The sequence below is a fragment of the Caloenas nicobarica genome, chromosome 4 (genome assembly GCF_036013445.1).
Source record: "Caloenas nicobarica isolate bCalNic1 chromosome 4, bCalNic1.hap1, whole genome shotgun sequence".
Lineage (NCBI taxonomy): Eukaryota > Metazoa > Chordata > Aves > Columbiformes > Columbidae > Caloenas > Caloenas nicobarica.
Window position 1 is genome coordinate 15,281,594 of NC_088248.1, and position 135,709 is coordinate 15,417,302.

The window sequence follows — 135,709 nt, forward strand, 5'->3', positions numbered from 1 at the left end:
CCGGCGGGCTGTGGCGGGGCGGGCCCACCGCGCCGCGGGCTCCTCCCCGCCTGGGCCGCTGGCGGAGCGAGCGCAGGGGCTTGGCTGTAGATGTCGGCCCGGCGGCCTCCCCGGCCACCTGCCCCCGGGCCGAGCAGCGAAGCCGCGTTTCCCCACCCGGGCGGAGCGCTCCGGGCGATGACCCCGGGCGGGAGAGCCGCAGCTCCGCCGGTGCGCACCTCGCGCGGAGCGCTCCGCCCCGCGGCCGCTGCGCTCCCGTGCGAGCGGCAGCCGCGGGGCCGGGCTGTGCAAAGCCCCGGGCGCTGTGTGTTTGCGGGGCGGGCGGCGGTCGCTCCCCAGCCGCTGCCATAGCAGCGGGAGCCGGGGGCGGGTGCCCTCGTCCCGCGGGAGCGGCGGCGGGAAGGTGGCCGCGCTTGGCGGCCCGGGCAGCGCCAGCGCCAGTAGGAGCCGGCCGCCGTGCGGGGAGCACGATGCCGCAGGGGGTGCTGCGCGGCTCCGCCGCCGACCGGCGCGGTGCCCCGGAGACCGCCGTCCAGGTACCGCCCGGGCACCCCTGACGGTTTGCTCTGCCATCGGGGTTGTGGGGCACTCGTCTCTTGAGGGGTGCTCTGCGTCGGGAGGGAGGCTCTAAAGCTTGGGCCGGGGCTGACAGCGGTTATTCGTTTGTGTTGCAGGATTTCAAGGTGGGGAACCTCCTGGGGAAGGGCTCCTTCGCAGGGGTCTACAGAGCAGTATCCCTGAAAACTGGTCTGGAAGTGGCTATCAAAATGGTAAGGCAGCCAGCCAGGGAAGTCTGTGTCTTCCAAGAGACTCAACAAGGTCAAGTTGCAACAGGTTGTGGTTGTGACATTGGGCACTTATGCCTGGATTTATTGTTTGTATGTAACCGATCTTTAGATTAGGATTTGCTCCTGAAACATCCAGTACAATCAAAAAGACTGTGTTGATAATTAATAGAAACGCTTATATTGCTATTTAAAAAAACTTAAGCTCAAGTAGTCACTACTGGGTGGATCATCAGCCCTATAATTCTAATTCAGAAATTTGTGACCGGAATCACAGAATGTTAGGGATTGGAAGGGACCTCAAAAGATCATCTGGTCCAATCCCCCTGCCGGAGTAGGAACACCTAGATGAGGTTACATTTAGCACTACGTTTAGATTCCATGTGGCTGGAGAGGCCCTGGAAAATGTGCCTTCAAAAATTTGCCTTACTGCCAGGACAAACTCTGTTTGTGAAGGAAACTCACATCTTACAGGTGTTTTGCCAGATTTACTTACAATCTGTTATACTTTTATTTAGCCAGCTTTTTAATATTAACTATATTTAACATATCTGCCTAGTAAAATCAGAATTACATTTCTCTGTGTATTTCAGGAAACTTTGTTATTAGTGTTAGTATTGAAAATGTTAACATTTGTCTACTTTCTGACAGTTGTGTTTTCTTCCGTTTACCTATGGCGGTATCTAAAATACTTTTTTGTTCAAAGCATGTAGTAGGTTAAACTATATGAAAGCTTGCTTATGTTTAGAAGTCTTCAGGCACACATGGTTGAAAAATCTAACATTTCTAGTTTACTTAAAGCTAACGTGTGTGTAATCAGTGTTGCAGTGCTTGAAAAATATTCTGCGATCCATTTTCAGATAGACAAAAAAGCCATGCACAAAGTTGGGATGGTACAGAGAGTTCAAAATGAGGTGAAAATACATTGTCAGCTAAAGCATCCATCTATAATTGAGGTAAGAATCATGTTTTAGTAGAGAGGACTGTATATGTCACTTGCTGTGTAGTCTACAAAATGTATTTTATTTTTTTCACTTGTTTTTGTGTTCTAGCTCTATAACTATTTTGAGGATAGCAACTATGTGTACTTGATACTTGAGATGTGTCACAATGGTGAAATGAGCAGATACATAAAGAACAGAAAGAAACCCTTTTCAGAAGAAGAAGGTGAGATTTTTTTTTTTCTGTGTAGCTCTCTTTGCATTAATGTTTCGTGTTATTCAATACATATTTAATTCTAGTGAAAGGACATTTAAAACTGCCATTACTCTGAACCTGTTTGTGTAGCTGATGATCTTCTGATAAGGGATAAACTAGAGATTAATTACTATCAGAATGGTTGGGGTTGAAAGGGACCTGTGGAGATCATCTAGTCCAACCCACTCACTAAAGCAGGTTCACCAGAGCAGATCACACAGGAATGTGTTCAGGTGGGTCTTGAATGTCTCCAGAGGAGACTCCACAACCTCTCTGGGCAGCCTGTTCCAGTGCTCTGGCACCCTCAAAGTAAAGAAGCTTCTCCTCATATTCATTTGGGACCTCCTGTGCTTCAGTCTGTGCCTGTTGCCCCTCATCCTATCATTGGGCACCACTGAAAGGAGTCTGGTCCCTTCCTCTTGGTATCCACCCTTGAGATATTTATAAACGTTTATGAGATCCCCTCTCAGCCTTCTCTTCTCCAGGCTGAACAGACCCAGCTCACTCAGTCTCTCTTCATAAGAAAGATGCTCTAGACCCCTCATCATCTTCGTAGCCGCCGCTGGACTCCCTCCAGTAATTCCTTGTTCTTCTTAAACTGGGGAGCCCAGTACTGGGTACAGTACTCCAGATGCGGCCTCACCAGTGCAGAGTAGACGGGGAGGAGAACCTCCCTCTGTTACACACATTCACTTGAATTTATGTATACTTTTGTTTCTGTTTATGCCATTTTACAGCGATGTGTGCTGTTTGGGGTTTAAAAAAACCCAGTGTTCTTAGAAGGCAGAGGTATGTAGAAGGTAAAGCTTACCTTTGCACATAAAATTATGTTGAAGTATAGGTCAAGACTGAGAAGTTCCACAGAGGAAAACTGGCAACTTCATATTCACGGATTTGCCTTCTTTGTGTTGTGTATCTTCACCTCAGTACTCCTGTATTACGTGTCACCAGTTAGGAAGTCTTCCAGGTTACAGTTGGCCTTATGTGGTACCATTGGACATATTTGCTGTGTGTGGAAATGAAAATGATGCAGGTAACTGTGTTACTTAAGGGCTGAGTTAGCAAGGAAATGTCTAATTTGACAATCCAGCAAGCATTTTTGAACGATTGGCAACTGAGGAGAAATTCTGCTATGGTTTTTGCTCCATTTCTTATGGAAAGCACTGAAAAACCTGTCTTCCCTTGAAAGTTCATTGTAAGAGTGGTTCTAAACCATAAAATTTTCTATATTACTCTTTTGAATAGTATTTTGAGAAAATAATTTTGGAAAAAAAAAAAAATTGCACTTTTGAATTTACTAATGTTTCTTTTTCTTGCAGTTGAGAGTGAGGGGATTTAAGTTAGAACACTGAAAACCTATCCAGAACAGTGCAATTAAAAAAAAAAAAAAAAGAAAAAGACAGCAGAGCAAGCTGCTGTGTATGATGTTTGAGGGCACAGCCAAACAAGCTGTTCTGGTTTCAGCTGATCTGGATTCAGTGGTTATTGCCTCTACTGCTTCCAGAATTACCATGCTAGTCATCTCTTGCACAGTTCTTCCAGTTGAACTGCTTCTCTATCAGTTTCCTATCTGTGAAACTACTATATACATGAATTTTTTGGAGCCCGGATCACAGGACTAGACTGAAGGGGTACTGCTTTACAGGCATCGTCTGTTTAATTCAGCTCTGCTCCAGCAAAAATAGTTCATCTGATGGTACCTTAGTTCTAAAAGCTGATAAATCACTGACCTGGATAAAGAAGTCTCTTTGAGGAGTGGTTTCTACTAATGTTTGTTACTCATCAGTCTTTGCCATCTGCTAAAAGAAAAAGGAACATTGTAAATTGTTTGCTCTAGAAATAATAATTCTTAATTTCTGTAATTGCAACATCGTAATAAATGGTACTTTTTCAGCCTGGATGAGGCTTTGTCATTCCTGCTATAAGCTAGAACTCTTGAATATTCCCTGAAGGTCTAACGTAATAGAACAGAAAGACTATCCCAGTATCATGAATTTAGAAGTTTTTGAGAAATTGAAATACTACTAGCCTTCTCAGTTTGCTAATGATAAAACAAATATAATCCAAGTTCTTTCCTGTATTCTATAATCTGCATATAGTGGTGAAGCTGCTTGATTTTGTGTATTTGCTGTTTCTGAAAGTGTGGAGTAACTTAACTTTTAAAATTCTTAAGAACCTTATTTTAAAATAAGTTTAGGCCAATTGAAAATATCTCCAGTCCTGTTTATATTATTCTGTTAGTAAAGAATCAAATCTGATTACTGCATTACATTTTTTTATCAACTGTTTTACAACAGTGATACCACGTTGCCTAAAGCAGGGGTGTCAAACTCATTTCCATCGGGCACCACATCAGCCTCACGGTTGCCTTCAAAGGGCCAAATGTAATTTTAGGACTGTATAAATGTAGGAGTAGTTACTACTTCTGATGTGGCCCTGGTGAAAATGAGTTTGACACCCCTGGCTTAAAGCAAAAAGCAGAAAGTTGGTTTCAGTCTCAGTAGCATGATACTTGAACATCCTTATAATATCCTTATTATTTAAAAAAATTTTAAAAAGCAAAGACCCGTAAGAGACTTCAAAAACCTCCTGACAGCTATGATTTCAATTATATGACTAAAACATCTGGTTTTGTGTTTTGACAGCCCGACACTTCTTGCATCAAATTATCACGGGTATGCTGTATCTTCATTCTCATGGAATACTGCACCGGGACCTCACCCTTTCTAATATCTTACTCACCTGTAATATGAATGTCAAGATTGCAGATTTTGGACTAGCAACTCAGCTGAAAATGCCTCATGAAAAACATTACACCATGTGTGGAACTCCAAATTACATTTCTCCAGAGATAGCCACAAGGAGTCCACATGGACTTGAATCTGATGTGTGGTCTTTGGGCTGTATGTTTTACACTCTTCTTATTGGAAAGCCACCTTTTGACACCGACACGGTCAAGAACACATTGAATAAAGTCGTGTTAGCAGATTATGAAATGCCAACCTTTTTATCAAGAGAGGCGCAAGACCTTATACATAGGTTACTTCGCAAAAATCCAGCAGATCGTTTGAGTCTTTCATCAGTGTTAGATCATCCTTTTATGTCCAGATGTAGCTCTGCACGGAGCAAAGATTTGGGAACTTCAGAAGATTCCATGGACAGTGGAAATGCTACCATCTCGACAACCTTCACAGGGTCTTCCAGCATCAGTACCAGTGGTTGTTTGAAGGAAAAGAAGAAGCTATTAGTTGGACAGCCACTCCCAAATAAAATAACTTTTTTTCCTAAAAACAAAAGTTCCAGTAATACTTCATCTGTAGATGAAAGTGGTTCTTTTCCTCAGTGGGGAATTCTAGGAAAAGAAATCAGCAGGGGAAGAACCATGCAACTTGCTGAAGAGAGACCACATTCACGCTACCTCCGAAGAGCCCACTCTTCAGATAGGTCTGGCACATCCCATAGTCAGGCTCAAGGTGTATCAAATATTGTTGAGAGATGTCACTCTATGGAACTGCTTTCTAAGCCTAGAACAAGGGAAAATACAGAATGCTTTTCACCTGCAAACAGCTATACTGATGTAGGAGAAATATTTAAGGAGAAGACTTCAAGTAGCTCTGGTTCGTTTGAAAGGCAAATATCTCCACCTGTAAAAGATCAACCACAGTAAGAATCAGTTTTTGTTACGATAAAATTTAGAGCTGCCTTGTATGTTAAATGCATGCCATTTCCTGTAACTAAGCTGTAGTAAGTCACTCTCCATCTCTTAAAGTACTCTTTTTAAATGCTTGATTATAGGAGAGTCTCTTACAGCTATGGTTAACCCACACAGCAATCTTAAATGCAAGGTTCTAAGACCTAAATTAGATGCTTATATTCTGTGGTGTGTTTATTTTGGTGGTGTTGTGTGTGTGTGGTTTTTTGTGTTTGTGTGTTGGTGTGTGTGATGTGGTGCGTGTTTTTTTTCTTTTTTTGTAATAACTGAATCCTTGCCAATGCCAAAGTAATGATCATCATAAAAAGAAAGTATAGACAGGTACAGGCTCCAGAGATGGAAAACCTCGCAGGAGCTCAGTGTGAATTTACAACAGATCAGTGATTCTGCAGTAACCGTTGTGTGTATTCTTTAGTCCTGAATATGGGGATTATATAACAGCTTGGGTTCACCTGTGACTACATATATGTCATTGTCTAAAAAGCTGGTGAAGCCTAGTTTTGGGGACTTACTATATTTTATATAAGCTCAAATTATTTTAGGTGATAAGATTGTGTAACTTTTATTTTGCAGCTCAAATTATCTTTGCCCAATGAAGCCCCAGGTTGGTTTGTTTGAGCAGAAGTCCCAGGCTGAAACAATGCAGCAGTGGCTTGGAAACATGCAAACAAATGGTGTGTTACTAATCAGCTGTGGATATTTTTGCGCTCAAGTTGGAGTAGTGACTTTTAACTGTCTCTGTGTTTTTCTATATTTTATTTCTTTAAACTTGTGACAGAAGGGATATCTGTATGGCCAAGTAACTGTGATACCAGCGTATAGTGTTGGCACACTAGATAACACCAATTGGATGTTAACAGAGGCTGCTGCAGACAGACTTTTTTTCTGAATGAAAAGCATGGTAGACCCTAAACTGACTTGTCACTGCAAAAAATTGACATGGATATTGAAAGAGGCAGAATGATTTCCAGCATCAATAACCTGTAGAATCATTCTTAAGCAAGAAATATCCCATTGAAAACATTTTGTTCTCTTTTTGGACTAAGCTGTAAGATTTTTTGTTTCCTAAGGCAGGAATTAATTTCAGGAGGTTTTGTAGTTAGTGTTACTCTTGAGCTGTTGGGTTGGTATAATGAGCTGTATGTAACTGCCTTCATAAGAGTGAAGAAACTGAATACTACTTAAAATGAGGTCATTCTCTTCTTTTAGTATTTTAGAAAAAAAAAAGGGGGAGGAAAACACAATTCTAGAACCTGGCATTAGTTATTCAGTTGTGACCTGAAATGTGTAAGTATAAATATATGACAGAAGATTGGCAGCTGACTCAAAAACTCGTTAACTAACTGTTAATTTAGTTGTGCAAATACACCTTAAGAGAAAATGAGACCTCAGTGAATGAGAAAGATAATAAGGCTGCAGAAGGAGGGGTGGAGGAAAGGACAAAAGACACAGAATGGAAGGAGGTGTTCTTTGTCGCGCATCATATTACATCATTTACGAATAATGTAATTCAATCATAAAACTGAATCAGAAATCTATTCTGGCCTTTTTCATTTTGATATTACTGGACTCCTTCCTGTCTACAGGGAATTGGAATCATATGACATATGGTCTGAATAATCCTATTTAATTTTTGGTCCCTTCTCAACTGTTCTACAACATGGCAGGAGGAGTGTATTACTTGTCTGGGTGAGGTGAAAGTTGATCAAGGGCTTAAATATCAAAACTAGGGAAGCAGTTATAGGAAGTTTAAATATAAAAATAGGGGGTTTTTTTCATCTTTTTAACAAGTGACTGGAAATCAAACAAGGGGTTTGGAGTGTCTATTTAACACTTTGAGTACTAAGACCTCTGGTTCATGTTAAAACACTAGTTAGCTAAACTGAAACTTAAGTGAACCTATAATAGGTACTGGTGGCTATCTGAATGTCAAGTAAACTGTTTTTCAACTAATTCTTGTTTAAGTATCTGTTTGAACAATCTTTGAATCTACAATGTACCTTTATGATGCTTTCAGTTCAGCTGACACCACCTGCAGACCTAACTGGCAACAGTAATGCACATGGAGGTTTTCGGTATCATCTGGATGTGCAGCAAGATGCATCAAGACATGCATGGAACACCTTAAAAGATATAAGGAATCATGATGCATCTGTTGACTGTCCACATTCTTTAAACCAGAGAAACCCAAAGAAATACGTCCCTGGAGTTCTCTGCAAATCTGAGAAAATTCAACCATCTTCTTCAACATGTGGCCTTTGGTCACCTTCAGAACAAAACCAAACATGGGGCAAAGAACCACCAGCACAACAGAAACCTACACTGCGAAGTACAGTATCACCTCTCAACGCTCAAAGGCTAAAACCGCTTAGGCAAAAAACAAAAAATGCGGTGGTATGTATCAGTTCTTAAAACGGAAACGATTTAAGTATTAAATGTAGTGTGAATATCTCTTAAAAGTCACTTGGTAAACCAGAACCATTTGTTTTTATAAAACTTAATCCATAATAATTTGATTTAAAGTTATATTAGTAAGATGCACCTTAGTTTCTGTATATGGAACACTGCAACTTCATGGTCACTTCCTGCAAATAGTGACATGGCATTGCTTTTTAGTTCACAAGCAAAGAAACGGTAGGTAGACCTAACAAATGGTAAATGCATATATACTTCCTGCAGTTCTAAACTTCTGTACTGCTTAGCTGTAGAAGTTGCATTTAAGCTTTCAACATTAGGATTTTAACTGTGTCAAACACATGAAACACAGATTAGATAAATAACTGGATTAGAAATGAAAATTGTCTTACTCCCATGTAAAAACTTGAATATTGTTCCTACAGTGCTGCTTTTTCCCTGTCTTATGGTGGGAAAGCAAAACACATTCCATTAATCCTTACTGATAATACAAATTTTTTTGTTGTTTTGTTCCTGGTATCGCCCTTTTGCCTTTTGTTCCATTTCTTAGTCTTGCTCATCCTGTCGTGTTTCCCCCTAGCCCCCCAATCTGGTTTTTAAAAAAGAAAATAATATAATAGAGCTGACCTGTCTTCATTTGATTTGTCAGTTAGGAAGCCACACCCTCACTGACCAGGCTTATAGCCTTCGATTATGTTGAAATGTTTTGTTTTCATAGCACTAATAGCAAAAGTTACTGTAAGAAGCATTTATAAGTTTGCAGCACATTTGACGAAGAAGAAAACTTTTTTGTAAGCATTTGTGAAAAAAACGCGCTCTTATTTTGCCAGAAAGCAAAGGTCTTTTTTGTCTAACCTGTATTTAATATATTTTAGGTGAGCATTCTAGATACTGGAGAAGTGTGTATGGAGTTTCTAAAAGAACACCATTCACAAGAGCTTGTGAAAGAAGTTCTCAGAATATCTTCTGATGGAAATGTGGTATGTTTTCAGTTTCTTTATTGTTGTATAAAGGGCTTAAGAGTATTTTGTTCTTTCAGAGTGGGGTTTTTTTTAATTTTCTTTGAAGTGATTATTTGTTTGGAAATGCAATGTTTACATATGCACAAGTGTAGACTTCTTCCCCCTCCCTGTAGTACAGCTACACAAATAGAGGTAGAAAGCAATTATTTCGGAGCAAAATTGGACTTGGCTATTGGAATAGGTGAGGAATTGTTGAAAAACTGCTGCTGTTAAATAATTACTTAGGAATAGAGCGTTCATGGTAAATTATGGTAAACAATTAAGCTGTGACTTATTTCCATACCTGTTAAATGTAGGGAGTGCTGTAGTAAATTGCAACTGTAAATGCAATTTTTTTCCCTTTTTGTAGATTGCAGTTTATCATCCAAATGAAGGAAGAGGTTTCCTTCTTGATGACAGACCTCCTGCTCCTCCTGAAGACATCTGTATGTATAACTTTGACAACTTGCCAGGTAATCTGAAGTTTAATTTAAAATGATGACTATTAATGTGATTTTTAAGTGAATTTTGTTTGAGACTTTTTAGCTTTTAGCCACTATATTTTGGGTAGTTGTGAAGACAAAACTCATTTGAGAATAAGATTCAAGCTACAGTTTAACTGGAAACTGGATTTTGAAACTTCACATGAAAGTGTAAATTCACAGGTTTTAATTCATTTGAAATGGAAATTATAAGGAGTCATCCCTTTTCAGTGTAGTGTGCTAAAATTAAAGCTTTCATATTCTTCTCATCCATATGTTTAAATATGAATGGAAGAAACATTATCAAGTCATTTTTAAAACAGCAACTTTACTTTGTGCTTCCTAATACTCATAACTTGAGGGAGAAGGCAAAAAAATATGTATTTGAAAGCATCGACACAGTATTTAATGTGGACAGCTGAAGAAGAGATATAAGCTAACTATAAGGTCTTAGGAGACAAGCAGACCGATCTACTAGAGATTAGACAGGTTTTACATAAAGCCAGGAAGCCAGTGAGACTGTGATATCAAGTTAAATGTTATATGCAGCACTTTGCTTTACTATGTTGTTGAGGTTCTTAACTATGTTAATGGAACCTATTGAAGATGTGCACTTTTATAAGAGTTGGTGGAAAGACAAGTAAGCTTCTTTGAACGTATTTCTTTAAAGCACTTAAATATATTACTTGCAACCTTCAGCTATCAAGTACATATTTTAAATTAATTCTCTCCAAGGTGATGTGCAGTGTTTAATCTGATGACTTCTTGATCAAAGTTGTTGATTTTTTTTTTTTTTTTTTTTAATTTAAGAGAAGTACTGGAAAAAATACCAGTATGCAGCCAAGTTTGTGCAGTTGGTAAGAACAAAAACCCCCAAAGTTACGTTCTACACAAGATATGCCAAGTGCATGTTGATGGAAAATTCACCCACTGCAGACGTTGAAATTTGTTTTTATGATGGTATGTATTCATTTGTGCGATTATGCAAGTAGCTGTATCATTGAACACTTCAGGTTGAAGAAAATACTAGCACTCTGTCTTTATTCTACTCCACTCTGTCTTTACTCTAGCACTTGCAGATCAGTTTATTATTCATTAGGTTTTTTTACTGATACCTTCTTCAGGGAATACGTTACAAAAGTGTTGTTAAACTACACCTTGTTTTCATTCACAAGCTTTTCTTTGTATCTGTGTTTGATAGTTAATCTGCTTAGTGAGAGGTGTGTCCCTATTGCAAGCTTTCCATTGTTAAGTGAAGTAATAGTATTACCAAGACTGCTCACTGGAGGAGGGAACTGGCTGGCTTCTTGCCCTTCATAAGCTAAACTGCACTGACAATTGTTTTCTTACTGTAGACTACTGTCAGACAGTTTTATCTGCCACATGCATAGATTGGGGTCGATAGAATTTATGACAGAAAAAGACTTAACTAACAGCTCTGTGATTCAGTGTGGAACTGCTATTGAAAGAATGGGCATCTTTTTAAAAACCATATTCAAATTTGTGTTTTTGCAGTACTGTTAGAGATGTTTATTTTGTCTCAGATTAAGGTTTAGAAAGGTAGTTCTTAAGATATGTAATAAATGCATTATTTAACCCATTTAAGTAGTGATCTTTGGCCACAGAGGGCCTTCAGTTAACATCACAGTCCTAATTTAAGTGGCTTTCTCTTTCTGCTAGACGTAGAGCTGATGTAGGAGTCATTTTGTTCTTGCAGTAATTCTTAAGTCTGTGAGATACACTTTAGAGTAGAATGTACTGGCAGAAATCTATATTTCATAGATGCTGGTGTTTTATATGAATCAGACTAGAAATTTTTACATTTTTACAGGAGCAAAGATACACAAGACAGCTGGTATAACTCGTGTCATTGAAAAATCAGGGAAATCATTCACTTTGAAAGAAGAAAGCGAAGCAGGTTTGAAGAAGGAAATACAAGTATATATGGATCATGCAAATGAAGTAAGCTGTATTATATATACCTTTTCCAGTGCAAAGCAACCTGCTGAAAATTTGGTTTCTCTTTCATAGATGTGATTCCGATGTTCCTTTTCATATTTTTCATGACACTAATAAAAAGGGATGATAAAGTCTTTTTTGAAAGAGCAAATATTGATGTTGAGGTAACAATAACAATTCCTCACAATGAAGACTGTTAGAAGAAATTCTTACTAGTGTGTAAAGCAGGTTTGCCTGTCTGGTGAAGGGATTAAATGGAACAAATGAAGTGGCTTTACACAAGCTAACAAAAACCACACAAAACCAAAAATAAAAAATCAAAGTAGTAATAATAATAATAAAACCCCACAAAACACACAACAAAACATGCCCCCTCCCCCCAGCAAACAAACAAAACCACACATACACCACAACCTCAAACAAAAAAACACAACAAAAAACCCCACCTGACACGTGTTCAATTTGCCTGCCTGCTGTGCTTTCCTTCTCTTGCTTCATGTCAACCAGTTAGCAGTCACGAGTAATTTTTTGTCTATGAACTTAGGAAACAGTATAAATACAGTACAAATTTCCTATTCAGTCTTCCTTCTGTTCTGTTGTTTTCTGTTAACAGAATTCAGGGGTTTTCTAGTCCCTATCTAGTCCTAAGAAAGGGCAGGAGATGTGATTATTAAGAACATAATTCCAGATGTGCTGAAGTTATGAGAGATTCTTGCTGTAATATGTAGCTTTTTGAATTGCCTCCATGGCACGTGAGTGCAGTTATTATTGATATTCAGTGCTACTGAAAAAGCATTTCCTTGTGTAGGCTCACCTGCCACATTAAACTTGTATGAAATAGTTATACTGTTCTCTATTAAAAACTTTCACAAGTTCCTTCTCATTCCAGGGACATCGTATATGCCTTGCACTGGAATCTGCTGTTTTGGAAGAAGAAAAAAGGAATGAAAACATTCCATTTTTTCCAATAATTGTTGGAAGGTAATATTTCATTTGAAAATACTTATGCATTTGAATGCTCCCACTAAGCAGACTTACGCAGCAAATGTTTGCAGAAGCCAGGGTTGCTTAACAGAGGCTCATTGTCTTTAGCAACATAAACTTGATAGCACATATGAACACCTTATTTTGGACCTGCAAAGCCTCCTTTAATACAAAGACAAAATATACATGTGGATTTAGATTAAACCAGGTTAACAATTAACATGTGTAAAAACAAATCTGCAGAAGACTAGTGCCATCAAGTGCTTTATACAGTCCATGGTAAACTGAAGGAAAAGCAATGTTTTCTCTTTTCTTTCTTTAGTCTCTTTTGGAAAGATCTTTTCCCATTTTTTTCTCATTATTTTTCCAGAAAACCTGGCAATACTGAATCGCCACAGGCTCTAGCACCTCCACCACTGGACAACACAAACTCTTCAAAAGTTATGACACTGGATAGTAATATGGTAGCTGCCAGTTCTACTCCAGTCCAATCTCCAAACTGTACTCCTGTAAGTACACAAGAACACACAGTGGAAACTGTGCTCCAGTAGGAATTCAAATATTGCTGTTTTATTTCAACTGATGGAACTACATTTGTATGGATGTAGGCTTTTATTAACCCTTTGTGAGCATACTAACTCGAAATGTTAACTTTCATTTCAGCTAACTTCTGTACCTGGATTTAAGATCATCTGAAAAGTTAAAATCCTCCAAAACTTTCCCGGAAATGATTCCTGGGAACATAGTTTGAAAATTGTTTACTTATTTTACACAGCAGAGTCTTCAGTTTGTTTTGGAGAGCTTTGATGTGCCCTCAGGCCTGTGTATTGAATGATAGTCACAAAGAGCATTAGCACTTGAGGCTACTGTTCTGAAATAATCAAGTGTTAGAGACCCACCAAGATTCAATTGCTGTGTCACAACCCTGGTACAACTTCCCCAGCTGACTGAATTATATTGAAGTCTTGCATACTGAGTTAGTATCATCTTAACTTTGCTGAATATATGTGGGTCTGCACCTCTGGTCTTTCATTGTGTAGCACGTGTCCTTAGTGCAGAATGTGCCAGTTTTTGCTAGACTGAAATGAACCTGGCAACAAGAATTCCTTCGGGCTTCAGTACTGGCATTGATTTCTGCACTGACTTAAGGTTACCTGTCACCAAGTTCTAACTTGAGGGTTCAGGGTTCAATCTCATTCTTTTGTTTACCATATAGCAAACACTTTGGTCTTTTGTAAGACTTTCACTGTTTGCTTTCTGTTCTGGAATACGTATTTCTAAGCAAAATAACACAATAGCTGGTTGCCTTTCCATGTTACTCTTGTCTGTTTTTGTCAGTTTCTTTATACTTGAACTAATCTCTGTATCCTGAGGTACAGCTTGTTTCTTCTTTCAGGTTCCTGTAATTATCTGGATCCTGATCTCTTTCCTGACCAAGCTCTCCTATGTCAGAGACACCCCCCGACTTACATCTTTTCACTGAACCCTGAATCTTAAATACTGCTAAGCACACCACCTCATCTCTGTGACTATGAGAGGAGGTATCTGAGTAGAAGCAGACATTTCCTCCTGGACAGTAGTGGTAGTGTTGTCCTAAAGGCCTTCAGTGTTTGATCCTGTTTTTCTTCATTCTTCACTTTTTGTCTCTTTATAGCTATAACAGAATCTGTATATGCTATAGAACTATTACGGTTTAATATTCTAGTTTCCAATTAATAGCAATGTTCATATTTCTGTAAAATATTGGCCAGGTGGTCATCTGGAAGAGGGCTATTTTATAATCTAATGTGCTGAACGTTTTTCCTGAAAATGGACGGGGCTTTCTGACGGTCATATAAGGAAAAATGGGGTTTAAAATATTAAAAGTCTGCTTAGGGAAGGCAATTCCTTTGTGAGTACTAGGAAGCAGTAGAAAAACTGTCATCATACTTAAGTCATAAAATCTGCAGAGTTTTTATAACATAATGCTGTTAAATGAAGCATACTGGCTAAATCTGCCTGTATATGTGAAAAGATTTTAAAAAGGTGGTAACTGACCACTATAGCTGGTGCATAGTCAGTTGGATTAAGAGTAAGGCTGCTAATACTGTACATTTCTGTGTTTTAGGTGGTATCATATGAAAAGTCTACATTTATGACTAATGCTGTGGAAACCACGTGCTCTTCTGTTCATCAAACAGAATGCAGTCCAAATTCAGCCCAACTTCTAAAGTCTGTCTTTGTGAAAAATGTTGGTTGGGCTTCTCAGGTGAGAAATGAATACTAATAACAGAGGAAAAGTCTGGTTTTTTTCATATTAAATTCAAGATCTATATTTTTAAGTCATTACCTTTAACTTGATTTGTGAGGAATACATTCAGTTGTGCTTGCTAATTTAAATCGGAAAATCAGTATGTGGAAGGATCCTTCCAAATAAGCATCTTTGATAAATACCATGGTGAATTATATGAATAGAAGAAACCAAAATAACAGTTCAGTATTTCAGTTCCACTTATCACAATTTTCCTGTGGTTATTATTGCTTCTAAATGTTTTCTATCATTTAAATTTGACTCTAGTAAAAAAATGAAGCTGCTAAGCTTACATATTTTCACTCATGTAAAAGTGTCATGACAGTGTTTTTAACATAAATATATCAGATCTGTACAAGACAAATTAATCTGCCTACACAACAGGAAAAGCTGGTTTCTTACAGTGAAGTTTTTCCTCTGCTTTTCCGTGGGATCAGCTTTAGATTTAAAAAATGGTTCTCTGCAATCCAGATAAAGTAAGCTTCCTGTCCCAACAGAAAAAGTGTGCTTTGTACATAAAAGCTTTGAAATGTGTATAGCTATGAACTCTCACAAATGGGCCTTCTATTTCATGTTTGGTCATATTTACAATTTCTCTAGGAATGGGTAAGTCAAAGGTACTTTAAGTCTCATGGAAAAAAATTACTAAAGCTGAGTATCTGAAACCTTAGGAAGTCTGATTCTTGAGACTGCATGAGACTACTTACTCCAAAGTAGCATACCTGCAATCTTTATCTTTGAAAGAGTGACCTAGATACCAAAATCACTTCAGCAATTCTAGAACACTATCAGCTTCAATTATTAGAAAAAATTCTAGGTATGTAATCTTGTATTTTTGTCCTCAAACCATAACACAACTTCTCTCATTAGCTGACCAGTGGAGCAGTATGGGTTCAGTTCAATGATGGATCCCAACTGGTAGCCCAAGCAGGTGTTTCTTCTATCACTTATACGTCTCCAGATGGCCAGACAACTAGGTGAGCTATTACTGCTATAAAAATAGTTGTTTCCTGTCAAGTGCAAGACTGTTATATATAAGGTAAACTTCATAGCTGCTATTCATTTTGTTTTGTAAATAATAAAACTTGGCTTTCCAGGAACTTCTCAGTTGATTAGCTTAATAAATAAACACAGAGAAACACCTACAGCTTTGATTGAACTTTGGATAACAAATGAATTTAAAAAAAAAAAAAAGAGCTGGGAATGCACATATACTTTTGGTCTCCAGAGTACAGCCACTGTTCATGTATAGTGTTTAAAAGAGGGAGGAGGAGAAAAGTAAGGCTTTATTTATTTTTTTTTTATAATCGTAGCTTAGGGAGATAGCATATCAACATTGATGCATAGACCTGAAGTGCTTTGATATTTTCCTAATCTGGGACACATTTTTTGGTTTAAATATGTATCGGAAAGGGGGGCCTGGCTTTAAGCCATTGAGCTCCAATTAATAATGTCTCTAGTTACACTTTAACATCTATTTGATTTAGTGGTTTGCCTATTTACAGACAAGTTTTGAAATGATTATACTGTCCTGAAATAATTTATTTCAAGCATCTGAATTTTGTATGCTCATTTGCCTTTCTAGGTATGGAGAAAATGATAAGTTGCCAGAATACATCAAGGAGAAGCTGCACTGTCTGTCGTCTATTCTTGTGATGTTTACCAATCCAGCGGGTCCCCACTGATTAAAGCAAAGCAGGTGTCAGGACACAAGAGCTTAATAAACTCACTCACTGACTTTCAAGTAAAGCGACTCATGTTACTCAGCTTATGCAGAAACTCTTTCAAAAGCTGGTAAAAAATGAGGAAGGGAAGGGCTGCTCTGTTTACATGTAGCAATATGCTTGTTAAGTATCTTACAAAACATGTTTTTTCTTACAATGATGGACAAACTTGCTCAAGCAAAACTTTGAGGAACTTAGTACTAGATAACATGAAGTTTTTGGAAAAAATCTGAGTTTGTTGTATTTTTGTCTTCCCCCACTGCTTACTCAGTGCCAACAATCAAGGAAAATGCATCTGTGCTGTCAAAGTGTTTGTATTGTAAATAAGTTATTTTTACATCTTATGAGTAATATATGTAAATATGTATATGTTTTATAACTTTTTTATTTTTTTGTAGCAGCAGCTTTTAACTTCCCTGCACAAGCATTTTATAAAAAAAAGAAAATAAATGCAGTGGTAATTGTCCAGATCTATTTATTTGTTTCATGTTCAAGTGATGGTTTACTAAGAGCCCTTTCCTCTAAGTCTTAAGCTCAATTTATAAAAGGAAGAGTTCAGGAGAAACAGTATAAAATTGTTGCACAAAGTTACTTCTAACTTGATGAACTGGAAAATTGCACTGTGTTTTCAATATTTAATATTTTACCTCTGGGCTACAGCTGACTAAGACTAGGAGCACAGTTGAGAGGAAAGCAAACTACACAACTGCAGTAACTGACTCAGTTTGTTACCTTGTAGGAATTTTATTAACTTTAGATATTTTGACCTTGTCTTACACATTATCAATCACACTTAAACTGAAGTAGCATTAACAGTAGCTTTTTTAAAGAATTTTGCTTCAAGTGTGCTAACACTCTTGACGGTGCTTGCACTCATACTCAACTTAGGCCTTTTTCATACCTTATAAAGAAGTCTGTGTAATTAAGTGGAACAGTGGGGGCCAAAACAGTATCAGTAAGGGAATGGGGTTGGAGAGTGTCAGAGAAGTTGACACTGGCTTGCACAGGCAGTATAGGCACAGTAAATGGAGGTGTAAAACCTTAAGGAAAGAGGTATTTCAATGCAGCTTTTTCAAATCCACAGGCTCAACTTAGAGCTGAATTAGCCTTGACTTGGTCAATCCTCCTTATTAATCTAGTCTCCAATAGAGACAATTTTGATTATTTTTGTCATGTCCAACTCAAGGACATAGTTTGCAAATAAAGGTTTTTGGCACTAGGAACATCAAGAAAGATGTGCAAGTAGCATTTAAAAAAAAAAAAAGCCTTAAATAATTCCCCCAGATTTTTTGTTGTTGTTTTTAACTGTTCTTTCAGTTGATAAGTAAACCTCCTTGTGTTTGATCTTGCTACTCACAGGTGGAATGACATGGTAAAATGACTTGGCTATTACAAGTCTTGATAAACCAAGTAGTATGTATAGCTCTTATGCAGACTCTTAAGGCTTTTTTTGAATGCAACTGTAGATATAAACACTTGCACATGCACATAAATACAGTTTTCTTAAAACGAAACATTGTTTTACTACTTTTAAATCAACTGACCTTTCAAGTAGCATGTCAAGCTTAGTAAGGTGTTAAAAACTTGCATTATCAGCCACACTGATTATCTTCACTTCAGACATAATATAATCTAGTTTGATGTGAAAGCTCAATGTACAAACAGTTGAAGAAAGCCTAAGAGGCAGATATCAGAGGCTAGATAGGCATAAATGCTTAGAAAGAAGAATCAGCTAGTTTGTAAGGAACAGTGTGACTTAAGTGCTGTTTCTCTACATAGTTAACCAGAAGAAAAAAAGAAAAAAAAACCGAAGCCCTGCCTTAGAATAACAAGAACATGTTTTGTAAGAATGAGAGGATGGTTATCCATAACAAGCAAGCCATAGCTTAAAACACAGCAGACCTGGGAAAATAAAAACAACTCTGACCAAAGAATTTCAAACCTTGCTTTCTTATTTTAATTGTTATGTAAACTATTAATGTGCATAGGCTACCCCTCCTTTCCACGGGTATTCTGTATTCCATAGGTATTCACTGCAGAAGAGACTTGAATCTAGTTTTATCCTTAACCCTTTAAGTTACCACTACAATAAACCCTCCATGTACCCAAACATTTTCTCACTCCTAAGTTGGAAGTTAGCTAGCCTAAAGAACAACAGTAATAAAACCTCTAAAACATACATACTTTGTCCAGACATTCAGCACAAACTGGGTTGTAACCACGTTGTAACCATTTTGAAAACTTACATTTCTCATTTTTGAAGTAACACCAGTTTCTCATAACTGAAGTAAATTTCCATTGCTGTAACTCTGAGCACTTCATGTTGCAGTCTGTTTTCACCACCAAAACACAGTATTTCTGGTACTATTTATTGCAAATTAGCATATAAAATAAATGCTTATAAAAGCAAAGTTCTTTCTCATAACATCTTGTGATTCTGCAGCAGAAAACACAAGGTAGAATACAATTTCTGTATTCCCTTCAGTCAGTATTGAAAAAAATAATCTTTTAATTCAATAGTCTTTTAGTGTTTGAACAATCACATAGGAATACTTAACTACATTTAATAAATTCAGTAAGCATCAAACATTAGACACATTAAACAGCAGCTACAACTCTCATACTGGAGTTATTCCAGATTTTTTTTTTTTCCTCAGTAGTATTGAAACCGATCAACCCATACAGATGATCTTAGGCCCTCTTATGAAGGAAATTTATTATTTCACATTTTAAAATAAACACTGAATTATTCAAACATTGTAAATTCCTGTTTCTTGTACCGTATTATCGGCAAAAAAAAATAAGTCTACAGAGAACAGTCAACAGCCGAGGAGCCAGTTTCCTCCTTTTTAACTTCATCAACACTGCTCACTCAGCACAGTCCGTTCCTTCTCACAAATGACAACAAAAGCGTAAACTATCTTGCTTAGTATTTCCTTCTGGGAGCTGTATGTAATTCAACTCTGCAGGTTCTCTTTCTTGTTACAAAAAGGCATTCGGCAAAACAGTAGAAGAAAAATTGCACATATGATTTCCTGTAGTTCAAGTAACAACCACTGAGGCTGTGATTTTCGATGGCTCTTAACCAACTTAAATACCCAAATTCCAAATAAACTGCTTGTGAAGTAGGCATCCACCTTCCTCTACCATTCTGTCACATTTCATTTAAAATCCTGGAGAAGATTTGTTATTGATATGTAACAGTTTCCAAAGTGAGACATTTTGTATTAACCAGTGCTTACAAGCTAGCAAACATGATCAGAAGGTTCACTTAAGAAATGATGTTTTCATACAAAGTGCATGCAGCTCAACTAATCTTGTAGTTACAGAAGAGTTACTAATCCTGATTCACAGAATCAAGATAATATTTATTTTCATTCTTTCTGGAAAGGATGCACTTAACCTGTGACCTTCACAGCTGCATTCAGTACACAGGCACATCATTTGGACTATACACACTTCAAATGTGCCATGGTATGGATCTAACTTGTTCACATCCCTTCCGCTGCTGCTAGGAAAGCAGAACACAAAAGCTCTACTGCAGCAGGTGTAAACACAGATTAGGATATGACCAAGTTACATGTTCTGTCAATGTGTAAGTACAGGTCTACTGTTCTTAGCATACAGCCAACAAGGTCAGTGGTTAGGTATTTCTCGTTAAAAAGTAGTAATAAGGTAAGTATTATTTCTGTTTGGGTTTGCTTTTGTTGTTGCTTTTTTTAATACATATTTAACAAGTCTCTTCTTGCATCCTTCCATATCTGACAGAAAATGCAATAAGTCTCTTGTATACTATCTCCAAGAGTAAGAGAGAGACTACAACTACTCCACAGATTAAGCTAAATGCCCAGCGTGGTCCCAGGTGAGTGTATATTTGGCTCACAAAGACAGGCCCAAGTATTCGTGCTCCACTTCCAGAGGCAGTTAACCATCCCATGTAGACACCCTACACAAGATCAAAAGCTTGTGTTAGTGACACAGGAAATATTTGGCCAGCCAATAATTCCCACCAATTATCCTCATTAGAAAATTTAGAAGTGTTTAAGTGATCTTTTGTAAAGCATTCAGATACTTAGTTTCCAAGAGCACTGCTCAGCTTCTCCAAGCATTAATTCAAAGGCTTTACTGAGGTACATATTCCACAGCTTTCTAATGAAAAGGCATTATGGCTCAAAGCTTTTAGTCTCTTATAGCAAAATATAATATGGAAAAAATAAGGTAAGTGGTGAAAAAGGAAGACTTTTTTTTAAGCAGTAACATGAGCTTGTTATGTGTTTCACCACTGTAAAATACCAATAACTTAGAGGTATCACAGCATTTGTAGTCTTTATATAATATACTTAGTAAGTGGAACATTCTTCCATACTGATATTCTAAATATATAACTGGTTGTTACAAAAATGACTCTTCCAGCACAGTTGTGAAAGCTACAAGCTTTGGGCTGAGTTGTTCTGAAACTTTCACACTGTTAAGTTTTGCCATAAATTATAGTATGATCTTTGCTTTCTAATTCCTCTAGGGAACTTGCATTGGATTTTAAATAATATTAGAGTTCCTGGAAACTTCTACCCCGATTGAAATGTACTATTATTTTGGTAATGACTAAAGGAATTTTAGCCAGGTCCCTTATTCTAATAAAGAGGGTGCAAGTCTTGGAGAGCAAATGAAATAAACTGTTCAGACATCATGCTTACCTGCGGCTTTGGTCCTAGAATTTTTGAATATATAGTGTAGGACATGACATTACAAACTGGATAGCCTAATCCTATGAGGATGTTAGAGCTGATATACTGGGCCAGATAGATCATAGGAGTATTCAGGCACCAGGACTGTGTGACGGGGCAGCCTACGGGTTCCACTGTGTGGTTGGATGGAGGCTCCATTGCTTCCAAACTCCAGAAAGGCATTAACGTGTCAATGGAAGTTCTGGGAATTGAGTTATTCTTTATTTCTGTAAAAATAAGTTATGCATAGCATTAACAAAAAAAAAACAGTAAAAAGTTTTCAATAAAACATTATGACAATAGTTTAGCACGACTTGAATTATACCTTGCCACTGGATATTTGGCAGTTTTTTCCCCCAAGGCAGTAAGATAAAGAATCCAACCAAGACAATCAGTAAGCCTCCATGGAGTATGGCACGCTCACCAGTCCTATCAAACAATGAAATCACAATTAACTATATAATTTAATTAAAGAAAAATTTATGAAGATGCTAATGACATGGCCCATTAGTTTGTTGAAAAGGTGCCTAACCAAAACTCCTGCAACAAAATCGCAAAAATCACAGTAACTTAAAACCTGTTTTTCTTGTGATTCAAGGGTTAAAGACAGACAAGCAGGGTGGTTACATTAATAGAATAAAAGAACAGCAAGCATCATGGCTGTGTCAAAATTGGATCTACTTCTTTGTCATAGTAAGCCCAAATTCATCAGCAAGTAAAGGATTTAAGTAATGCAGATTTGGCCTTGCCATATAGCTTTTCAGAGTTGGCTAATAACATAAGGAAAAAAATACCAATAAACTCCAAAACTTACTTTTTAGATAGTGCTTTAACCGCCATGAAAATAATAACCGACTCAATGCCAACCACACTAAGGATTATTCCATTATAAAAAACAGCTTGTTTCCTGGTCCACGAATACATATCCATTGTCAACGGAGTTGCTATACTAAATTCATGGAACAAAATGACGTTAATTAAAAAAAAAAGCTTCTTCTATACAGCCATTTCCATACATATATTGTCCCAAACAGCAAACACAGGGCTACAGAAGCCTTTCCTTTAGATGGACATATCAGAAAACACAGGATACTTATAAACTAATTATGTCATGCACCATTTATTAAAAATAAATCCACTAGACAAAATCTGCAACTGCATTACACCAGCCATACCCTGAAGCATCCTTAATCTACTTCCAATAGTTCACAAAAAGATGATGGAGTTAAAGTAGAGTAATAGAAAGAAAAAGGAAAATCAGATTCAGTTAGTATAAAATTAAAAAATATTTAGACTGTTTCAGTTTTAGCAACAGTCTCTAGAAACTCAGTTTTCTACAAATGCAATTAAGACAGACACATACTGTTAAAAGAAATTTTAGCTACATTACAGTTTAAAAACCTCACAAAATATACCTTATATACTCAAAGTACTTTATAAATTAAAAAAATGAAGTATACTTCAGTCTGAGGTAATGTTGTTATATTTTACTTATTTTCTTACAGAAAATTTGGGATTGAATAACACACCACTTTACGTAAAAAAAAAAAGTCATGTAAAATAGTACATTTAAAAATATAATTGCATTAACTCTATCAAATCATTGTTTTAATAATTGCTGAAATAAGAGCTTCACTGGAGCTTTTGGAGCTAATTAGAATCATACTAAGAAATTACACAAAATTAGAATTAAAAGTATAGAACAAGGTACTCAATTGAAGACAGTTTCTCTAAAGATTTTAGGTAGCCCAAGCTAAGCTACTTCTGGTTTGCACTTCTATTAATGAAGAGTACGGTTAAGAAAATGAGTGCAACAGAAAAGCTTTTACATACACGTCAGGTCTAACTACATTATATGTCTAAGTATTTTGAGAGAAAATAGACAAACTTACGTTTCAAAGACAGCAAACACAAACAGGATGACAAAGAAAAGAAAATTGATTGCTACCACAGCAACATGGTCAACATTTCCTTCTGTGTCCTGATCCACACCATCACTTCCTGCAACAAAACAAAATAATAATCTAAACTGTAAACTGAGCTTTTTTTACACCACCACAAATTATAAACTGTAATGCCTTCCTTATTCTGTTAAATAGTAAACATGCAGTTTGGTGGGCAGCTAAGCAGTTATGTTTTGACAATCTACGTATAACATTTTTAAATTGAAATGGAATTGTTGAAACTTCAATTTCTCTGACAATGAGGGAAAATTATTTCCAAGTTGGTTATACCATCTGTTGTCCTACTGTAATGCTGGGACTGACAAGTCCCGAGTGACAGCAAAATAAGCAAACTTCTTTAAATGTCTTTACAACGGAAACAGAAACGCTTTCTGTTCCTCTCTGAAGGTCAAAAGTGTACAACTTTGTTCCTCTAACCTGGGCATAGCATTTCCATACACAGAACACCCGTGTGTGGTGTGCACATACAGCTCCTTTTTTAAACACAAAACTAATACAATACTGAAACTGGAGACTTCCATAGATTTTAAAAGAGGTTTAAAATAATCTTTCATATACTTTTTATTCTTCAAGTGAAAGGGGTACTCACAACATTTTAAAAATTTGAACTGTGTACAAAAAGGGTACATATTGGTATATAAAAGGGTACAAAAAGGGTATATATTGAAGACAAGCTGTTTCACTGTACGTGGCCATTACTGTACTTTAGTGTCAGCAACCAAATTTACTTATACAACATACGCCTTTTAATAAGATGCCGTAGGGGAAAGCTGATATGCAGTAACAAAATAACTCAGCATGATATAGAACAGAAGTATGGCTAGAGAGTAGAAGTTAAGGGATATTTTTTTGATGTCCATATTCACTTAATCCTGTCTCTTGGAAGAGACAGTTCCAAGGTGAAAATCTAGAAGGATCTATACAGGTTTTACTTCTTTGCTACCAGACAGCACTAGGGACACATGTGGACACAAAGCAATTTCTGGACCAGTTAGAAAGAGACATAGCCTATTTTCCACTTAGACTTCCCAATCCATCAGACTTTAGAATACTTCTAAATGCTTGCATGTAATAGGAGAGTACTTCAAAAATATCATCGCAGAATAAGTTTTCAAGAAAACAGATACCTTCTCCTTCAGAATTGATACTTTTGCATTGACGTCCCATGTCATCCACACGATGCTCTCTAGAAATGTAGAACTGTTTAATTAATACACATATTTATTTGATCTACTGTTGACTGAAGTTTATACTAAAATATTTCTAAATGGCATAATCTTAGATTCTAATTATTCCCAGCTCCTTTAAACATCATCTGTGTAGTCTACATCTGACTGCAGTGGACACCATCATATTCAATAAAGGAAATATTCTAGTAGGCGAATATCACATATCTGTGTGCATCTCTCTCCTCCCCTCACTGTCACCAAAGCGACAATGCATAAAAATTCCCCCTCGAGATTCTTAAGAGAAAGACACAGACAGTTAGAACCCTACAGACAAGCTAACCTTATTCCTCTTCAGAGAAAAACATGGGCAGATACCATCAACCAAGGCTAGGCTAATAATCTAAAAGCTCAAACTTTTTTCATCAGTTTACATTCTAGCTGTTACATCACTTAATTTATTAGCATAATGAAAAAGACTTGTATTAGAGCAGGTAGAAACCCTAACAAGTAAATAACAGCTTATAGTTTAAGTGCTCCTCCTTCTGAGCAGCATATTATTCATTACAAGCCAGCCACTAAAACAGGTAGAATATTTCTCTTTTTTGACTTGATTACCTGAATATGGCAAAGATGAGAATAATATTAATTACTCCTAAGAGAGCTCCAAATAAAACTGGTGCCGTATACATGTTCAGCTGAAGACGAACTAATTTCCATGTTATTCCTTCTTCTCCAATAAGTGTAAAACATGTCTGAAAAACTTAAAAACATTATTGTATTAAGAATATCTTGAGAATCATTAATATTAGAACACATCAAATAAACATATAAAACTGGATAAGCAAAGTTTTTCTAATTGCTAAGTGAAATTTAAACATTATACTTGTCAAACATTTTACATTTTGAGAATCCTACTCTAAATAAACTGACAGATACCAGTGGGATCTCAACTACCCAGAAAACTACTTGGTTAGATATATCTACATGTTGCATAAGCAAGAGCACAACACTGAAAGAACGGGAACTGAATTCTGAGTGTACCAATGGTTAAATTTCTGGACCATGTGCAGACAGCTGATTCACTCTTTTTACTCTTCCCTCTACATGGAAAACCTTGGTCCTGGGATTGGACTATCTCTCCTGCTAAGAGCAAGCTAGAGAGAAAAGCAGTTTGGGTTGGTTTTGTTTGTTTGGTTGGTTGGTTGGTTTTGTGGTGATTTTGTTGGTGGTGTTTTGTGTTTTGTTTTGTTTTTTTTAAATTAATTAATGTTTAAATTGGTGCAGAGCAAAAGACTGTAAGATCAGGTCATCTGCTTACTACTAGTTAGGAAACAGACTGATATCCCATATCAAATTAGGAGAGTGAATTAGCTGAATTTATACTCTATGTAAATCACACAAAAAGTGCAGACTGTTTGTTGCTGTATTGCTCTATTAACAGCACTAGTAATAATCAGCTAGAGAAAAATCTTTCAGCCTTAAACATTCACCTCATCATATTATTATACACAGAGCATTTCTGCTCTACTAATTGGATAATCTTAATCTCCAGCTATAGGAGACAAGTAACCAGTAGAGGCTGTTTAGGACAACACTGCTGGTAACTTTCTACAACACACGGCAAATCTAACACATTTCTCCCTTGAAGCAGATAGAGTATCTCAGGAGCCACAGGTACCCCTGATCTAACCAAGACCCCTTGAGCTCTTCGTTCCCTTAGCTCTCTGTAATATCTGTGCTATGTCTTAACATTTTTGCCAATATGAAGATTATGTGATTGATACTACAAGATCAGAAAGACCTGTTGGATGTTATTTTCTACAAAATGTGAGACACAGTAAAATTTTCAGTCATTTTGGAAAGGTGGAAATGTTTCTGCGAGTATAGTAATGTTAAATTCCTTTCTCTGTGAATAAAGAGCAATTGGTCGTAGACTCTTTAGTGCGTACTAGTTACAAGAAAGTATCTAGGAACTTGTTTTTCCTACAGCCAGCAATCCAAACCAGCTAGTTTTTAACTACAAGCAGTTAGAATTTCTTTCGACTAGAATATTCCATTTATATGGGCATACACAAGTATATATGAGTGGATCCCATTTATTTGGTTTTGATACTACTGACAAGCCTTAAAATCCCCAACATACAGCTGCTGAGGTTTCCTACTTCCAATGCCTAATTTCATTCTAAAAAGTATTAGAGAAGTGAGAAAAGAAGATATGCTTTACCTGGTCCTAGTATGAAGCCGACTGCTTGGCAGGCACTGGTATTGGCCATGGCACTTGTTCTTTCTGTAAGAGAAGTGGCACCCGCAATATACGATCGAACTACAGCCACATTTCCTTCAAAAAAAAAACAAAACCAAGGAAGTGTTCATGTAAATACTAACTTATGTCCTTAAATTATCCAGGTACATATATTTTAGGTTTTTTTTTCATACTTTACAAGAAAATAAAAGCCAGCACTCCCTATAGTATTCATACACAACTGCACGATTACAAAATTTTATTAATATCAATTTTATTATAATCTAGAATTGGCCAAGTCTATGCTTTGTTAAGTAACACATTTTCAGTCACATAATGGTAAATCTTGTATTAAAATATCATGTTAACTATCTTACAGAAGATGCGGAAATAATTACTTTTCAGAAACATACGTTCTGCTGGGGTTACCTGCTCCAAATCCCACAAGAACACGTGCAGTCAGCATGTAGTATTTGTTGTGCGAATGAGGTACATGGACGTAGGCATAAAGACAATTAGCAGCTACAGAAATCGCAGTTGAAACAACAAGAGGTTCTCTCCTTGGCCTGTAATTGGACCAGAAGCCAAAGAGGGGAGAGGCAACCATTTGGCCAATGCTATATGAAGCTATAATCCAGCCCAAGAAACTCGCATCTGCTGTTGGATCAATCTGCAGAAACAAATTAATCAACTATATGGGTAAGAAATTTTAGTATTTTATAATATCAACAAAACCATTTTAGAATCAGTACTTGAAATACCTAAGCCTCTGCCATGTAATTAATTCTGAGGGTAGATGGCACTATGCAATGCAGTGTCAAACCTAAGCTATCGCTACACGTTAGTGTGTCTGCACGGCATTGCATGGTGTTACGGAAACACACCACTTGTGGTCTCTGAAGCAGTTGTTTTCACATAGTACTTTGTCTGAGGCAACACAACTTGGTTAATTGTCTCTAGCAATGCACCAAACCAACAAAAAATGCTTTGCTTCTGAGACTGGAAATGGCTCACAGCAAATTCAAATAGTTCTCATACCGCACTGCTGATGTTATAGACTATAGACATAATTTAAGCAGTACGGTAGACAGTTTACAGGCCAGGAACAAGGAATCACTGAAATCATCTCTGCACATGTCTGAGTCTGTCCAGACTTATAAGGCTGATGATGCATCTTCTCTTCTCCAAGAATTCAGCACCAGCCTCAATTTTAACAGTATCTCTAGGACCCTGCCCAGGATAAGTTCTTTCACATTTGCACCTGGAACTGCCTCTACAATTCCAGGAGAAGTAAAATCCTAGAGCGGATTAAAGTTTTAGAGACCATTTATGCCACTTTCAACAATAATGTAATAAAGAAAAAACCAAAACAACAACAAACTAAAAGCACTATCCAGGAACACAGGCAATTCCTTATTAAGAATATCAAGAAGGTCTACATGCAACGATCTTACATTCACAGAGCAACTTCTACCATCGGCGCGCATTTTTTTTTTTTTCCCCAAAATGCAGACAAGTCTTGTATATTATGTTTTAACACTACAAATGCATTCAGTTTTTTATTGATTCATTGCCCAAGAAAACAGTGAAATAATATTGGAAAACCAAACATGTCTGGATTATGATGCACCTTTATCAATTCGGTAGATCAACTGACTGATTTTACATCAAATAATGAAAGATAAGTGGATGGCAAAAATAAAACTCTTACATAACCACACACTTTCCCTTACTGTTTCTCCTTCCTAAATAAAATGCCAAGTTTAGTAGTACATACTTCCTGAGCAGCATACTTTCTGAGTTTTGTGTTCTTATTAATTTTTAAAAAAACAACACACATTTACAAACCTTTCGGAGATATGGCCACACAGACATAATTACAATTGAAAAACCTGTAATGCAGTAAAAACATAACTGAAGTTACTTTATTTGCCATGTTTATGAGTAATTTGCTTTACTGAAACAGTTGCTACAGGTTCATTCTTCTGCTCTTAAGCGTATCATAGTCTAAAACTGTGCATCAGTCTATCGCCTCAAAAAACCTAGGTATTATGTGCTTGTTTAAGCAGTGATAATTCCTCCTAACAGGAGGAACTATTTTTAAAGGGACATTTTATAGGTCTGGACACACTAAACAAAAAAAACTCTTATGAAAAAAATAATGATGTGCCAAGAAAACTACATGGGATTTTTCTTCCCAATGGAAAGACAACAAGGTCCCCAGAGCAAAAAGAATTTCTTGATATACTGACATATTTGTATTAATTTAGCAAAGATATTTTAATTCAGCAAATTAAAGAAAAATCACTGAAGTATCCTATGATTTTTAAGATCATTTCTAGGTCCACAGAAAATCATCAGAAGTCAAAAATCAACAGAATTCTCATTTCCAGGGGCAATTATTTAGGAAAGAAACACTAATTCATTTTGCACTGGAGATGTAAAATCCCATAGGAGAAAACAGGCTCTCCTACACATTTGAAATAGATAAGATACATTCCTACGAAGATCATACCTCTTAAGAACAGCATTATTTCTATTTTCATTCCCTAGTAGTTTCACTTTGGATGATAAAAGTGTGACATTTGTTTTGCTTGGTTCTGAGCAATAACCTTATTCTGCCACTATCTTTTACCCCAAACTATTACAAAGATAAAAACCAAAGATTTAGGTAATAGTCATTTAGTCTCAAACTGGAGTATTATTTAACTTATCTTATTAAATGTAACTTTCTGTTTGATTTGCTCGTCATATCTTCTCTTTTGAAGAATCAGAAAATGAAGCTTTCTAAGGTTATAAAAGGAATAGTAGCATTACAGGAGCTATGTAGCTGCAATCCAGAAAACCACATAATTTTCAAACCAAAATGTATTCATTAAGCAAATAACATTGAAATCCACCTGTGTTTACTCACCTACACTACTGAGGAACATAGTAAGATACATAATCCAGATGGACCGCCACCTGCTCTTATAGTGCTCTTGTGTTTCCACAACATCCCTGGTTTTGAACCAAAAGCCAAGAGAGAAATAAATCATTATCAGATTCTCTTCTAGTTGTTCCCACAGAACCTTGAAAACATTTTTCACAAACCTCTCAGCACAATTGTGTAAATTGTTTTGCTGAAATGGACTTCTACACAGTAAAGAATACAAAGAAATTATTTTAGAAGCAAACTTATTTTTTACTGGAAAATACTAGATTGACAAATCAAAAAACTAATACAAATGCTAATCACATACCATTGCATTCAAGTGTTACACAAACAGCTCTTTATCTAGAGATCTTCAATTCTGCAAACTCTTTGCAGACACTTTGAAGTATCACATATCTCAGGTAAAGGCCTTAAGAAGTGTGTATTAAACCATAAAACCCTAGATATATTCTCAGAACTGTGACTGTAAAGCAAAAAAATCAAAATCTGAACAACTACTGATGAAGCTAAAAGGTACGGCCAGTCTATTCTTACCATGAGAAAATAACTAAAAAATGTAAAAATGTGTGCAAAAAATATTGCTAAAGATTGTAAAGGCTGCAAAAAATTTTACAATAGAAGTTACAAACTTGATGAGCATTAATATATTTTTCTGAAATTCATAAGCACCTTCTGAAACTCCCATACTTTTTCAGACGCAAGAACATTTCAGGGTTCCTCACTTGTTTTGATTTTGAAGTATTCTAAACAAAATAATCTCTGTCCACAAGATGCAGACCTAGGTTATATATGCCTGAACAGAGTTTATAAACATTGTTTACCTAGGCCTTAGGCATACACACAATTTTAAAGCTAATATAGCTATTCCACAGCGTGATTTGTACATCCGTTTCTTCAGAAGTGTTTAGACCATTGAAGTGTCCTGGTTCAATGAAACTCTAAGCATATAAACGATGTTTCTAAATGTAATCTTATTGCCTGTCATGCATAGGAAGAAGTCTGTCAAACTGTTGTATATGCTGTGTGTATGCTATGTTAGGTTATTTTCAATATTCTAGTTAAATCAAGCGGTACACTTCAAGTATGAGAACACTTCAGCAAAGGCCACAGCAGAAGCAGCTACCCCAACACACGCAAGATACTGTTGTTTTCCTGACAGAAGGAAAAAAAAAACCACAAGCGATCGGTTGCTGCCCCCACAAGAAGAGCGCTAATAAGTATATAGATTACAGCACCACAATAATCGATTTTTACGGGTTTTTTTTAGAAACTTCCCAAGCGAGCGCGTTTTTTTCCACAGACAGAACCAGCCCGGCCGGCAGCTTCCCCCAGGCTCGGGCTTTCCCTGCGGGTAAAGCGCCCACGCAGGGGCCAGAGGGACTCGTCACCCACGGGCGGTTCCTCTCAAGACCCGCGCGGGGAGGGAGGCACGGCCGCCGTCAGCGCGGAGCCGGGCGGGCAGCAGGCGCCTGTCGGCGCAGCGCAGCCGCCTCAGCGCGGAGAGCCGCGGGAAGGAAGGAACCCACCTGCCCGCCTCCTCCTCCGCCTCTCCGGGACCCAGCAAAGGCTCCTGCCCTTCAGCAGCCACCTCCGGACCGGAAACGGCAGCCGCCATACCGACCTGCGGCCGCTCCCGAGCCCCGTAGTGCCGGGATCCAGCGCCGGGATCCAGTGCCGGGATCCGGCCCCCGGCCCTCCCGGCCGCCCCTCGCGCCTCCGCGGCTGGCACCGCCAGGGGGCGGGTGAGGGGCGTGAGCGCGGGGCCAGCGGCCTCCCGCGTGACGCTGCCGGGCGCATGCGCACTTGAGCCCGCCCCGCCGTGAGCCCGCCCCGCTCTTCCCCCGCCTCCTCCTCCTCCTGCCGCCGCTTCGCGCCAGCTCATGTGGTGCCCGAGCACCGGCGGGGGCAGCGCTGGATCGCTGGGTGAGTGACCTTCGTGGGGCGGCCGGGAGGAGAAGGGACGGGACGCTTTCTGCCCGCCCAGGTCGAGGCAGTTGGTCTCCGCGCGGCTCTCAGCTGGGGAGCAGCTGCCCGCCGCTGGGGCTTTACCCCCACGGCTGCGCCCGGTCTGGGGGCGGTGCGGGCGCGTCCCTGCCGCCAGCCCCAAGCGGGGCTGCTGAGCCCTGCCCTGGCTCGGGGGGACGGACTCGGTGCCCGGTGAGCCCTCGGAGGCTGAGGGGGCGCGGGCGTCCGTGTCGCCGCCGCGCCGTGGGGCGTTACGGGGGCGTTAACGGGCCGCTGGGTGCCTCGCGCCTCGCCCCCTGCTTCCCGCCGCGGCGGCGGGGAGCGCCGGGGACCCGCTCGGGGCGGCCCGCGGGGCTGTCCGCAAGTCCCGGCGAGTTCGCGGGGCCTGCCCGCAGGGCACCGCCTGTCGAGCCCGGCACTTTGGACCCGTAGATGTTGGGGTTGGGCTCCCCAGCCGCTGGTAGCCGGATAAAGCGAGTGCAGGGAAGGCAGGCGGGGAACGGCTGGGCGTAGTGCTGCTGGCTTAGGCCCCTTTGTTTATCCGCGGGCTCCTCTGTATCCCAGCGAGTGAAACTGTTGTGGGGCTTGGTTTTGGCTCGTTGTCGTGACTTCTCAGTGACTCTTGCTTTGTTTTGTTTTTTCCAAGCCTTCTCTCTTCTGCTAGAGGGAAAGATAAAAAGCATGACCCGATATTAATTGGAAGAGAGTTTTCGTTCTCGTTGTTTTAGTGGTTTTTAGTAATAGGACATGGAAAAGTTAAAGACTCTTAGTAAGCCTTTTAAAATAAATATATATATTCCTGGCTCCATCGTGTTGATTTCTTGGTCGGAGCTGTTTCATATTAGTGCGTAGAAGCAGTAGTCTGTATATATAATAAGGTCTTTATGTACTTTCTAGGGGTGTTTTTCTTGTAGCTGGGGCTGCCTGCACTGGATAAAAAGGAATAACTGACCTTTATGTATTGGATTTTGGATGATTTCTTGTGTTTGTTTCTATGAAATAAGTGTACGCACCAAAAATGCATAATTAGTGTTAAGTATGAGGGTTCTGGAAGCAAAGAACACTCTTCCTAGAGCTGGAGCCTGGTTTATAATTTATCTCTAGGTTTCCTTGTCTTCTGTGGAAAATACTGTTTTAAAACATAGAGGGCTTTTTAGTGGATCACTTCTTAATGTGCCTTTGTACTTGTTACAATTTTTTTTCATGACTTAGAACATGTAAAGCTTACCATGTCAGCAATGTACTCATTGAATGTTTGTTACACAGCTACTGTTTCTTGGCCTACGCAACTATGCAGCATCCTTGTCAGGTCACTGCTTCCAACTGACCTGTCTTACAAAGGGATCATGATGTGACATGTGGTACCAGGTGGTGGAAATCCAGTCTAGTTCTGAAACAAGCTCTGCTGATTATTTTCTCAAGTTCAAACTGTCACTGCTAAAATAAACTTTTTACTTCTACTGTGAAGTTACACATCTTCAGCCTCCAGCAGCTGGATTTTTTTTTTCTGACAGTAAAAGTACTTGTAATTGTCTTTCCTTGTGGACACTGATGGGCAGTGACTGAAGCATTTCCAACCTTTTTGTTACTAAGATGATAAACAAAATGGGAGAATGACCCTTAATTTGTCTCAGTAATATTTCTGAGAAGTTCTATACAACAGACATCACATACCGTCACCATTTACTGCAGGGCGACAATAAACCGAGGCAGATGCTCTCGGTTAACCCCGTGCCCTCCCCGCTAAGGAAAGGGAATAGGAGGAAAAGGGAGAGAGACTTGCAAGTTGGAAAAGCTTTAAATGCTTTACTAGTGCTAGTAGTAAATAGAGAAAATAATACAAAATATACAAAACCAATCTTGAATTTCCCGTGGCAGTGTTGCCCTCGGAACCAGCACTGCTCCAGCAGCTGCAGGGCAGGCCCACTGAAGTCCTGGGCTGGATTCCACTGCAAACTGGAACTGGATTCAGGGATGCAGGGTCTGGAACCAGGCCTGGGATCACAGGGATGACAGGCAGGGTCCTCTTCAGATGCCGGCCATGGTCGAAGAGAGCGAGACCCTCATGATCTCCCACTTTTATAGGGTGTATGACATGGATGGGATGGAGTACTCAGTTGGTCAGTTTTAGTCACCTGTTCTGTTTGCCCCTCCTTGCAAATATGCTCCTCTCACTTATGGGACATGCAAATTTTATCAGTAACCTTGGCTGCTGTAGAAATAAATGTAAACCTGGGGCTCTTCTGCGTACCATTGCTCACCTTATCAGCTCCGGAGCGAACAGTGTGTCAAAAAACATGCAGCTAAATTCAGAAAAGTGCAGTTACTTAGAAGAACTTAGCTGAAAGGAAAATTCACTAAAAGAGAAACTGGTCTTGTTTTTAACAAAACCAGGACACATACTTGGAATTTTTTTTTTCAGTGTTTTCTGTACTCTTTCCAGTAGTGCTTTAATCTTGAACCCGATTAATTGAAATATCCTGAATTGCTTTAAAGTCTTTATTCAATCAATGAAATAAAATACAGGATAAGACAACCCTTTCACCTCAATCAATGTTGCATTTAAATATAATTTACTTTTCTAGAAACTTGTTTTGGCATTCCCTTGATACAACAGAGAAAGCTCATCACGCCAGCCTTAGAACTCATAGCAAAATCAATATCTTATTGTTTTCTCTCTTATTTGGCTTTTATTTTGGAGAGGATTTAAAAACCAAACAAATACAAAAAAAAAAACCCCACAAAACCAACCAAACAAAAAAACCCCAAGCAAACCAAAACATGCAAGGCTGCTTCTCTAGGCATCAAAATATTTGTTAAAATTTGTTTTCATGGTGACTGGTATTCAGTATACCGATAGAACTGCAAGTCTAATTTTAGTACATTTTTTGACAGTATAGATTGTCCTGTGTGCATTCACTCTGAACTGTCTTTCCAGCCCATAGAGAGTGCATTCTGTATCGCTGTCCCTCTCTCTACCACCCGGTTCTCTTCTAGCACCAGGAAAATATCAAGCTGTCTCCCTGCTCCAAAAAGCAGAGGAGGGACCTTGCAAAGGGTGGCAAACATTTCCCATCTGATACCCCAACTGCACGTTAGGTCAATGGATATCTCCAGACTGGACAAGGAAAGATTGTATTGAGGTTGTGATTCTATTCGACCAAGCAGATATGCATCAGAATAGTAAGATTATGCAGCCAGCTGTTTGGGACTGGTGGAGTAAAAACTACAGTGTTAAAATAGAAGGTTCCCACTTTGGCTTTCTGGTGATTTCAGGTATTTATTTCTGTCCTGTAATGACTGAACACAGTACTGTTGTGGTTTTCTAGGATGCTTGTTCTAGTATTCAAGTACCTTAAGTTGTCTATAATTTGTTTTGATAATAACTTACTCTAGGTGTTAAAGGGTTTTTCTTTTTCCTGTGTATCGATTCTTAAGTATTGGATTTTTAGAAGTGCAAAGGAGTGTATTTATTAATCTGACCACAGTTCTGACTTGCTGTATTCAGACAAGTTTATTTTAAGAATGGCCATATTAAAGTGAGGCAGAATAAATGAATTTTGGATTAAAATGGAAAAAAAACCCAACCTTCGTAACACTCAAAATAGTATAATTTATTTAAACCACTTAGTATAGAGTGATCTGGAAATATGAGAAAAAAGTTGAAGTAACTTACTAACCAAGTCTGATGATGATTATTATTATTATTATCCATTGTTTTTGTAGGTGTACACAGATCCTGGACATTGGTTTTCTTTACTTTTTTTTTAACAAGAAACTAGATTACAGTTTTCTTTCCCTTCCTCGTTGGAAGAGCACAGTAGTGGCTCCCTGTTCACTTCAGTAAGTACTACTTTGAAAATAATACTGAGCTTGCCTAAAATCTTGTTTGCTTTAGCTGTATTTGAGCTAGTGTATTTGCTGAAAGATAAATGGTACTGTTAAGGATTTTGATGGTGTGTTTTCTTCTGTGAAGGGAGTGGGAGCTGTATTTTCAAAACTGGGTCAGTAAAAATTGGAAAGAAAGAGATAAAAATAAGGGTTAGGATGTGTGCTTAAGATACCAGTGAAGACAAGCTTACAAAAATCAGCTCTTTATCAATGACTACAGATTTTTTTTAAATATAAATGAATAATTACATAGCTAGAGATGTAGTCTCCTAGTAGTTTAAAACCAAATATTGTCTCAAGATTCAGAGATGTGTTTATGAAAGCCCATTCTGACTGAGAAGTTTTTGCCATCATAGCTGTGTCGACAGGACCAAGATCAATGCCAGTCTTTGTTTTGTCAGTTCAAGTAAAATACAGTTAGGACTGGTTGAAGATGTAGTTCTTTGACCTTGTGTGCCTCTTTAGTAGGCTTGTCATCGATTTATGTAATAAATTTCTGGTTATATTAGGTGTGTTAAATTCCTACCCATAAATTCCATTTTCCTAAAAAACTTGAGTTTAGCTGCCTTCACGTTTTGTTTAAAATGAATGTAACTGAATGTCAAGGTTAACTTCCTTGGACTAAAATGATATAGCTTTTCAGTAATACAGGTACCAGAATAAGAACCTACTTTGTGTTACAATCAATGAACTTGCTACTCAGATTAACCCCTTTAACTGTCCTGTTCTTATCTTTTTTTTTTTCTAGATGTCAGTTTGCTGCTAATGGGTGTAAGTAAATTAGATGTCTTGTACAGAAAGCTTCTCCTTACTAAACTTTTCATCAGAGGATGGGGAAAGCCAGAGGATCTGAAAAGGTGACTTGTTAAAAAATAACAGTATGAACAGTGCTTGGTATTAAAAGAAAAAAAATACCTTAAAGTACCAACAATTGTTACTATCCTATATTAAAAAAAAAAAAAAAGCTAAAGATTGTTTTGTTCAGGAAATCATGTGCTACCATACCAAGAGACGAACTGGATTTAAAAGAAGTCTTAAAGGGATTTGCTAAATCTTCTGTGTTTAAAGAGGCTCTTCTTGAGAGAATGTATATGTGTCCAATTAAATTTTTCACTTAGACACATCTGATAACATATTTCAAGCAGTATGTCTGAAGAGTCGTGTCAAAGAACAAAACTTGCTGAATTTTTGCAGAGGAATTTTTCTGTGTAGCACTGAAGAGGATCTTGCTAGCTTTCTATAACTTATTAATGATAATGGGCTTTAAAAGTGTAAAATATAATCAGAAGTTTCTTTCATGGCCCTAATTAGTAAACCTATTTTCTTTCTTGTTTTCAAAGCATCTAAAAAGAATAAAAGTATCTCTTACATTTTTAATTTGCTGATTTTTATTAGTTATTATTAAGAGTAACACCTGGAAGCTGAGCACTTGCATTTAAGTTTGAAAATGAAGTGACTTAATATGTTCTGCATTTAATAACCTAATTCTTATGTATTTGAAAATCAATAAAGAAAATTTCAAACAAAAGAATACTGAAAGAAAATTTCATTCACTCTGGATAGCAGTGGAGTAATGTGATTTTTTAACGTTTTTATTTTAAGTCTAAGTGAAGCATTGGTTAGATTCACAGCATGTCATCTTGAAATGGCGTTTTGATTGCTTTATATGTCTGTCTTCAGTTGATCTTTCTTTTAAGTAGCAAACTTCCCTGCAAGATGAGTGTTGGATTTTAAAAATGTTTAGTTTACTTTTGTTGGATTAAGCAAAAGATGTGTGTTTTGTTTTGATTGCAGCATTTCTATATTCTATTATGTATCTGAAATTAGACATTTTAATATAATCAAAACCCTGTCTTAACTTGTAAGTTCTTGGTGAGATATGATGAAATTTCACTCCTCCATCCTCAGCACAAATGCTTTATAGTTCTACTATTAGCTGTTGCAATACTAGGGAAGGCTTTTCTCTTGCTAATGTCAAACAGCAATAAAGAAGCATTGCTGGTAGTAAGAATGGTATTGGCTCCAGCTCTTTCTTTTTAATAGGGAGAAAAAAAGTCTCACATGAGATCAAAAGCTTTTGAGGAAACAAGGCAGGCTTGCTGGCCTACTGATCTGAAAAGTGGAAGAAGAATTTGGTCTATATATTGCCCATGAATGGGAAGAACATGAGCTGTTCCCCAGCAGCCTGGGTTCACCAGGATGAAGAGGGAAGAGTTCCACCTCCCTCTGACTCCTCACACTGGCTGGTGGGAGGAGGGAGTACCACTCCCTGGTGTGCATATGCCCTGTTGTACCAGAAGCGGTGACAGTGCTGTCTTCTTTTTTCTTTAAACTGATCTCTGTGAAGATCCAATAGAAGAAATTATTAAATCTCTTCAAGCATTGAGTTTGACTCATATTACAGACTATGCTGTGTAGATGTAATCTAAAGTGTTATGTGCACACCCTTGTTGTGATGGCTTGATATCCTAATGCTTTATCCTCAACTCATTAGCAAGTGTTGAAATTCCTCAACACATACAAGATTTAGCCTTCAATATCCTAACTACAGAGGACATACATAAATATACTACTTTTAGAGGATTTAGTGTCAAGTAAAACATCTCTTCATTTAGCCTACCTCTATACTCATGTCTCGTACATTTACCCTTGTTTTCTCAGAAATACTTCATGTGCTTGCTGTTCTTCATAAGAAAAGCAAAGGCTATAGAGTAGGGTTTGGGTTTTGTTGTGGGTTTTTTTGTTCATTTGTTTTTTTAATGTGGTAATAAACTGGATTTTCTTTCCTTCCCATCCGTTTGGTTTTCTTTTTTGTTGGGAAGGTGGACAGATCACTCCTGTTATACTATTGCTTTGTACTTTACACTCAAATCTGCTGGTTTAGTTAGTCAGGTAATATCTTTGGGTGTATTTACAACCGTAAGAATGAGCAAGTTATTCTTGGCAGAGAGTATTTAAGATTGAGAGGACCATCTCGAGGACATCTAGTCCGAACCCCTGCTTGAAACAAAGCTAACTTTGTAGCTGATTCAAGTCACTTGGCACCTCATCCATTTGAGTTTTGAAAGTCCCTTGAGCATGGAGGTCATTCATAGTTTCCCTGGGCAGACTTTTCCAGTCCTTAACCACTACCATTGTGGAAGAAAAAAATCTTTCACTGTGCCAGTAGGAACTTCTTATGTTGCAACACAGAGCCATTGCCTCTTGTCCTCTCAATGTATACCTCTGGGGAGAGTCTTGTCACATCTTCTCTGTACAACTCTGCAGCCTATTTAAGTAGAAGAAGAAAGCAACTACATTTCCCCCTTAGCTTTCTGTTCCCCAGCCAATGCAAATCCTGTTCCCTTGACCTACTGGCTGCCCTCTTTCTAAATGCAGTGGATGTGCCATTGATTTTTCCTAGCTGCAAGGGTGTGTTGCTAACTCTTGTTGAGTTTGCTGTCAACCAGAAACCCCATGGCTTTTCCCACAGAGGTGCTGTGCTACCTGTGTGGGAAGTTTCAAGCCTATATTGTTGCATGGAGTTATTCTGTCTTAGGTGCAAGATTTTGCAGTTCTGTTGTTGAACTCTAGGATGTTTGTTGACCTGTTCCTCCAGCTTATCCAGCTTGCTCTGAACTGTAGCCCTACTTTCTGGCTATTAACCTCACTCTCCAGTTTGTATCATTCATGAGCTTCCCTAAATGCTGCTAGTAAACTTGTTTCCAGCTAGACTTCAGATCATTGATAACTACACTTAGATGCTGGCAGTCCAGGCCTGTTTTTCACCTGGTTCTTCTCTATTGCCCCAATGTACCTACAAGAATGTGTAAGTGTAGGAAGATTCTATGTCTTAATTTGGCCTTGAAAAATGTTTTCAAAATATCAGGTGTAAATACTATTTAAAAGCTGTGCAACTGCAAGCAATGTAACTAAGCCTTTTTTTTTTTTTTAAACTTAAAAATGTTCTTATATACCTGGTAGGTATGTAGGCTAATTAATCTGTAAATGCAAAGCTGGCTTCATAATTTTTATTTTCTTTGTGGCTTACTTTAGCTCCTGAAATTATGTATATGTATATTTTTTATATATATATTAAAAGTTTAACTTCTCTACTTGTTTCCTTTCAACAGAATATTTGAATTCAGAAAGATTATTGGAAACAGGGAAAAATGCCAGACATTGGTTTCAAAAGATTACCCAGTGTTCATTGACAAGGTACTTAAAAGCAAGAGACGATGCAGTTTAACTAAATTTATTTTCCTGATGGTATATAAAGGTACAATCGAAGTAGTACTTACTAGGCTGCTTTTATAGGATGGAGTTGAATCTTGATGTTATGTGAATCTACATTTTCCTGATGTTTGATGTTATTGCAGCATGACTTGCTGCTGAGATTGACAACTGGGGACTTGAGTTAGGGAGTACACAGTGGTAGGGTGGTGAATGTACCTCTAACAATATTCAGTTAGCTTTTGCTGATCACCGGTTTTCTAACAGGTGGCATTAACTGACTTCACAGGTGTTCCTAGCTCTGTATCAAGAAAAGGATATTAGAATTTTTCTGAGAGGGAAGAAGTGGTGAGGCTGTAGAGGCAAAAAAAAAAATATAGTGTGAGTTCCTGGGGAAAGGACACCCTGTGCTCCCAGGTGAGATATGCATATAGAAGTAATCATTGCCCTGAAGACTTTTCAATCTAAGAGTGTGAACAGAGAGTCAGATATGAAGAATAATTCTAAGGTCAAATAAATGCACTGGTGGGCAGTGCTGTGGCAAACTAAATGCTTTAACAGTTTTCTGGGGTTTTTTTGTCTTTTTTTTAATTAAGCTGATGTGGATAGAATTAGGAGGCAGTGGTAGAAGTGTGAAATGGCGTTGGAAGGGACAGGAAAATGAACAGTCATGTTGGTTGCTAGCAGAGAATGGACAGAAACTGGAAGAATGAAGCAGTGGCTGTACAGATACTGTTTGATTTGTGGGTGGGTTTGTTTGTTTTTCCCATTAATATAGTAGATGGGGGGGGTCAGATCTTAAAGCTCAAAATTTAGTATGTATTGTTGAAGTTATTTTAAATGGAACAGCGTTACATTCCTTTAAGGTCATTTAATGAAAGAAAAGTTTGAAACGGATGTTTTGATGGTGTTGATATGTGTATAGAAACATCCTATATTTGAAGTAGACCTTAGCTTTGTTTTTTTAAGTACATTCTCATCCTGTAACAAATTCTTCTACTTTAAGAGATGTTTGGTGTTTGGTATTTGGCTTTCAAAGCAAGTTAAACACTGATATGAAATATACTGCTGTCATCCTGTTCTCTATAGGTTGAGGAGCAATCTGACTGTAAAATCCTTGAGGGGCATTTCATTTCCCCGTTGGCTCATTATGTCCCAGGTATCCTGCCAGTTGAATCTCTTGTAGCAAGGTAAGAAAAAACAAGTGGTATTTCCTTTCTGAAACCAGTACTGCAGCGAAATAGGAACGATCTATAAGTAGTTTCATTGTGAAACTGATTTATTGTAATAAAAATTGTCCGTGAAATATTTCAACCTGGTTTCTTTACTAACGTGTTGAAAAGATTTTGATCTCAAAAGCGAAAATCTTATTCATGTGATAGTTTAATCTGTGTGTAAATTTTTTAAAAAGTCCTCTGCCAAAGTATATACTTTGCGAGGGGATTTTTTTTTTTGAGTGTAGAAATCATATTGCACAAAGCTATGGAATACCCTGGGTTGTTTTTTTTAAGTTATTTGTGGGAGCAGGGGGGCGTGTGTGGTTGGTTGGTTGGTTTGTTTTTCCTCAAATGAGCAGGGTCCCAGAAATGAAGGATACTATGTATAGCCAGGACAGTAGTTGTTTGTGTTATATGTAGCAGGAGAAGCTGTTTATATGACAGAAGCATGTTATACTGTATTTGAAGGAACTATTTCAGCCTTTCATTTGCATTGAATACAAAAATAGTGCATATGTACTGAAGTAGTAAGTTCATTTAATTGTCGGAAGACAACCTGGTGTTCTTCTGACTTGGCAAGCCAAAAATAAAAAAAAAAAAAAGCATCCTCACAGAAAGCAGGATGATGCCTAATAGTCAGAAGATACCTAGGGGCATTTTTATTGGTTTCACACTAACACTGCTTTGCAGTTGAGAAGTGAGTTTGGAAAGGCAGCACAATTTCTGTTTGCTTTTAGTTTTGAGCTAAACTTCCATGATGGATTTTTTTTTTTCTCAAGCTTTGTTAAATAACTTAAATTGCACACTTTTATGTTTAATTTTTAAGTTGATACTAGCATTGTCTATTTTATCAATATTACTGATTGGCTTTTTTATGTGTACTTAAACATGTAACACTAAGGAATGTCAGAACAAGTCTGATAGTCAAAATATGAGTTCTCTTCCACCTCTCCCTTGATTAGAGAAAGAAACTCTCTCTTAACATTGGACTAATTAGTACCGTACTGGAAAATATAGTATACTGATTGTTTCCTTATGAGTGTTCTTTTACAGTGTGTAATGAAGTTATGCTAGTTGTTACATTGGACAGCATTGTTACAGTTTTGAAATACTTTACAGATTTCCCTTAAGATTGTTGTGACTTGTGTGAATATTTTTTTCTGAAGTGTATCATGGCTGTAGGTAACAGTGCTCCATCTTGTGGGGAAAATACTAGTGGCTCAGAAGTGATTTTTTTTTTTTTTTTTTTTTTCCTCAGTAGTTAGACTGTAAATAATTTCAGTAGCAGCAGAAGACACTAAGTGATTGATGTTGGTGTATGAAATAGTTTTGTCATTTGTTTGTTGGGTTTTTGGTTTTTTTTAAAATTTAAATATATTGCTCATCTTAATATTCAGTTTCAGCTGTTGTACCCTCAGGAAAAAGCAATGCTGCCTAGAAGAACTAGTCATACGTGTTTAGGCTGCTCTTCATCTGAAGTTCCATTTCTCCACTCTGCAAAATTTAAATTGTGATGATGAGGTAGTGGTCTTTTTTAGGAACATGATCTTTCAGCTTGGCTCCTTTTCTTGTTTGGCATTTGTTCTGTCCTACTTTCAGATTCCTTTCTTTGCTGGATGTGTTTATGAAAAGTGATATTGCTGAATTGCTGGCAGTTTGCCTGTATGGGTTAAGAAAATACTTTATTCTGACTTTTTAAAAATTAATTTCCCTGACACAGCTTGTAAATATGTATACTCACTTTGCTAAAATAGGTGTTTGTTTCTCATAGATTTCAGTTCATCATACCCAAAAGATGGAATAGCAAGCACAGACCTGTGTGCATTCATTTAGCAGGCACTGGAGATCATGTGAGTATGTAAGATGTAAAATTGATTGTTACCAAGAAGTTAATAATCAAATTTCTTCACAATGAGGGTGGTGAGGCACGGGGACAGACTGCCCAGAGAAGCTGTGGATGCCCCATCCCCGGAAGTGTTCAAGGCCAGGTTGGGTGGGCTCTGAGCAACCTGCTCTAGTGGAAGGTGTCCCTGCCCATGGCAGGGGCGTTGAAACTACATAATCTTAGAGGTGCCTTCCAACACAAACCATTCTATGATTCTATGATTTTATCTTAATGTATGTTTGTACGTCTTTTCTTTAGCACTTCTGGAGGAGACGCACATTAATGGCACGCCCGATGATTAAAGAAGCCTGTATGGCTTCTCTACTGCTAGAAAATCCTTATTATATCCTTTTGTGGAAAGCAAGACACTTATTCTCAATGTTCACTCCAGAAAGCAGAAGACTTATCACATTGGCATAATATCTATAATACTTTGAGGATCAATCTCCAGTGGACTTTTCAGTGGATAGAAACAAAGTATGACCATTGCATGAAACACAATGTGGAACGCAGTTAATGTAATGTGCTACTTTTACACCAAGTATTGCTTTTCTGATTTTTTATTTAAATGTCTTCTACAGCTTCTTACTGTAATCATTAGAGTAAAAGTTCTGATATGAATCTGTGTACTGATCAAGGTACTGATATGATTTCTTTAGCCATGACAGAGTGAAAACTAATACATTCTTTCTGCATCATGCTGTGTGACTTCCGAATGTATTAAAGACAGAAGAGGAAGTTGCCTTTCCTGCCTTTCCTTCTCAAATGCAACCCTTTGGTACCTCAGATACTTTTGAAAAACTTATGGCTACCATTTAATTTTTTTTTTTTTTTTTTTTAAAGTTAAGTTTGGTTCTGTGATCAACTCATCAGTAACTTCTGTAATACTCTTACCCTGTTTTATTAAATAGCATTTCTGGTTACACTTTTTTTCCTACCCATATACCTAACAAAACTAAAATCTTCCGTTGCAAATTGTATCATCGAACTACATTTAACTTGATTTCCTTCCAGTTAAACATTTGAAATTTAAGTTCCACATTTCAATTATTCGGTGTACTATTTATGTGTGTTATTTATTTTATTTTATTTTACTTTATTTTTTATTTTGATTGCCAGTTATTATATAGGTATGTTTTACTTTCTTTAACTTGAGTCTTCTACATGGCTGTAGAAAACCTAAGGATCAATTGTAAGTATTAACATTACATTCATGGATATTGTCTTTTCAAAATACCACTTTTTTTTTTTGGTCAAGAAACCCAAAGTAGTGTAAACTTTGCTAGCTTATTAAGAAAAAAAAATCCCAAGCATGGACCAATGGACCTGCTAATGTGAAATTGTGTACCCTTTGCTAAGCTGCTTTGTCATTTTTTTTGTGTTAAGAGATCACAGTGATCAGGAAAGTCTGCACAAGATGAATTGCAGTATAGAGTGAGATGCAAACAAGTTATGTGAATACAAGCAGATATCAGTTTATTTTCCTCATTCACAACTGTGCATGTACAAATGCTGCAATTATATTTCAGTCAACTGTGGATAATCCTTGTTCAGATAGTGTATTTTCCTGTTGTAATTCCTAAGATTTTGTTTTTCCAAGGTATTTTAAGGATTTACAATCAGACATATAAATAAATCTGGTGTTTCTTGCCCATTAGTCAGTGGAAATTCAGTATTTTTCAGGACTTGGCTCCCTCAGTCAGTTTTTAAACATGAATTTAGGAACCTAATTAGGAAGTCCTGTTTTTTGCTTTTCACATTTTCTGAACTGCTGGAGTATAAACAGAATTCAACAGGATATGTGTCTGAGGCAAAGCTGTTTTTTAATGTACCAATATTTATTAAAGTCCGAGTATGAGTTGGTGTTGTAATCCTTTTTGATCCTAACTTGGACATTTAACATGAGTAGAAGACTCATAGAAGGTGATTTCTTTTGAAACTGAAGTTCTTAACCTGTCCATTCTATTAGGACTGCACTAGGAGCACAATCTCAGACTGCAGCATTTTAAATTTCGTAGGTTTTATTTGGATTTCTTAAATCCAAAAGCTTAAAAAAAATTGCCTTTAAGGAGGAAATTTAATTCAAAAATAGTTTCTAGGTTTGGTTTTTTCCAAACCAGATGCTGAATTTTATTTATTTTGACATAAGAACCACTTAAAAAATATTTAATTACATTTACCAACCAAGATGAGTATGAGATTTGTTTTTTTTAGTAGGAAAGCTGCTTAAAAATAGATTTTTTACTGCATTTAGAAGTGGGAGATTATAGGGAAGTGACAAGAGAGAGTGCATGCTGGAATACATGCATTGTTTTTTTTCCAGTTATTAAGGAACTGATGCAGAAGAATAAATAATTTGGTGAGGATATTTCTGAGTCCTTCTCAGTTGTCTAGCTTGACAGCTTAGTATATGCATGATGTAGAGACGGATTCTTCAGGAGCGTTCGGCCTAGTCCGCCAATTAGTAATTGTCAATCTTTGATACAAGGTTGCAAAGCAGCAGCAGTGGTTTTAGTTAATATGCTAGTAGCAGTGTTTAAAGCAGCTGCAGCGGGCTGAGGAGTCTCTCATAACAAAGCTGTAGGAAAGAATGACAGTAGCCTGTAAATACTGGTCTGCAGCAGGGATGTTCATTTCTCCTGTGACTTGCACAGTGAGCTTTGTCCTTGGGCTTCAGAGTGTCTCAAATGTCATCAAATGTTGGCAGAGCTTTTGTAAGCTCACTGCGATACTGAAAATACACAACCCTCCTCCCCAGATTAGAGGTGTATTAATTGCTCTGTAAAATACTTATTTTTTTTTTTTTTCCCCCATACTTTTTGAGAGTCCTGCTGATGGTTCAGCTGAAGAGATTTCTAGTTTTTTATTTCTTGTGGTTTAATGCTTTGCAGTTCACTAGATGAATTTCTCGGTACGGTGACACACTTCCAACTTTACAATTTCAGTCTTACAGTGACAGTGATGAGTGCTTCCAAAGCTGACATGCTGATTGCTGTTCAAATGTTGTGTGCAATTTTTCAATGATGTAAAACAAGTAAATACTAAAAAAAAAAAAAAAAGATAGTGTATTTCTAGGACCGTATCACTTTGATTCTATTTCTAAGAGATCCGTTATAACTTTACAGGACAGCAGGTTACTAGTAGTGAGACTCTAACATTGGTAATACCTGTTTCTAGAAGACCAGACTGTCAGTGATATTCAAGAAGATATTAGAAGCTTAGCAGGTGTCTAGTCCTCATTAGATGAAAAGGTACAAGTGGTAAAGAATCTGGACTTCTTTTTCACTTGTTGAATCAGCACAAGTTCGGCTCCTAAATACTGTGGAAGTGTGATCAGGCTTTGTATAAAAGTATACATAGAATGATGAGAACTGTCAAAATCTAATCTTAGAAAATAAATCCTATATTTTCCTTTTCTGGGGAGAAAAGACGGTCATGTTTAAAAAATGTCTCGGACCTGTTTGTGATGGGAGGAGCTCTTGTTCTAGAATCGGCAGCTCTTTTGCACTGGCTAGAGAGAGAAGGCTATGGACCGCTAGGGATGACTGGAATATCCATGGGAGGACATGTAAGCTTTTTATATTTCCTGTTCAGTAATTTTTGTTGTAACTTCTCATTTGATCATTTAGCATATGGAAATAATTTGTTTTATAGTGATCCTCTCAGAAGTACTTTAAAATAAACATTTAGAGTCATGAGAAACAAATTGTTGGCAATTTTCATGTTCTGTGGTGCTGAGTTAGTATAATCCTCAATAAGTACTGACAAATCAGAGACCTTTGTCAGCCATCTCCTGTCAGGCTTAATACCAATATAAGCAGCTCACATAATTATGGGGTTTTTTCCACAAGAAAGGGGGAGAGCATTGTTTTCTGGAAGAACATCTGTACTATCAATTGCTGGTTCTTCTTTTACTCCTTTGTTCTCGCTTAAACTTGTATGAAATGCTTCCTCTTTGTAGGTGTATTGTAATTGAGATGATTTTTGGTGTCAGTTCTGTTCTCAGCTCATCTTTTTTCCTTGATCATTGGTATTGATTAGAGAAGATTTCTGTGGTGAGGTGAATAACATTTTGTGTATGACACTGCACATATTCAAACTAAAACAGCAGCGTGTTAGTAAGATGCTTGAAAGACTAATACACATTTAAAATATTACTACTTGTGTCTCTACAGATAATCATTGGTCTGTGAGACATATTAATAGACATTACTACAAAGCTTATTAAAACAAGATTCATTTTGCTTATCCTTGTTTGTTTGTTGTTAGGAGCTAAGTAAATAATGTTCGTAATGGTAGTGTCTACTGAAAGGAAAATTATTTTGCCCCAAAGCACAATTTTATAACTCTAAACATCGTGAAAGTGCAAAGCACCTTTGATTTACATAAATATCACCCTATTGAAACAACAACTTCTGTGTTAAAAATGTCTTCCTTGTCTTATTTGTGAGAATTTGGAATTCTGAAACTGGTATATGCACCACTAACCGTGCAGGACAATTCAAATGCTGTGCAAATGCTATGGGAATAACTGAGTACTGTACCCCATACCAATGGTCACATATAGCATGGATATAGAAGGAGGCAAGATCTGAGAGAGTTTGGAAAATCCTTTGAATATTTTTTTTTTTTTTTTTTTTTTTTTTAGTTCAGGAAGATAGATTTTTGGCTAGTCCTGACTTGTAGGAGTTCCGGTACAATTTAAAATCAGGGAAATAAATAACGTTTGATGTTGATCATCTTTAGACTGTGTTTTACAACAGGATGTAGGTAGCATTAATTCAATTCTACTGATGAGGAGAGCTAGAACTAAGAAGAAAAAAAGTCAGATTTTCTGGCTATCAGAACATAGATATCTGGTGTTCCTATCACTTTTTATTAATACAAAAATAATTAGAATTATAGTTCAGTTGTATAAATCCACTTATTAGAACAACTGGCACAGACGTGGGATATTTTGTATTGGGGAGTTTACACTGTTGTTCAGTTTAGAGCAATAAAGTTGGCAAGAATATACCATATAGGGAAGTTCTGTATGTTGAGTTTCTTTGCTTTTTTTTTTTTCCTGGGATAAACGAAATATTCATAAAAATGTGTTCTGAGAACTGATATAAAAGTAATAATTGAAACTTTAAAGGACAGGAAAATTAGTCCATTCAACATACCGAATTACTTCTCCACACTTTGTTTCTAGTGTACAAATTGAAAAAGTGTAGAATTTGAAATAGTCCTTCTCATAGATTGCCTTCACTTTGCTTTGAAATAAGTTTGCAAGAGCTTGATTAAAAGGCTTCATGTATGTTTTTCATGGTTTTAAACAACTAAAAGGTCAGAATAAATATTCTATCAGGAATTTTTATAGTTATAACAAAAACCTATTCAGCCTTGAAATTAGTACAGAGCAATATCTATTGATAGGCAAATCACTGAAGAATAGGCTCTGTCGTCTTGATAAGTGAAAGTATATCCAATTGCCACCATCCTTAACCGCTTTGGTACTGCGTATTTCATTGATACTGCATAAACAAATAAATTGAAGGTGAGAGAGTGTTTTACCATATTGTGAATTCAATATTAAAATATGTAATAAGTGCATTTGATTCCAGATGGCTTCACTGGCAGTGACAAACTGGCCCAAACCATTGCCATTGATTCCGTGTCTTTCCTGGTCAACAGCTTCTGCGGTCTTCACTACGGTAATTAACGTATATTTTTGTTAATATACTAGAGTGTGATCAGATACGTAAGTTAAAAGGTTTGGGTTGGCCACGTTCACCTGTTCATTTAGGGCGTTTCATCACCCTTTGGCCTTTGTTAGTGCCTAGTGGCAAACCCCACCCTTCCCGCGTCAGGATGTCTGACACACGATAAGGCAGGTAGCGTTGAGCTACGGCAGTGTGTTATGTACTAAATGAGAGGCTCACACTGGTTTGTGGGACAACAATGGGGGTCCTGGTCTGAATGTGGGAAGATGAGGAAGCAAGCTGTGTAAACGTGGTTTTTTCTCTGCTCAAAGCCTGTTTTTAATAGTTGGGTGATAATACTGCTACTACCATGAGGGGCACCTGTTTTCACTACTGCTGCTGGGGTGGGTGAATGAGTAGACTGGCTTGGACACCATAAATGCTTATGCTTTGATTCCAATAACTCTAAGGGCTATCTGGAAACTTGGGCAGAAGTCCAGTGGAAAAATCAAGTCACAGAAGGAAACACATTGATTTTCTCTGTATATTGTTATTTTAGAATGATCTCTGGGTTTTACTTGTGTACTGGACACTTGTGTTTATAATCTCAGGGTGTGTTGAGCAAGGCAGTGAACTGGAGAGAGCTGGAAAAACAGTATTTTACCCAAACTGTTTACGAAGAAGAAATCATTCAAATGCTTGAATACTGTGGAGTAAGTATAGCTTATTTTCCCTATTTGCTAATATTTACATGTGCAAATCTAACAAATAATGTAAATTCTTTTTACTTCTAGTAAAACTAGCCAACTGTTAGCCAGAATATGTTTGCTGGGTTTTTTTGTTCCTTACGCTTTTGATAAATTTAAACTTTGAAGGAAAACCTGAAAACCAGAAGCTAGTACTTTGGTTACATAATGCGCGTTAAGTATAGCCCTCGCTACAAGTTTTTGTCATGACCACACTTAATGTAATCTGCAACATGAAATGAATTCAATCAAAACATTGAAACCCTAGATAATATTTCCTAGTAACCAGCTTTGTGGTTCGGAAAGCCAGTAACCTGACATGTAAATATAAACCCATGATTTATTGCCCTTTGAAGCTTTTTTTTTTTTCAAATATTCAATACTGTAGAATATTTTTAATATGTAGCAAAATTAAGTTACTTTTCTAGGTTGTTTAGAGTACTAAGTCTTTCTGTTTCTATGCTAGCCCTCCCTCAGCTTTAGACTTTTATTGCACAGGCAGATAGGATAAATGTGAGGTAGAGCTTTTGTAATTAGCTTCTTGCTCCTTACAAAAAATAATTTGTCTACTTTTTTTTTTTCTTTCTTCTTGGATTTGAGTAGGGTTGAAAGACTCTTCCCAAGGGGAATTTTGTTGCCTCAGCTCTGTTCTACATCAGAGTGATAATTGTTTGAGAGTTGTTTATGTGTTGCAAGATGGCCCTCTCCCAATTCTGATAAATAACTTTTTTCCTAAGATTCTTTGCTTTGTGACAGTCCTTTTTCAAATATCTTATGACAGGAGAAGACGGGCTGGGACAGAGATAGTGACTTAGACACTTGCCATTTTTAGGTAAAATACACACCATGAAGACTGATGGAGCAGACAAAATGAAAAGAAGAAACATTTCAAGATGTTCAGCTTGCGTCTTCCTAGTATAACATTTAGAGGCAGTAGATTTTTCAGTCCTAAACCTAACATTAGACTTGGTCACGTATGTTTATTGTTATTGCCTGTCTGTCTTCATGTCTATTAAAAATTGCTGTATGTGTTAATTTTTTAATACTTTGCCAAAAAGACATTACTACTCTTTTGAGAGTGGAAAAAAATATCTGAGAAGTGCATAGCTTTTATGAGTTATTTGCCCAGAAATTTAAGCTTAAGTGATTGCAATTATAAATTCAGAGTTTAATATAGAATTTAAACCAGACAAACTCTTGTCTCATAAGCTACTATGTATAATTACTTCCTGCATATTTTAAGCTGACAGAAATGTAGAATTAAATTATCAAGAGGTTATGATGATCAAGATTTCATTAACTGAGTGATATGCCGGCCGAAAATAACAAGCGCTGTGAGCAGTGCTGTTCGTGTCGTCTTTTTTTTTTCTGTAATAATATTGAGTTGATCTTAAAAATAAGTTTAACCAACTGGTTTAAAGGAGAAGCTCTTAATTAATGACCTGTTGTCGTTGTTTAGACAGATTCTTTCAAGATGGGACAAGACTTTGTTAAAAACTTCCCTGACAGTGTGGACAGTCTGGAGGATGTGGATGCGACTTCCAGAATGTTCGACCTTGATTCCTCAAACAGGATTGTATCTAAAGAAGTCGTTCACAGCTTTACCACAAATAAAAGTACTCTAAGTGCCTCATCAGAAAGACTCTTAATACAAGATGGTCCTAAAATGCAGTTCATAAATCAAACATTTTCAACCAGTAGTAATAGCAATAAAAACTTATCAAGCCAACCAGGACACAAGATAAATAAAATAAGAAAGAGTGACACTTTACAGAGAGAATCTTTAAGGTTCATGAAAGGAGTAATGGATGAATGTACCCATGTAGCTAACTTCTCAGGTATGTATTTCTTTGTTTTAATGTGTAGTTTGGAAAACTGAATAAATACTACGGAAGGAAAGTGTCTTCGTTCTCCATTTTGTAAACCTTCTGGCATCCTAGCTGAAATACAAAAATATCTTGAGGTTTATTCAGTAGTATCTATTTACCACCCCATTGCCTAATTGTTTTTCTGTTTTTTCTTAATGACCAACCTGTGATAAAGTGAATTAAAAATTTGCCCTTCAGTATCTTTGCTTATTTTTTCTCTGCCTTGCTGTGGCTACTTTCAGATACGCGCTAGTGCAAATTTGCGTTATTTAAAAGAACAAAACTTCTGTGTGATTTAATATCTAGATCTAATTAATCTGCTAATAAGGTTTTTCAAGCAGCTTCAAGTAAATTTCATAAAGCAGAGATCTGATATTGACTTCACATAGAAAATAGACCATGTAGCTGAGAACCAAGCTTGAATGATACTTTTAGACAAGTGTGACCAGTAAAATGCACAGAGGTCCTTCTGGGATGATGCAGTCTGGTGAATATAATGTTTCCCAAGGCTGGCATAGCATGTAGAGGGAGCTGTAGCTCAGTGAGCCTTAGATCTGATGAACATGGGTTTCTTGGTGTCCCAGAAAAACCCCTTTCAATGGCCCACTTACAGGCAGAAGCAAACATGTAATTTATCCCTAGAGCTGACCGAAGGTGTTTTGCTGGGGTGAGGGCTTGGAATTGCTTTTGTGGCAGTCCATTCAGACAAAATGGTTCAACTGTGCACTCCTAGCATGTTTTAGAAAATGCTTTGACTTCAGACTAGTTTCTGACAAAGTTGTCTTTGAATGTCAAAACATTCTGGATACTGAGATCCTGTGCCACCACATTTTTGAATTCTGGCATTCAGTACTCACTGATAAATGTTAAAAAATCCCAAGATTTCTACACTAGCATAGATTTATTGACTTGGAAAATGGCCATGATCACTGCTAGCCAGGGATGTTTTGTGACAAATACCAGTTCAGTGCTTTCCTTAAAGCTATAAAAGTTTTTTCTGTAGACAGAAAAAAACCCTGTAAACTTCTGTTGATAAGAGGAAAGACAATTCTCCTGCCATTTCCCAAAAACTTGTGAAATTTTCTGTTTTAAGGGAGGGGAGGGGGTTGATTAGTTTGTTTTTCTACTGATGGCATCACTACTGTAATATTAAAAAACTGATACATTCTGCTGGACTCTTCATACAATATAATTTTATTAAATCTTAGGTTTGGGTTTGGTTTTTTTTAGCAATAGAGGGCATCTTTACAACAGAAATCTCAGCTGAAGTGTTTCTATTTCTTATCTTAAATTACATTTTGATTTGTTTTTCTTTAGTTCCAGTTGACCCGAGTTTAATCATAGTTGTGCAAGCGAAGGAGGATGCGTATATTCCTCGAACTGGGGTGCGCAGTCTTCAGGAAATCTGGCCTGGATGTGAAATCAGATATCTGGATGGGGGTCATGTCAGTGCCTACCTCTTCAAACAGGGACTCTTTAGGTAAGGTCAACAGGAAAGTTTAAAAATAATAGAGAGCTTAAAACCATAATTTTGACTGCTTTGACGAACAAGTTATTGGATCTCAAATAATTTTAAAAGAATATCAGCGTTTCCATTTTATGAGCAAAGATGAGGTGAAATGTGGCTCAGATTGTTCAGTGACCTGATAGCAAGAGAATAATCCTTCTCATTCTTGTTTTCCTATAAAAGCTTTTAATTAGTTTGTTCACTGGACACCAGAAAATATTTTTTAGGCAGTGACTGCTTATGTTGTGCTGCACAGCTGCTCTCCTTTTGCAATTGTTGTCTTTAAAAAAACCACACAATTGAATGTAAGAATTAAAAGCTTGACTGCATATCAGTAGTACTTGCATGAATTTTTGTCTTAGCAATACTAGGTATTGACTTTCTGAAGACAGTTATATAAATGCAGCTCCTTAGTTTTAAAAAGTTAAATAATCGTGCTGTTATTTTAAAATATAAGGAATTAGTAAGAGTGTACATCCCATTTAGGAAGTCTAAGCAACAATGAAAAAGAATAGCAAGTTACCGGGTTAAGGTATGCTAGCCACTAACATATTGCTATTTAAAACTACAGCCTTATTTTATGTTATGACACTTGCTCAAAAATTATAACTTATACGTGTGTCTTTGACCCATCTCCTGACATGTTTGAGTAGAAAATTCCTAACCCATTAACATCTGCACACATATCAAAGTTGGTAAACAGTCCCACTCATTCCTGAAGCATAAAGAAATTACTGGATTGAAGTGAGAGATCCCAGAAGTGAAGGAGAAAAGAATACCTAATATCCCATTTGTAATGAACACTATTTTGAAATAGTGATGATAGCTTTGTAAATTTGGAAATATGTGACTTATATCTGCCTTTCCTAAATTATACAAATAATCTTTTTTTCTTGTTTTAGACAAGCAATTTATGATGCATTTGACCGCTTTCTTCAGAAATATGCAGTTTAAAAATCTTCATAATGTATTCACACTGATCTCATTCGTACTTCTGCTTACTGGAACTCATATTTGGAAAACAAGCCTCTTGCAATGTTGAGTAGATGGTCACTGACTTTGACTATTGTAGGTAACAATTATCAAAAATGGTAAAGTACCAATGTTACTTTTATTTCAATCAAATGCCATTCTGACACACTTGCTTCAGCTTTACCTGTGGAAAAAACAATGGCAGCATTTGTTAGTGTATGAATGGTTCATGTACTTCATGTTTAATCACATTGTGTATTCCTTTAATTCTGAATAAATTCCGAATTGTGTATAAGTTGAAAACAGAGCAATCTAAGTATTGAAAGAATGTAAAATATGCTGTAGGGCTAAGATGGTGTCCTGCATTTAGTGTATTTCCGGTTTGTTCTGGGTACCTTGGTTTCCTCTTGCTTCCTTGTCCCCTTGCTGTTCCTATTGTGTTGTACTGTGGTTTTGCCAGCACTCAACCTCTTGTGTTTGTCACTGATTTTCTCTATTATCAATTGAAAATGAGCTATAATAGAAGGGGCAGCATCCAATCTTGCAAAAAGAGACTTTCAAAATTCAACAAAGGGTGAGAGACATTTTCACTCAATATTTTTCTGCCACTGAACTAAACCGTGCCATTCCAGAATCATGTAGCCATTCATGGATCAGTTTCACAGACTAGAAAAAGTGAAAATCGAGTATCTAGTAATTAATTTTTTACATGCGTGCAACTGGATAATATATACTCTCTCCTAGATTTTTTTTTTTAGAAAGCTAGAGGAAATAAAAATGTAATAATTTTTATTTAGAAGCAGTCACACAAAGAGTCTGATTCTAAGCAGTTAAATCAAGGACAGATTATATGGTGCTATAAAGACCTGTTGGAAATATTTCAACAGGATTCGTTTTTAAAGTGCACTCAGCGCTGATATGCAAAATAGAGTTTCTTTGTCTAATATTAAAAATGTGTATGAGGCTGAGGATTATCAAAACAGTTAAATTAGCTCCTCATTTTTCAACACTTTTTTTAATTGAATGGAAAATTTAAAAAAAAAAAAATAGTATTAGGAGCCTCTTCTAAGAAAATCCGAAGTCCATTTTTTCATCTTTTTGCATCGAAAATGCCAACATATTACAGTAGAATGAAAAGGTCACCATGTGTCAGCTGTGTATGTTGTCTGTCCACATCTTATTTTGTGGTAATCTCCTGTAACATTATTTTAAAGCTAGTTTGCAGATAAACTGAATCTGAAACATTTCGATATTAATTTCAGTACAGTAATGACCAGAGTTACACAGAAACAAACAGAAAAATCCAGCTATTTCTTGGGATATGTGACTTCTGTACCTTTCAAATCAAACACTTATTGATCTCTGAGGCCAGTGCCATGGTTTTTAATAGGCAGAGTATGAAGCAAACAAAGCTCAGTTCATGTATTCTCTTGAATTTTAGTTTGGCGGACAGGACTAGTAACTAGGAAGAAATCATGGTTCACTTGAAAATCAGATAAATTCAGGTAAAACTGAAGTGTAACCGTTTGTAATAACCCAAATTATTTAACACACAGATTTACCGAAAATGCAAAAGGAGTTCTATTCTGTTGGAAGTTAAACTGCTTGTTTCGAGCGGGTTTTAATAATTTCTTTAGGCAGTGTTGGTTTTATATATATATAGGGAGCACATGTGAGGTGACTAGCACATTTAAATATAAGAAAAGCACTGAATGTTGGAAGATTTGAAATCCAATAGAAGTAAGCTTACAATTTTAAAATTAAAGGCTTGAACGCTATACTAAAAGATTTATGGGGCTTAGCTTTTACAAGCTTATTCATCAACTAAGGGTGTTTTACAAGAACGTTGTCTGCTGTTCACTAATTTTTTTTGATCTTGCACTTTAAATGTATTTCTGTGCTTTACGTCCCTGTTTCTGCTGCAGCCATGAGAAGGGGAGATAACTGATGGCAAGGGAAAGGGCTTGAATAAATGGAAGAGGAAAAAGATTTTTATAAGGTGGGAAGTAAGCACAAAAAAAAAAATCAACTTCTCTACTCTGCAAAGTGTAACATGCCAAAGTAAATATTTTCAAAGCGCACAATATTAGGAATTACACAACCGATGGGAACTTGGCATCCTGAGGTTAGTGTTCTGGTGATACTACTAACAAGGTTTAACTTGCCAAAAGGGCGTACTATTCACAGAAGCAGATTTATGCTACTGTAACTCCTGTGTGTGAGAGTGTCTTTTGGTATAAGTAGTGAAAGACAAGAATGAGAAATCATACTTTGCTATGTAACTGAAGTAATGTTGCCAAATATGAAAGCCCAGTAAGAAGCATTTAAGAAATTTCTCAGGTTAGCATAACAAAAAGGAAAAGTGAGCTATGTAGTCTATTTCTACCAGTTATCAGACCCAGGAAGCTATTAGGTGGTCTGTGAAGGGAGAGAATCTTGCTGTGTAAATGTTTTTAACCTTTGAAAATTGACTTTTTAACCCAGATTTTAAGGTTAAAACCTTAGAAAGTATTATTAATAATCCATTTTAATGTTAAATGAAAATGTGATTTTTTTAATCCAGCAATCGCATGAGAAAAATATTGGAATAAGGTTCCTGCACTAAATCTAAATAGCAGGTAAGCCATGCTGTATGTCTTAAATTTATTGTAAAACTGGCCTTGATCATTTTTTGTTTTAATGTTTTTCAATAAAAGTCCCAAAAAACCAGTTAAGTGTGAGGTTTTTTTCTTTCTTGTTAACAGGAATTCAGAATGCATCTCGCTGTTATCCTGTAATCCTTTGTATTCCTACTAGTACTATAGCACAAGATGAGTAGGTAATCTATGGTACAAGAAAAAAGCTTCACCTAACAAAAAATGATACCGCTTTCATGTTTTTCTACATACGGTACGTACTAAAGACAATAAGCTTGTATCACCTAATTAAGATACTGTTGTGATTCCAATTTTGGAGTATTCTTTTCAGTGGCTTCATTGTGCTAGAATTTCCCAGACTTAAAATCCCTTTTACTTTTAAAAGGGTCCAAAATGTGTACAACTTCTTCCTGCTTGCTGCTGTGTTCCAAACAAGAATGTGTTGTACCATAGTAAACTCCGGACATATTGTAGGACTGTCCATCAGTAATTGAAAAAAAAAAATCACCCTTGCTGTTGATGGTTGCTCTTGCAAGTGGGAAGGAGGTACAGGATTTTGGAGTGTTGCTCCTGGGAGAAGAGGAAGCAGTCTGTCCCGTGAATGGGAATATCACACACTAGCTGAAAGGCTGCTTTGAACAGGTAGCTGTAAATGTTACTGACACATCCGTCTTTGAGTCATGGTGGTGTTTGTATTCAAAACAAGAAAAAAAGTCTTGGAAAATTGTGGCTTACTCAGTGGAACTAGCGCAGTCAGTTTGGCTGAAGCCTGCCAGTTGTACCCAGCAACCAAGATGCGATCCATTTTATTTTGGTGCTCAAGGATGCTGTCTGAAAAGTGAAGACTGGTGTAGCACCTCTGCACAGTAGTAGTAAAACTGACAAAACATGGGTAGTACTACCAGAGTGGGTAGTGATTCTTGTCTCTGTTTGAAAGGCCCAGGACAGAGTGAGAGGTTGGTTCTGGTGTGTTATCTATGAGTAACTCAAGTAATTTTTTTTTTTTTTTAAGTGTTTTGTTTTCAAGTTTTGCTCCTGGTACATCTGTGCTGATCACTGTCTGGAAAAAAATGCATCTAATGATTGTCACATGGAGCTTTTTCCAGTTATTTCCCCCAAGTCTGAAAAACACCCCTCTCAAAAGTGGCCACTCAGGGTTTTTTTTTTAGCAAGGGTAAATCATTTCTGTTGCATTAATCTAGAAAATCAATTACACTTTTAAAATGAAAAAAGGTACTATTGTATGAAAGGAGCCTTGCTGTTTTTTCTTACAGGAATGTCATACGCGTATGTGTAGATACTCTTCAAATAATAAATTAGTGACAGTCCTCACATTCTTAGAATGCTGTTTTTGCTTGGTAGGCACTAACATTTTGAGGCAGTTAATATTTTTTAATTTATCTTTTAAATTGTTTCTGTCTTGTGTCACTTTTTTTTTTTTAATGTTGATCTTAATTACGGTTGTTTGGGCAGGGAAATTTCTTTATCTCAAAGTGTCAGGTTCTCGGTCAGCTTGGCTCTAATGATAAGTTATAGAGTATTGAAGGGAGGTTCGTATGGTCTGTAGGCATGTAATTCCTCATGCAAAACTATTACATGAGTAAAATGCTGCTATATTATGCAATCCTGTAATTTGCAGTGTTTCCTGGCATGCTTGGATGCTTCTACACAAGATAATACAAAAGCTTTACAATGTAAATTAGCTCGTAAGGATTGTTCTTCTCTTGGTTTCATGCAGTGTAAAGCAGCCTCTTTCAAATGTATTTTAAATACTGTGCTCTTAAGGGAAAAAGTATTGCGAGTTTTGCCAAGGAAGTCTGACTTGCCCTGCTAGAAAGTAACAAAAGGCATGATACAAAGTGGAAAAAGAATTAAGAATGAGTCTTAATGCAACTGTAAAAGCTTTTTATACACTACTCAAGCGCAATAAAGTATACAGTAAACAGTCTTTTACTGCAAAGCAAGCGGAACAAGTGTCTATAAAAGCTTTCTCAAGCTGCCATGTTACTGGTCACCTTTACTGGTTTTGTTTTGGTTTGGGTTTTTTCCTGCATAGTTAACTCTTAATCAGTTTCTGGTGTTTTTCCTGGTCTGTTCAGGTCCAGCACTGCAGTATTGCGGTGTTCAAAGTCCCAGCTGGCCTACACATCTGCTTCCTTATCTTCTAACACTTGTACGAGAAAAAGAGGAAACAGGAGGTTAATCCCCTTCTTACCAGTGACTTAGGTAGGGCCTCTGTACTTTTGTATCACTCTGACCTCTGCTTAACTTGAGTTTGGGGAACCGAATAAAAGATGTGAAAATCGCTTTGAGCAGGAAGCATGACTGATACTTCTTTAAGAATGTAGAAGTAAACTTACACAGATATTGTAGGGTTTTTTTCCCCATTCAAAATTATTCACTAGGAATGCTTTCCTCTGTTTCAAATGAATTTGTCGCTGCAGTATGCAACTGGTATGTCCTTTATTTGTAAATTCGTTGCATCTGAAAAAAATGAGTTCTTAGTTGCAAAGAAAATACATCTAAGAGTTTGAAGGTTTGCTTTAATTATAATAATGCTACCTTTTTTTCTCTTTCTTGGTATAAATTTAAGAAGAAATAATATATGTGTAACTTGTACAAAAAGTGCTTAGAATAAATAGTCGTCAGGGGTTTTTTCTATTTATGAAAAGAGAAGCTCCTTTATTACCAATGTTTGGAGCTTAAATCTGCCTTTACACAAATGTGCATTAAAGAATCTATGTGGTTTGCTTATAATAGCATAACAATTGTGGTAGATGCTTTCATTTCAAGCCTTTACCACAAAAGGTCATTAATTTCCAAATCTTGAACAAGGCAGCAAGCACCAGGAGTTTCTTCTTTGAGGTGGACCTGGGCCTCCCCCAGGTGATCTCATCTCACAGAATCACAGAATGTTAGGGATTGGAAGGGACCTCAAAAGATCATCTAGTCCAATCCCCCTGCCAGGGCAGGAACACCTAGGTGAGGTTACACAGGAAGGCGTCCAGGCGGGTTTTGAATGTCTCCAGAGAAGGAGAATCCACAACCTCCCTGGGCAGCCTGTTCCAGTGTTCCATCACCCTCACTGAGAAGAAGTTTCTTCTCAAATTTAAGTGGAACCTCTTGTGTTCCAGCTTGAACCCATTACCCCTTGTCTTACTGTTGGTTGTCACTGAGAAGAGCCTGGCTCTATCCTCGTGACATCCACCCTTTATATATTTATAAACATTGATGAGGTCACCCCTCAGTCTCCTCTTCTCCAAGCTAAAGAGACCCAGCTCCCTCAGCCTTTCCTCATAAGGGAGATGCTCCACTCCCTTCATCATCTTTGTGGCCCTGCGCTGGACTCTCTCCAGCAGTTCCCTGCCCTTGAACTGAGGGGCCCAGAACTGGACACAATATTCCAGATGAGGTCTCACCAGGGCAGAGTAGAGGGGAAGGAGAACCTCTCTCGACCTACTAACCACCCTCCTTCTAGTACACCCCAGGATGCCATTGGCCTTCTTGTCCCATCCCATCACACCTGATGCAGTGGCAGTCTGCTGGGGAGGGACGCATGCATGAGCTGCTTCTGCTGGTTGGGAGAGCCCAAGTGCTTGGTGTTGTAGATGGCCTGTGCACCTACAGTTCTAGAATAATCTTAGAAATGCCGTGGTGCCTGAAGAAGTGTGGGCTATGGTGAAGGTTTGTTGGGTTTTGGGGGGGTTTGTGTGGTTTGTTTTTTTTTTTTTTTTTTCCTGGTGAAGGGGTAAAAACTCCATACAAATCTCACTAAAAGCAGAGAATAATGTTACCCCGAACAAAATATATTTTGCTGTTGCAAAACACTGGAAATTCAGCTGATTGTAGCACTACTTTAAAAATATTTGACCAGCTTTACAAAAATCTATTAAAGAATTGGGTCTGTCAAGGCGATGTTGGCATTTTTTGTGGAAAACCTCTTAAATGGAGTAAAACAGGGCCAAGAGACTGAACATAAGAAATGGGAAAGGGTGTCTTAAGGTGTAGTCAAGGAGAATTATAGGAGCACTAGAAGTCTGCAAAGAGGGAAAGGCCTGATTAATTTTGTGCTATAGTGGCTTTCCTGGTGCTGTGACCATGGTGCTTCTGGGATAATGCAGTGGCAGAAGTGTGGGTATAACCTCCTAACGAATCCAGCAGGTGTGGTACGAGTGCTCATGAGCCGTTGCAAGATGATTTCTGGGAGATTTCTGGCAGAAAGTAGAAAGGTAGATGAGATGTGGCATGAAAGTGAAGACACCTGTTGATGTGCTTAAATTGTATGTGATTCCCTTGCTAATTGGGCCCAAGTGTGTTCTCAGGTGCTGGCTGAACAGGTTCTGGAGGCTGTGCTGTTGGAAGTGACGAACCAGAGATATCTACTCTGCTTCAATGACACCTGGTCATCCGCCTACTGTATTTTGAGACCCTCATCATACTGCGCAAATGTGGGAAAGACCTATAAAAATGAAACATCTGCTGAGCATTACTTGAGAGCTTAAACCATCTTTAATTGGGTGTGTCAGTAAGGCAAAGTAGGAACACACCAGCTACTCTATTTTGTGCTTTCGTGTTCTGCACTGCCTGTTGTCTTCAGCTGTTTTGTTTCGGCCAGTTTCAAAGTAGGCTTGATATTAAAAAAAGAAAATCGCTGATTTTACTGTAGTTTTTGAAACTGAGCCATGCCCTCGGTTTAAATTAAAGCAACTGTTGGCTGATTTATTGTTATTTCTCGCAGAAGAGAGGAGCGCTGAGTTGCAGAGTCGGTGTGTTTGTGTTCGCTGGGGTAGGTGGGCGGTGACTTTGGTGCGGGGCGCCTGGAGCTGACTGGCCACTTGGCACCGGCTGCCGCTTGGGTACCTAAGTGGACTTGTGTCTTTTAATTAGTGCAAGCTCATTACTGCAAGGTCAGAACGGGGTATGTTACTAACAACTGAAACAAATTACAAGGTTTCTTAGCAGGGTCCCCCTGCTGCCCGGGGGCGCACTCGGTACGTTACTCAAGCAGGTGCTTTCCGCGGGGGGACGCGGAACCGCCGGCGGGGGGGGGCTGGCGCCGCCGCGCTCGGGCCCGGCCGCTGTGAGGTCATAACGCACAGGAGTGTCCCGAAGCGCCGCCCCTCCCCTCCGCCTCGCTGCTGCGGCGGCCGCCACCGCGCACCCCCCTCCAGGCGGGCAGGGCCGCGCCGGGGCGGGCGAGGCGCAGCGGGGCCGGCAGCGCCTCCGTCCTCCCGGCCCTCCGCAGGCGGCGGGTCGCGCCGCGCCGTGCGGCTCGTTCTCCTCCCGCGCCGCAGCTTGGGGAAGGGGTTGCGCTGCGGGAGGCGCTCGCTGAATGAGCGGCTGAGGTGAAGGAGGAAGCGAGCGGCGCTGCGGCCCGGCCCGGGGAGCTGACAGGGGATCCCCCGGAGCCCCGGCGGGGCGGGGCGGCGGCGAGGGGAGGAGGCGGCCCCCCCGCCTTGGCTTCCCCGCGGCCGTCCCGGCTGGCGGCCCGTCGCGGCGGGCGGCAGGGGCATGTCCGCGGCGCAGGTGTCGGCGGCGCCCGCCGAGCGGCGGGGCTGGGGCGCTGAGAGCGGCAGCGGCGGCCCGGCGGTCAGCCGGCCCCGGGAGCCGGAGGAGCCCCGGCGGCCGGAGGAGCCCCGGCGGCCGGAGGTCGGCTCACCCCGCAGGAAGGAGGCCGCGGAGGAGGGCGGCCGGCGGTGGAAGGCGGTGGAAGCCCCGCCGCCCAAGGAGAACCCGTGGACGAGGCGCAGACCCGCGTGGGACAGCCCGTCCCCGCCCGCGGCGGACGGGCCGCTCGCCCCGCAGGACCCAGGTGCGGCGGCCGGGCCGGGACGCGGAGCGGAGCGGCGGGCCGGGTGCTGGCTGCCGTGGGGCGGGGAGGGGGGGGCTGGATTGGTTTGTTCGGGGTTGATTGGTTTTGTGTTTGGGTTGGTTGGTTCGTTTGGGGCTTTTTTTAGAAACGAAACGCGCGTGTCTCGTCGCTGCCCGGGCAGGCAGCGCGCTGCGGGCAGGGCCCGGCGCGGGGCGGCCGGCGGTGCCGCTCCGCGGGAGCCCAGCCGGGCGCTCTCGCTTTTGACATACATGGGCAGAGGAGGGAAGCGAGCGAGGGGAGGTGGGGTCCGGCCGCCGCCTTCGCCCGGCTGGGGGGCGGGAGAGAACGGACGGGGCGGCTCGGCTCGGGGAGCACACGGGGACACGGTGAGGGGCGAGGGAGCTGCAGGCTGCCGGGGCTGCAGATGGTCACCCCGGCCCGCGGGAGGGCGACCTGCGGCGAGCCCCGCATTGCTCTGGGCTCTGGTACGGGCAGAACAGGACTGGTAAGCTGCTTGTTTCACTTTGCTTTTCTTGAGAAATACTGATAAATCCCGTGTGCTTTACCACAGGTCTCCCCCCCGCCCCTAATTATATAGTAAGGCCCTCCGTATGATCCGTTACTTGGTTTCACTTTCCAGAAGATTTGGGTTGCGGAGGCTTTAAACGTTAACAGAAGTAGCTGGTTTGCTTGCTCTCAGGATTCAAACTGTTTATGTGGAAAAAGATGAAGCAAGAGTAGCCACAGTATAATTTTCTGCTCTTTAATCCCTATACGTAAGATAAAGCTACTTTGTAGGCTCCTTACCGGCTGAATAGGCAGATGGCTTTACAGAATTGGTCACCGAAGACCTGAGTTGAAATTGTCAGGCTTTGTGCTTAGGCTAGCAGAGTTCCTAGAAGTTAGCAGCTTCTTGGAGTACTTTTCTTGGCTGGAAGCAAACTGCTGACCTCAAAATACATATTTCAACCTGCATTTCCTGAGAATGTCAATCTCAGCACTTGCTCCTGAAGGCACTTGACAAACCTTTTTGTGATTCGACAGTGACTTTCATCCTTGAATTAAACATGTGCTTCCTTCACAAAGACAAGTGTGTAATTTATAGTTTCATGTATACAGGTCATGCAAACAAAGAGTTTTCCAGACCACAATATTGCTACTTACCTGAAGATGAAACCTTTTGGCAATGTATATACTAATCTTTATCATCTCGACTGTTTTGTTTGTGGGTACTGACGCACTCGTAAATACCTGCTTGTGTACGGCTTCTACAGTCTGGCTTGCGGGGCAGCAGCTTGTGGTCTTGCCCATACATGAAAGAGAACTTGTCACTCATTGCTTGATGTGGCAGTAATAATAATGGTACATCAGAAGCACTGGGAAGACTTCTTTTGTTGCGTTAGCGCCTCATGGTCCCAGTCAAGCCTCATCTGAAAATGCCTAACCTTCTGTAAAGTTTACTTTTTCACTTAGATAAAACACACAAATAGCTGTTGAAGGAAGAAGAGAGGAAGGAGGCAGTAAGTTCATATACTGTGCACATTTTGTGCTGAATTCGATGATTTCAGAGAACTTGATTTTTTTCTATATAAAAGTTGTGCTCACCATTTATCAAATTAATGGTAAATTGAGTAGTTGCACTATAATATCTATTTTAGTTGTGAGCGTATAATTTAGCAAATATGGGAGTCGCTGTTGCTGGTAATAGCATCGGTGAAGAACATACGCCAAGGTGCTTGTTTTGGTTTGGCCACCACCAAAAGCACCTTGAAGGAGCAACCGCTCTTTCCCTTGTAAAAGATGAAGCAGCTGATCTTTCCTGGCTGTTTGAAGGAAAGAATTGCCATGTGCCTCCATCTGCAACAAGGGCTGAATTTTGGAGTAACTAATTGCATGTTGGCCAAGCAACATCAGTCACACTAGGCCCCTATGAAGGTAGTAGTATGGAAATTAGTCATGCAAAATAATTAGACGAGCAGAAATACTACTCAGTTGGAATGTAAAATTATCCATAAAGAGGATAGTAAAATGTAAAAGAATCTCACATCAAAGTAGTGACTGAATCCTGTTTGACTTGTTGATCCTGGCTTAATTTGTTGAAAGTTTCCTGAGACGTGTACATGTGGCATGTTCAGCGATAGTTAACACACCGAAGAAGATTGACCCGAGTCATCTTTTGACTTTGAATTTAGTGTGGTATTCATTTGTGACAGAGGCAAGCTTGACTCTTGCTACTGAAGCTGTTAATGTCACCTGACAGGAGAAGAAAAAAGTAACGTAAAAGAAAATTCTTGGCAAAAGAATTTGGTCAAAGCGTTGTTAATGTGACCTAATATATTTTTTTTTTGTCTCAGATATGTTAGTAGGTTTTAATCATGTCCTAGTAAACCAAACACCTAATGTAAACATATTTGAATTTTTCATGCTATGTTTGTTACCACAGTTCAGTGTTCCTGACTAAGCCTGCTATTAAACTTCTCTTTTAAGCATAATAATTTCAGAATTATACAGCTACTTTTGCTTCCTAATCTGCATTTAATTCAAGGAGAAGGACTTGTAGCAGTACGGAATTGCGAGTGAAATTAGGCTTCTGTCTACTTGCGGTGATCCTGAATGCAGGGAGTCGGCTTTAGCATAGGATGTCAGATGATGACAGGTACTTCTGGGTTGTGTCTTCCTCCCCTTGTAGCACTCAGGTGATATATCACACTAAGTCTTCAGTTTTTCAAGTTGAAGCTCTATGAGTAAGAGGAGAGGAGCAGTTGTGAGGAAGAAGTCCTCTATAATCTTGTAGATAATTTTTTACGAGGTTACAAGATAAGCCTTTTTTAAAGTGAGCCAACAAGACGTGTCCATACGGAAGCTGTGGAACAACCCTGCATTAGTCCTGCATTCCCTGTCTTTCCTTTGAGTCAGGTTTTTCCTCAGCTATACGTCAGAGCTGGGCTCTCATGGAAGAGGCTAGTTACGCTTCCTCCATATAAATCATTTGTCCAGTATACAGTTGTTGAAATAGTTTTATTACAAAAGTTCTCCCACCTCTTTGATGAACCCTGAAGTGCTCCCCTTTATGTAAGCTTGCAAAGGGAATATGAAGGACAAGTTCTCTAGTCTTTGTGTGATTTGTTATAGCTGATGTGGGTCTCTAATAATTCTTTAGATAATTATCTAAAAATTTTTCACGAAATTTATTGAAGTACTCCAGCAAAATACCTGTGCTGCGTAAGTGGTTGAAGTGGGTTTGCTTCCTAGTGTGCTTGAATGATGTAGTTAATTAAAATAACTGCGCATTTCAGGCTTTTGTGTTGTGCTCATTTTGTCTTTCTTCATTGCATTTATTTCTGGGCATCAAAGAACACCTTTTATCTGATTTATATTTTGGAAGCAGAACTAGTTTGTTGTAGTGCTCTTGTATAAATTAATTTGCTTTAGTTTGTTAGCGAGCAGGTTGTAAAAGTACAGTTTAGTGAAGATAGGCTGTGTCACTAGGGATACCAAGCTTTTGATTAGTAAATTAGTAAACTATCTGTTTATCATTTTTTTTGGTGTATCTAGGCAGGTATCATCATTAGTTCTCATTTATTCACTGATTATTTGAATAGCAGCTTTTAAAAAATATTTTAAGAATTATCAGAAGGTAAAACATTGACAATTACCCTAACCCTGAAGGGATTAAAAACATTATGACCTGCTGTCTGTATTTTAGTTGTACGTAATAGCATATGTAATGGAGGGGGAGGGAGGTGTCTTTCCAAACTGGAGACCTGTTTTGAGAGAGAAACCCATTCTGCTGCCCAGTCCCTAAGGTACAGCACGGGCTTGCTGTGTTGTAGCATATGTTCCCTTTAGACAACAAAAGCTTTTGTAGAAATTGAGTCACAGGTTGCAGCAGCTTTCTATGAAGAAGCAAATAAAAAAAATTGAGAGGAGAAATGAAATGTAAGGAAAAGAAATAGTATAATGATTAATCAATCGTGTTATCAAGGATTTTTCTTTTTTCCCTATTGCTTGTCGTATTGAGAAATGGACCGTTTCTGAATGTAACTAGGTAGAAGGATGCAAGTGTCATAGCTCACTGCCTTGGTTAGTTGTTCAGTATGAAGAAGGTCATTCTAATGTAGTTTTGCTACAAAATGCTGGAACTGTTGCAGGAAAGGATGTTAGCATAATTACTGGGATTTTTTTTATTTCTCAGAATCTTGGATCTAAATCCATGCTCTAAAGTATTATATACTCCCATGGATTGTTTTGTCACATTTGCAACACTTTCACATTTATCTGTTAAAACAATAGATGAAAGTATAGCTTACCTCTTTTAAAAATTGATTAAATTGTGAAGCTTCAAACTAAGCATTGAAAGCAAAATGTTGTACAAGTTCAACAAACATGTTCTACTGAAGTTTTGAAGAACTGTTCTGCTAAGTGATTTTGGCTGCCTCCTGAAGCACTTCTGGTGTTTATATGATGTTATTCCTTTACTGAAGGAAATAGATGTGCAGTCCAAGTAAAAATAAAACTTGAATATTGCCTAGAAATCCTTACGGCATAAACTACATTTGTATCGAAGTTAGAATGTGTTCCACCTTTTATTAAGAAGACTTTGCTTTCAGAAGAAACTGGCAAAATTATCCTTCCCCTTCTATCAAAAAAAGAATTACTTGGTGACTGGTTGTTTGCAGAGCTTCAAACCATCCAAAGTACTACTACTGAAAATGTAATTTGTCTTGTAACTGGTGGTACTTTCGTGATACATTTTTTGTACAAACTTCTCTTATTTCTGCACAGCGTCCAGTCTGCTTTTCCTTTCCTGTTGGCATTGCCCAGAGGATTGCTGCTGTTTTAGTGGTTCCTAAATTCATCTTAAATTTTCCAGAACTCTCATTCCATGTATCTTGACATACTGCGCTTGGCGTATCTGCACATCTATGTCTTTCTGCAGAAAATATCTTGTGTTAAGATGTGGTGTATTAAGAGACTTTGAAGAACCATAATACAAGTGGCTTTGAAGGCTGATTTCTGTTTTCAAGTGGATGGTATCTTTACCGGATAGAGTTCGGGGATTGAAATATGATCATTGGCAATTAAACTTCCTCATCCTTGATTATTTTTTTTGGTCTTACCTTCTGAAAATTCAGCTGGAACCCAGCAAGTAAAATAATTGAAGAGAACTGAATTATTTTATCTACATAGCATGCCATTACTAAACAGGTTAGCTTGTAGCATATGACTGCATAAACCATTTTAGTACGGTTAGATTGTAATTAACAATAAATAAAATAGTTTATTTGCGAGGGCTTGTTGGGTTCTGCTGCAGCAATGTACTAAAGATACCATTTCTGGGTATTCAGTGCTGTTATGTGATGTCAAAACCAAATGCTGGGGTAATATTAAGCGTAGAACTTGTGTCTAAATGCGCTCTGGGGTGAGTTTTGCCTGAATAATGGCTTTAGGCCTGTTCATAGCAGCACAACAGACATGATCTGGCTAAAACCTTTAAGTGATCTGATGTTTTGTCCTTTTTCTTTTTCATCCTTTTTTTTTTTTTTTTTCCCCCCCCCCCCCAACCTTTCATGCTTCACACTAAAATCCAGCTCTCACTCAGTAAGCCCCAGAAAGCTGGTCAGGAAAGATTAGTTACCTTTGGTTTTGAGCACGGCTCTTTTGGGAGGACCAGGAACTCTGTGAAGTTGTTGTGGGAAGGGAAGTACAGAGTGCGGTGAGACCTCGGGCCTTGGAGCTTGAAAGGGCATCATCAACTAGGCGGCACGTTGCCTAATATTAATTTTCTTTTCATTTAGTGTGCAAATACATCTTCTGAGTCCTGGATTGCTACATACAGATCAGACAGATTCTTTAAAACGAGTTGGATCTCATTCTACTTGATTCAGATAGCCTCTCCTGCCATCTGGAATAATATCCCATGACTAAGATAGTGCAGCGACGCTGAGTCTTTTCCTTTTTTTTTTTTTTTTTTTGATTCCTTGCTACACCCTGGTGAGACACGGAGTAGAAGTTCTGGCAGAGCAGTCCTACAGCAGCAATTAAAATAATAGTGCTGTGCTGTGAGATGGGAAAACTGTTTCGGTAAGGTAATTGAACAGCTAAAGAGAGATGTGTATTTACGGACTACGGAGGACAAATGCCATGGCCAGTCAGTTTAACTTGACAGATAATTAGCAGTTTTGGTGTTGGAGAGAATTACAAATTTCTTTGCTATTCCACCTCTGTAGCTGTTTGTCTTGTTTTGTAAAGGGCCATTAGTTTACTATTGAATGACAAGTTAAAATGAGAACTACACAGTCACTGTGTATTTCTAAAACTGGAAGCTCCCAGTCTACAGCTAATTGAGGCTGAATAACAAGAAAGAGGCAGTTTGCGGGGAGGAGGTGCTTTGTTTTAAAAAACAGATTTTTAGGAGAGGAGAAAAACCTGCTGGTAAATGGCGTGGCAAAGGTCCCAGGTTGATCAGGATTCACGTCTTGTGTGATGTGGAAGTTGCATATAGCAATATTAATATAAATTACAGTGGAATTTTGAGTGTACATAAGTTTATGCTTCTAACGTTCACAGTATATTCCAGGAAGCAGACAGAGGGTTTTCAGAGTCACTGGGCATGAGGGTGGGGTTCCCAGTGTGAAGCTGCGATAAGGAAGATTAGCAAAGTCAGTGGATGTGAAAGAGATAAGGGCTGAGGAGGTGATGTTATCCCTGTATGAAATAATAATCCACTAGTGATTTCAGTCATGTTCAATGTTTCAAGCTTGTATTGCAGTAAAATACTGAATAAGAAGTTTCAAAGAAAGGTTGTGGCCACTTCTCTCTGGGAAAATATGCATTGGGAGAACAGAACCAGGGTTTACCAGGTGAAATTAAGAGGTGATTTCCTCTGGCTCAATTCTAATCTCCAAGAAAAATTACCTCATACTACTGGCTTCTTTCCCCTGAATTCCCAACACAAAAAGTAAAATGCAACCGTACAGAATTAGGAAACTGAATTAATATACAGAAGGGTAATTGCCCATGTATGAAAAAACTAGTAAATTTAAATAGACTGTTTTTTAATGTAAGTTTTTGATCCTGGATCATTAGACCAAATAATATTGCCATATAACCTGTTTGCCCAAAAATAAGACAGGATCTTATAGTAATTTTTGCTCCAAGAGATGCTTACTTTTTTACATGTATAGCTGCCTGGGCACTGTTTCTATTGACGTTTTTAATGAATGGTAACTGGGGCTTATTTTTGGTGTAGGGCTTATATTTCAAGCATCCTCAAAAATCCTGAAAAATGATGCTAGGGTTTATTTTCTGGGTAGGTCTTATTTTGGGGGAAACAGGGTATATCCTGGTGTTATTTATATTAATTTCTGACAGATATTACTGGTAGACAAATAATGGACTCTTGCTCAGGAGGTCAGACAAGGTCATTATTATAAAGTTTAGGTCTTGACTCAGGATGGTTTTGAAAATGTAGCAGTGTCAGCTTCATTGCACATGCTCATATTTATCATGTATCCATTTTGGAATTTGGACATTAAAATTTATTAGTCTTAATGTAGTTTTTTAATAGTAATTTTTCTCTTTTCACTTTTCCTTTTAATTTTTGGCTTGATTATGAGCAATATGGCTACATTTTATTTGGCATTTGAGTAATTGCTTATAAAAGGAAATTTATAGGAATTTGTGAATATGTAATTTCTTCTATGCTTTTTTCATGCTTGCATGGTGATGGATTTTGTAAATTCTGTTTTCTAAATATAGCTTCTAATAGGAAAACTTTAAAAATACATTTATTTTCTTTGCTAATTCTTAGGTTAAAATACCAACATTTTGAGATAGTCTTGATCTTCTAGCTGAGCAAATGCTTAAATAGTGTGTTAAAAAGTATCCTGCACACCTAGTTTTCAAATTATTTGCACTCATTATGAATGTGAGTTTTTCAGTGTTATGTACTATTAGATACTTTTTGGAAATGTTCCTTTACTTTGATACCAAGGCATCAAAAAAGCTTTGGTGTAATATGACAGTTAAACAGAGCTGTTTTGGTATACCTTCCATACTTTTCTAAAATGTAGTCTAATTCTTCACCTGAAAATATTTTTCTTCCTTTTTCAGAACTACAAAATTCCACTAAAGTTATAAAAGCAGCAAAACCCAGGACAAGGAAATGCAGCAAGGTTTGTATTTGCCAGAAGGATGTTTAGCTATGAGCTGATGAACTGATTATGTTAGAAATCCCAGTTAATCTAACCTGTTAATTTAAATTGGCATGTAGCTCAGCTGATAATATGGTAGGAAAATAAAATAGTTTTAAAGGAACATTTCTGGCTGTAAATATTCACTATGGTAAATAGCTGATATTACTAAAATAAAAAGATAGCAAGGTATTTTGAAGTTACAACTGAAGTATTATGTTCTGTCTTGGTAACGGTAGATTTTTGAAGACAAAAAAAGTAAAAAAGGAAAGGAAATTTAAAATTAGAAGTGAAGCTAAAGTGCTATGTGTATAAGGGGTAAAGAAAGGCACTTTTATTTAACAGAGCAATGGAAGTATATAAAACATGAAGAGTCTGCAAAGAAACAAGATCATTTGAGCACGAGTGATGCTAGATTGGGTTTGGAAATCCTTTTTGCGTATTGTGTTAGTGATATGCTTTATGTGTTATTATAAAATTATTATTATGACAGCAGGAGACACTGAATCCTTTTACTGAAAAATTAAGTTTCTAAAATTTTGTATAGCATCCATTTTCAGGTTGAATTAATACCTGTACTCAAAGATCTTCCAAAAGCTAAACGACTTTTAAAGTGTAGATACCTTTAAATCACATAGGAAGCTACATGTAAAACAATATTTAGTCTGACCGTTGTTTTGTGTGTGCTCAGAAGTCATAAGCTCTCTTAGTTTGTTTTAATAACAGAATGTAGAAAATTTTGCTTGCTTGCTATCTTCTTTTTGGCTGTGCTTACTTAATGTATTCCTCATGAAGGCGTTCTTCAGACAGTTACGCTAATCACAGGCTAGGTAACGTGTTGGACTGTTATTTGGATGTAACTGCAATGAACAGTTCTTTCTACAGTTGATCATATTCTGGTTTTAAGAGTTTTGTGCTTATTTTCTGTTGTATTTCTCAGTTTCTAAAATTTGTTACTTATAACAATTCTGTTCAAAGGGATAGTTAGGCCATCTGAGTCATGACTGACATCTTCCATGTGTTAAAAAGGACTAAATTTAGGAAGTAGTACAAACTGTTTGTCATCTTTGCAGGCTGGTGATTTTGGTGATATCACAAACTGGCCAACACCAAGTGAAATAGCAAATAATGAAGTAAGTATCCTTGGTTACCTTCAGTATTATTTTTTAAAAACTATATTGACTAAATATGATTCCCCTCCCCCCACCCCAGATGTGCTTTGGGTGTTGTAGGGTTTCAGCAGAAATGTCAGTAATTCGGAATACTGGTCCGTGCTTAACTGTCTGCAGTGGTACAAGAATTTCCGAACCCTTCAGAAGCCCACACATCTACACTTCATTGATCATTAGTGGTATGTCATGGACACGTAGGCAAAATTGTGCCATATTTACTCCACTGTTTTAAAACTTCTATTTCCATTTTCCACTCTTTCGGAAGTTTATGTGCGGACGAGAGAACTCACAACCTATGGGTTTGTGAATGTGCTGCCCTCCCTTGTCATTCAGAATGCTTTGTGCAGGTTGTCTTAGGACAGCTTATTTGTCCTTGCTCCATCGGTATTCCTCTGATCTATTTTCACCTTGCTTGATGTTTAGTTAACACTATTTCATTAAATTATCTTCCTTTTGCTGCATCTTAAGTGATAAGTACATATATATCTTACACCTCTTTTATGCCTTTTATTTAAAATGAGGACAGAGCACAGATCACTGCAAGCTATTAGGTGCCTGTCACCGTTTACTGCAGGGCGACAATAAACCAAGGCAGATGCTCTCTGTTAACTCCCCGCCCTCCCCACTAAGGAAAGGGAATAGGAGGAAAAGGGAGAGAGACTTGAAAGTTGGAAAAAGTTAAAAATGCTTTACTAGTGCTACTAATAAGTAGAGAAAACAATACAAAATATACAAAACCAATCTTGAATTTCCCATGGCGGAGCCAGCACTGCTCCAGCGGCTGCAGGGCAGGCACCCAGAAGTCCTGGGCTGGACTCCACCGCAAACTGGAACTGGATTCAGGGATGCAGGGTGTGGAACCAGGCCTGGGATCACAAGCACAACTGGCAGGGTCCTCTTCAGATGCCGGCCATGGTCGAAGAGAGCGAGACCCTCAATCTCCCACTTTTATAGGGTGTATGATGTGGATGGGATGGAGTACTCAGTTGGTCAGTTTTAGTCACGTGTTCTGTTTGCCTCTCCTTGCAAATATGCCCCTCTCACTTACGGAATGTGTAAAATGTATCAGTAACCTTGGCTGCCATAGCAATAAGTCTAAACCTGGGCCTCTCCTGCGTACCATTGCTACGATTAACATCTCCGGAGTGAAGAGTGTCTGAAAAACATGCAGCCAAATTCAGAAAAGTGCAGTTACTTAGAAGAACTTAGCTGAAAGGAAAATTCACTAAAAGAGAACTGGTCTTGTTTTTAACAAAACCAGGACAGTGCCGTTTCACTCTTTGCTTTAGTTCTGCAGCATCCCTGTGATGGTTTTACTGTTTTCTTGGTGAGGGAAACCAGTAGATTTGGGTTCAACAGCGTGCACTGTATAATTGAAAGTGTCCAAACGAAAACTGAAAAAGAATACTAAGGTAGTTTGGCATGAATCATTTGTCCTGCAGGCTCAGTTTCTAACACCCTCATGTCTCCCCCAACTGATTGTCATAACTTTGTTGTTTATATCAGCAACACAACATTTTTAGGTTTCTAACCAGACTTTTAGCATCAAAGGTCAAAATTATAGGTGTATGTAGATGTGACACATTATGTTTACTACTAGGTAGAATTTGCCTCCTCTAGTAGCTTGTTCTACAGGATCTTGAAGAAAATCCTTGAGATTGCTAGAAGAATCTTTAAAACCTGAATAGATTATATGCCAGAAATTTGAATTGATGCTCAATCATTTGCTCAGATACCAATTAGAATACTTTGGTGGGCGCATACATCCCATCAAGGTTGAGGATTTATACAAGATCCTTGATTTGACTTTTTTTGAAAAAAGTATTTATAAGCTTCATCATCAGTACTCCTTTACTGTAGCATCTTCTTGATAGTAAAAGATACATATGTAGTGTTTCATAAGAATATACTTATTTGATGTTTCTGTCTGAAATGGCCTGTGTTGAGTATTTTCTTTGTTTTACCAGATGATCTAGATTGTATTGCATAGATGTTAATTAACTTTTTGCAGACTTAAGTATGTGAGAATTTCAGTACACACATTCATGTTGTGTCTGTTAAACCAAATAACATTTAGTTGATCTTTAATCGCAATTAATTTGTCTGGGGGAAGGCTTTGCATTCAAATTCATTACAGCATAGTACTGCAGTATCTACTGTATGTACTCCAGCAGGTTCAAAGCCATCTCCACAACACAGGGGAATTCTTTCTGTTTGGCAGAAATGTCTGCGAAGCTTAATTTTGCAGGTAGCTATTATAAGCAGTCCAAATGAAGCTTTCCACTGATTGCTGAAATGCTGTTCATTTTGCCTTCTTTGAAACTTGTTATTCTGTGGGATTTCCGAGAAGTGATGATCTGCAGGATGCTGGCACTATTCAAAGGCATACAGTTCTCAGTAAATGCCATATCCTAATGTGGGGAAAAATCAATCTGTAATCATACACCTCCACATCCTCTGGTCTTTGGTTCGTGTTCTGATTTAGTGGAACAGAACTGTCAGAGTTAAAACCTTTGGCTCCCTATAGTTTACATGAACTTTTGGCACGCTCTTGAGATTGTGCAGCATCACGGGAATTTCTCATTTACCATTCAGCATTCTGTAAGCACAGCTTTTTAAAGATAATCAATCTGAATAGTAGGTACTAGTAAGTAATATTTCTTTCTTTCCTATAAAATAAATTTCAATCTTGAGGTATTGAAACATGATTGTTATGCGCTCTGGCATTTAAAAAAAAAAAAAAGGCAAACAAAACTTTCGTCATCTAAAAATTATTTTTATATTCTTGCCAAACTAGCCAAAAATAGAACTATTTAAAATGAGACTTTACAGAACAGCTCAGTTCTTGAAACTCACCCTGCTGAAGATGCTGAGAACAGGTAATAATAAAGGAATTTTAATAGGTAAAGGAGATTTATACCTTTTGCTGCGAGAAGCTGTACTGTCAGAAATAACTACTGGTATCTCTTGCAGTGTAAGACTCTAAGTCACAGTAAGAAGCCAACAAATAAAAAAGAAAAGGAGGAGAAATCTGATCAAAAAAGCAATAATGGAATCAAGGACAAACTGGAGGCAAAGCCAGATGGTCCAGGAGATAATATTAGCGAAGATGAAGCTCCAACTAATAACCAGAGGAAAAAAGGTCAGTTTGGGCACTATGTATAATGCAATAAGTCACCCTTGTTACAGTTACATTAATTCCAGTTGAAAGACTCGATGAAACATTCTATGTTTTGCATTTTCTAGGTGATAACAGGATATATTGCCTTCTGCTATGAAGCTTAAAACAGGTTTTCTTTCTCAGGTTTTGGAGTGGTCTCTTTAGTCAAATAGGAATTCTGAAGAAAAAGCAGCTTGTGTCCTACTGGTGCTCTGACAATTTCTGGAAAATTTTAGCATGGCTGTTGAAAACATTACTGTCTCTCACATCTTTATTTCAGTAAATAGCATTATGTTAATTTAACTACATATATATGTGTGTCTGTTACTATATATACTAGCATTTTAATTTTCATGTTTTACTATTAGCTTACACCTTGAAGTGATCACTTGAAAACTAAACCAGGTTATTCATTTCCTCTTGATCCAATTTGTTACATTAAAAATAAGAAGCAAACCTGTATCTCGTCTGGTCATTAGACTGGAGAAGGCTGGAGAAACAGCTGAGATAGTATAAGATAGTGCTGCCATCAGCTGCTTTTTTTTTCTTGCTTGCCTGCTGATATTTCTTCAAATCCTAAAGACCTTTGTTGTTTGTATTTGTTAATCTTTTTGTGTATGTATTTAAAAACAAATCCTGTTTTGCCTTTAATTTTTTCAGTCTAAGTGGAAATTTAAAGCAAAGCTTTCCACATTCACAAGCTATTATTTTTTTTTCCCTAGTGTGGATAACGCATTTTATATATTTGCTTATATTTCTTGGCTACAATGGTATGAAGCCCACAATATCAATCAAGTATAGAACAGAAAATATTATCATTAAATAAATGGTTAGTGGCTATTTTAGACCAGCCTACAACAAAATACAGCTTTGCTAATAATTCTTGATGCACATGAATGAACTTAATCTGAATATCTCGAGGTAAAAATACAGTACTACAGCTAAATTCACAGGACATTTTTTTATGGTTTGTGATTGAAGTCTTTATTTTAGTGGTTAACCTGATGTGTTATTATTTACCTTTAAGTTTCATGTGTAATTTTATGGTAATGAATTTACATATTTAACAGTTATGTGGCTATAAATTCTCAGTGATGGAGGTTACATCTAAAAATTCATTAAATAAAGAAGCTCACCTTCATTTCATATATTTAAAGCTTGGGTAAGGTTACCTTTCAGTTTGAGAAATTCCTGTTTACTGCATTTATTATTGTTCATCACATCTTAAATTCATCACATTCATCACATCTTAAAATTTCAATGTTAAGCTTCTCCCAGTTTTTGAACCTTTAAATAAACTGTTACTAGTTCTACAAAAAAAATTCTATAGAAACTTTTCAGGAGCTGAAACCTCAAGTAGTAGCATAATTAAGAGTAATATATTAACTTTTCAAGGTAACAAACAGAAATGGGTGCCACTTCACTTGGATGATGTAAGGTCAGACAGTCAAGAAAGACCAGGCTCTCGAACTAGCTCAAGATCTCTGCTGGAAACAAATAAGTTAATATCTCACAACAACAGACGGAATGAAACAAGAAGTAAGTAGTTTTCACTCTCTTTCTATTTGTGGCAAATAAAGTATAATACTGCATAAGTAGGTATTAGAATGGGAGGTTATGTTGATACTTGACTTTGCCTGTACTGTGTAAAAGCTAGTGTTAATGGTTGCCAAAAAATAAATAAATTGTACTGTATTTTAACAAATTTTAAATTGGGAAGTTTTGTTTGAAAGCTGTCAGATTTTTTTTTTTTTTGACATCTTCATGAACTCATCAGAGTCGTGATGTCTCAGTCACTGACTTTGGAAATAGCTTGTCTTTACAGCGTGTGCTGGTGCTCTGAATCAGCAGTGTGTATTTTTCTCTTTATAGCCACCTACAGAGTCTTGGGCCACAGCTTTACCATGCAGAAAGCTTGGAAATAGTCTTATAAGGTGGCTGCTCTGTCCTATTCTTAGTCCCGCAGCTTGTTGCTACCAGAGCAATTGCTCATGGACCTGCACTTTGAACTCTGCTTTGGCAGTTCTACTGGTGTTTTTCCCTTTAACCTGGACCAATTCCCTGAGCTCCCTGACCTGGTTCTCAGCAGGGCTGTGCAAAAGGTTGTACTAGCACAACAGAGGGAGAAATGCACCATGGCTGGTTCTGCTTCTGGTCCTCAGGTGTTCTGAATACAGCTCGTCAGGTGGCAGAAATCCTAGGCTGAGGGTAACTCTTTGGTTTATGCATTTGCATTTAAGTTTTAAGATCGCAATGTACATCAACAATTTAAATATTTGCTCATTATAGTAAGTGCTGGATGCTACTGAGATGGGATTGGGTTTATGAGGTCATTTTAGGAACAATGGTGTAAGGGTTTGATATGGATGTCCGAGGGATGGATGGGGCAGGGGAAGGATTTTTGCCAGTGTATCACTTCAGCAATTATTCCTCAGGAACCTGATGGCCAAATGACCAGAAACTTGTAGCATGAACTCTACCTCAAGGCTCTAGTGATTCAAGACCAGTTTCAGTATGAGAGAACATAAACCATCTGCTTTTCAGGAACGCCGGCTGTTTAAATAAAAAACTTGTTTCAGGCTTAAATACAACACTAGCTCATGATGATGTTATATGTAGGACTTTTGTGTGTGTCTAAGAGCCACGAGTACTCTCAGAGTGCAAAAATGAAACTGATTTGGGAAACAGTTCAAATGATGCCTGCGCATTTGGGATCTCTAACGCTGAGGGTAGCAAGTGCAAAAGCTAAAGTCCGAACTCCCAGTGAGATGCACGCATACAGATTATGATTTGTTGTAGGGTTCATTAAAATAGTTTCTAGTGAAACAAGATTTTTAATATTAACAGAGAATCGTATCTTTCTTCAATCTTATGTTAAATCTAGCAACTCTCAATTTGCTCAAGGAGGGGCTGCATCCCCAGGCATTCCACTGACAAAGAGGCCCCCGGGATCTGGAAGACAATCCAATTACAACTTGGAGAAACTTTGAGCAAGGGCAACTGACTGAAGATGGAAGTCTCAGAATGTTAGGAAAAGAGGACGAGAGTGTGTGTGAGAGAGAGCTTTGTTTTCTCTCATGAGTAAAATGAGAATTACACCTGTCTTTAAGTTTTGTGATGAGTGGAGCTGAGGTCCCTGGGGTCTGTTTTAGGTCTTTTGCCATGTGCAGGCCACATACTTATGTGGAAATCTTCCAGAGATTGTCACAGAGTCGTCTTAAATTTGCGTGTGTTACCAAGAACCAATTCTTAACTTAAAAGCTCGGTTTAGGGCATGACCAGTGGAGAATAAATGATTGCTGTTAAATGGGCAGGGTTGGGGAGGGGGAACAAAAGGGACTCTCCAGAGAGCCATTGCTGTGGAAATCCCACCCGGAGCAGGATCAAGAGCTGACAGCTCTTCCCAGCTCTCTCTAGGTGCTGGGAGCTGTTCGCTGGAGGAGACTGCATTATCTTGCCTAGAAGGAGAGCTGCGTGATCGTTCCTTCCTGTCCCATGCCCATCGTAGGTACTGCAATCCCTGAGCTGGCACCAGAGTGTCCAGTTGCTTCAGAAGCATTTGAGACTGACTGCCAGTCAAGCCTGTTTACTCCTCTTTATTGCTGAGAGCTTCTGCCTGACTCGCCTTTAGGCACGGCTGGTGGAACCTCACCCTTTCACCCCTGCAACTTCAGATCTGCCCTTCTGCCCTAGCCAGCGTGGCCGAGTCAGTGGATTGCCTGGGCCCAAGCTGAGAACTCTGCGTTACAAAGGACTTTTTGGCACTGATCAGGTATTCTGCAGTGCCATTTCCTTCAGGCTTTCTGAGCGTCTAGAAAGTGGAGACACACGTTTTTCACTGCAATGTTTTATCGTTAATACCTAGGAATAAATCCGAGACTGCTTAATTATCCTGTGATATTTAATTACGATTGCAAGTATTATGCTTTTTTTCTCTTAAAGGTTGGCGTCGTGATAGAGAAAAGAGAGATGATCATGACGAAGTGTGCAGCGTGAGAAGCGAGGGTGGCAGTGTTCGAGGATTCTCCAGAGGCAGAGGAAGAGGCAGAGGCAGAGGAAGAGGACGAGGCAGGGGAAACCCCAGAAGTATGCAGAGAAGTATATGCTTTAAAACTGCGTTTATAATGTTATTGTTTGCACATGAAGTAAGAGTTGTCTCAAAAAACATATCCTGTAACGTAATATAACTAAGTAACTTGAGTATTTTAAAAATCAGATACTGAAAACCAACAGTAAAATAACAGTGCGTATCATGCCTTAAAGTATTTGTGTGCTGGACTTAATATTTTTTCATCATCTTTCTTTTGTGTTCTCCTTTATTTTGAAGTGAACTTTGAATATTCAGTCGGTTATCAGGAGCTGTATGGTGAAGGAACTGACCCAGTATTTCAACCTGAGCTTAGTGCTAGTATGATGTATTTCTATGGTGATGGAACAGGAGTGCAGATGTATTCTGTGGATGAAGCACTTCTCAAAGAATATATTAAACATCAAATGTAAGTAGATTGTTTAATGGACAAATATTTTTAGAGAACTAGTTAAGTTAAAATAACTCATTTCAAACAGTGTTGAGTCCCTACTATCTATGTAAAGAAGGAGCTTAATGCATTTCAATTTAACTTTTTGATTTGACCATCACCAGTGTCAGTTTGAATTTATTTACAGTGGGGTGGAAAAACTTGAGCGATGGGGAGGAATTATAAGGTAGCTGCTCTGCATCATGTGCTGTAGTCTGGCTCTAACTTGTATACCCTCTTTATTTATGGTACATAGCCCTCTTTTTATGTTGTCATGTAATTGAGATATGGATGTCTCTGAGCTTGTGCTTTTGAGTACTGTTGGTGTGTTTGCCTATAAAGCTCTTCTTGGGTGATGTAGCTAGAGGTCTCCCCTGCTTGCTCTCAATTTCACTTTGAGAAGTCTCGTTAGTTTTATATTTTCAGAGTGTTTCACCTGAAACATTTAATTGAAAGAGAGTGGGTTTGCAATGGTACTTGATTTTTCAATAATCTGAAATGTTTACTTTCTCGTGTGCACCATTAGGCAAGGAGAAACCATCTGGAAGACTGATTATCACCAGGAGGCATGTCAAAAAGGGCCTGGAAACCACTAGTTCATTTTAAAGAGACAGTTTCCACCACTGGCAGATATTTCATCTTCTGTACTTGCAATGGCATTTCTCTGCGCTGCCTTCGTGGTGGTTTTTGATTGCCCTTGTATTCCATAAAGCAACTTGCTTATTGTATTCTTGCTTCTTTTGTTACAGTTGACGCAAAAAGGAAGAAAAAAGCCTCTTTAAGGGCAGAAAGTATCTGGCATGTGGCTATCAACTTCAAAACTTCTATTGCAGTCTTTTTTGTTACTCTTGCTGCCAGGCCCCTATGACACCTGACAGTGGACATGTACCCCCATGTCAGGATAATCGGCCTGCACTGTCCTCAGACAAGTGAGGGAGGAGCACAGACACTCCACTGTGGGCCAGATTTCTGGGCATGCAGTGTAGAATCCAGACCTTCTAAGGTAGGACATGATGATGTCCCCCTCTGCTGAGAAAAATGTCAGTTACGGCATTGGTCACATCTGACTTCTGGTTATATTTGTATTTTATTTTAGCAACAAGAGGTTGGCAGGTGTCAATAGAAGACTTGGCGTGGCTGGCTAAGCAGAGCCTTTGGTTGCTTGTCTCATATAAAATCCTAAGGCAGTTTGATTATGGAGTTTGCTTTCCATGAGAAAAAGGGAAATTCTTGAGCAGGTTTAGAACATAACTGACTATTTTTATACTCCTTAAAAAACCCAAAAAAGTGGTTTTGTTATCACTTCTTTTATCATGTTAAAAATTATAGGAAACAGACTTTATTCATCAGTTACTTGTTATTAGCTTCTAAATGGGGATGGTTTTGTCTGCCTTTCATAATTTAGTTATAAAATATTAAAGTGGCTATGCCAAAGAAGACAGTATATACAGAATAAAGCTGCACAGAAATGTTGGGTCTCAGAGTTCCTTGTGGAGTCCCAGATAAATCAGCATATGTTAGAGAAGTGAGATTGGTTTGAATTTTAAAACAGTTTACCTGCTTAATAGGGAAAAATCTTAGAGACTCTGTGCAACTGAGCCCATGTGCAATTACAGTGAGAAATATACTGCTACCAAGCAGTTTATACTTGTCCCACAAAGCAGCTTGATGTATAGGAGAGAGTAGTATTTGTATTACATACAAAAATATCTTTAATGTTTTTAATTACAGGCTGAAGTTGTCAGTCTTAAAAGTTTCAGTGCTTAGCAACTCTTCAGTCTGCAACATACAGTAGATCTTTATTCAAGTCCTCTTCTTTAAAAAATAAAGAAATAAATTGAAGTTCAGACATACATCCAAGTCTGCATCAATTCAAGAATAAGTGAAGGGACTCCGAGGAAAATGAAAAAGAAAAGCTGGAGGGTGTGTGTGTTTAGGTTTGTCCTTCTACTTGGAGCAAGCTTGTGCATTGTCTTCATTTATCATTAATGGTCTTTCACATTCCTTTTTCTAGAGTGATGGACATCAAGTGAGGCAGTTCAGTCATTGTCCCTTTCTGCTTGTGGAGTTTTTAACTAGGTGAATCCTTACAAGATTTTACCTTTACTGTATGACTGTAAAGGTAACATTAGTAGAATGTTGGTACATGGCTTTTGCGCTTGCGTATCTTCAAGACGGGGAAGGGAAAAGAAACGTAGCAGTTCAGAACACTAAATAGAATACTCTTGAAAGAAACCTTCTCTTTGTGTGCAGGTGCTTCACTGATCAGTTTACATAGCTCTGAGCAAGAGCTTAATTCTCTGAAAGCCTTATTCTCTTCTCTGGTCACTCTGATTTAATGGCGGTGTTTTCATTTGTCCTATGTCTTATTGTCCAACTTTGAGGCTTTGTATTCATTCTGTCTTGGAGCTGAGTGTTTCATATAGAGAGCTTTTGCTTCAAATTTCTTTAACTACCAAAAATTATAGAAAGAAATTATATCAAGCTTTTCCTTGGGTCAATGATGGCATCACAGTCCTCTCCTTTTGATAACTCTGGCCTTGAGCCCCACTTCAGTGGAGACACTTAGCGTTTTATATTTTGTTGAAATTAGAATTAACTTTATGTTTGCATGTGTTTTTTTTTCCTCAGCATTTTAAAGCTGTCTTGTTTCATTTTGCACTACCTCTGTTTTTGTGTTGTAGAATTTTTAATTGTTCTCCATTAAATATTTCCCTGCATACATTGTCGTGAATCTAATGAGGAATAGTATTCCTTGAACATAATATATAAAATCATGGTATGATGTGTAAACTCTGTGAAAGGCCTAGATTTTAGTCACCATGATAATCTTTTTTCCATTCTTTTTCATAGGATTTCTTCTCCTTCCCTTGCATTGTATGAGAGATCATTATTTGAATTCCTTGCTTTTTTCTCTTCATTAAGTGTAAAACATCTCGACACCCTGATCATTTCATAGAGCAACTTCATCGTTTAAGAAGATTAGTGTTTCTGCTGTGTCTTTGTCCCTTGTCTCTCTTGTTCTGTGGTACTGTCAGATTCCTGAAATGGTCCTTGTCCCTCTTCTCTTTATCCACTAAAAATCATCTCTTCTTTTAGACTTTACCTTTCTCCGTGTACGGTTGTGCCTTTTGGTACAGTTTCATGACAAATACAGAATTACTATTTTTGTTTTCTCATCTTCCCACAAGCATGCTTGAAGTAGTGATTCAGAGCACATAGACGTGCCTCAACACTCAGATAGGATATTTAAACCTTGTAATGTGCTGGACTGGGAAAAACTAACAGTTGAGGATGAAGGTGCGCTGATACTGCTGTGTGGGAAATAGCTTATGCCCTGACTGTAAGCAGTAGGTGTCCTTCATCTATATGGAGGCTAAGAGAGTGTTGTTTCCTTCTCTTCATGTAAGTAATAAGGGAGAGGATGGGCGAATGAAAAATCGAGCATAGTTTTTCCTTATGCAGTTCATATATGCAAATGTTGTAACGAGTCTTTGATTTATAACCCTGTGTACTGGACTGTAAGCCTCTTAACGTGTCGAGCATGCATGCTGTTCTGTAAGTCTTACTTGTAATGATACACCTGTTAAAAGAAAAATTTTGTTGATGATAAAGTATGCTCTGATTTAATGGAAGACTTTAACAAGGAATCTCTAAGTTGCTTTTTTAGGATTTTCTTTAACCTATAATAGGCTCATCTTTGCCTGTTTCTTTCTGCAGCGAGTATTATTTCAGCACAGAAAATTTGGAAAGAGACTTCTTTCTGAGGAGAAAGATGGACCAACAAGGATTTCTGCCTGTTTCATTGATTGCTAGCTTCCGTCGGATGCAGGCTCTGACTACAAATGCTGCACTCATTTTGGAGGTAAAAGAACTCTGAACTATGTATGTAGAAAGTTGGTTCGTTAATCTTGTACTGCTATCTAAAGTCAGTGCTATGAAGTTAAGAAAAATTTCTGTTTGCTATGACAAGGATTTTATAAACTATTTTATAAACGATTTTTGCTATTAAATTGCAAAGTTTTATGGGTTTGTTTGGGGTTTTTTTTTGTTATTTTTTTGTTTGTGCTTTTTGGGGGGTGGTGCTGGATATGTGAAGTTTTTAAAGCTATAATATGGTTGGCACGCAGGCCCTAAAGGACAGTACAGAAGTCGAAACTGTGGATCAGAGGATAAGAAAAAGGGTCGATCCGGAAAAGTGGCCAATTCCAGGTCCCCCTCCGTGCAGCCTGCCGCCGACTGACTTTTCTCAGCTCATCAATTGTCCAGAATTCATACCAGGCCAAATTTTTGACTCACATACTGGTAAAGGGTCTATTGTATAAAAACATAAGTTTAGGACTCTCTCTAGGCTAGGGTATTTGCTTCTTGCTACTGATTTCGTAATAGACGTTGTACATTTGGTAACCATTTATTCAGCCGATAACGCCTGTCAGCATTGCAGTCGCCGAGTCACATGGCTGATGTGAAGTCCATTAAAAATGTGTCTTATGCGTTATGGCTGTGAACATTCTCCAGAATATAGTATAATGGACTACAGTCCTTTATTAGCAGTGGTGGTAGAAGTAGTAATAGTAATCTTCATTTAGTCATAAAATCTGCTTCATTTTGGTAGCAGCTGAAAGTTAACTCGTTATTTGGTGCACCCTGGTTTTGGATGGGGATCTCATTGACATTATTAATAGGGAGATGGCTTTGTTTGCTGACAGCCCTTGGCAAGGAAATCTTTTACTAAAATATTGGCTGGAGGTAAATGGGAAAACTGAAGACTGAGTTAGGCACTCATCCGTAGAGCTAGAGAATGGCGAAGAGAAAACAGGTCCCTAACGTGCTGTTCTTGTTTTCTGAGTAACACATAATTTTTCTCAAACTGTTAGCTACTTTCTTGTGTAAATAAGTTGCTGAAATTGATCTTTTCTGAAGATGCTGAGTGAACCGTGAAAAGCTGTCTCCTAAAAATGAAAAGAAATTCTGCTGCTAAGTGTTATATTTAACCATAGAGCTAGAAAAAAAACGGTACTGTGGTTAGAAGAAAGGCTACTGAAACCATTAAAAACCAAACAGAACAACCCCTGACAGGAACTGAACTACTGTTTTCCAATGCTAGAGTCTGCACCAAGTTCTCCAAAGGAAAACACTGAAACAAGTAATTTTCAGACAATGTCTAAAGGATTGTCTACAAGTTTGCCTGACTTGGACTCTGAGCCTTGGATAGAAGTGAAGAAGAGGCATCATGCACCCACGGTCAAACTAAAGGTAAAATCAAAACCCTTTAACTTGTGGTTAAATAAACAAATGCAAAACCTGCCAGCTTTCAGGTTATACTGTAAAACAAGATTTTTCATGTCTTAACATATGTAATACTTGATGGTGCCATACTGTTAGTGTGCATACTTCTCACTCTGCCACACCTGGAATAACTAAATGTGTTTAAAATCCTCATCCAAACCTCACCAAAATGAAAAGGAAATACTGTGTGGGTGTGTTTTTGGTTTGTTTTTTTGTTTTTTCTTTCTCCACTGATGGGAGAGTTGTTCCTGTTGATTATTGAAAAATGTATTGTAATGCACATTGAGGATTGTTCTAAAAGCTTACAGCAGAATTATTTAGAACAGTCATTTACGTAATAAACATCTGAAAGTGGCTGTATTGTTTCTAATTCCCATACATTCATTTATTGAAAATGTTCTATCATGTTCTGGTTGTCTCCCATTTTGGATACTCACTATCCAATTCAAATATAAAACACATCACCTTTTCTAACTTAGGAAAGTGTTCCTATACCTGATCAAACATCAGATCACCAACAGCCACCCCCACCTCCAGAGGAACAAGAACAAGAAGAACTTGATTTTTTGTTTGATGAAGAGATGGAACATATTCAAGGTCGGAAGAATAAATTTGCTGATTGGTCAGACAGCGATTCGGAATATGAAATTGATGATCAGGACATAAACAAGATTTTGATTGTAACACAGACACCACCATATATGAGAAAACACCTTGGTGGAGACCGTACTGGCAACCATGTATGCCATGCACAAATTACATCAGAACTTGCTAAAGTTATTAATGATGGCTTGTACTATTATGAACAGGATTTGTGGACGGAGCAGAGTGAAAACGACACTATCATGAAGGTAACTCTCTTCATTTTTGACCTGAAAACCACCATACCTGTCCAAACAGTTCCAAAATTAATTTCAGCCATCTGCTATGTCATTATGAAACGCTACACTTTCAAAAAAGAAAAGTGTCAGTAGTTGAATTTAAAGATTTATTGAATTATCTTTATTTTGATAATATTGTAAACAGTTGAAAGCAAAAACAGCAAGTTTTTCGTGTTACAGATTTGACCAGAAACACTGAATATTTTTTAGAACTATTTTTAACATTTTGGAGATGGTTCAAGTTTTCCAGTGTTTTCTTGTTCTATGAATAGTTTGTTTCATAACATTTGCAAACTCCTGCCATAGGGGAAGGGGGCACATGTCTGAGATGAGATAAAAAGAGAGGAAGGTAATGCAGTCATTTTAAAGCAGTTTTTTTACTAAGGTTCTGTTTGCCTTGTAACTTGTTAGAACGATTGCTCTGTGAGCAACTGAAACTTTGAATTGCACACCTTATTTTTTTATAGAAACTCTTTTAGTTCCTAGCCTGTGTGTAGGCCCAGGTCTTGGAGGTTTTCAAAACTTTGCAAAATTGTGAGCTTTGTGATTTTTTTTTTTTTTTTTTTTTTTTTTTTAAATATACTAAGCAACTGTAAAATTACAGATGAGTTGAACTCCAGCACTTCATAGGCAGAGGTCAACATGGCACAGTGCAGTCCTGTCACTTACTGCTCTTGGATTATTAAGAAACCCCTTATTTTGTGTGAGTGAAGCGCAGCCAGTGGTGCGTCTGTAGGCAATCCCATGGTACCACTAGCAGATATGATGTGTACAGAAATATAAAACTACCTAAACACTAAGCAGTGAGGGGAGCAGCTGTATCTTTCTGCATCAGGGCAAAGCTGGGCTGGGTGGGGGGAAAGTAGCTTAAAGGAGAAATGGAGCAAGTGGGTATGAAAAAGAGCTGGCAAAGATAGAAATGAATGTTGAGAATAAGAGCCAGAAATGAAGGTAGAATTCAGAATACGGAGTTTTTATTACAAAGGAAATGGACCAAGAAAGCCAGCAAACTGGAGGAGGAGAGTGAGAAGTAGCACATAGCAAGAGAAATTTTAATTTTTGTTGTTATTATGTACTTGGCAATGATTTAAACAAGATTTTTCACGCACACACATGTGCCACCTCACCTGGTTGATTTAGTTGAGTTAGGGGCATGAGTGATTGGAGATGCTGCCATGCATCTTGGAAAATCCTATCCTTCTGCATTTTAACTTACCAGTCCAACAAAAAAAACAGGCTGAACACTTTATTTACAAATACTGGCTTTTCTTTAGATGTAGCCTGAGAAAGGGAGCAGGGCCCCTCCCCCAAATTGCTAGGACCTTCCTTGGCACGCTTACTGCAGAAGAAGGGATGGTTTGGGGCTTGGCAAGGAACAGGATCTCAGTTATTTCTAGTTCCTGTTTGTCTGTGAACAATCACATGTAGTCGGCCTTACCTGCCTCCAGTCACCTATTTGTTGGCACAACTGTTTCTTGTAGCTAGAGCAACATGAGCTCTTTTAGAAGGTTACATACAGTGTTCATGGCAACTTTTTTATGGTATGTGCTGGGGAGTGCTTCCATCTCCCTTACACGAAATGTGTACTGGCTATGTACGTGTAGCTGCGTGTTAATTCTGGCTTGTTCGTTTTCTCTTTTATGAAATTCACCCATTCCTCAGGATGATATCTATTACTGTGATTTGTGTTTACAATTTGCTTTCTCTAAATTCAGCAAGAGATTGAGAACTTTAAGAAGCTAAATCTCATTAGCAAAGAAGAATGTTATAATCTTGCTCCAGAACCGATTGCTGATCCAACCCAAGAAGTTCCTTCAGGACCTCCAGGGTTACAGAAAGGTAAATAATACAAATTTCGTTTTTTAGAATCCCTGTAATGGAGAACCATTTTGTAGGTGTGTTAACTCTTTCTGTAGCATGGTTTCCGTTGCATTAGAAGAAGCCGCTACTAGGACTTTTAAGGATATATATGAGCATCAACAGGCAATGTTCTGTCTTCTTGTCACCATATACCAACACCAGGTCCTTGCTGGGTAACTTGACATTTACAATGTGTAAAGTAATAGGTAGCGATGTTGTGAAACATCCTCTAGAAACCTGGGTTTTTATGGGAAATGGAGTAGAAAAAAGGGAGGTTAGAAGAATCTTCCACTTGTATCATAACCTTACTGAGCAGTACAATGTTCAAACCTTATCTTTCAAGGTATTTCTGATATGGTATTATTATTAACATTTACTAGGACACATGCTAATAGCATCTTTAAAGTAGTTGAAGAAAACCACCTCACCAAAAGGCAAGAAGGTGGTTACACTTTCACAAATGTTTATTTTCCATTACCTTGCTAATGCGAATAGAAAAGAACAAACAAGTAAGAAAGAAATTGATTTGAATTTTCTAGCAAAGGCATGCCTGAAATATTTATTTCATAGTTCTGAGCAGTCAGTTCGTACTGCTTCTACACCAAGTGCTTTTTGTTGCTTCGACTGTCCTTTTGTGAATGATGTAGTTCCCTTGAAATTAAACAGGCCATTAAGGTACTAGATACTAGGGGAGCTTAGGCTTTGAAATCATAAGTTTGTCTTGAAAGTGGAGCTTTTCCTTTCCTGCCTACAGATTCAGCAGAGGAGATGGCTTCTGATTTGTCAAGTGTCGAAGTACCGCCAACAGCAGCAATGGCTCGATCGTTGCCAACAGCAGTTCCAGATTCTCCCTGCGTTCACCCGGGCGTCACCCCACGAACACCTCGCACCCCAAGGCTGCAGGATCCCAACAAAACACCCAGGTTCTACCCTGTTGTTAAAGAAGCACAATCTGTTGATGTAAAGGTAAATGGAAAGACATGATATTTTTTTAAAACCAGAAAAAGCTTGTAAAATTCATGTCTGTGCGTACAACTTAACAATAATGAAAAGGCAAAAAATGAAACACTTATACTTTTTAATTGTTTATCTTAAAAATATTTACCGTATTCATTCTTTTTTTATTTCTACAAAATGGTTTCCGAGTTTTCTTTGTAACACTTCTTAAAAGTCCTTGATGGAAAAAGTGTAATGTCTAAAGATTTTCAATTTGTTACAGAAGATGAATCTTTAGATTATGAAACTGCAATGTTGTGACTTTATAATGTGTTAGATAGAATATAGCATCTTTAGAACTCTGTGTTATGAGGGAGAAAATGAGTGAAATCAAATTAGGGAAATAAATACTTCTTTTACTTTCTTAGACTCCAAGAAAAAGAAAAACACGACACAGTACAAATCCTCCTTTAGAGTGTCACGTTGGCTGGGTGATGGATTCCAGAGACCACAGGCCCAGGACTTCCTCTGTGAGGTAAATTTTTTTTGTCATAGAAAATTTGTTGCAATGTCGTTAGTTCTCACTGCTAATGAAGAAACAGGTTGTGGTCGATATAATGGAAGCAAGAAAAGAGCGATCAAGAAAGAAAAAACAATACAAGGCTGTTTGGAAGTAAGCTAACTAGGCTATTCTCACAATGTTCTTGGATCCATGGTATAGTAGCAGTAATATTGCTTGAAGTACTGATGTTCACTTCAGTCTTTTTGTTTGCCTTTAAATGGTCATTTAAAAATCAAGCATTACAGTAATGTTTCACTGTTGTTGTCCACAACGGCCTGTTTCTTGACGTGTTGGCACAGAATGTGATTTTCTTGAGGTGCATGTGGGACCCCAGGCACACATCGTAGTGGTCATCAGGTGACTGCACTATTCTGACAGCTCTTGTGTAGATGAGAATGGCTGAAAACTGATTCCGCAGAAAAGCACCGCTTGGACAAAAACGTGTCGTCGTGTTTTTGTTGTAGTTTTTTTTTTTTTCCTTCAGCAGTTCCAATGCTTCGCCTTCAGAAGGAGCTCCACTAGCAGGAAGTTACGGGTGTACCCCAAATTCTCTCCCAAAGTTTCAGCATCCTTCTCATGAACTGTTAAGGGAAAATGGCTTCACTCAACATGTGTACCACAAATATCGTCGAAGGTGTCTAGCGGGTAAGCTGCTAAATGCGCTTCCTAAAATTTTAGGTAGAAGTTACCAGGTGTCATCTGATACCAGCTTTCTCCACATTGTTCGTTATTCTTAATTTTTTCTTGGGAAGGAAAATAAAATTTATTTGATGTTTATATTTTATGAACTCTGCTTTGCATTTAACTCCCTGACAAAAAAAAAAACCCACAACACTCAAATTTTAACTTAAGCAACTTGAAGATCTTGTGTGTGTATTACCAATGGGAAAGCACCTGAAAATATTCTGCTGAAAAATTTAAAATAGCTCTTTTTTTTCCCTCCCCGCTAGAGAGAAAACGGTTGGGAATTGGCCAGTCCCAAGAAATGAACACACTTTTTCGTTTCTGGTCCTTTTTCCTGAGAGATCACTTTAACAGGAAAATGTATGAAGAATTCAGACAACTTGCTCTAGATGATGCAAAAGAACACTACAGGTATTCAGCTCTTCCTGGAAGTTAAGAACTGTTGAGGTCTTACCATTCATCTTAATGACTTTGAAGTTTTTGTATATCTGAGGTGAACTTTTTTTAGTATCAGCTTTGACTCTTTGTAAAACTTTAAAATAGCAGTCTGTATGTTATTTTAATACCAAAAAACTGTTTGCATATATTTGTGCTTTGCAGATAAATAGCTAAACATCCAGCATTTCCCAACTTGTGACAGGTCCTGAATTCTACAAAATCCTGTAACTTGACTGTGACAAGTCAGCTCCGTATTTACTAAATGCTCATGAGATTCGTCCTTCCATAGGTGGAGACATTCTTAACCTCATTCAGCTTGTTCAGACTGCTTCTTGCCTTCCAAAAATACCAGAAAAATGACCCCAAAGGACATTACCACTGCCCCTGGAGCTTTTTGATGTTATTCCCTTCCTTTCACCCGCCGCCCCTTGCCCGTTTCCCTCGCCAAAGAGAGAAGGTCGCCCAACGTTCTGAATGCCAAGTGAGGCAGTACTGGCCGTGGAGATCCCGCAGTGCAGATACCTTGTCTGAGACTGCAGTGACAGATCCTGCGCTGCAGAGGTGGCTTTACTCATACCTTGTCCCTGCTCTGAGCTGTCTTGATCCTCTGTGATTATCCAAGCATACACTTACCAGGAGAAACTTCCGAAGGCTCTTAAAGGGTCTAAGGTGGCAGCCAGCGAATGCAGAACAGGAGGTGCCAGCTGTCTGAGGCCCAAGGCAGCTCTGGTGACCATGTGGCAGCCAAAGCCACAGCGCTGCTGCCTACCGAGCCAGAGACCCTGCTGCTGAAAGAACACGGTCCTGCCCTACGCATCTGGGGTTTTTTGTGGGTATTTGTGTGTGGTGTTTGTTTTCTGGTTTTTTGGTTTTGTTGCTTGGTTGGTTTTTTTCCTCTTGCATTTCATACATGTGTATAGCGTCTGTAGTTCGTAAGTTGAAACCATGGGACAAACCTGCCTTTCCTGAGTCAGTTTGGATTATTTGTGGAGGCGTTACAGAACAATAAGTCGATAAAAACAGCTGTGAAAAGCAAGTTGTTGTTTGGTTTTTTTAGGAGAAGGGTGAAATAGACTATGCCATTCACTTAAATGCAAGGAGGCACTGAAAACTTGGATCCTTCTGGGGAATGTATGTGTAAGATTTTTGTACCTCTTTGTTCTCTTACAGGTACGGATTGGAATGTTTGTTTAGATTTTACAGCTATGGCCTAGAAAAGAAGTTCAGGCAAGAAATATTCAAGGATTTCCAAGAAGAAACCAAGAGAGACTATGAAGCTGGTAATTATCATAAGCCAGTCACTGCTCACACTGGGGTAACTTCAGTTGGGAGATAATCCCAGTTCCTTGTTAAATACAGCCAAGAGCAGCTTTTGTTCATGTTCCTTTTATTTTACAATTTTCTTAAGCATATAGTTACCAGCAAATAATTAAGTTTTTAATTAAGTCTGACCTTTATAAATTGGTAAAATTATCTTTTTCTATTATTAGGTCAGCTATATGGACTGGAAAAATTTTGGGCTTATCTAAAATACTCTCAGCACAAGACTCCAGCTATTGACCCCAAACTGCAAGAATACCTTAGTAAATTTAAGAGACTGGAGGACTTCAGAGTGGATGTAAGTTTCAGTACCTATTTTAGATAAGTATCGGGTGTGCAAATATTATTGGGTGTGCAAATATTTTTCCTGCAAGGTAAACTGAGATTCTTTTTTGAACCAAAATATGGTTCCATTGATGCATTTTCATTGTGTAATGAAATAAATAGCAAAAAATAGTTTGTCATCTGGTAAGACTGACGACTTTGACACTGTTGAGGAATTTGGCAAATGAATTAATGCCCAACTGGCATTTCTTAATGAACTGTGACAGACATTCATATGCCAAATTGGATGTGCCCTTTCTGTAGAATGCTGAATTCTTAAACTGTGTCATCCCAGAGTACAGTGCAGCCCTGCTTTTCATAGCCAGGCTGTGGAGTACTACCTCACCATTGTCCTCTGTGATCCTAATTTTCTAGGAGCTCTGGCAAATATTTGGGCAGCAATGATTAAATAATGCTGCAAGACTGTTTAAAGTCCTTAGTTGTGTCATGCACATGCACTTCCAGCTAAATGGCCAGGAAGGCTTCGGAATATCATCCGTGAGTTGTGAATAACTGAGATGACTAGGCCTGACTGAATAACTAAGATTACTAGGTCTAACTGAGGTCCTAATTATGGAATGCTCTGTCTTTTGGGATTCTTTAAGTATATGCAAAGGCAAATACCACCAGTCCTTACAGAAAAATCTTTTAATAGGTTGACAATGTTTATTTTCAGCCTCCTATTAGTGAAGAATCTGGCAGAAAGAGACCAGTTGCTGCAACAGCTGAGGATTCAGGTCATCGCAGACATCAGTCTAATTCTTCTAAAACGCTTCTTGCGGCTAAACCCACGGCTGCCTGTCAGTCCCGGGCACTGGGAAGCGTCACTGCTGGCCATACGGTGCAAGCGTCCATAGGCCATAGCAATGCTGCCGCCAAATCTATAGAAAGTGATGTACCAGAGAAATAGACTTAAAGACAAGCCTGCGTCCCTGAGAATCAACTTTTACATCATCACCGTTTTAATTTGGAGATCTTCAAGGTGAGCCAATCTAACACATGATTAAAAATGTATGGGAAGACAAAGGATTGGATTCTCTTTTTCACAGGATTTATTTCCAAAACACCTGCCCTAGGAGAGTAGCTCTTGGTTTTGGCATCATCAGAAGGATCCTAGGGAAGATTCTTTGGCTCCAGTATTGCTTTCCTCAAGCTTTTGTTTACAAAGAACTGCATTCCTTGCATATGCAAAAGATACTGTGGGGGATGCCTTACATTTCAGTTCGTATTTCTTAAAAAAGGTATGACATATCTGTGGTATTTACTGTGCTTTCTTTACCCAGATTTTCTCATTATTTGTATTTTACCAAAGCAAAAAAGATGATGTTATATGTATAATTTTAAATGTAAAAGAAAGGATCTATGTGATTGGTTTGCTCCTGAATCTGTAACTATGAAAAAGTACGTTTTTTGTGCAAAAGCACACTTGAGAATGTGCAGCTATATAGGAAACTGCATTTCTGGATTCTATTTAAAGATATAGTTTCTATTTTTTTTTCAGGGTCTCCATAGTTAGTATTTTATTAAGTATGGAGTTTGAGTGGACATAACTGGGATAGTTTTGCAGATATTTCCTTCACTACTGGTTCTTAGTAACTTGAGCAACAGGAAAAAAAAAAGGGGGGAAATGGATCTGTTGATTTCATAGTGTCTTAAATTAACAGACAGTATCTACAGTTTGTGCAGGTTGTTAAAATAGCAAACTTATTGAAATTATTCTCGGCTTGAGAGGTGTCTTCATTTGAATTCTCTTACGATGAAGTACTCTTAACAGGAGAAGCATAATTTTTTAAAATATTTTTTCCTCCATATTTCAAGTAATGAAAATTAGTTTGGAGGGAAACAAAGTATTCCTTGTAAAATTAATTTTTTGCTTTATTCTGCAATATCTGAGTGAAGTTCTGCTTAAATTGTGCTAGCTAAGCCTAAATAATTTCAAACAGGTCTAAATACAATTTCACTGAATGTAAGTTACTCAAATACAAATTAATTTCTGTAGCTGAAAGATGGGGATGTTTATATCCTGTAATTTCTTATTAACTTCATCACTTTGTTTTTCAAGACTCAAGAACAACTCTGATTGGGTAGCTTACCTCTTCCAAGAGTAGGTGAGCAGAATTTCAGCTTTTTGTTAGTTAACTGCAGAAAGGACTTCAGCTACCTTTAAAAAGTTCTGTCTAGCACAAATGCCTTAACCCCTGACCAAACTGACCGCGCATCCACAGAGGGGGTTTTAAACCCGTACTGGATCTCAGAGGTTCTAACAAGTCCAGTAATTCTTTAGTCATTGTCTGGTGAATCTCAATGAAATGAATTACGAATGTTTGCATTGTAAATGAGAATATGTTAGCAGTGGCCTTCCCAACAGTTAATACAATTTCAATACAAAATTGAGCCTTTTGTAAGTGGCCTGTTCTAAATGAATTTAAATGAACACACACCGATATTTGAAATAACATCCTATAAATATGCTGAAGTGACACATCTCAATTCTGTGTTTGATCCATGCCTCTTGCTATTCAAGAAAATGATGCAAATGTAAATTTGGATTGAAATTGTATATACAAGTAATAGATTTAAGATATTTCCTTTCATTTTTCATTGGAAAATATGCAGATTAAGCGTTTCGTGTGTGTAATTTTGTGATATCTTGACAAATTTTATAAAAACAACCAAAAAAACCCCAATAATGTTGTATATTAACTTCTTTTTTCCCCCAAAGCGTGAAGAAAAACAACTTGAAAGAGTGTAAGGCTGTAAAATTGCATGTGAATTTCTGTTGCCTCTGGGGCACTAAGGTATGGAAACCCGACTAAGGTTGGGGAAACCCAACCTGTTAAGGGCTGAAGTTTCTTAGAATGTGGGCCAGCTTTCTTCACGTTCAGTATTGATTTATTGTTTTCATATGACTGGGTTTTTGTCAAAGAAAAATGTGCCAGGTGAATGATAAATACGGCTGAAAGCAAAGAGAGTGAATACTTTACCTGCTGCCTGTCCTGTTGGCCTCTACAGGGCCAGGTGCTTAGACAGCGTCCCTTTATCTGCAGATAAAAAGCCACACAGGTCCCTTGGCTGCCTGTCAGCAATGTCCCCTTTCACCTCCCAGGGGCTTGAATCTCCCCCCTCTCCCCTTGCAGACAGGTGTGAAGAACGATACTTATATTGCACACCAAGCTGACAACAAAACTATTGAATTTTGGAATGAACCCCAAAGACTTTGCTGGTTTAGCTTTCTATATGTGGCTTCAAGTGGTTAATCACCTTCCAGTAACTTGCATACTTGTTGCAGAACCGTATTGCCTTGGAACACACACACACATATGTCCAACGTGCTTTCCGATGCCTCTTAGATCCATTTAAGCCAACCTTCAGTTTGTCTGTCTGACGAATGGCTGTCTCCTACCAGCAGTCTGCTACTGAACACTTAGCAAGTCTTAGACCTTTCCTTGTCTAAAAATTCTCCCCTGTGCTTATTTAAGAATTCTGTTTAGGTTTGTCTTCATTTCTTCTGGTGAGGAATGACCGTACAAATATTTCAAAATGCCACCCTGCCTAAACTCATTAAGATTTTTTCCTTAGTCATGTTCGAAGTACTGGATTGTAAAGGCTTTTTAAAAAGGAATGAGGGGAAGACCCAAGCTGGCTCTTGTTCGAGATGGACACCAGGTAGTGTTTTCCTAATCTTAGCAGTAGTAGACTGTGTGACTGGTGCTCCTGGAATTTAACAGGGATCGGCGGCTCTGGGGGAGACAAAACCTGACCCCATAGCAGACTTAACAGCTTTTAACTTTTCTAAGGTACTATCGTTACGTGAGCTAAGCAGCGTGAAACTTCACAGCACAGCTTAAACGGCAACATTATTTTGAAGGAATCTGTTCTAAGGTAGTGCCTTGGTTAGAAACCTCAACTAAGCAGCTTTGAACGTTCTTTCTAGTAAAAAAAAAAAAAAAAAAAAAATCATGCCTTCAAATACGTAAAAACAAAGGACAGTGATTTCAGTGCTGTGAAATGGGTGCTAAAGTCAGTCAAGAGAAAGGGAGCTTTTGTGCAAACAGTAATTGAATGATTGTGGTCAAGTGACAAACCCAGACCTGCCACCAGAACTCTACACCTTCACAAGGCTTTATTCTTAGATGCTTACACAGCTGGGCAAAACCTACAAGTGTAGACACTATCTAAAACACTTGACAGCTCAGTGTAAAATATGATCACCTCTTAAAAAAAAGAAATAAACTTTGTAACCAGAATATGAGGGCAATTTGATTTATTAATGGCCTTTTTGCTGGAAGGTTGTGGTGCCAGACTGGATCTCTATGAAACACATTATAAATTGCTGCCTTCTGGTACAGGAAAATAAAATACACAAAACCACAAGAATCCCCAAACAGAAAGAGTGAAGAACATGTTTAGGGGTTGGTTTGTTTGTTTGTTTTTAATTTACAGGTAAACAACCCTTAACCTGCATTTGAACTAACTTTGGCACCTATGTTCTATCAAAAGAACCCAATCTGTAAACACCTGCTAGTAAACATTTACCTTTAACCATAAATCAGAAGCTAGTGGAAGGATTGTCAGTAATGTTCATACTTATTAATTTGGTTTCCATATTCAAGTAAGCCTTTGAGGCCAAAGTTAACATTATTACTAAAGTTAAGTAGGAAAAGGAATGAAGAGCCAAATCTTCAGCTGCAACTGGCCCATTCCGTTCCTGCCTGAGGATCAGTCAGACAGCAAGGGCAGGTTCTTCCCCACAGCCCACACTGGAGTTTGCAACGTGAAATGACACAACTAGGACAGCAAGAAGGGTTCTAAGGCCACAGCACCTCAGCACAAACGTGCTCTCAGCTTAGTAAGTGAATTTCAGCCATACTTCGGTAGGTAGGTGCTGTATTGAGTGAGTTACACTTCATGAAAAACTACACAGCTTGGTCCAAAAAAAAAAAAAACCCAAACCAACCCCAAAGCGCAGCCAGGAAGACTATTCTATTCAAAGTACTAGATCTGATCAATATTTTGTACCATTCTGCACAACAATGCCTGTATTTCCTGGAGGAAATGAGATCCCACAAGCTTTAAGTGTGGAAAAAAAACAATTACAAAGGAGACTCAAACAAAACATAAGTAAGGTTTAAGTAACTATTCCTTGACCTTTAGAATGAAGATAGTGAAATCAAACTGATTTTGCAGGAATTAAAAAAAAAAAAAAAAAAAGTTAGAAAACAGCTTAGAACTAAGACACTTAAAGTGAAACAAGATCAGAAGGAGAGTGCCAAACTGCTTTTTAATTTTGTATGCTGTGTCTGACTCTGAAGGATGGAAGATTTAAACATCAGCCAAGGAAAAGTAGATTACCTCAATAAAAAGATACAAGTGAGTACAAGCACGTGAAAGGATAATTCTGTAGTCCTTAGTAGAAATTCATGTTCAAATTAAGTAACAACATGGTACTTTTTTTTTTCCTTTATTAAAGAATGTTTAAAAATAGATTTCCTGCCATAATAAAGGATTTTTTGGGAAGCAATGTACAAATTAGGCAGAAATGTCAAAACAAATGACTAGTCAAACTAGTTTATCACTAAGTCTAGCCTAGGAAAACAAGTCCTTTATTAAACTGGAAATGTATTTTGTTTCTAAAGATGATGACAAATACTCCCTTCAAGTCCCCTATGTTGCTTAAACAAAATTTAACACATTGTCAGTACCAAGCTGCCTGTCATTTTAGTTAATAGCGAATTTTGACCAAGTGATTGACACAAACGTCACACAGATGAATGCCTCCATAACATTATTATATTAATTGCACTGAAATTGATGGATCTGATGTTATTTTAAGTTATTCTTTGTAGGTGTCAACTTTTTATAAAAATGAAAGCTACAGTGTGCGCTTTAAAGCACTTTTAGTTAAGCCGTCAGCTCTAAATCACCAGTGACTTTGTACGCAGGATGAATGAGGCTGATTTAGATCCACTAGACATCAAAATACAGGATTAAGTCTGTGCAACATACTTGCTGCCAGAGATGACAGTTTCGTGTTCTTCGCAGTTACCGGTAACTTGCTTCAAAGCAAAAGTCATCCTTTACCTGTCCTGCTGTTCAACCAGTACTGTCATAAAAGTAAAAATTTGAGTGTTGTTCTTTTAAAACAATAAAAAAACACCAAAGAAAAAACAACTTCACATAATTTCAATGTGACTAAGCCTCACTGCATTTCTTGTAGCAAGGGAAAGGAAAAGGCTGCACTTGGGTTGGAATTCACAGGATGTGCAAAACTACCATTCTTTCAATACTGACAGCTGTAATGAGGGAGGAGCAGAGTAACTCCTGGCAAGTGTTACAAACCTGCAGTCATGACTTTGTACGGGAGAAGCTGTAACACATAGCACCTGTATTTTTATGTGGAAGCCTGGGGAAAAAAAACAAAGTTTATCTGATGTCCTTTCCTGCTGCACACATCATTGTGCCATGACCAGGTGCAAGAGCTGGAGCAAAAGATAAAAGTGAAAGGCATATTGTAAATGAAGTGTAGCGTAAAACCTTTCAGTGAGAGATTTGGTGTAAAAAAACCAAACCAAAACAACCAAAGAAAAAACACCTAGCAAAGCACCCAGCAAAAGAACTCCTAGCTCCAGTCCAATGCAAGCCAGCTTTTCTTTATCCCTTGGTAGCTTCCATCGTTCCACCTAGAACGCATATTTTTGTGGTTAGTTACACCAGCATACCCAGCATTTCAGCAGCGTTAAGACGAGCAGACACTTATTATAGTTCTGCTGTACAAACCGAAGGCTGGACGCTGCACCAACGCTCAGCTTATAAGGACACGGCTGAAGCAGGAACCAGCGCTTCCCTCAGTTAAACAGCCACAGACCTAACGGATTGTTCAGCCTGTGCAAGAACCAGTGAGTGTAACCTGGCTCCAGCTGTTGCTGCTGCTGCTGCAATCAAACTATTCTATGCCAAGCTGGGATATACAAAGGAGAGAATTTAACCTGCCTTTTAGGACAGGTAAGCTACATGTGATTTGATGGAGGATTTTTGTTTGTTTCATTTATAGTTCCTGGAGTGACACAGTTTACAATTCAACAGAATGTACATACAGAAATCTGTTACTGTAGACTTACCACAGGTGAAATGTGCAAACAGAGGTACAGGTGTAAGCCATAAAGCTGCACGTCGTGAGCTTCATAGTGTCACAGTTCTGAATTTAGCAGAGTACAGTGAAATTTCTATGGTATGTTAAGTGATAGCTGTGTATAGATCTCCAGTGTTCTTGTTCTATCAGTGCCACAAGATATATTTACTGTATGTTACATGATTTTCTAGAATGCTTCTCCTTTATTTACAATCGCTGATTTTTTTTCTTCCCCACCATAAATGCATCTGCATAGGTTTATTCTCTTAACTACAGCTTACCTGAGTAAGTCTTCAAGACTCTCCAAAAGCCGGGTCTTGAAAGGAAAAATAACCCACAAGAGTGAGGAACAGTATTAACAGCGGTGGATGTTTCATATCGGAGACTTCTTTGCCTCACTTGGTATTCCATCAACTCCAGTTCTGCGTAACAGCTTCTACATAAAGGCTGACAGCACATTTGGTATTGTACATGCTTTATTAAAATGGTACTCGTATTTACAATATCTGCAGAAACAATCCCTCCCAAGTCTTGCATTCAGACACGCACACAGACACACGCGCGCAGGCCCCTTCCCTCTCCGGGGTGTGAAGGCTGTGCTCCCAAAAGTTAGGCAGCTTCTGGAAGAGGAAGAAGGGTGATTTTTTTTGTGTGTGTTTGTAATTACTTAAAAAGAAGCATGAGAGTATGCATTTGGCCATCACAATGCTAATTTAAGTATATGTAGTATTAACATATGGCAGTAACACTGAGTATTCCTCTTTTACATTCTATACACAGAATGACATCAAGGTTTTTCCAGTCAACAGAACATTCTAACTTCAGTCTCAATGCTGCTTGTAGTGACTATGAAACCACAATTTTGGGGCTGTCTCTTAAAACGATTCAAGTCTATGTAAGCGAAATAAGGCACGATTAAGATTTGATTTGATTTAGAGTATGGGAAAAGGGGGGAGAGGCAAGCTTCAGATAACAGTTGTTGCAGAGGAAAAGTTTTACCCAATCCTTTTGAGAAAAGGATGAATTTTACCCCCATCCTAATCTACATGGACTTCTCTTAGAGAACTGAAGTATTCTGCCGGGGCTACTAACGCCCACATACAAAACAAAATTGGAAATTCACATTTTAACACCAGTTTCAGTAGTCTAACCTACTGATACTGATGTACATGAGTACATCTGTAATGCTGAAGGAGAAGACACACATGAAACAAGATTCAAACCTTCCACTGAGCTTGAAGACTCACGTCTTTTAGAGAGCTTGTAACACATACTATTTGAAGGCTTCAGCTTACTGATAAAAAGGAATAGCATTTTTACTTTAAATCCCTGGCCCCTCTTCACTAACGAAGCCTAACCAGACATTTCAAATAAACTTCAACAAAAAGTTTGGCAGCACAAATAATGTCTAGTATTCAAATCTTCATTTGTGAGTATATTATTTTTCTTGTACAAAACCTGTTGAATGTTTTTTCGCAGCAGATGAACTGTACCCAAAGATGCAGGACATTCTGTGATGGGGAATAAGAGGTTGCAGTTCCGAAGGCCCCTGACTTTGGTTGTTTACAAAGTTCATTCCTGTTTAGTGTGATCCTTGGTATCTTCCTCGTCTGTGTATTCTGATGGTTCTTCCCCTGGTTTTAGGAGTCTACCTACGTAGTCGTATTTTTCTGAAAAAGATTTATGATTCCATTACAATAAAATACAACTGCATTTGCTAGCCAGCCTGCACTGCTGCAAATTCACTTTTTCTTCTACAACTGCGGTTCTGGACCTGAATCACCAAAATAGATGGCAATTCATCAGTAAGCTCAGCCTCCTAAAGCATTCTTGATGCCATTGCTGCTCACTACTTTTTCTACTCCAAGAACTTTGTTTCAATTGTTCCACGGCTAACCAGGCGAGCTTTATCAAACAATGGCTGGAAATGCTGCTATTAAAACCAGCACAAATGCCCTCAGCCTGTTTTGATTTCAAATAATGTGAAGAATTACTCCCCCTCCCTCCAGAGGCATGCTTCTTTATTTTTTAGAAATTATTTCAAGACAAACTTGTCCAGTCCTTCATGCCAAAACAACTCTTAATCATAATTAATGGCATCCAAAGCCAACAGCCTGTGAGCAGGAATTCCACTGGCTGAGCTACACTGAGATTCAAGAGTGAAATTCTGCGCTGAAGAGCTGAGAACAGCTTCCTTGTATAAAATTAGAAGGTTGAAAAAGATCTAGTGGGATATAGTGGAATCCTCTTTATGAAAGGCTGGCCTGAAATTCCTGGTGTTTTCCTAAGAAAGTTACATTGCATTATTAATGTTGCTGTCAACATCTCTTTAAAAGCTGCCCCAAGCCCAAATCAGTCATTTTTATTACGAGCATTTCCTTAAGTTAAAGATGTGCTGCTAATTTGATAATTTACCTTTAAATTGCATTTCCCACTCTCTGACACTTTCCATCTGTACAGCATTTAAGTCCGATAGGTCATCATATTCATCTCTGAGTGCATCTTTATCTAGACAGAAAGTTGCTAGTCCCCTGGAGGCATCTCTGCCAGCAAATATTCCATACGGACCCTCTGAAAACAGAAAGACAAAATCGATACCTTCAAGTCTTTGTTTATAGTAACTGATCTCAGTTCTTTATACAGCATGCCAAAGCCATACATTAAACTTCTGCAGTGATGGGAGCAGGGACACTTGGAACACGATGGCTGTTGGACGTTCAACAGCACCGCAATTCAATCTCTAGAGTCACTAGGAGATAAAGTCTGCCAAGGAAAGCGGTACCAGGAAAATAGCTTTGAAGGGATATCTGGGAAAATCCCTGCCATTTGATGCAAATCACTTGATATCAATTCCAAAGAGACTGGAGGCTGGAATTCAAAAGAAACGTACTTCTATTAAGCAAAACATAAAATACTTAGAAGTCAGGCATTAATAGAACCAAATTGTATAGACATCTTACAGAAATCCATTGAATTTTATCAATAAATGGAACCTAAGAGCGCTAATCAATAATTTCACTTCACTCGTAGAACCATCACAACTTTCTACACACTTGACAGACAGCACATCTTCTGACACATTTTGTCCTTCTGTGGACATAACCTAATTTATTCTGGGCAGCAGATCACCCATATTCATGTCCTGTGTTGTTCCTGAAAACTGCACAAATCTTCATGTTATGAATGTAAAATGACTACTTCCTTTGTGCTTTTTGACTGATGCAAAGCAGCACAACTATGCTCATAACATTTTGAGCTATGGCTATCAAATAAATACTATGACAATGACAACTAGATGATTTGCAAACCAACAACTTTCAGGACAACGTTGGCAACTGGCTTTCCTGAATTTTAATTAAAGAATTTGGAGCATATTGTTATCTTAGCTTTTCTTGACCTAAAACCAAATATCTTAATTCAGCTCAATTAAAACAAAACAAAACACCAAAAACAAAACAAAAACCCCCCACTTTAAAATTTTCTGTACTAACTGCAGCAGCTCAGCACCAGGGAAATGCCCAAGCCATTATAAAGAGTGGTCACTACTTGAAGATCAATAGGCCAGAAGCCTTCTCTGGCTTACCTCTCAGAAGACGACAGTGGCCATCAGCCTGAAGGCAGCACCCATGGGCAAGAATGAACACAAGGAAGTGGCAACACGCTGTCCTTCACCCCCTCTATTGCCCGCTGTAGCACCTCAGACCTCTTCTGCAGCGGGGCGAGCCATAGGAAATCATTCATTCAGAGAGGCCAGGTTCCTCCAGGCCGCTTGCTCCAGCCACCACACCTATCTGCTCTTGCCGGGCATTGACTTCGGGGTTGAGAGAGGCTGAAGGCAGCGGGAAGAGCTCCTGAGGCAGGGAACCCGAGCACCGTATGGATTAGAAGCAACTACGTCCTCCCCAGAACTGGTGGTGCTTCTCCACCCCAGAGTGCTTGGCATTGTAAGCTGCTTACAGTCAAACCTGAGAACAGAAAAGTGTCTTGTGCGCCAAAGACAGTTTCCCCGTCTCTCTGGAAATAAACCAACTGATTTAAAAGCAAAATTTCACAAGATAACTATCAACTGGAAGCTTGCACTGTAGAAATGAATCTGGCCATAAGGGGGGACCATAATGATTAACAGCATCTCTGTGCTTGTCTTTTCAGATATTTAGCTCCAGGAACAGCATCCCCAATAACCAGCCCTGGAATCAGGGACTACACTTACAGTACTCACGAGAAACAAAGTGAAGAGTGTTTGTGAACTCTGTTCTTCCTATTTGTAGCCTGAATTAGATGTTTATTTGAAAAACAAGATTCAGGGACTGAAATCAATCCTATACTAAGATACTTAATCTACACATTTTGCATGCTCAGTCACTGGCTATAAAAGAAGGTAAGCGGTAGTGATCGCCATCATTTGCAACATAACAGAGAGCTTCTTCAAACAAAAAGTCTTGCTTCACATCAAAATAGCCATCATTGAAGTGATCTAGTTTTTGATGTTTGTAATGAACACAGGAGCTATAAACAGCTTTTAGAAAGACCACACCCAATCAGTAAATCCTTCAGAGCAATCATAACTTGCTACTTAATGTCCCCACCAACAGTATTTTATCCCCAGTTTTTCCTTTCCCTGGAGAGTTTAAAACACATCTTTCCATAAACCCTACTAGTTATTTGTGTAACACATTTTCAAAATTCTGGCTAACCAGAGTTAGAAAAGCACGCTGTTCCCCTTCCCTAACAGCACCTACTGAGATGCCACCTCTGGGTCCACGACCTTGCTTCCAATTATTTCTATTAAAAAGATAATTACATTACATTTATTAGTATCAAGCCCTGAACACCCTTACATCTCAATAGTATACTTAAAAGCATCAATGCTTTTAGAATGTATCAGTTTGCATTAAGATTAATGAATGCAAAATTTCTGCAAATATATTGTAATGTCAGATGCTATTAAACCATTTTTTTTCCTTTTTAAAAATGTATTTTAAATGTTAATATTCTAGCATGTTTAGGATGGAAGTGTTCAGGACTCACAGACAAACCATCATGCCAGGTCCAAGCATTTGACAGAATGCTTCTAGTAAAAACAGCCTTTGGACTTGGTAGACAGCATCTTGAATTCCAGCTCTGCAAATGTAACTTAGAAATGTGTGCCATTCTTTAATCCTTTACTAAAAGGCAAATATTGAATTTTGCTTATTAAAAAAAACCAAAGTGCAAGCCTGGATTCACCTTAGTTGCAGGGCTGCTAAAGCGGAAGTTCAGAGATCTCAGTATGAGCAATCTATTTCTAGATTTAAAGTTTCCATTCAGATACTTTTACACAGAGATTAAGTACAGTATTTTATATTAACATAGATTATACACGTCTGGGGTTTTGCTATAAGCCCTAGTCTGTTATTCACTTTTATATAAATACTGGTTCAACAATCTTGAAAAGGTGTTTCGCATATTGGATTTTGTTGCGCTTGGAGAAGCATCCAGGAAGGTGCCAGCAGAGAGAACCCCAGGAGAAAACATGCTTCAAGTACGTGATGCCGAGGTAGAGACAGCAGTGCAACCCTAGAAGTGCTCCCACAGAGTTCTTTCATGACCAGATGCAATTTACTCTGTAAACCCTACCTATAGTCCTTCTTTTCTTTCCTTTTGTCTGCCTACCTATTTAGACCGGCTCCTGTTCTAAATAATTGATCGCACCATGACATGATTTACATACTGAAGAGATTGTAAAAAGAGATGCTATTAACATCAGCATGTAGACCAAACTGATTTTTTGAGAGCCTATCACAAAATTTCAGTGGTGTTCTTTTGCTGTGCCCCCAAATTAGCTATTTCATAGTAAAATATTTCTTTAAAAAATTCTCTTCCCATTCGTATTTGGCATCGTGGAACAACAAAAGCCAGGGAAGTATCAAAACCCTTTTAAAACATGTCTGCTACATGTTACTTGGCTACACATAGTTATGAGCCTTACATGAAGGCAATTCTTTTTCCTTGAAGAATGCTTTTCTTCCCATCATTGCTTTCACATATTTAAACACTGTTCCAGAGCCTTTGTTTATTTTCGCGCTGAAACCAAACAGTTATCAAGACTACATATTTGCCCGTGTATCTCCACATCTATCCCCTGCCTCTTCTCCCTGTATAAAGACCTAATTTACCTTACACCTCTGCCCTGTATAAAGCCCCTCTCTAAGGTACAACACATGCAAAACATTGCTGCCCACCACGAGCTACCACTCACAGGAAGCACAGATCCTCACTTTTTTTCAGAATCCAGTTAAAAATCTGGCCACCTGGATGAATTCCACATCTTGTTCCAGCCTGACTTTCATCTTTATTCACAAATGAACTGGGCAGCTTGAGAACTTGCAAAATCAAGCTCTTCAGCCAGTAAAAATGCCTTTCCAGTTCCTGCACTCAGGATTTACCTCCTAGCCCTCTTACAGTTCTCAAACGAAGATTTAATTTCTCTTTGCAGACACTCTAAAACAACAGCAGGTGAAGAAAAATAAACTTAACATTAAAGCACTGTATCTAAAAATGTGAGATATAAAGCTGTCCAAGGTGAAGTTTTTATCTGGGAGCACTGCTTCTAGTCACTTGGTCCAAAACAGGCTAAACTGGACCTTGGAACACCATGTGCGTCAATTTTCAATTGGTTTGGCCAACAACTTCCCCAAAACCTATGCGGGTGTTCAAATTTTTAGTAGATATTCTTGGTGTACCAAAGAAACTACCTGACCATTTCAGTTCTATACCAGTCTTACAGAACACCCTGGACTATCGCTCCAAGACCAGAAATGAAGGTGGACATTGTACACTGACCTTTGGAGTGCGCTGACTGTGAGCACAGGGACTGCACCACACATCACTGTGTGTGGACTTTTTATCTAATTAAGTGATATTTTAATCTAAGAACTGTACTCATTCTCACAAGACCCATACAAGTTCTTTGAGGAAGCCACACAGGTTAACAGTTCAACTTTACAACAGCTTTAGTTTCTTCAAACAGTTAAAGGGCACTCCCAAGCCACCACCAAATATGCAAAGCATACCAGATGTTCTTTGCATCTGTGGGTTCCATGCAGCCACTGGAAATAAAGACCGGTTTGTCCGAAGCTTAGAAATTCATGGACAACATTTCTTAAACCGCAGACAAATAGACTAATCTCTCCTTTAATATAAGCTAAAGCAACAAAGGGAAACAGACCAAGAAGTTACTGACAGCTGCTGGATTCTACCACTTCGTTTACCTTTCCTGCTCCAAATCAAAGCAAAATCTCCACTGTTTAAAATTTTCCATCTGAATCCTGACAAGTTTGTTCAGTGTTTCTTATTTTATGAAGGAATGACAAAGCTACAAATTAGACAAAAAGCCATTTTGAGATGCACCTTGAAAGCAGCAGCTTTCTAATAACATTTATCACTGGGAATTCAGGGTGACATAATTTTAACTTTACTGCTCCAGATTCACATGAAAGGAAAGATTTGGGTCAATTTTAAGTTATGGCTTGCATCAAAAATATATGTTCTTAAGAGAGCGATCCACAAAGACTACATGCTGAGTACTGGTTAGAAAGAGGGGTCTAAACTTGACTTCTTAGGCACAAGACCAGAGGGCCTCACTCTCTCTTCCTTCATTTTTAATTCTGAGAATAAAGCGCAAGAATCAGTCACCCAATTTCAACTAAAAGGGCAGACAACGAGCAGTGCAGTCAGGAGATTCCTGGAAGACAGCTCCACACTCAACAAGGATCTAGATCCTGTATGTGGCTTTGGTGCAATGTGCTGACTACTAGTTTATTCCATAATAAGGCAAACAATACCAGCCAGGTTCTTCTAACTGAAAGAGAGCTACATACTGGATTTAACATCTATGTATTATTAACAATTATGACACTACCACATCATACTACATTTTGCTTTGAGCTACCTGCTCCATTAGACCCCTCAAACCACAAGCTACTGAAACCTGAATGACTTAAATAGGAACTAGGGATTTACCCGGGCAGACCTTTTATCAAACGCACAGTTGTTCAGGTTTAAAGGAATATATTCAGGTTATTAAAAAAAAAAAGAGAGAGCGAGCTGACAGACATACAAAGCAGGAGCAGAGGAGGCGACAGAGTGATGCACAACACCACTTTACTGGCTGCTGCTCTCCGTGAACGTCCACTGGGGGCTTAGAACAACCCACTCATCCTGGTGGCAAGGGCACTACTCCCTTGGCATGGAGCATGGAAGCCACCTCTTGCCAGTAGGCATGAATATACTTCCTTAGTTTTACTACTTCTAGTAGGAACTTAGCTTATTTATCCAGAAACAGTTTCTTTGAAAAGCTGAGTCCTAGGGCAAGAGACACCTCCAAGACACCAAAGAGCTGACAAACATCAAAATCTCTGAGAAGGTACACACCTTCCAGGAAGCACTTCTTTGCCCCCAGTCTTACACTCTGTACTTACCTGTAAACCCTCAACCTGCTGTGTTCTTAACAGAATTCTCCAGACAGAACATATATGACATCCCTCTGTAACACTTCGCTCTGCCTATGCTCTTGTAAAGGATGTATTCAGTTCTTAACTGAATTGGCAACATGAAATAAAGCTAATTTTCCCCTAATGAAAAATGAACTATGTCGGAAGTTTTTGTGGAAGGAACTACTACTACCTAATCTATTCCCCTTGGCAATCTGGAAGCAGAAATCTTCATGACACTTTGAAAGACGAGAGTGGGATGAGAAATGAGTTGACAGTGACAATGTATTGCAGCAAAGACAGGAAATTGATTTTTTTTTTTAGTCGCAAAACATTAAGAAGCAAGAAGTGATGTGGAACAGCTGTATACACTAGACTGCATATAATCTTGTTTTGTCATGCTCAAAGCTGTATATTTTTCATAACTGCGCAAAGCATTTGATAAATTAATCAAAACCTGTTTACAGCATTATGTTGGCATGCCAATTTAAAGTAATGTTTACAAATCTTAATAGTTAGCATTTAAGTCATACTATGCCCTTCTATTGACCAACATGCTACCAGGAATCTTGATGCAAACAAACATGAAATTAAATGTTGCAATAAATGAAACAGTAACAACTATCTCTCATTATAAGGATATAAACCCAACACAGCACACACTGTGCATTAATCATTAGAGTCCAAGTCATGAGATGTGATTACAGATGGGGAAATAACTCCCAGTTCCATGATTTTTTTAAATAGTGAGCCACTAATTGTTTATTTTATCTCTTTTAGAGTTTGAGGGGGATAAATGGAAAAGTAATTAATTAACATTAATAACCAAGCAAAGCATTCTAGGACACTGACTCATTTGGGCACAAATGGAGGTGGTATTTAATACAACTGCAAGTGAAGTGTTGAAACAAATAGTATCCTTGCAGGACACAGGACTATCCGAGGAAGCAGCCTTTTGGAAAAGAACTCGGCAAGTAAAGTTTTAAGTTAAGAGTTCAATCTAAGCAAAGTGATTTTTGGTGGCACAGTCAGTTAAATGTGTGATATAATCTTTTCTTGCACTTAGCTAAAATGCCTTAAACATACCAAAGACTAATAGGATACTAATGAGATAAATTGTGGAGGGCTTAAAGACGACAACATGAGGAAGACCAAAACATTAGGAAAACATTTTGATTAAATGTTCAAGAAACTGAGGTTTTCAATCATGGCTGTTTGAAAGGATAACTTGAATGATCTATCCATTTAAAAAAATCTTAACTGTATGTATGTAAAGGGCTCTTCATGGGAACACACCAAAATATAACAGGATTCAGTACGTGGAAACTTAAAAACAGGAGAGCTGCTAATAAAATCAGAAGCTTGGTGGATGTTTTAATGCAATACCAACTGCTGGACAAAAATTCAGACTAGATGACATTTCCATGCATTTTTAGGCTTCTGCTATAAGCAGAAAAGTAAGGAACGCCTTTGCATCCAAACTACAGTGAAGAAAAAAACCCAGACCTTAATTTCAAGACATCAGAAGCCTTCTGAGACAGCCACATTATTCAGCCTTACCCCAAAAAGATACACTTAAGATTTGATAGTGAGCCCTCAGCCAATGCTTTTTGCCACCCTCAACGCTGAAGCACTATTTCACATCAGTACCTCAAAGTACAAAAGGCTCACAGTCCGAGCCTGCAATGTCAGCAAAGCCAGTGCCCTCAACTGTTTCTTCTGTTAAACAAAATGTGGCCATGGCTTTGTTGGCGTGCTTTGCACTCCTCGTGCTATACGCCAGCTATGAGCCATAAAATTACCTAGAGAACTGCTGTGGATATCTGGCTGCTCTGACTGAAGTCTTTCTGAAAAGACTTTCTCAACCAGCTGTAGAAGACTTTTCCACATAACTCTTCTCAGGATCTTTCAGGGCCTGCAAACCACCTACTAGCTTTTCTTCTTTTCAGCCACGAAACAGTTGCAAGAAAATATTCCCCAACATCCATCCATACAGGGAAGCCATGTCAGCACGATTCAAAAATCAAGACATTTGGCAGAACACACAGCCAATAATGCACAGGTTGAGCATCACTATCCTAATGTGCATGGTCCCAAGTAACAGAGATCTGACAGGCAAAGATGATGTCAGTTCTGTTATAAAAAGGCAATATTTCACTATGGGGGGGTGGGGAAAACAAAACAAAGCCAAAAAAAAGCCTTTGTTCCTCTCCATGAAAAACTGGAAGCACTGCTTTAGGAAAATCAGCGGCTGCCAGTTATCAAAAAAGCAGACATGTCCTATAACATAAAGCTTTAGCTTCCTCACAGTAATAGACCTGCAGAGGTTGAAGACATGACCTAGTGATTACATCTACAGTGAAGAGTCTAAAACTTAATTTATGTTTGATACACATTAAAGTGAATGTTTATGGTTCAGTATTATTTCACGGAATAATTTATGAAGCGATCTGTAAATTTACTTATGTTTTAAGTTTCATGTAGCATATGTATTACATGCATTTTATATCAGCAGATAGGTCTCAGTTTAAAAACCCCTGAAGTGAGAAAGCCAAAAGAACAAGCCAAATTCAATGTCATGAAAGCTGCAGCGCACCAGACTACACTTCCTCAGCTTTACTAGTCAATAAGCAAAATAAGGCATGGCAAGGCAGTTAAGATTTCATGTTAACTTTTATAGTATCCAGTCAGAAAATTTCAGTCTCAACTTCTGTGACTGGTAGCAGAGCTGGTACCACAAAATTTGAGGATAACAAGAATTACAAAATGCTAGCCCAACTGAACTATACAACTGCTTGTCACTTCCCTGGTAAGAACCAAAGACTTGTAACATGTCCATTTCATATTTTTATTTTTGTAACCCAAGATTATAAAATAATAATTACTTAACTTCAGCTATTTTGGGGGGTGAGGAGGGAGTATCTTCTCTTTCCTCCACCCCTCATACGAGGACATTCACAATACCTACTACAAAAACTCCTGCATAATTTTATTAGATCAAGTTTTCCAAACCACCATTGTTTAAGGAAGAAAATTATCAGCAATCATAACCCTCATTTTGTTTGGCATCAGATTTGAACACAGTGCTCACTAGTAAGTTTATCCAGCTCATTATTAAGAACACTGTTTATTAGAAGAAAATATGCTGCAGTTTCACAACCCACAATAAGAAAACAGAAACATAACATTGCATTTGAAGCATACTTTTCAGAACCTTTAAAGTATACATTTCTGCTCCAAAGAACTCTATTTTCTGTATTTATGTTGATTTCTGCACTCTTCTCAATGGTAGCAACAGATCAGTCCCCGGGCTCTCCCTGCTTGCCTCTATCCTGACTAAAATTCATACTCAATATGTCATTTGCACCTTTAAATAAGTAATCAGCTGTTGTTTTCTTGCTTTGTGTGGGGTTTGTTTTCTTTCCTGAACCATAAGAGCTAGAATGAAGGAATCATTGCTCAGTTGCACTTGGGAAACCTACTAGAAAAGACAGGGAAAAAAAAATTAAACATTGCACATCCGAATCTAGGCAACCAGAAAACTGGATGTGTGATGGAAGCCTGAACAGAACCGAGACCCGTTTTGCATCACCTGTCTAACACTGCAGAACGGCCCCAGGCAGGCGGACCGCGGGGCTGCGGGCCGCAGCGACAGGTCGCGGCTCGCACGGCTGGTTCCCCTCTGACACCCCGCGGGCAGCCGGCGGCCCCATCACGCGTGCGGCCGGGGAGCGCGGGGCCGCCCGCCCGAGATAAACGCAGGGCCCGAGAGGGGCCACCAGCGCCGGGACGCCGCGAGGCCTCTCTGAAACCCACCGCCCCCGGGGCGCGGGTGCGGCCCGGGCGCCGCCAGCACACAGCCCGGGGCGGCGGGGCAGGGCGCGCCCGCCGCGGCACATCCCCGCTGTCCTTCCCAGCGCCGCCTCTGCCTCCCGCCAGGAACGCGGCGGGCAGCCCGGAGGAGGCGCGGAGCCCTCGCCCGGCACGGCGGGAGAGTGGGTGGGAGCGAGGCGGCCGCCGAGGGACCCCCCCCCAGGCCCCGGCGCGCTGGTGTCTCACCGGGCCCGTAGAACTTGCTGCCTTTGGTCACGTCGAAGACTTTGCCGTTGACAGCCAGCAGGATGCGGGGGTTGCGGGTACCGTCGAATTCGCGCAGCTGCTCCAGGGAGAAATCCCGCCGCTTCATGCGCGGCAGAGCCGCGGCCTGGTTCTGCTGGGCCGCGCCCCCCGGCCCGCTCCGCGTCCCCCAGCGCAGGTACAGCCGGTAGGCCGCCAGCAGCGCCAGCGCCAGCAGCCCCACGTTCAGCAGCATCTCGCCGCCCACTGCCGCCGCACCGGCCGGCGGGTCCCCCGCGCCCCCCCCGCCTGAGCCGCTGCCGTCGCTGCTCCCCTCAGTCCTTAACCTCCCATCTCGATCGTCCGCCATCACTGCCAGCCCAGCGCCCGCCCGCCCGACGGCCCCGCCCCGCTCCCGCCCAGGAGAGACGAGAGGCAGCCGCCGCGCCACGCCCCGCCCCCGCCCGCCGCTCCCCGCTTCCCATTGGTGCTCGGGACAGACGGCCCCGCCCCCGGCAGGCTCGCGCCCCGCGGGCGAATTGGGAGCGGACACGCCCCGCCAGCCCAACCGCCTCTGCTCGCGAGAGGCCGTGCCGTGGCCGCCAGGGCGCCTGCGCGTTTTCCCAGCGCCCCGCGCGCGGCCAGGTGGCGTTGGCGGGAGCGCGAGGGGCGGGCAGGGCAGGGCGGCGGGTCTCGCGCGGTGTAAGCGCCTCATCGGCCGTTCAACGGCCGCCCGCCCGCGCCTCCCCTCAGCCGCTGCCCCGCCGCCCCCGCCGCAGCGACGGCAGAACGCGGGGAGGAGGCGGCGCCGCGCTCGCTGCGGGGGGACTGAGGGCGGCGGCCTGTGAGCGCCGCGGGGCCGCGCGTTGGGGCCGCGGGGCGGGTTGCAGGCCGCGCACGCTTCCCCGGCGGGGGAAGGGGTCGAAGGCCGGCGGTGTTTGCCGCCGTGGAGCAGCGACCTTTCGGCGGTTGCTGAGTAAGCGGCGCGTCTGCCCAGAGCTCCGGTGCGGAGGGGTTTTTGCTGCCTGCTGGAGCCAACGCAGGCGTGTCCCTGAGGTGCCGCAGCTGCCAGTCTTGGCGGGAAACCTTGGGAGGTGGCCCCGGGGGCTGCTTGGTGCGCTTCACTGTTTAGGGTAAACATACCTTGCTGTTTTTTCTTGTCAGAAAACGGGATGATGAGTAACAGTAGGCTAGTCCACCAGAATTACTCCTTGTGCTGTGAAATAAAGCAGTGGCAGCACATAGATGGCTTTACTGTATCTTGGAATACAACTCATGCCTAGGAGTGAGTTTGCTCAGTTACATGAGGAGAAAGACTGAAAGATTATTTTCAAAGAGAGTGGGTGCATGTAGGTCATCTCATTAGGACCACACAGCTGCAGACAAGACAAAGACCTGGACAGAATTTAGTGCTTTTGTTCCTTTCATTTTGTGAATTTGCTCCCAAGCAAAACTGTCTGTCTCATCAGATGATGCTGAAGAGCTGTGCTACAGATGTGTAGTTGGGCCTAGGGAGCATTAGCCAGGGTCAGCCACTCTCCCTGCCCTTGGAATGTGGTACAAGGAGAACTTTGGACTTCGAAACGTTATCCCGTGCAACCGTGTGGGCTGAAGTACTCCTGCTTAGTACTATCAGCATTAAGAACAGGTCACAATTACGTAACTCGGCCACGAAAGTTGGAAAACTCAAATGTTTTCACAAAGACTGGTAGTGCAAGAGACTCAAGCCAGTAGAAAATAACGTCAATGATGCTTAGCATTTACATAAAGCTCTGAGTGCTTGACACCCTGTGTGATAATTAGGTATGTAATCTTCTGTCCTCTGAGCCAGTTCAGCATTAACTGCCTTGATGAGGAAACAGGATAAAGTTCTTGCCAATTAAACACCTGCCACTAAAATACTACTACTATTCCCCTTAACCAAGTAGGGTCTGTTTAATATATGTGTGAGTAAACTCTATTAAGAAAGTCCTTTTATCTCAACAAGTCACAGCTTGGTTGTAGTTAGCAACAGGTTATATCACGGAATTGTAATATGTCTGGATTGTCTGGGTACAGCTACAGTGCAGGTCAGAAAAGGCGGAGTTGTGCTCTTACCTCTGGATTTCCTTCCCTCATGGGCTTAGTTTAGATTTTCCACAACATCTTACTATGTTCTCTTCCTTTGTGTTTTAAAGATGGGTTCAGAAAACAAAAACAAGCAGTAAGAGATGTAAAGTATGTTTGCCCATCTTCCTACCACAGTCTTGCCTCCAAATTCATACAGACTGGCTAGATTATTTTAGAAATTCCTTTGAAAGCATGTGTTTTCCCACTGCATGAATGTGGTGTTCTGCTGTATTCTGGAGGGAATTATTTCAGAATTTAGCATGGCTACTGTAAGTGTTCTAGCCTTTATTTGTCTGTTCTGGCTGCCTTCTTTGGATATTGTATTGCCACGTGGGCTCAGCTAGAATACCTTGATTTACTTCTGCGAGCCTTGGATCTAGCACAGCAAAATGGTGGCTATTTTTTGATCACCAGATAAGAGCTGGAAACCAAGAGGAGTTCCCAGAATGTGCCCTCAGGAAATGGAATCGTTTGAAAGACTGAGTTGAGAAGAATTTAACTTGAAACAATTTATACACTAGAAAATACACAAATACGTTAGAAATAATATAATTTGAATACTAAATACACTAAGTATAGAACATTTCCAAACCTAGCAGAAAGAAGCCACTGAATACGCATAGGTTCTGAACCGGAGAAAGAGCAGCTGGTTGTCCCCATGTAGGGGTGCACCTTGGGCAAGTCCACGTACTGAGTGCCAAAGAAGCAAAGGTCCCAGTGCAGCTGCAGGCACCTTCAATGCCAGAACACTTCATTAGACAACAGAGGCACTCTTGGTCTGCTAAGGCAAATATGGCAAGCAAATGTCTTCCTGTCTTGGGGTAGACTGCAGTCAAATTTTCTTAATGTTCTGTTAGCTTTACCTGCCAGAGAAATACCACAAAAAAACCAGTTTCTCCACTATGATTGCTTCCAGTGTTTATTCCTCACCTGTTTTTAGTTTGCCAAGACAAAAGGTCTGTCCCCCTAGAGTATAGAAGTTTTGTTCTAAAAACCTACAGGGTGCCCAGAAAGTCCCTTTGCATTACTGTGGTGCCTCTGCTGTTTATGTGCACTTCTTTGTGGTTCTTTTGGTGTGACCAAATCTTATCTTGATCTCAGTGACGGCCAGCTGTCATAGATCCTGAGCCCTGACTGGGAGCTCAGGTGTTGCTGATGTATATAATTGAGAGTGTCAGTGGGGTAATTACAGCAGTATGATTAGAGGAGTGAAAGGAAAATCGGGTGTTCTGGATTACCTGTGAAAAAAACTCCATTACTTTTGGAAATACTGAAATTAGTGCACAGCTGATTGATTCATACAGATTTGGCGTGAAGAGCAAACTAAATAGTACTTACGTATCACAGTTTTCCAGAAAGAGCCTAGTGAGCCCTGAAAAAATATTACCAAGTTTCTAATTACATATGTTATAGCTTTAGTGGGTTTTTTTTTTTGCCTAACAATTTGAAGAATACATAGAAAAGGAATAATTTGTAGCTATATTCATGTGCAGTCTCGTCTATTGTTACTTGTTTATCCTCTAGTTCTTGGAGGTTAATAGCCATTGGCTTTCATAGGAGTGTCTCTGCCACATCTGGCATGATTTGTTCTAGAAATAGGGAAAAAACAGTAGTATCCTTTACAGTTATTTGCTCACTGGTGTTAGATGTTCAGTGTTTCCCTACATCAGTATGCATTTTCTTCTTCAGAATAGAGCCTTCTGTGTTATAACGTGCCAGATACACTATGGCTGACTATTGCACCTTTGTCCTAAGAATTTCACAAATAGATCAGTGGCCGCTTTGCTCCATGTATGAAATAATTCCCTAACTTTTTTTAGAGAGGAGCAGGTAGGATGCTTCTGGATAACTTTTCCATTAGGAGGTGAATGCCTCAACTCAGAGTTATATTCTTCACTTTTTCTTTTCAAATACTGCTTATTACAGTCTCTGGAAAGAAGACTGAACTCGGTGAAAAGCACAATGAGAACACAATTTTAGCAAAAGAAATTGAACTGTGATACAAGACACTATCATGGCTAAAGTTTATTTTCCATTGATTTTGAAGCTGATCAAACATAAAATGCAAAGACAGGCTATGTTCAGGACAGATTAGGAGGTGAACTGTGTGTGAAGGAATGCAGAGATACCTCAGTAAGCTTGGAATAACAGAACAATCAATCAGCTGAATCGATTTTGGGTATTTTTAAACCCACCTTAATGTATGGGATGCACTAATAATTCTGGTTTTAGCTGATACAGCTTGTAAATGCTTACCATTGAGATCAGTGCAATGCTTGATGTCTTATTTCAAAATAGTATCTGCTTACATTTTTATTTCATATATATTTTAAGTGCTACATGTAGACCTATCTATAATTTTTAATATCATGCCACAGGGCCTTTTAATAAAGGGATGCTGAATGCATTCAAGTTATTCAGGAATTTCTTTCAAAAATTTGAAAATATAGTATGAATAGCCGTATAGGGAGATTCATATCAACACATTGTGCTGGTTTTGGCTGGGACAGAGTTAATATTCTTCACAGTTGCTGGAATGGGGCTCAACTTTTCATTGGTAAAAAGTCTACGATTATTTCTTAGTCTTTGTGATATGTGAAGTGCCTGGTTACAATATCACAGAAATATATAACGTTGATCTCTAACAAAATGATTTGATTTTGTTCATCCATTATAAAGTTCCTCTGTCTAATAGTGCGCTTCACAGAGAAGTCTCTATAGGACAGACTGGGACTAGCAGAAACCTGTGAGCACCAGTCAGGCACTGGCCAGCTGAGTATCTGGTGATGCCTTGCTACAGAGACAGAGCTGGATTTGCTGAAACTGGAGCTCAGCTTGGTGTAGGAGCTGAGAGCAGCTTTCCTTCAAAAATGGAAAGCTCAAGTTACTCGGGCTCTCAGCTCTTGGCCTCACCATGGCTCTTGGCATATATTACTCCAAATCTGGTCGTGTAAATTACTGACTTGTATACTAGAGTACATTTAAATGCCAATGCATTTGCAGAGGCAGGTTTTTAACAATACGGGTAGTTTGGGATATTTGCAACTGTATGTATGCAGCTGTGTTTTCAAATACTAATTTCAGAACTGCAATAATTAGACTGTAGTGAAACAGCAGAGAAAGCACCCAGGCAGGCCTTCGGCCATAGCAACCCATGTGCAAGAAGACAGGTTTTCGTTATAAATAGGGCATGCTTCTACACTAACTGTGCTTTCATATTTGACTGTAGATGTTTATAGGGCAAATACTAAATGCCCAGGACTCATTGTATTGTGGGGTATATCTGCACAAAGTATGGACACTACGTAAAAGCTGCAGAATATTCTTTAGCAGGTCTCCATAAAGGAACACAATACAAAAATAGCAAGTTACACAGACATAAGAGTGTAGCAAGGAAATTTGGGATAAGACCTGTCTGGAGGGTTGAGAAGCAGACTCTTTGCTGATACATTGCAGTTCATGAGCTCAGATGTGAGTATCCTTGCCTTAGCACTGGTAGTGTGTGGCACTATAGATAATGAAGTACTCTGTGTAAAATGTAGAATTAAAGTCAGAAAATCATTTGAACTCCTTAATGCAACTGCAAATAATTTTAGTATTTCCCTTTTTCCAACTCGGTTCTTGACCATGCAGGTATGACCTTTTGCATACTGGACAGATTTGTCCTGTGTGTATTTTATCAGAACACTGGCAAATCAAGCACTTAAGCAAACAGATTATGTTTATCCATGCAATAATATAGTTAAATCCTGTGAAGTGAATGAGAGCTTTTCCAGTGGTTTTAATTTTGCAAATTTAATAATATTAGTAACGTTGTCTTGGTTTTAAAAAGAGCTGAGTTTGTTTGTTTGTTTCCCCTATAGAAAACACCATGAACACTTTTCATTTAGTTTTAATTTAGCTCAATTTAAGTTGATGATTCTTTTGCATTTCAACTGTGTCTTTGGATTGTTTTTATAAGATACTCCTGTGTTTACATGTATATTTTGTTCTGTAGCATGGTGTCACATTAAAAAAATCCTATGGTAATTTCCTTGGTTCACCACAGTCATAATTTGCTAGGTTGTCCACAGGTGTCTACCTCAGCTGCTGTTATCTGTCAGTGCTGCTAGCTGTGAGTTAAAGATTGCAAACAGAAGTAGGCCACTACTGTTATGCCTCCTGTTCTGCATTCTTGTATATTGTCCTGCTTGCCTGCCTTTCTATCTCGGTTCCATTAATTCTTTGTGGCATTTTATATTCTGCTCAGTCTTCAATCACAATTTTTTTTATGGACTATTCCAGGCTACTGTTCAGAGAGACAGCTAACAAATTCCTGTTTTGTCAAGCTTATGATTCATTGTAGATATATAGTAGCTGACCAGAGGAGCATGCCTGTGTTTGATACGTAATGGTGGAAAATAGACTGCACACCTGGTTTTGGGTTCATTTCAGGAATGGTCGCTAGCTATCCTGGGAGATTCCAGCAATTAATTCACAGGTGCCCCTGCAGGATCAAAGCCATATCTGTAACAGTGTTGGTTTCCCTATACAGGTTGGCTTCCGTTAAGGGCAAAAGCCATCTAAGCAGCTTATGCAGGAGTTTATTGCCTCTCTTCCATCCCAAAGTCCGTTATTGATGGGGGAAAATTGTAAATACACAGCCAAGTGTAAATGTGTCATGGTAGTGACTTAATGATTTTAAATAGGAAATATAGGACCATTCATACCATTAGCTGCCTTTTCTTTAGTGTGTTGCCATAATCTGTAGAACTATATCATTCACACTTAATGGGAAACTGAGATAGGGTTAAATCATAACTTAGGCTACTGATAATAGATCTCATCATTGGGCAAAATGTCTCAGGGTTAAAAGTCACCAAATGTCTGTCTGTCCTTGTTTTTTGTTGGTTGGGTTTTTTTGGGGGGAGGGTATGTGCACACATGCAGCTCCTGTTCTTTGGCAAGCATTCATAATGAAGAGTAAATTGCTGTGGCAAAGTCTGTGTTTTCCAGTTTTTTGCCCTTTGTTTTTTTATATTCCAATTTTTGATGACACAAGGGGAGGAAGTTGCAGAATACAGCCAGATTATATTTAGCAGGTAGCAGCAATTAAATCAGCAGCCCATCAGTAGCCTTTGCCACTTTCTAAAAACCAATACTTACAAACTTATTATGCAGCCAGAATTTTGGTCCATTTGTTTAGTTAATAAGGTGAATTTTGCCAGGTCACTTCTGTTATTAACAGGCACACTCATTGATATTAATACATGGTATTGTCACTAGGATCTACAAAATCTCCTTTTCATCGGCTGAAGAAATCCCTCTACTGGAACAGAATGCCCTCTCCTTGCTCAGAAAGACAGCATAGCCATCATGTTAAAATTTGTAAACTGGGGCCTTTGTCACAAGGTAGCTAGGCAACATTTTTGTTTTGAATTTCTGAAAGTTTGCGTGATGAATGAATTTGCTTTCTCTAGTTTTGCAGGTACTTTTGAGTATGGAAGGGCCAGTTAGGAGACTGAGCAAAGCCATCGCTACATATAGCAAACAAGTGCATCACATTGCTGGTGACATCACTGTGGAGACGCAAAAGAGAAACACCAAATTCTGAGACTAGCTGCAGGTACAACAGGAACAAGGGGTGAGAAACGCAGACGACTTACTGGCATGAGAAAAAATTGGGAAAGAAGGCTCTTGTTAGAAGGGTAATGAATAGTTTCCAGCATCTAAAGTTTATATGCAGATGCAGATTCTAGGAAGAATAATGTCAAGGTCCCTGAGCAATAAACTGTACAGTGTAACACAGAACACACAAAAATCATGACTGTGCTTTTATAGGCTTTATTTTTGCAGATTTCACTTTAGCTTTAGATTGCACTTGGTGTGCCAAACTGTACTGGGTACTTGAAAAGACATTTATTTGTTAACCTTCAGAAGGTTTGATAGCATTGTTCTTAAACATTTTGGTTTATATGTTTCTAGTATTAATGAAGTTGTTTATTTAGACACTGGTTGTCCACTTCATCATAAAGAAATGGCAGTTATTCCAGAATGTTTTAAATAAGAGTAAAGCAAGTGATCTGTAAGATCAAATACAACAGCATCCTCTGCTCATGGAAAAGTGCACACCAAGATTTACGTTTCATTTGGCATGTAATTAAAAAAAAGGCAATCAACCTTTATCCCATGCAATCCATATAATTAATCTGACACTTTACAACTGTATAAATGTATAGTCACCTAACATAAAGGTTGCTAAAGAATAAACACCACAGGTGTCTGTGAAGCCTCATAATACATATAAATGGCATGTTCCATTGCATTTATTTATCCAAAAAAACACCCTATGTATTAGCAATAAATTGCTCCCTAATATGGGCTCATCTGAACACGTATAGTCTTTCTAAATTTATTCTTGATTTCTTGTGAAACATATGGATGCTTCCCAGAAGTGTGAGTCAGCTCAAAACAACCAGTAGCAAAAGTTTACAGGATCCAAACCTTGCCAGAATCCTCACTTTCAGTTTCTCAAGTAATGCACAAAATGAGTACATCACAAACTTGCTTAAATTGTTTGAGTATAAAAGAAAGTATTACCTTGCCTTCCAAATGCATGTTTTACTTCAGCAGTTCCTAAGAATATAGCTGATTTTTCTGTGCAAGCCACACGTTGTATGGGACTTGCTTCTAAAATAATGTCAGGAAAAGGTAAATGAGGTTTACCCAAGTATGTCAACAACTTCTAACCCATTACAAGCCACTGTTTCTGAAGAAGGTTTCAGTTTGTCTACTGTCTTGTCAGTGCCTACCACTGTTAGGTAGTGTTTTTTGACATTGGCGTGACCCAATTCCTGAAGACATTCAGAATTAGTGTTATATTTCTTCTAGTCAATGCAGATGTTAAGTCTTCTGGAAAGACAAATTAGGTGGCCAGGTTTTTGTGGGGAAAGTACTCCCTGTGCTAGGTTACGAAGGCAAGCCTTACCTGAGAACAGATAGTCATATCCTTTGGAGAGTAATCAACATCCTGTGAAGAGAGGAATATAATTGTTTTGCATATAATAAATATGTTAAATATTTAATTATTTGAAGGACAACTGGAAAGAAGAAGAATGTCATTTTTGTGTTATGGTTATGTTTTCTTGACCATAGACATCAGTCTGAAAGTATCTGAAGCTAGATTCAGAGTTTCTACTTCATGTAAAAAAGCAGCTTTAAACCTGTTAAGCAGGCAGGTTTAATTGCTACTAAAGTACTTCAGAGCAGGTGATCCTGTTCCTTTATATTTTACAGGGAACATTTTTGTGAAGGGTAATATTAACTAGTTCTCTCATTCAAATTCATCTTTTATTTCCATATTATAAGGATGCAAACCTTTATTCTCTGCTGCTAGAAAAAGAGAAACCAAACGAAACAAATTGCTGTGTAAGCAAAACAGTCCAGTGCGTGTGTTTTGCATCCCTCCCCTTGGAAGAGACAGATCCTAAGACCACCGGCCATATGGTAGATGGTGGTAACATTACTCAGTCAGCAGTCAGGTGCAGCTACACGGACATGACAGAGCTGCTCAGTCCCATGGTTGCTACTGTATGACATGAGCAGGATCATGCCTGCCAAGCCAGCCTGTGCTACCAAGGAGAGGGAGCTTGAGTGGGAAGGGACTGGAGTCTTTTAAAGCTCACCCTCCTGTTAAATACATACTTTCCTCAATAACATTCCTGGAAATTTTTTAGATACTATAGCAACAAGTGAGTGAATATCTTGCAAATCTTTCATTATTAAAACCTTTTGAAAGTAAGTGTATAATAGTAACGAATCAAAATAAGAGCCCTTGACCTGTGTTCTGGACTCATCTAGCAGGAGTGTGTATGACTTAGTAAAACTCAAGACGCTGGAAAAGCAGGCTTAGTGTGTATGTGTCTGTATTTTATCTCTTTGCACCCCTATCTCCTCCCTTCATTTTGAATAATGACCAGGGCTAGGCTGAAACTGACAGGGAAATCCATGTTCCAAAGAAGCAATACAATATTATACATTAAAAATCAGTTTGTTGGAATTGGAAGCTGGAGCAGCATTAGACAGAAACAGCCTGGAGAGAGTCAGAAAAAGAGAGAGGTTATCTTTAACACAAGTGAGGATTTGGGAACTTTCCTATTAACATCTGTTTTCAGTGCAGTCTTGCAGAAGCAGTCTTTAGAGACTAAACTTTTCCTCCAATGGTAGCACCAGCTGTGTATTCCAGTAATTTGTGCTGAGTAGGGATTCAGCTATGCAGACAGTGCAAGGTGTGCATGAGATTTCAGACATGGCATAAAGCTTTTGCAAGTCTACCTCCTGTTGAAAATCAGCGTAGCCTGTTTTCTTTGTTCCAGTGCTGCTAGTGACTGCAAAGAGGTTAAAAATAACACAAAAATATCTACATTTCAGATTAGTGCATCTCCGGTGGTGCAGATATACTGCCAGTTCAACATCTTTTTTTAAAAAGGGCTGTTACAGCCTCTTTTGCCTTGAGTAAATTGATTTTTGTTTAGACAGTAAAGGTACAAAATCAAGCATGCCAGTGTTATGAAAGAGACATTTGTGCTGTCTGGAGATCATGTTTAGAGAACCATTGTATTACAGTAGGCTCACTCGCCACAAGTATTTGTCAGGGAGATTTCAAACAAACCTGTGCTCTTTATTTGTGCCCATAATAAAGTAATTAAAAATCAATTAATATGCAGAAAAAATGGACCAATATAAGGCAGTGGTTCTGCATTGAATAATATAAAATCTGTCCGTTCTGGATTTCCTGGCAGTAAAAATTTGATATGTATTGGTGTGAGCACACCGCTGCATTTTTATCAAATCAGCCAGAGCATATGTTACAGTGTTTATTTGGATTTTGTGCCAGCTTTCTGTCAGTAGAGGAGGATAAATTATGCCTGATCCAGCATAAAGTTAGAGTGGTACAATCAGACAATATCTTGTCTGATAGGAACTCTCCTGGGACAAAATTATTTCTCGGAGCTATTTACTGTCTTGCAGAATGATAGCCTACCACCCTTATATGCTGTAAACCCTACATCGTCCTCAGACAAATCTTTTTCTCATCAGAGCATGTCTATATCTGATTAGCTGAAGTAGTCTGACATTTTTTTTCCTCAGAGGGAAAGAAGGGGAGAGTCACAAATTCAAATTGTATTTTACACCTTAGGCAAATACACAAATGTTTCAGAATATCATTTGTATAGAAATCTCAAGTGTACTTGAGTATAAATGTAAATAATGAGATGGGAAAAAATGAGTCGTAATGATAATTAGGAACATAATTCTTGAAATTATGGGGTTAAGTTCAGGCCCATATTATGAAAAAGATTTGATTTTGTGATTCCCACTATGTTTTTTCTTTTAAATATGCAGCTGCTGTGTCATATTGTGGATCTTTGGCATTTCATTCTAAAGATGGATTGTCATGACACTAGTTACCAGAGGCAAAGATAGTAAACAAGAACATTACAGTGTGAACCAGATGATTTTTGAGATTTCCCAAGGTCTAAGGGCCGAATCTGTCAGTAAGTGTATATGGGGTTTGCTGACTTTGATATAAAATTGGCAGAGGTTATTTAAGATTTTGCTGGAATTTTGTTAGTTGTCATTTAAATTCCATTAGAATTTATGAATTTACTTTTGTCACTGCAGTATTGTCTGTCTTTGGCCAGGGACTGTAACGGGCTGCAATTCGGCATTCAGTGACAGCACTGGTTAACATTGTTTAGGCAACCTTGGCTACTCGTTTCTGCACCTGCAACTGCAGTCTTTAACTAGGCTAGCACAGCAATTTTTTGGGGTGCATAGTAGACTAGCTCATGGAACTGATTTAACTGAAGGATAGCAGGGATTATGAAAGCTGGCACTGACACTGATTTTTTTTTTCCCTCCAAACTACGTAGTGTATGAAAACAAATGGAGCTGGGAACTTAGAGCAGACTTGGCAAAAGAGTACGGTGGTGTGAGATAAACTGAAAGAAGGATTGCTCCTGACAAACTCAAGGTAAGAGCACACCTATACTGCCATTCCAGGGAATAAGTTAAAGTAGAAAAATGTGTCCTGAAGTAGATGCAGTTATATGAGTACAGAAATACTTTTGAAAAGTACAGCATGTACTGGGGGCTGTAAGTCAGCTTTGTTCTGGTATAACCACATCTATGCCAGTTGTGCTGGTGTAGGAGTGTTAATAAAAATGTTCTTATAACTGACAGAGTTGGGCTAATAAAACTTTTACAGTACAAGACCCCTAAAAATTGGAATAATTAATGACTAACATACCCATCTAATGTAAACATCGCACATCCCAAATTCAAATTATGCAGATCTTATTTAAGAGTTTGTAGAGCTGTAATTCTGCTAAGATGACACTTTGTGTGAACTCAGAAGTTCCTTTTTAGAAGTTGAAGAGCTGTTCCATTTCTCTTGATACATTTCGGTGAACTTCCCAAAATCGTTCCTAGGACAGCTGAAGCATGTTTTAGTGTTCTTCTACTACTATTTCTTTGACCACTACCACCTCTTAAAAGCTTATGTTTGTTCTCAGAATGGGACCAGATTGTACTGAAAGATTGGTATTTTCAATACAGTTTCCTGTGGAGGAATAACCTAGACACTTGGCAGCGAACCACTATTCAGTTCATACAAAGCACTCACCTTATTTGCTCTAGATGCAGGCTTGGGCTCATGGCCATTCAGATGTGATCTGTATTAGCAGTGCTATTTTGACTGTAATCACATCATGTTCTGTGCAAGTATTAAATGTATACAAGAAGAGAAGATAACTTAAAACAGGCCTTGGAGTTGAATTTTGCAAAAAGTGATGCTTCATAAAAGCTCATCAATAGAAAATACTTGCAAGAGAAAGTTGATTAAATATACTAATTTCTGTTCTGATGATACCTAGCAGTTTGCTATGTATGTAAATATTTAATCCAAAATGTGATTTTGCATTTGACTTCCACCTGCAAGAGAAACAAGAGCTATCTTTTGTGTGATGTGCTCTGATGAACCTGCTTTAGCAGGTGGGTTGGACTAGATGATCTCCAGAGGTCCCTTCCAACCCCAACCATTCTGTGATTCCGTGATTACAGTGCACTTGGGACTGAATGGGTCCAGCTACTGAGCAGCAGACATTACAGCAGCATTCTCTTAGACAGGCTGTTTTGGATGTTCAGAGACTCAGGAACAACAGCAAATTCTAATGCAAAGAAACTACTGAAGACTACTGAGTGTGGTTGCCCCAGATACTACAAGGAAGGTCTGATCTCCTTGAATGATAGGGCCTGCTAATTTGTGATAAACCTGGTGGGAATGAGAATGATGCAGAAAAACATGTATGTCATTTCTCCTGATGCAATTTCTTATAAAGTAATGGCAAATTTATATAATACCTTGAACTATTAAAATCATCATTCATTTCATCATACGCTGACTGTTACTTCGTTATAATACTCATGGAACTGTACCTACATAGGAAATTTTTATATTCCCACAACAGCCGTGGACATAGTTTCCACACTTGTCCAAACAACTTGCTTTTGTTTGCCGCTCTGAAGTCACAGTGGTTGGATTAAATGTTAAAATGCCAGTTTGCAGCCAGGTTTACTATCTCTATGTGTGCACAGCCTAGGAGTCAGCATTTTGCCCTAGCTCTCCTTTGCGCTTCCCAGAAGTGCTCTGCCGAGGTGCTAAGTCTTCTTGCTCTATGGAAGAGGCAAAAGTACAGGAAAAACTGGAATTCAGACTTTTTGAGGGAACTTGTGAATTGGTCTGGGTCACAGGCAGGCTTCATGCAACATCACATTGGAGCAAAAGGCATGAAGATGTCCCAAAAGAACTGATACATTCTGGGCCTTTATCAGAATTCAAACTAAATAGGATAATTTTAAAGTGTATTGATGACTTACTCTTCCATTTTGAACATGGACGATGTGGAGGAGGGTAGCAAGTGTGATGTGACTGAGGCATGCTTGTATAACTATGTCCCCAAGGGATCTTTGGTACACCAAAACTTGATCCCTCAGATATGGACATAGTCCTTTATTCCTCCTCCTTGCTGCTTACCTTCCTCCCAATGTCCCTATTGCTGGCTGGTCTTCTCTCAAAGAAATACTCTGGCTGGAAGCTGCACTGTAGAAGAATCTCTTAAGAACCATGTCCATTGTAAGTCATGTGGATTGGGTTTTGTGATGTGGATTAGCTTTTTTGAATGCTGCTTACTTCTCTTTAAATTACTGTCATGCTCACCAGCTGCAAATGGCTGTCCTTCTGAGTAGTAAGACAGGAAGCCACTACTTTTTTTCTCTTTCATTCCAAGTTCCCTCTTCAACCCTCTAGGAAACTACGCATTCTTAACCCATGCTTAAAATGATGGTGGCTTCAAATGGTGACCTGTAAGAGCCAGGTCATTTGCTGGTAGTTTCTGTAGTGAACTAGACACAGTTCTCTATGCTCCCATGCCAATCGTATCAGCCTCCAGAACATGCCCTGTGATCAAAACATGTATGAGTAAGAACATTTTGATCACACAGGAAATAATTCATCGTTATACAGTAATGTCTATAAAACTTTACCAATGCATTTTTAATCAGTAAAAACCTAATTAAACTTTTTTTAGAGATTAAAAAAAAAAACCCACAACAAAGCCTTACATTGCGCTAGTAATGTGCAAGTGTGCAGAAACATTTTACACAATGCAATTTATAATTATATACAATTATTATAACTGTTATGCTGTTAACTCTCAGTGTGCTTAAATCTAATTGCACAGCAATGGTGTTGGCTCAACTAACTTAGGATTTGCTCACAGATGAACGAAAAAGAAATTCCCCAAAACAAAAATGCTTGGAAAGGATCTAAAGCAAAGCAAACCCACTTTCTGATTTCCTGAGTAGGTCTCTAAGGCCTTCCACCATTACAGAAAATTAGTATAATAGTGTTCTTGTAAATAAGGATTTTTTTCTTTTTTTCTTTTTTTTTTACCTTTGCTTTTTGGCAGCATAAATCAAGGCCTTATACCTATCCCAAGACTTTAACCATTTAAATGATTCCTGAATTGCACTTAGTTCTGGCCTTGTTTTCCCTGTGTCACGGCTTCACATGGGCTTTGTACTGGTATAAGCAATATTTAGAGAACAGAGAATTAGAACATGCCCTGTTCTACAAACAAGCCCCCATTTCCTTCACTGCCCTGATGCAACTACTAACAGTATCAGAGCTACAGATTTCCTAAATTTCCAAGCATATGAAATAAGAGGTGGAAAAAGACATCTCCACAATCTGGAAAGACACTCAAAAACCAAAATCAACACCTTCTCCTTTGCTAGTATAAAAACTGAAGACTGAACAGTAACCTTTCACCTTTTATGTTTCCCTTCTAGGCTCTGAGATCCTCAAAACCACCTATATTATCTAGTGCTTTCATGGCAAACTTCAGTGGGGAACTAAATTTTTTTTTTTAAGTACATTTTTTATGAACTTAAGTAATTTTGTCTCTTTTAAATCTGCTGCTCTGGTCTCTTTGCAGTGCAGTCCAAAGAAACTTTGGACATGATCCCACTGAGGAACTGAGCTGAGGAGTATCTTTTGCTGTAGGCAGTCAGGAGGGTCAAGGTCTGCATGTATACTTCAGTGGAACCCAAATTTGGTATGTTTTACTTCTGTTTTCCCTTAGGCTGGTGATTTGCCATCAGGTGCTAACAATGCTGTTTCTCCAATCCCTGCTCTGCTCCCCGAAGGGCAGGCAAATTCTTTCACAAACACTGGGAAAGGATTGCTGGTGCCTCAACTAACTGCAGTACATAAAGTCATGAATCATAGCCCTGGAGCTGGCCAATGTACATGCAGGTATGCAATGCCAAGACAGCCACAGTAAAGGTATTGTTCCATGCACACTTTTCCCAGCAGCAGCCTGTTTTAAGGCGTTCCCAGTACCCACCTCAACTGCCAGCTGCTTGTTCCTGACACCTTTTCAGCTGTGCCAACACAGCTGTTTATGTAGATGTTAGTGAACTGAATCGGGAAATTAATTCAGGTTAAATGGCCTAACAACACTTTTTTTGCAGAATTTTTCTTTAATACCTGTTTAATTCCCTGGGCCTGATGCACAGTATGGCCTTACAGATGGTTGTGTTGGTAAAATTAATATGGCTGTCAAGAGAACACAACAGGCAGGAAAAGAGGGAAAAATGGTTTGAAGTACCTTAAGTCAATATTGCTACCAAAGGGAATGTAGCTTCAAAGTTACAGCTTTGTGGTGTTGCTACTGACAGCTGAGCTAAGCTACTGCTGTTGCTCTGAGTCCAGTGTCCAGCTTATAGTCAACCTTAGCAATGCTGACACATCCATAGGTATACTCCTATCAGTTTGCTCATCAGCAGTGATAAGCTAAAGGTTAAATTTAAAGAAGGTGGTTGCCAATTCTGCACTATAGATACCTGCTAACTTCAGGACTAATAATCTTGCAACATCTTCTGTCAATTCTCATGGTCTCAGTTCAGTGGAAAATAGTTTCTGGAGTGGCATTGAATGATGTGCAGGTTTACCATACGCTTAATCCAGAGTAACAACGGGCAGCCAGTGGAAGGAGCCAATTCTACTCTTCCCTCAAACTTAAATATGTCAAGCGATGGCACTTCTCTTGCACCAGATCAAATGGTCATGCAATGCAAGAAGAGTTATTTTCCTTCGAGAATCGGATGGAAAATAAATTGAAGGGATTAGGAAAAGCAGAGTTTAATGAGCTAGTCCTTCAGTGAGGATATATCTATAGAAACACTTAAAAAGGGATCCCTCATAAGCTTGCAAATTCTTTTAAAAAGGATTCCGTGCCCTTTGCAAACCCAATACTGCTGAATTTGCAACACTCTTTGGAGTTGTGAAACATAATCTGAATTAACAGTGTATTTGAAACTGAAGTTCTTACTTAAATTTTTGTGTTAATTTTAATCTGCCACTGATGTCACACAAATGTAGAGCAGGAGTAATTTTACTGAAATCACAGGCACCGCTGTGTCCCTTGAAAAGTTAAATGCACCTATCTAAAATACATACAAAATGTTACTAAATCACATCAGCATTTAATACCCACTGACACTCATATTGCAGTGGTGTAAATTACTGCAATATGAGGCATCAGTGAATAAAATTACACTAGAATAAAACTCTTGTGTCAGAATCTGATCCCATATAAGTGTTTTGTACTGTTGTTTTAATGGAACATTGCAAAACTGAAAAATCATTAGTAGTCGTGCCAATGCTTTAGCATTTAAAAGGTCCTATTTTCTGTTTCCCCATAGTCCCTTTATGCTACTCCATTAGTTTAAAAAGGCCATAAAGAGAGCACATTTAGTCATTTGGGAATATTTTCATTTTTGTGTTGCTCTTGCCTTTGGCATAGTAGATATGTTAGGTTGTGGCTGAGGAGAAAGGGTCACGGCTGGCTCACCTCTCTGTTCCAGCTATTCTTGGTTGCTGGAACAGCTCCTAGGGGCCCCAGGCTGCCAATTGTACTAAAATTGCTGGTAGCCTTAAGACTATTCAAGGAGTAATTAGCTACCAAATGTGGGTAATTGTGACAGAGTCTAGCTAATACTACCTGTGTCTGAACAGACTAATTAAAGGCTGCATACATGAGAAGAAAAAAACCCTCTTCTTTTAAAGAAACTAATTATTAGAAGAGAAAATTTGATCTAGTATATAAAAAAAAAAAGTTCTCTTCCTTCTAGTAGAATCCTGGCAGTTTTTGCTAATTAAACTTGGGAAACGGAGCACAACTAGAGTTTTCAAATTAAATACTTTCACTGCGGAAGCCTTCATATTCTGCTTTTGATTTCAAAAAGGCATTTTATATTTTTTACAAAAAAGTTGTTCAGTGCAAGAACATTTAAAAATTATTCTTGCATATATAAAATCAGGAGTTCTGTTTCTGCTATCAGAGACATTTATAATTTTAAGACCAGTTGGAGACATATTATCATGGATACCTAAGCTCTGTTTCTCCCTCTGTACAAAATGAGATGGGGACGGAGAATAATCTGCTGTTTGACGAGACTACAGTTCTCCATGTATCAGTATAGCTGTGTTTGTCATAATTTGTACCGTGCTCCTCCCTTCTGCTGCTCCTACAATCGATTGCGAGCAGTACCATTCCATCCTATGTAGGTAATGCATGTCTTAGGTGGTACTTAGATATTTGCTAATGCAATCATAAAATCTCTCAGTTTAGCTGAATTTTCTGTGCCTATAGCTGTGCTGCAGGAAATAGCAGATTTCTTAGCTGCAGGAATCCCATAGATAGCTGATTATATTTACCTCTTTCATCTGAAGTAGATTATAGTTAGAACAACCAGAATGAGGCCCTCATAAGAGCAGCAGATTCAGAAGAAAACAGCTCCCTTTACTTCCTCCTGCTCAGCTAAAATAGATTATTTTAGAAAATGAGAAAACGCTTCCTTGTGTTCTAAGATGCTGCAGTATCACTAATGCCCTCCCGGCTGTTCTCGGAGTGCCATAGCCACCAGCCAGCCACCTGGCCACCCCCAGCAGTCTCTGTGTCTTTCTCAGACTTAGACTCCTGAAGTGTCTCTCAGATACAGCAAACAACTTCTGGTCTCCTGCCTTGTCCTTTAACCATAGCTGCTAATTTTGGTGGAGTCCCTCTTTCTCCTCTATCCAGATGGACTGACTGAAAGTCTACATTTAAGATGTAGTGCTCTGGAATACACAAATTATCTCATTACATACAGCGGAACTGCATCAGGCTTGGTGGCTGTTTATGGCTGTAATCAGTGACCAAATGTAGAGTCCCAAGCTGTCCATTAATGCTAATTTTGCTAAGAAAACAGGTAGAAAAGCTGTGATTATTTAGAAAGCAAGCCAGTTCCTTTTCTACCTGCAAAAAGGGACAAACCATGCTATCTTAGTCTGTCCAGAGAGCAGAGAACTGTGAACTGACACATGTATGCAAACACTCTGCAAAGTTCAAATCTGATTGAATTCCAGACGTTTTACAGCCAGGAATACAGGTGTTACCTCACTATGGCAGCTGCAATTCCTTTTTTATAGACTGCTTCAAAGAGTAGCTGATACAGCCTAATCTCCCTGTTTAAATATCTTCTTACCCCATGTTGTGAAAGTGGATTAGAAATAACATATTGCAACTGTTCCTCATTCTCCAAAACAAAAGGAAACAAAGCACTGTTGTTGAATGTAGCCTTTATCTAGAAGAGGCAGTTTATGATTGTCTTTTTGATACAAGTCTGGTGATCAGCAGAGTTTGTGGCTAATACTTGCTCTTTTCTCCTCTGTCCTCTCTATTGATTTGCACTTGAGAACTCATGTAGGTGAGATGTTCTGTGTTGATGTGAGAGCCCCCATGGAAATGTGAGGACATGGTAGCTGATTCTCCTGCTCGTTGAACTGAGAATTTGAGTGACCTGACTGGCAACTCATAAAAAGATTCTTAGGTAAAGAGTAGCAGTGATACTGGTTTAGCAGGACAGTCCAATCTGAAATAGTCTTCGGGTAGCTTTAACTGGTTTTAAGGCTGAGGGTGGAAGTTCTGTGCATGATGTATGCGGAAAGATGGCAGAAGGCCCATGACACAGGATTTTAAGAAGTCTCTTTGTTTACAGTCTTTATAACAGCAATACATATTTTGTGATCCTTGCTATTAACAATTGGAAACATCTTAAAAATGAAAGGCAATCATTGCAGCTCAAAGGAGGGGAAAGAAGTAGAAATTGCTCTGTAGCCTCATCACTCTCATACAATTCAGGAAAGAAGAACCCAAAAATAGCAATGGCGATATGTCTACATTTTCTAACAGTCTGTCAGATAGTACTATGGCATGCACCTCTGCTACTTGACCTAGAGGCATTCTGGCTGAGGCAGTGAAAATACAGCTATATAATCTACATTTTAGAAATACCTGTCATTGTTCATCATTATTCACACAACTTTGCGTAGATGGAAGTAGGGGCTTCTGTGTGAGTACTACCTTGCAGTAGAAAATGAAGGCTTGATAAAGTAAATTTATGTGTGACACATGCAGCTTCCATCTGGAGGCATGAAAAAAGACCACACTCTTGAAGTTTTATAAGATAAACCTGTGGTTTGGGTTGTTTTTTTTTGTTGTTGTTCTGTTTTTAATTGACAGTAATTAGCAGCTCACATGTAAGGAAACGAAATCCTTTTTCCCTCCCTACATTCAGATGCAGAGCTGCATTTCCTATACCTACAATTGATCATCATGTCATTAAGATGTGTTCTTTCTTTGTTTCTTTTTACATGGGAGGATTGTGTCCTGTTTCCTATCCTGTCCAATGAGCCTGACATTCTCTTTTCTCTTTAAGTGGCACAACTTCAAGTAGCACAAGTGCCTGACGGTTTACTTTATTCTAGCTCTCATCCAACAGCAAAATGTTAGCCTGACGACCGGAACACACCTGAGAGAGATCTGTGTTTAACCACATTTGGCCAAAGGAGGAATTAGGCCATATTTCCCACCTCTGATGAAGGACTAGTACCATTTTGTAAATTGAGATGTTATCACCATGGTGTTCTCCCCTGCTAGATCATGTTAGCAGAGGACACTGATCCATCCTGACTTCCTTCTGGAAATTCTGCATGGTGATAGCCAAGTAGATGGAACAGACCGCCTGCAGCCCTGCACTGAGGTTTCCCACTGTAGGCAAGTACTTCCTAAGACAGTGGCTTCAAGAAGCATCCTGATCAGCTCACTAGTCACTTTGGATTTCATTTTGAGGCATGCAAGCGTCCACTGTGTCAGGAGCTTAAGCGTGAAAACGGATATCTGGATTCCAGACTCACTCACACCTCATTAATACCTAACCTAACTGCTACCTAGGACCTCTACACAAATTGTCACGGAGTTGCTGCTGTGTTCTCTGAGCTGGCTGGATGTAACGTGGTCTTGTTCAGGAAACTGAATGGCTATGACATGGCATGGTGGTGTTTTACAGTACAGTGCCCTGGCAAGGGAAGAGCAGAACTTTCAGAAGAGGTGGAGGAGACGACAGGACAGCTGCTTTCCATGACTGCGCAAACTTAAACTGCCTTAAGCTGCTTGTGAAACCACAGTTAGAGTCTTTAGGTATTTCTAGGGAGAAGCATTTTTCTATTTTTAGATTAAATGACATTGCCACTCCAGTTTATCTAAGTAGTGCTGCTACACAGTACTGTTATATTTAGAAATCACTGAACTCCTTAATGCAAGAATGTATTATGAAAAAGATCACAGTACCCTTCTCTGTTTTATTAGTACTATGAGTCTTGTAATTTATGCTAGACCACTATATTCCTTTTTGATTACTACACACATGAATGTACATCTTCCCTATGTAACTGTGGCATCCATTTCCATCAATCTTTGTCTCAAGTATACGTATAAAGGCTATTCCCCTGCTTTTCAGTCACTATTAGCTCTGAGCTTATCCAGAGGCTCTGGATCATGGATAAGGAAAATGCATATTGGTACATGAAATTCATACGCATATTGGTACATACCAATGCATATTGGTCCATGAAATGAATACTTACTCTGCATTGTTCTCCCAAGTCCTTTTGAAAGAATCCATTCCCTCATCAGGGTTGGATTGGATGTCTAATGAGGGCAGATTTGTGGCATGCAGCCTGCACATTAGCAGGCAGTGCAAGACTCACATTTCTGAGTGTAAAGTACACTGTATAACACATTTTCACATCTCAAAGACGTACTTCATTATAAAGCAGTGAGGATCAAGGTCAGACACAGGTAGCTGGGATGTAGTACAAGGAGTCTTTAAGCACTGAAGACTAGCAGAATAGGCAGAGGGTTACCTCTGGGTCAGGACTTGCTTCGTTGAGTGTGGTTATGAACCTAATTGGTCAGCTCTGGATACGCATTTGCTAGTGGGAAGAAAAGTCTGGTGTTAACCAACTTCTGGCTTTGGAATTTGAGTATACGTAAATAATAGCAGGTGTTCTTCAGGACAGAAGGTTTATAAATTTTTTCATCTGTTGTTCAGGAATTGCAAATTATTATTTTTCATTTCAAATTCCTTTTCCCTTCATATTTGCATGGACATTTGTTTTCAATGACCTAGGACTGTGTGTGTGGTCTCAGAAATTAGACACTGAATTGAGTAGAAATAGGTTACAGAACACATGGAAACATGTACTGGTAGTCTTTATGCCTTTAAAAACCTAATCTGAAATCAATACCAAAATGCCAGGAGATGAGAAATACCTATCAGCATGAGTATGTGCAAGCACTTTGAATATGCAGAAAGTAATTTGGCATGAGGTTTAGACATTTCAAATGTCGGGGTTGCGCAATATGAGTACTGTAATCTTGTTACTTCTTCAGAATGGCACACATGAATGCCCAAAAAGAAATCAAAGCCAATTTTATAAATTTTAAGAATATGCTACTAAAATTTTTATGTGTCAGAGAAAGTACATGATGTTAATGAAGTGAGGGAATTCATATTGAATGTCATATGTCACCCACACTTGCAGTGATCCAAGCTGTACTTAGCCTGTGCTGCGACATAATATACGCAGTGGGATTGCACAGAACAGGTGGGAATCCACAGGCCTCAACACAGACAAACCAGGCAGCCTTGGCAACGTTTTTTCTGATATTTGTCATTTGGCTATAATAGGACAGATTTGCTCTTACACTTTCAGGTGTACAGTAACAGGAACAGATTGGTTACTAATTGGAATTATTTTAGTAGTGCATCCAATGCAAATAAAGCAATTTAGCAAACAATACGTGAGTGAAAAGATTCAGAGCTTTGCATCAGATTTGTCATTTGTGGATATAGCAACTAATTGCCTGACAGAGCTTTAATTAAAAGCAATATTATATGTATAGATATTTATTTTATATTTCCTGACCAGAGTTGATTGAAAAGCTTGACATAGTGATAGAATAATGAGATTATCCTGCAACTCTTTTGTTTTACAACTTTAAACAAATATTCTATTTGTAGGAATAAACAATTTCATATTCAGTAGTTCATCTAGAAAAATAAATTACTTAGATTTTCTGTCTGAAAGAGGACCATTCCGAAACTGAGCATGTATCTTTAAGTAGCTTGCATCGTAACGTGTAATTTAGAAGCACTTTAAAAATGTAATTCATGGTAGTCAGTCCACCATTATATATCCAGTATCACATGTGTGTCTGAGGCTTGGTAGACCAGTAAGGTAGATGATTCACTTGATTTGCTTATGTAGGTAGTTAGATCAGTGGTAGTAGTAATTCCACAGGCTCTGTCTACATTGCCTTCTGTACCATGAGAGTGCTGCCCCACCCAGTTTATTGTTCCAGCTTGGAGCTGGCAGCTCTTGGTGCCACCTACCCTGGAAGGAAGTCTGTGACCTAATCTCTGAATGGTGGAAGATTCCCAATGCAGCAGCTTAGCAAAGGCTTCCTAAATCAGCCCTGGTATGAGAAGATTGCTGTTTGGTTGGTCTGGCGTGATTAAAAGCAGACCAGCACCTAATTCCACAACAAGGTCAAGAAACTAAAGGAGGTCAGAACAAGCTAAGAATAGCAGGTTGTGCACAGGGGCTTCGAAGGGGAAAGCATTCTTGGCTGAGTTGTGATCTTTTCCAGGGGGTTTTTAGCAGGGAGGCACACACCTGTGACATGACACTGTATGTAGTGGGGAGAACATGGAGGGGATCGCATTGCCTGGTGAGAGATTCAGGAGAACCTGATTTGTCACAATTTTTCTTTTAGGCAATTATGTATATTAGGCCGTTTCTAGAGTTGCCAGCTCCATTCCTAGTCTCTGACTCAGTTGTTCAATATTCTTGTAGCCTGACTTCATTCCTGCAAGATCACTGTATTTGTAGCTGTCATAGAGGTGGGGGGAAGTGGGGAGGGAGAGAGAGGAGCCTACAGTACCAACTACAGGGTTTTTATGCCAGATGGTATTTCCCCATCTGAGGCCAGGACAGCACATGGCATTCAGGAGCCTTGGCATGCCAGAGACTTGTTCCATGCATTTCCAGCCAGTGTCCAGTGATGGGCACCACGATTGTTGTAACCCTAAGAGTTGTCATTCCATCTTATTCCGTGGCCTGTGTGGTCATCACAGGCACTTAATTAATGTATATCAGCTCCTGATTTAGAATGGTGTTAAAATACATGCTTTAAGTGTGGCTGCTAAGTTAGTTTGTTTTGAGCCCTATATCAGGCTTGGTTGCTGTTCTAGAAAATAACAGGAATTTACAGAATATGATAGAAAGCAGCAAAATATTGGTGAAATCCAGAGTGATTTTTCTGCAAGTGTCATTTTATCCACGGAGTTGCTGTTGTAGGAGGTTAAGAAGTAAATTAGGATGGGGAAGTTGTTAGCTGAGATGTGCCTATAGTGTCCTTTCATGTTTTGTTCCAGAAGGAGACTGAAAGCCATACAGAGTAGCACTGAACCTGACCCAGCCTCCCTTCCGTGCTCACGTGCTTTTTGAACTGTATCTCATTCATCCTGGCTATAATAGGTACCCAGTAAGACTATCCCATGCAATCAAATAGAGTCAGAGGACACTCACTCACCACACAGACTCTCTGTATGACCTTCACAGTACAAGGACAAAA

The 135,709-nt window shown here is 39.0% G+C and overlaps 5 protein-coding genes across 8 annotated transcripts; 3 read left to right on the forward strand and 2 right to left on the reverse strand.

The window, feature by feature from the left end:
• Positions 1 to 470: 470 nt before the first annotated feature.
• PLK4 (polo like kinase 4) lies at positions 471 to 16,820 on the forward strand. Its single transcript, XM_065634257.1, has 17 exons — positions 471 to 536; positions 675 to 770; positions 1,646 to 1,741; positions 1,838 to 1,952; positions 4,628 to 5,645; positions 6,268 to 6,368; positions 7,712 to 8,088; positions 8,985 to 9,089; positions 9,481 to 9,583; positions 10,403 to 10,552; positions 11,424 to 11,554; positions 12,441 to 12,532; positions 12,906 to 13,044; positions 14,592 to 14,594; positions 14,643 to 14,783; positions 15,696 to 15,802; positions 16,411 to 16,820. The coding sequence occupies exons 1-17, from the start codon at positions 471 to 473 to the stop codon at positions 16,508 to 16,510; spliced, it is 2,940 nt and encodes a 979-aa protein (XP_065490329.1). The 3' UTR covers positions 16,511 to 16,820.
• A 552-nt stretch (positions 16,821 to 17,372) lies between these two features.
• MFSD8 (major facilitator superfamily domain containing 8) lies at positions 17,373 to 31,320 on the reverse strand. 3 transcript variants are annotated; one of them, XM_065634514.1, is made up of 12 exons: positions 31,110 to 31,320; positions 29,563 to 29,648; positions 28,497 to 28,540; positions 27,078 to 27,318; positions 26,631 to 26,693; positions 25,022 to 25,166; positions 24,365 to 24,423; positions 23,166 to 23,274; positions 22,088 to 22,222; positions 21,599 to 21,702; positions 21,244 to 21,500; positions 17,373 to 20,495 (listed from the first exon to the last, which is right to left on the reverse strand). In XM_065634514.1, exons 1-12 carry the CDS (start codon positions 31,196 to 31,198, stop codon positions 20,280 to 20,282), a joined length of 1,548 nt encoding a protein of 515 aa, XP_065490586.1. In that variant the 5' UTR covers positions 31,199 to 31,320; the 3' UTR covers positions 17,373 to 20,279. The 3 variants fall into 3 exon arrangements, with proteins under 3 accessions (XP_065490586.1, XP_065490585.1, XP_065490587.1); XM_065634513.1 differs by having other exon boundaries at positions 26,631 to 26,744; XM_065634515.1 differs by lacking the exon at positions 22,088 to 22,222 and having other exon boundaries at positions 26,631 to 26,744.
• A 102-nt stretch (positions 31,321 to 31,422) lies between these two features.
• On the forward strand, positions 31,423 to 56,236 carry ABHD18 (abhydrolase domain containing 18). Its single transcript, XM_065634140.1, has 14 exons — positions 31,423 to 31,506; positions 35,275 to 35,391; positions 36,188 to 36,296; positions 39,552 to 39,636; positions 40,741 to 40,841; positions 42,640 to 42,718; positions 43,012 to 43,096; positions 43,918 to 43,945; positions 46,183 to 46,321; positions 48,360 to 48,449; positions 49,049 to 49,150; positions 50,643 to 51,021; positions 52,369 to 52,531; positions 53,461 to 56,236. Exons 3-14 carry the CDS (start codon positions 36,205 to 36,207, stop codon positions 53,510 to 53,512), a joined length of 1,395 nt encoding a protein of 464 aa, XP_065490212.1. The 5' UTR covers positions 31,423 to 31,506; positions 35,275 to 35,391; positions 36,188 to 36,204; the 3' UTR covers positions 53,513 to 56,236.
• A 5,081-nt stretch (positions 56,237 to 61,317) lies between these two features.
• LARP1B (La ribonucleoprotein 1B) lies at positions 61,318 to 97,437 on the forward strand. Of its 2 annotated transcripts, none has more exons than XM_065633562.1 (19): positions 61,318 to 61,978; positions 70,094 to 70,155; positions 71,247 to 71,306; positions 74,319 to 74,487; positions 75,901 to 76,044; positions 78,448 to 78,591; positions 78,833 to 79,001; positions 82,743 to 82,887; positions 83,153 to 83,327; positions 84,130 to 84,278; positions 84,791 to 85,162; positions 86,908 to 87,031; positions 87,807 to 88,018; positions 88,417 to 88,523; positions 89,038 to 89,195; positions 89,501 to 89,645; positions 90,843 to 90,952; positions 91,163 to 91,290; positions 91,993 to 97,437. In XM_065633562.1, the coding sequence occupies exons 1-19, from the start codon at positions 61,678 to 61,680 to the stop codon at positions 92,224 to 92,226; spliced, it is 3,108 nt and encodes a 1,035-aa protein (XP_065489634.1). In that variant the 5' UTR covers positions 61,318 to 61,677; the 3' UTR covers positions 92,227 to 97,437. The 2 variants fall into 2 exon arrangements, with proteins under 2 accessions (XP_065489634.1, XP_065489633.1); XM_065633561.1 differs by having other exon boundaries at positions 89,035 to 89,195; positions 91,993 to 97,436.
• Positions 97,438 to 98,903: 1,466 nt separating this feature from the next.
• PGRMC2 (progesterone receptor membrane component 2) lies at positions 98,904 to 111,342 on the reverse strand. The gene is made up of 3 exons (XM_065633840.1): positions 110,976 to 111,342; positions 100,861 to 101,016; positions 98,904 to 100,115 (listed from the first exon to the last, which is right to left on the reverse strand). Exons 1-3 carry the CDS (start codon positions 111,340 to 111,342, stop codon positions 100,018 to 100,020), a joined length of 621 nt encoding a protein of 206 aa, XP_065489912.1. The 3' UTR covers positions 98,904 to 100,017.
• Between the last annotated feature and the right edge of the window lie 24,367 nt (positions 111,343 to 135,709).

Coding starts and splice junctions, on each gene's coding strand:
- PLK4 (XM_065634257.1), top strand. CDS start 471: ATGCCGCAGGGGGTGCTGCGCGGCTCCGCCGCCGACCGGCGCGGTGCC. Junction 1,742..1,837: donor AGCATCCATCTATAATTGAG/GTAAGAATCATG, acceptor TTTGTGTTCTAG/CTCTATAACTATTTTGAGGA. Junction 15,803..16,410: donor CCAGATGGCCAGACAACTAG/GTGAGCTATTAC, acceptor TTGCCTTTCTAG/GTATGGAGAAAATGATAAGT.
- MFSD8 (XM_065634513.1), bottom strand. CDS start 31,198: ATGGCGGCTGCCGTTTCCGGTCCGGAGGTGGCTGCTGAAGGGCAGGAG. Junction 26,745..27,077: donor TCTTGTGGGATTTGGAGCAG/GTAACCCCAGCA, acceptor TTTTTTTTGAAG/GAAATGTGGCTGTAGTTCGA. Junction 21,501..21,598: donor GCCAAATATCCAGTGGCAAG/GTATAATTCAAG, acceptor TTATTTTTACAG/AAATAAAGAATAACTCAATT.
- ABHD18 (XM_065634140.1), top strand. CDS start 36,205: ATGGGTGTAAGTAAATTAGATGTCTTGTACAGAAAGCTTCTCCTTACT. Junction 43,946..46,182: donor AGAAAACCTAAGGATCAATT/GTAAGTATTAAC, acceptor TGGGGAGAAAAG/ACGGTCATGTTTAAAAAATG. Junction 48,450..49,048: donor CTTCTGCGGTCTTCACTACG/GTAATTAACGTA, acceptor TTATAATCTCAG/GGTGTGTTGAGCAAGGCAGT.
- LARP1B (XM_065633561.1), top strand. CDS start 61,678: ATGTCCGCGGCGCAGGTGTCGGCGGCGCCCGCCGAGCGGCGGGGCTGG. Junction 76,045..78,447: donor CAGACGGAATGAAACAAGAA/GTAAGTAGTTTT, acceptor TTTCTCTTAAAG/GTTGGCGTCGTGATAGAGAA. Junction 89,646..90,842: donor GATGCAAAAGAACACTACAG/GTATTCAGCTCT, acceptor GTTCTCTTACAG/GTACGGATTGGAATGTTTGT.
- PGRMC2 (XM_065633840.1), bottom strand. CDS start 111,342: ATGGCGGACGATCGAGATGGGAGGTTAAGGACTGAGGGGAGCAGCGAC. Junction 101,017..110,975: donor CAGCAAGTTCTACGGGCCCG/GTGAGACACCAG, acceptor TTCTGTTTTCAG/AGGGTCCGTATGGAATATTT. Junction 100,116..100,860: donor GTGGGAAATGCAATTTAAAG/GTAAATTATCAA, acceptor AATCTTTTTCAG/AAAAATACGACTACGTAGGT.